This window comes from Micromys minutus (assembly GCF_963924665.1).
Source record: "Micromys minutus genome assembly, chromosome: 18".
NCBI lineage: Eukaryota > Metazoa > Chordata > Mammalia > Rodentia > Muridae > Micromys > Micromys minutus.
Window position 1 is genome coordinate 18,264,620 of NC_137953.1, and position 144,179 is coordinate 18,408,798.

A 144,179-nucleotide genomic window follows, 5' to 3' on the forward strand; every position below is an offset into this window, starting at 1 on the left:
TTGTCACTGACTAGCGCCTGTTTCTTCTGTAGATCTGAGGGCCCATGGGCTCAGAAAGAAAATTGCTTCTGAGTGTTCGGCTTTTTGTTGGCAAGCAGTGAGTTCTGATCACAGTGACTCAGTTCTGTCTTTGTGGGCTCAGGTGTGGGAGCTCAGCCATCTCCCACAGGTTCTGAGTCCTACTGGCAGAGACCTGGCTCTTTCTCTAGGCCACAAAGGACCCTTTTCCAGAGAGCACAGCACTCTCTGCTCTCTGAGAACTCCAGGTGTGCCCTCCCTGGGCCTATGCCTCAGGCTCACCTCTGGTGTAAAAAGCACCGATGAAGCTGATCTTCAAGCACCGCCTTTTCAGGGCAGCTCCTGATTTTCTCTGACAGAGGCCCAGTCCTTAGTGTGGGCTGGAAAAGACCCTTTTCCAGAGAGCACAGCAATCTCTGAATCCCCAGAACTCCTGGCGCAACCTCACCGGGCCTGTGCCCCAGGCTCTCTGCCGGTTCCGGTGTAAAAGAACCTGTGCAGCTGGTCCGCAAGTACAGTCCCTCTCTCTAGGTAGATCCCCTCATTGTGGGCCAGAAAGAACCCTTTTCCACAAGCACAGCAAAGCATTCTCTGTGATCTGAAAACTCAAGGTGCAACCTCAGTGGGCCTGCGCTCCAGGCTCTCCCCTCACACACATTCTTATGCTCCAAAATTGACCTTTTCTTTGTCTCTGTCAGATTACTCAAATCCTTTCTACTGATGTTAAAAAAGGCAGCTTTGTTGGGGAGCAGATGCCACAGTCAGGTTACAGCTTTAAGGAGAGTCTCCACTCCAGTTGTTGGGGGACCCACATGAAGACTTAGTGGCACATCTGCTACATATGTGCCAGGGGCCTTGTTCGAGCCGGTGTCTGTCCTTCTTTTGGTGGCTCAGTCTTTGAGATCCCCAAGGGTCCAGGTTAGTTGATTCTGTTGGCCTTCCTGTGAAGTTCCTATCCCCTTCAGAATAGCAATCCTTTCTTCTGTTCTTCCATGGAGTTCCCAAGCTCCATCCACTGGCTGTGGATATCTGCATCAGTCTCAGTCTGAAGCTGGGTGGAGCTTCTCAAAGAACAACCATGCCAAACTGTCTGCAAGCTTAACAGTATCATTCACAGTGTCAGGGATTGGTGTTTGTCCCTGGGATGGGTCTCAAATTGGGCAGATTACTGGTTGCTGGCTCAATCTGTTGTGGTCTTATGCAGGAAACTGTTGCTGTTGTGAATGATGATGTATATATCAGGCATACCATTTCCTGAAGCTAAATTTCAAGCTCTCATAGCCATCCTCTGGCTCTTAAATTCTGAATCTTATATTAGAAGAAATGGATAACTTGGTCAAAGAGAATGCTAAATGAAAAAAAAAAAAAAAAAAAAAAAAAAGAAGAAGTCCTGACACAAAACATCCAGAAAATCTTGGATACCAAAAAAAAAAAAGACCAAGTTTAAGAATAGAGGAAGAAGAAGAAGCCTAGATTAAAAATACAGAAAATATTTTCAATAAAAATCATAGATGAAAATTTGTGTACTCTAAAAAAGGACATGTTGCTCTTTCCTTTTGCAGCCATTGCTTGATCACAAGCCACCAAGGTGAAGTTAAATCCCTTCATGACTTCTGACCGAAGCAAGAACCACAAACAGCATTTCAAAGGCACCTTCTCACATTCAGAGGAAGATCATGTCTTCCCCTCTTTCCAAAGAACTAAGACAGAAGTATAATGTTTGGTCTATGTCCATTCGAAAAGATGATGAAGTTCAGGTTGTTCGAGGACACTACAAAGGCGAGCAGACTAGTCCAAGGATACAGGAAGAAATATGTCATCTACACTGAACGAGTCCAGTAAGAGAAGGCTAATGGCACAACTGTCCATGTGGGTGTCCACCCCAGCAAGGTGGTCATCACCAGGCTAAAGCTGGACAAGGACCACAAGACGATCCTGGAGAGGAAAGCCAAGTCCCGCCAAGTAGGAAAGGAGAAGGGCAAAGACAAGGAGGAAACGATCAAGAAGATGCAGGAGTAGAGACATCTCATACGCAGCTTTCATTAAAGACTGCTTAAGTAAAAAATAATAATAATAATAAAAATAGAAAAGGACATGTCTATCAAGGTACAAGTAGCATGCAGAACACCAAATAGACTAGACAAGAAAAGAAATTCATCTCAGTACATGATAATCAAAACACTAAATGTATAAAAGTAAGAAAGAATATTAAAAGTTGCAAGAGGGAAAGACCAACAAAGATATACTAGAATTAGATCACTTTACATCCTGTTCACTGCCTACCTCCTGGTCATCTTTCCCACAATTCTTCCCCCATCCCCCATCCCCAACCCACATCCCCTCTCCACTTCTCTAAGTGGGTAGCAGACCCTTGAGTATCCTCCCACCCTGGCAGTGCAAGATTCTGCAAGGCTGGGTGTCTTCTTTCCCACTGTGGCCAGACAAGGCAGCTCAGCCAGAACATATCCCAAGTACAGGCAACAGCTTTTGGGATAGTCCCTCCTTTCCAGTTATTCAGGACCCACATGAAGACCAAGTTGCACATCTGCTTCACATGTGCTGGGAGGCCCAGGTCCAGTTCTTTGTTTGGTGGCTCAGTCTTTGAGAGCTCTCAGGAGTCCAGGTTAGTTGACGCTGTTAATCTTCCTGTGTGGTTCCCATTCCTTTCAGGGCCTTCAATCCTTCACCCAACTCTTCCATAAGAGTCCCCAACCTCCGTCCAGTGTTTGACTACAGGTATCTGCATATGTTTCAGTCACCTGATGGGTAGTCTTCTAGGTATGCGCTCAATGGTAAGTGGATATTAGCCATAAAGTATAGAATACCCATGATACACCGCACAGCCCCAAAGAAGTTAAATAAGGAAAGTCCAAATGAGGATGAAAAAATGACACTTAGAAGGGTCAGAGAACAAAATACTCATGGAAGGCAGAGGGGGAGAACTGGGTGGGATAGGGGATGGGGAGAGAAATGGGGGGGGGGACAGGATTAGGAGTAGGGAGAGACAAGATAGAAACCCAGAGTACCAGGAGAGTGAATGGAAATCTGCAGTTTCTGGTGCTGATGGTGAGATCTCTAGGAAGTCCCAGAACCGGGGTGATGGAGACTCCTAGGAGTCAGTTTGAATGACCTAGGAAAGATGCCTAAGTGGGAGATATGAAACCTGAAGAGGCAACCTCCTGTAGCCAGATAGGTCCCCCAGTAGAGGGATAAGGAGACTAACCCATCCACAAATCTTTTGACCTAAAACTTGTCCTGTCTTAAAGAAATGCAGGGACAAAAATGGAACAGAGCCTGAAGGAATGGCTTACCTTGCAACCATCCCAACTTGAAACCCATCCCATGGACAAGTATCAACCCTGACACTATTAATGATACTCTGTTACAATTGCAGACAAGAGCATAGCATAACTAAACCTTTATTTTTCGATTCTCTCAGAATTTCATCTGGCAGATGAGCTGCCTTCCTATTAAACTTGCTCAGACATACTCAGACTCTACCTCTCCACAGTCTTTCCTTTTCCCCTTACTCCTACTCCACAATCTACCCACCACTGCCTCATTCCCTTCCTCAGTCTGGAAGCTTGTCCTCTCTATGCCTTTAGCCAAATTACTGGCCTGTTGATCTCCTCTTTTTCTTTTATACTAAATGTCCAGTAGAGATCTGTGGCCTCTTTCCTCCTGGGAGTTCCTAAAATCCTGCTAAGAACAAGAAAACAATTCTGATATGCATGGTTGCTGGTGATTGTAAATTAACCCAGATGTGCCTCGATTAAATTGTATCTGTACAGTGGCTCCAAACAAAGCCACTAAGACAGAAGTGGTGAAGGCAGGAGCAGAGGATCTGGCGCACAGTGGTTATGTTGACAAATTGTCCTCTTTTTTTTTTAAGCTCACCGAGTTGACGCCCTCAGTGCAGACTCTAGCATGTACAACTCTCAAAGTGCCTTCTAAAACTCCTGTCCAGGTCACACTGGCCCTTGACCTGGTGACAAAGAAAAAGGGAACAAGAAAACATTCCCAGAGCCATGACATTTTGTCAGGAATAACAGCTAATGAGCAAGCTGTTTCTACGATCATTTACCAGGTCTAATGGTACTGAGATGTCTGTATTATAATCAGCTAATGAGATGCCCATCCTTGGGGAGGACAGAAAGCCCAACAGGGTCTTGAAGGATAAAGTACAGAGCTCCAGAGAGGAGCTGCTCTGCCAGGCTCTGCTGGCTCTAAGTGTCTGCTATTACTCCTATTACCTCCAGGTTGGTTTTCCTCTGACAGATACAGTGCTACTGTCCCAGCCCTCCCTCCTTTGCTCCACAAAGGTATGTCTTTGTTTCTGCCCCAGGAGCACACCTGGGTCACCTTGGTTGAGCTTCCACCTCTCAGTGACAGCAACAGAAAAATGGTAAAAATATATCACATCCTGAGTTTTTTTTATTTGTCTGGTTTTTATTGGGTTTGTGTGTGTGTGTGTGTGTGTGTGTGTTTGTGTGTGTGTGTGTGTGTTTGTGTGTGTGTGTGTGTGTGTGTTTGTGTAGTATTTTTTAGATTATAGGAATTTAAATTCAATTACATGTGTTAAATTACAAAGAGGTTATTTCAATCCATCCAGCCATTTTTTAAAAAGTCACATTGAGAGCTTCTGGACTCCCTTCCTGTATAATTTGTTTAAAGTGAGAGGTCTAAATTAGCCAGAGCCAGGCTGATTCCATGACAGGCTGCAAACTGGCAGTTTGAGAGACTAGGCCTATGGGAGACTAGGCCTGTGTTTCTATTTCTAAGAAATGAGAACCTAGATTCAGAAACACAAGGTCAGCCCACTACAGTCATGGGCAGCCAATCTGAGGGCACCTTGTCATCAAGCCTGAAGTAAGAATAAGTAGCTAGTATCATCCTGAGTTATGTAACCCAGTCACAATAGAGCACTCATGGTATATACCCACTAAGAAGCAGATACTAGCCTTCCGCCCCCCCCCAAAAAAAAACCTTGAACTACCCCCCCCAAAAAAATCCGCAGAACCTATGAAGCTCAAAAAGAAAGAAGACCAGAAATAGATGCCTCAGTCCTTCTTAGAAGGGAGAACAAAACAGGAGAAAATACAAGGTCCAATAGAGGAGCAGGGAGTGAAGAAAAGATCTACAGAGACTGCCTCACCTGGAGAAACACCCCATATGCAGCCACCAAACCCAATGCTGATGCCAAGAAGTGTTTACTGGCAAGAACCATATATGGATGTCTCCTCAGAGGCTCTCCCAGAGTCATATAGATACAGGTGAGGATGCTTGCAACTAAATATCAGACTGAACACAGGGACCCCAGTGAAAGAGCAAGAGAAAGAACTGAAAGGGCTAAAGGTTTGAAACCTCATGGGAAGAACAACATCCTCAACCAGCCAAGGCACTGAGGTGGAGAGGGTAATTGGGAGAAGTAGCACTTTCATGGAAGCAGGTTGAGGGGAAGGACAGAGGGAAGTGTGGTGCAGGGGTTAGAGCATAGCCAATTGTAGAATCATTCAGACCCCTAGAGATAGAGCTAGCCAATCAATGTAAAAGGTCACATACCCCTCCCTGGAACTGCCCTAACTTACAATGAAAGCTGGCCTGCAAGTCCACTAGGAGTCTCTATTCCCAAGTGGGGAGACCCCTGCATGCAGGAAATTCTACTGAATAAACATTCTCTGCTTTTGCATACTATTTGAGTCTGGAGGTTTCATTCATTGGCAGCTCTTGGACCCTAACAAAAGAAATATGGACTTGCATGAGATGAATTCTGAGAAAAGCCTCCAGTTTCTGTTTTGCCTGTACCTTCTCTACGTCTAGTTTTTCGGAGCTATGGCAACCCACCGGCCCGGTACTTCCTCATTAGCTATCAGTTGTTCCAGCTAATGACCCACGACAGACAATGTGCTTGGCTCCTACCTTCCTTCCTGAGAGAGATTACTTTGGTTTATGTCACCGTGAAATATTACGCAGGTTTGAGAAAAGAAAATAAAGTCTTGTGCCCTCAGCAGCAGGCGACCGTCATCTTGATTTTCCTTAAAGATAAGGTTAGAAGGGCGATAGCAACATCTCTTAGGATACAGAGCCTCTGTCCTCTTGTATGAGTAAGACACAGCCATCTTCACACCTTATCAGTGCCCTTCAAAATACCACAATATTAATACACTTTCAGAGGCACACAACATACAGGCAAGGTGTGGTGTCTCACACCTTTAACCTCAGCACTTGGAGTGATGCTGGACAATCTGATTTTTAAAAGTTAGAATGAGAGAGAGAGAGAGAGAGAGAGAGAGAGAGAGAGAGAGAGAGAGAGAGAGAGAGAGAGACAGAGACAGAGACAGAGACAGAGACACAGAGAGAGACAGAAGATGACTGCCCAGTGATGTGTGAGGCATAGCACTCACAAGATGACCCAGAAATACAGAGGTAATCAGTGGTACCCAGGTGCCTCTAAGATGGACAAGTAAGTGATGGAGAGATGGAAGAGAAAGAGAAGTAGAAGGATGTACGCAGCATGAAGAGAGGAGGAACTGGAGATTTCAGCGAAGAACAGCCTGATATGATTACCCACCTAAGAGCGTGGTGAGGTCCTGGCCCCTCCTGCTGTTGCTGAGGGCCATGTCTGGGGTATGATCCTGAAGCAGAGGGCATATGTTGCCACCAAAGATTAGGCAGATGTCCCTAGTCTGGGCTGATGCCCGGGGCTAATGTGCAAAGATGACTCTAGTCCTTACTCAGGCATCGTAGGAGAGCTGGCCCTGAAGACGTGAGAGCAGAGGACAGGCCTCACCTCCTGACAGCTGCTTGGGAAAATGAACACTGCACCCCTCCCAGGAGGCACAGTAGAGCTGGCCTGATTCTGTGAAGAATCAACTTACAGGATGCAAAACTTTGTTTTACCATCTACATACCTAAAAGAGAGTTAATATCTAAAATGGAAAACAAAACTTAGACACCAAGGGGAAAAAGCTCAATCAAAATCAGGTCATGGAACTAAACACAGAATGCTCAAAAGGTGAAACAGAGACATATAAGAAGCATTTTTTAAGTGTTCAATATCTTTAGCCATTGGGGAAATAGCCATTGCAAATTAAAACTGCTTTGTGATTTCATCTTACCTCTGTAAGAAAGCTGGGGGAAAAAATTAAGATAAAAACCACTGGATTGATATGGAGAAAGGGAAACATTTATTCTCTGCTGATGGATGCAAACTGGTGCAAAGATTGTGAAAATCAGTGCCAAGTTTTCTCAAAAAGCTAGAGACAGATCTACAGCATAAGCCAGTTATATCACTCTTGGGCATTTCTCCAAGGGATATTTCACTACTGGAATATTTTTTCATCTATATTCATTGCTGTTCCATCTACAACAGCCGGAAAATGGAAACAACCTAGATGTTCAACAATGGATGAATGAATATTAAAAATGTGATACATTTACATCGCAGAATATTCTTCAGCTGTCAAGAAACAAAAATGAACTGGTAAAGTTTACAGGTAAATAGATGGAGCTAGAAACATTCATCCTGAGTGAAGTAATTCAGATGCCAAAAGATAAACATCACAGGCTGTGTCTTCTATGTAGCTTAGAATCTTGAGATCTTTCCATTGCAATTCCCACAGATGTCGAGAAATTGTGAAGGTTCTAGGTTGAGGCAGGGTGCCTTCAGAGGAAGGGAGACACAACACAGAGATATAAAAGGGGACAGAAAAAGAAAGGATAGAATGGGACATATGGGGAAGAAGAGCTACGTATAAAGCCCTTAGAAAAAGTCATAAGAAATACTACTAGTGCAGGTCTCCTGAAGTATAAACAGATACAAAACACATTTAAATAGAGTTACTCTGGATCTGGACAATGCCCCTGCTGGATACCATAGGCTAACAAATAAAAGGCACAGTACCAGGAATGGGTAGCTTCTACTTTTTTTGATTGGTTGGGTTTGGTTTCAGTTTTTCAAGACAGGGTTTTTCTGTGTAGTCTTGGCAATCATGGAATTCACTCTTGTAGACCAGGGTATCCTCAGAGATTTGCCTACCTCTGACTGAAGTGCTAGGATTAAAGGTGTGCAACACCATTGCTCAGCTGGATTGCTTTTATTTTTAATTAATGTCCAGTGAGGATGCAGAGACTTCAAAATATTAAAGAATATGGCTGTTTTGTTCTCTTGGTTATCTCCAAAATTTGAAGGTAACCTTCAATGAATGCTGAAGACATTAGAAATCAAGCTAGAACTAGCCTCAAATCTTAATCTTAAGCTAGAGTAATGGCTCAGCAGTTAAAAGAACTGACTGCTCTTCCAGAAGTCCTGAGTTCAAATCCCAGCAACCACACGGTGGCTCAAACCATCTGTAATGAGATCTGATGCCCTTTTCCGGCGTGTCTGCAGACTGCGACAGTGTACTCACATATATGAAATAAATAATTTTTTTTAAATCTTAATCTTTACCAGCTAGCTTCACACTGGAAGGTGCTATGCATAGTTCCAGAAGAGAAACTAATCATTAATTTTGTCCAGCTGTAGACCCTCTGAGATATAATAACTGGCAACATCTACCCACTGCTGCAATAGCAGCGTGGGTGTCAAGGGAGTAGCCAACCACCTGTAACTAGATTTAAGACCCACGATACAATATGGAACCCAGTTCTGGCACCATTAACAGGAAACGCATAGCTAGATGGGCCATCAGCCCGACCAGAAACTATTCCATTACTCGGCTAAAAGGAATGGGGTGGTTTAAATATACTTGGAAAATGGAAAGAGACACTATTAGGATTTCTGGCCTTATTGGGGGAGGTATAGTCTTGTTGGAGTAAGTGGGTCACCATGGGGATTTGGAGGTCCCTCCTATGCTCAGGCTCTCTACCCAGATCAGAAGAAGTCTTCTCCTGGATGCCTTTGAATTAAGATATAGAACTTTGAGCTCCTCCAGCAGTATATCTCTCTGTACTGGTGCCCTGCACTGGTACCCTTCTCCAAACCATGACTATGATGGAGTAAACCTCTAAAACTGTAAGCCATCCCAATTAAACGGTATCTTTTTTAAAAGTTACCTTGGTTGTGGTAACTTCAAAGCAATGAAACTTTTACCTAAGTTAGAAGTTGGTAACAGGGACTAGAGGTATTGCTGTGATAGGCTTGACCACGGTTTTGCTTGGAGGTATGTGGATTTAGGGACTTTGGACATGGAGAGCAGTAGAATGCTCTAAGTGGGACTTAGTTGGCCATCCTAATAGGAATATGAAAGACAGTGGTCCTGAGGGTGATTTGAACCATGGAGGCCTGGTTCTGGATGTCTCAGAGAAGAATTTTAGTATGTGGCTTAGAAGCTCTTCTTGTGGTATTTTGGTGATGAATGTGCCTGCGTTTTTACTTTTTCTGAAGAGTCTGCTTAATGCTAAGATGAGGAGATTCCAATTAATTGCACTGACAAAAGAAGTCTCAAATCAAGCAAGTTTATACCTTTTCCTGTGGGTCACTTTTATGAGGAGCATTTTGATCACACATAGAAAAAATTCAAAATGTATGGTTCAAGTTTAAGGAGGCACCAGGAAGTGCAATAGAGCTAAATCCTGTGTTTAAGGATATTAAATAGAATTAAGGGAGTGGTGACCTCTGGAAATAATCCCACCCAACTAAGCTTATTGTTTATATGTTTGTGGTTGAACAAGTAATAGTTATATCATGCTAGGCATCACTATCACCTGGTATTTGAACTTTTAACCTGAAATAAACTGCAATCCAGAAATAAAGGGTACCTGTGAACCAGATCTTGAAGCTGTAAGACACACGCTTTTCATCCAGGTCTTTCCATGGGATGCCACATAATTTCAATCTAAATCTTGAGGGATAGTGACCATATAAAGCTTAGGTTCAGACATGGAGGTATATCCCAGGAGACAGAGACAACCCGATCTTTGAGTTTAGGGCCAGCCTAGTACAGAGAAGTTTCCAAGTAGAGAAAAGCTTAGGTCTAGGCATGGTGGACCATGCCTGTATCCCAGCATTCAGAGGACAGAGGCTTGAAGATTTCTGAGTTCACAGTCAATCTACAGAGCAAGTTCCAGGACAGCAAATGTTAAGCAGTGAAGTAGTTGGAAAAAAGATAGCTGGTAATAATATAACAAAACAAGGGACATGTTCCAGCCTCAGGAGGGAGCAGAACTCTGCAGCTTTGGCCATGTAGCCCAGACTTTAGAATCAATAATAGAAGGAGTTACTGGGACAATTGATCCTGGTCAGCTGGAGCTAAGAAATTAGTGTTGATTAAGAAGAGATCAGCATCACTGAGGTGAAATCTTCTGGAAAATATTTTCTGAGAGCCCAATGAAGCTGTGTTTCAAAGATAGCCAAGGTTGTACCTCATGCTGCAGCTGGACTTGGGGATATGTAAGAGTCACCCAGATGGTAATGTTTTAAAGGCATAAAGGGGTTTTAGACAGCAGCTGAGGCTTGAAACTATGAGAGGCCAGGAAATACATTGGTAAAGGTATGTCTTCACTTGTGGTTGATGTCCCCGAACTGAAAAGGTCATGCAAAGCAGTTGAGGGTTGGCATCATGAAGAGAGTCTACGAGAGGCTATGGTGAAGCCTATTCACAGTGGAAGAACCAAAAATATTGATGATGGCCGTACCTTGAATTGATCACCAAGAACAGGACAACAGTGGAGCAGAGTTAACTAGCACCTCCAGTGCTATGGAGGGCACAACTATAGATGTGCCCCAACCCCTTTGGAGGAACCCAGAAGATTATGTGTGCATCCCAAACATTGGAACTAGAAGCTGTAAAGTTCAAGCTGCCTACAAGACTCTGAAACATTAGAGATGCCAGAGCTGTGGGATACCTGCTGAGGAAAGTTGCTAACTGGAAGTGGAACCAGCCCTAGAGAAAGAAGTTTCTTGCAGTCAGCAAAGATGACAGGAGTTGAATCTGAAAACTTCTTTGAAATCAGACATGTAAATGCAGAGTTTGGAGTTTTTCCAGCTGGCTTTTGTCTTGCTTTGGTCCAATATTTTTTCACTATGATGTTTTGGAATGGTAATGTATAGCCTGTGATGTTGGACAAATGTGATCAACTTTTTGATTTTGATTCTACAGGAGATTATGGTTAAATGGCTGCATGGATTTCAGAAGTGACTTTGAACCTTGGGCTTTTAACACTGTTGAGACTAAATTACCTTTGAAGTTGGACTAAGTGGACTTTACACTATGTTATAGTTAGGTATGGTTCCCATAGACTCATGTGTTTGAATAAGTCTCTGGAGTCTAGGCAATGGAATGTGGTAGTTTGAATATGCTTGGCCATGGAAAGTATTGCTATTAGGTGGTGTGGTCTTATTAAAGGAGGTATAACCATGTTGGGGAAAATGTGTCACTATGGGGGTGGGCTTTGGGGGTCTCCACCTATGCTCAGGCTCCACCCAAGCCAAAAGACATTCTTCTTCTAACTGCCTTTGGATCAAGATGTAGAACTTTCAGATCCTCCAGCAGTATGTCTGTTTGTACTGCTGCCATACTTCCCACCATTGTGATAATGGATTAAACCTTTTAACCTGTAAGTCGTCCCCAATTAAATGTTGTCCTTTATAAATGTTATAGTAAAAATACAAATTAATCTGCTGCTTCCAGTCCCACACCATCTCACTCCACCAGAGCCACTCCAGAGAAGTCATTTGCTCACTCTTTCTCTACCATGCAGTCTGCAAACCACCCTCTCCCCACCAGCCAGAAACTTGGCTCACATTCTCCACAACCCAGTAATAAATTATGACTCAACAATCAATAATTTATCAATTAGATTTATATGTTAAATTCTTTATCCACAATTCCCACAGAATAAGCTTATAATAAATTGACAAAGATATAAACTGCCCACTTACATAAGATAAATTGACCTATAGAAATTCATCCCTTGGAAAGCATACATAACTACATCTGGCTGCTCAGATGGAGCCATGCTGATGAAGATGGGTCATCTTCGTCTTCCATGTTGATTCTACTCCTTTCTCTTCTCCCTTGCCTTACAAAAAATTTGTCCCCACTCCACTCTCTTGACATCAACCTACATATAAAAGTTGCCTTGATCATGAAATCTCTTCACAGGAATGAAACCCTAACTAAGACAGGACCTAAAACTAAACCAACTTCTAATGACTTTTTATTATAGCCACAGGTTGGTGAATTTTTCAGTACCCATCAGAGAAGCTTCTTTTTGTTGTACCAAGTAATTAACATAGAAACCCACAATTGGTCATGGTTCACAGAATAAGAAACTGTGGAATGCTTAACCCTAAACAGGGTATCTATATCACTCACTTCTCCCAAGACTCAAGAAAGGAGAGGCAAAAGGATTTTGAAAGCCAGAGGTAGTACATGACTTCAACAGTGCTTTCTGGACATAAAGGTGCAGTTGCACATATGAACTCACAGTGATTGCAACAGCACACACATGACCTTCATATGCTCAGAACAGACAAAAATCCTAGCATGAAAGGGAAATGTAGTCACAAAGTCCTATCCCTGGGTGAGAAGCTATTTGGTAACTGATACTGATAAGAAAAAGAGTCAATTTTTCCTAAGAGAGAGGATCCTGGTGAATGACCATATAGAAAATGTGGGCAGCTTTTGTTGGTTTGGATAGGTTTAAAAACAAAGACACAAAGTTCTGTGGGTATAGAATGTGTGGTGTTTCTTGGCAGAGCTGGTGAATGGGTCCACAATGCAATGTATGTAATTGTCAAAAAGCTAATAAAAAATAAACTTTACAAGTAAATTTTGGGAAGACACTCAAAGCTTTCCAAAATTCCTCTTTAAATGTTTATCTGAATAACCAGTGCACCTGTAAATAATGAATGGATACTGGGCCAGGGACTACGTAGGCGAATATTCATTCTTTGATTTGAGTATCTTGTGTTGGTTCCCAGGCTTTAGGCTGAAAACAGCTTGAAGGTCTGTCCTCTCAGTCCACAGAGCCTATGTTCTTTGCCTTAGTTTGCATTCATTGCCTTGCAGGGGAGGAGTGTTTTCTGGAAACTGAGTACTGAGGCCGTGACCAAGCCTTCAATTTTCTAAATTCTCTCCTTTGAGGGTCCCAGAACAGGGTTAAGCCAGAAACTGTACTTACTGCTGAGTCTTTCCTCCCACAGAGCATGATAAAGTGATATGGAAGTGATATAAATTGATTCTGGAACAATCTTGAAAACTGATTTAGCATATTCTATTTCAGTATTTATATTATCCTGTTTGTAAAAAAGAATGTATATAAAATCTTGTAAGTTAGAATGAGGTATCTGGATGATTCTGCATCTATTAAGTGCTGCTTTAACAAGCTCTGGTCAGTTGTGTACCACAGTCAAGGCTGTGCGTGGTGCGTTATGGAGATGAGGAACTAGCACAGGCCAGGGCTATGCTCCCTTCCACAGGGAACACTCAACATTTTAGCAAAGTTATATGACTTTTATTTCTGACGTTTAAGAATTATTTTTTAGTCAAAATGCTGGGGAAGGAAACAGCTACGAAATCTTAGTTGTATTTTTCTTCACAGTGTCTGAGGAGGTAGGCAAGAAAACAGTATTATCACTTTTTTGAAATCTGGTAAAATAGACAATAATTTGTTTTCCGTGCATTTAGTCACTCAGATAGTTTAGAAAGAAGAACAAATACTGTTGGCTTTGCTGACATCCCAAGTTTGAGTACTTCATTTGGCAGAGTTTTAGTTTCCTGAGTAACTGATTATGATAGGAATCTAAATAAAAGGATACCCAAGCTGGAGAAGGAAGCTTTGTGGACTTCCTCTGAAGACCTTTCTTCCCCAGCAACTCAGTGGCTACAAATGGAGGAGCAGGTGGATTTAAATATTTCCTCTTTATCAAAATAATGGAGAAATGATATGTGGGCTGATTTAAAATAATGTCCAGTGAAAGAGAAACCCCATGAAACATTAGTGAAAGATAGTCTGGTCGCTGTGTTGATCTGGTCTAGCTACAACCCTACCATCATTCACTTTGCAGCTGATTTTTACATAATTTTCAGTGAGAGCCTTCGTCACTCTGCCCATTAGCCTCCCCTCAGACAGCACCAATTTACCTTATGTATTCTTAAAGTTTTTACAAGTTAATATTTATACTACTTACATTTATATACATCTTATATTTATATTATGTATATTTATATTCTTCTCATTTATCATTAGAGGTTTTTTATTTTTTCCTTTTTCAAAGTAAAAGAAGCTCTTTTGAAATGGATCTTACTACATGGCTGATAAGTTGCCCCTGGGTATGATTGTCCTGGGAAAGTGAAAAGCACCCCTGTCATTACACAGATTCAGTGGATAACCTATAGATTCCATAATGCACAGGCAGATATTTTATTGGACATCTTCGGTAGGTTGTGCTAATATTATCACTGAAATTAAATTTTTGTTAGATTTTGAAGCTGATAAATATGTGTTACTCTCATGGAGTATTTGAATCTTGCACACTAGGATTCCCTCAAACAATGGACCTCTTTCAAGAAATGAGTGTAAACAGAAGTCAAGCAACCATGCAAATGTCGTCCTTCTGAAAGTCTGACATGTGTAGAAATGCTAAGAGTGTCCAGTCATCGGAAAGATCAGTGTCTATGTGACATGTCCAACAATCCTGTAAAAAACGAGAGACCTCCAAAGAGGGAACTGTTGAAGCACTGGATGTTACAGACACTGCCTGTGTGGAGGGAAGGGGGTCTAACAAATAAATCACGTATTGTGAGACGTCAGGATGAAGAGTGTGTAATGAGCAAACAGTGTGAGTGCTGGAAGTGGACACGGGTGAGAAGGCACAGAGCAAAACCTTCTCCAGGGAGACTGCAAAACGAAGGCGTAAGACGCGCTAGTCCCCGTAAGGAAATGTGACTGGGCTTGTTCTGATTCCCCAGAAGCTTTCGGTGTAAGACTAAGAATAGAGAGCATGTAGCAATCTGGACACACAAGCACCTGTGACTACGACTTTACTCTTTATGCAAATAGGTTGGATTTATACAGAGAGCTTGTGAAAAGATGATAAAAGCTACCCAAAGCTCTCTATAGGCTGAACTTTGGATGTGAGTATCTCCTGTGAGAAACACAGGGAGGCTTTTAGGTGGAGGAAGTGGCCTCTGACTGTCTTGTGACTATCACTCACTCTTCGCAGAAACCACAGTACAGAAAGGAACTGAGACACAGAGACAGCACAGAAAAGGGACTCTCTGCATAGGTAAGTGGTGAGAATTCTTCATGCTTTCTGTTTTATTCTCTCCTGTCTTCCCCATCTTGAGACTGTTCTATGTGCTCTATCTTAATGGCATCAGCTCCCTCCATATATGATCATGTGGAAATCGAATGACAGCCTGTAAGAGCTGGGGACTCAAGAACTTTTAGAAATTCCCCAATCATCACCATCCTTGGAGGAAAATACAAATCTTGATCAGCCTTAATAACATCTTCCGAACTCTCTCAGTAATTTTCTTTAGCAGTATAAATTTTCATTTATGCCCCCCAAGCCTTGCGTGTGTGTGTGTGTGTCTGTGTGTGTGTGTGTGTGTGTGTGTGTGTGTGTGCATGTGTTTGGGGCTCTTTTTGCATCACATTCTATCACGTTAAGCTCTTTCGTTGAACTGTGTCCATGCTTGTCCAAGAATTGCTTCTTTCACCACATGACAGTAAAGATAGTTTTAAGAAATTTACTTTAATTCAGACAGTTGAACACAAAGCTCCTAAAGAGCAGTGTAGTTACACCCTGTGATCAGGTGTTAAACAGATGGCAAATCTCTCAAGTGGCATTTCACTGGGTTTTGCTAGAAAATAGAGGTCCTAACTCACTGGCTCAAAATTAAGCATTCAGTGTTCAGAATTAGCAACCTAGTTAATAAAGTGTCACCTATTTCCCTCTTGATCTATAACCTTTTACACAGAACTGGTACACTTTCCAGATCTGAACTAAAACTCTTGCCCCCTCGCACTATGAAATTATGGAAGTTGGTGTACTCTCTATCCCCTAATTGTCAGGGAGCAATGGCTGCTGTCACTGAATGCCAATATGTTCTAGATGTTCTGTGGACAGTAGCTCCTCAGGCGATTTCTGCATCCAGCTTCTGCATTTTAAAATGCCAGACTCTACACCAGTGAGGTGCAAACACTGTACCGTGTCAACTACATGTGATGGATTGGTGGTGGCAAGACCAGAGATGCTTCCAGACTCCAGCTATTGCAGAATTACTGGACATGTGAAAAGAATGTGACAGGAAACCCCAAGTATCTCTGAGCTCCACATATCTTCTTTTGAAGTGTGAGAGCTTGGTTAGGCCACTGGTGTTGAATAAATTATAAAATTGCTGTTGCATTTGGCCATCTGTGCTGGCTCTTTCTGCCTAAGAATTGGCTTTGGATCTCGGTCATCTATTTTTAACTGTATTATCTTAATCGAAATAATACACCTGCTTAATCAGATTTAAATTATTTTACCATGATTTACATTCTATTAATAATCACACTAAAAGTGCCCATGTTGACTGCTCCCATATATTTCTTACAATCAGCTCAAATATCAGTATTATGTAAAATAAAAAATTGCTACAAACCTAATAGAATGGAAGTACAAAAGACCAAATGCTTCTAAAGAGCACTATTAGCCTATGTGAAATGTTGTTTCCCAACAAGTTTAGCAAACACTAAGAATTTAATCTTACAGTGGACAGAAGTCTGTTTAAGCTCACAAGTGTTCCACCCAGGGCTATTATTACTCCGTCATGTGCTGAGGAAATGCACATGTTATTATCCAAATATCCATCTACTCAATCAGGAACATGGCATGACTTCCCTTGCAGGGCTAAAAAAGTAAATAAACATCTTGTTCTCTTTAGGAGTAAATGTGACATTTTTACAACAGCGTAGGGGTGGAAAGTTCAAAAAGGAAGCCACCAGGAAAAAAAAAAAATGAGCCAAGCATTATGTCAGAGGGCTATTCAAAACAGGTTTAGTCAAATTAGAGCCAAATAACAGGAATGGTGCTATTGCCTACTTTGGTTTGTTGGGATAAGGTCTCTCCATGTAGCTGTGTGACTGTTCTGAAGCTTATGTAGACCATGCTGGCCTAGAACTCACAAAGATGCATTTGCCTCTGCCTACTGACTATTAGGGTTAAAGGCATGTGCCACTATGCCCAGCTTGGCCACATTTATTATGTGAGGCAAATTAGAGTCTAATTATATACATTTTTTTAAAAAAGCTTGCCCATTTATGTTCCTACTAAATGTTCACGTATGAGCAGTTTTCTTTTGAGGCTTTCTATCTTGAGACTTGAACAAACACCATATTAGATTATTTACCAGGCATTTTCCACAAGCCCAAAGCCTGCTCGGTGAACTTCTCCCCCAGATCCTTTACTTCCAGCTATTTGGGGCATTGACCTGTCCTTTGAAATTTACAGTCAGTTTCTTTAGGGGTTATGGGACTGTTTAGATGATTCATCTGATCCTGATTTAACTTTGGCACCCGTTGTCTGCCTAGAAAATTGTCCATTTCCTCCATATTTTCCAGTTTTGTTGAGCATAGGCTTTTTAAGTAGGATCTGATGATTTCTTGGATTCCCTCATAACAACACTTTCTATTGTTGTCTTCCTTTTCATTTCTGATTTTGTTAATTTGAGTACTGTTCCTGTGTCCTCGGTTTAGTGTGGCTAAGGGTTTATCTATCTTGTTGATTTTCTTCAAAGAATCAGTTCCTGATTTTTGTTGATTCATTATATAGTTCTTTTTGTTTCTACTTGGTTGATATCAACCCTGAGTTTGATTATTTCCTGCCTCCTATTCCTCTTGGGTGTATTTGCTTATTTTTCTTCTAGAGCTTTCAGGTGTGCTGTCAAGCTGCTAGTGTTTGCACTCTCAAGTTTCTTTTTGGAGGCACTCAGAGCTATGAATTTTTCTCTTAGCACTGCTTTCAGTGTGTCCCATAAATTTGGGTATGTTGTTCCTTCATTTTTGTTAAATTCTAGAAAGTCTTTTTTAATTTCTTTCTTTCTTTCTTCTTTGACCAAGTTATCATTGAGTAGAGCTTTGTTCAGCTTCCATGTATATGTGGGCTTTTTGTTGTTTTTGTTGTTACTGAAGACTAACCTGAGTCCATGGTGATCTGATAGGATGTGTGGTATTATTTCAATCTTCTTGTATCTGTTGAGGCCTGTTTTGTGACCGATTTATATGGTCAGTTTTGGAGAAGGTACCATGAGGTGCTGAGAAGGTATATTCTCTCTCTCTCTCTCTCTCTCTCTCTCTCTCTCTCTCTCTCTCTCTCTCTCTCTCTCTCTTTTTTTTTTTTTTTTTTTTTTTTTTTTTTTTTTTTAGGATGAAATGTTCTATAGATGTCTGTTAACTCCATTTGGTTCATAACTTCTGTTAGTTTTACTATGTCTATGTTCAGTTTCTGTTTCCATGATCTGTCCATTGATGAGAGTGGGGTGGTGAAGTCTGCCACTATTACTGTGTGTGATGCAATGTATGCTTTCAGCTTTAGTAAAGTTTCTTTCATGAATGTGGGTGCCCTTGCATTTTGAACATAGATGTTCAGAATTGAGAGTTTTTCTACAGATGCATAATAGTTCCTAATTGTCTTTTACTATTGTTGCTTATGATCCAAAAGGCCAGAATCATTTAGGATCAGTAATAACATTAACATCTAAAGATGCCAGCCTTTCTAAAAGACATGATAAAAATTAGAGCATATTTCTTCTTAACAATGAACCAATAAAATCCTATTTTTTACCTACAAAAAAGAAAAAGAAAGAAAGAAACTTATAGTCAGGTTTACTGACAAATCTGTGGTGGCTTTTGAATGTAGATAATGGTCACCTCCTTCCTCTCCCCACACCAAGCCCCTTCCTGGGAACAAGTCTCTTCCACTTCCCTGTGTCTTTGTTTCTCCTTTTTGTAGTCAGTGACTCACTGAATTTAATCTGGGTTCCCCCATGGACATGGCTGTGGGACTACCCACTAGAGCATGGTAACCATAACTGAAGACAATGGCTGCCCCTCCTGCAGCCATGGACTGGAGCAGGAGCTGGGCTCCTTGAGTTCCAGTGCTTTTAGATAATATTTTCCATACAATTCTATAGGTGAAAAAGATAAAGTTGGGAAAAGAACCATTCCCAAGGTCACTGACTGCCCACCACTGTCTCCCTTTCCCCTCCCCTCCCCCTTTCCCCCTTCCCCTCTTTCTCTCCCTGTCCCCCCTCTCCCTCCCTCTCCCTTTCCCCCTTCCCCTCCCTCTTCTTCTCTTCCCTTTCCCCTTCTCCTCTCCCTCTCTCTCCCCACTCCCCATCCCCCTCCCTCCTCTTTCTCACTCTCACTGCTGGCCTTGTACTTCAGTGCACTTGGTGGGGACACATCCTACCTCTGTGCTTTGAAGCTGACATACTTCAGTAGAGTGGGATTATGGCCACAGAGACGAACTGCTAAGTGAAGTGAGGCCAAAAAAAAAGCGGGAGGTGGGGGCTAGAACACTAAGCCTTCTCTTAATGTTTATTGTGAAATTTCTTTGAATATATAATAACTTTATAGCTTACATCTTTTACAAAAGTTAGTATTACATAGCTTACATAAACTAGTCATAGACACATTTACTTGGAATTCCATATTTTTGTGCAAAGCTTATTACATTGTTTTAGAATCAGTAGTTATTTCCCTCTGTATTTATCTTTATCTATTTTTTTAATATTTCCAAAATAAACATATATAACCCAAAGAATACAAGCCAACAATTTGGGAGTTTTGCTCCTGTAGAACAAGAAGCTTTTCCCTTAAGTGGAATGCAGTTCTACAAGAACTGAGGAATGCATTACGCAGGCACGATATCAGCGACTTTACAACTGTTGAAAGAAATGTTCTCGAGAAAACATAGGCATTTGCCGGATGTGCTTATATTTCCAAATTTTATACTAAATAATATGTTTTCAGAGAAACATAGATAGCTAAAAAAAAAAAATGTAATAGTCTTCTTTGAGCAAGCTACAATATAAAATAGCATAACCACACATTAACAATAAAACAACTCCTTTATGCAGAATTCACAATATGGTCACTGTTATTTGTGGATATGTGAGTGAAAAAGGTTGTATACTTAAATTTTAATGTAATAGACATATGTATCTGCATGTATATACTATGTATATAAGGAAAAATACATTTATATATAATACTCAATTTATATAAAAGGCTCTTCAATGACAGTTTCACCCTCTGTTAGTTATTTTGTTCTTTAAAATATAAAATAAATAAATCAAGAAGTCATAACAAATACATTTTCATGTTCTAGTAAGAATCATTTTTTTTAAAAAAAAATTATTTTACTTTACTATCTGAGTACACTATAGCTGTCTTCAGACACCAGAAGAGGGCATCAGATCCCATTCAAATGGTTGTGAGCCACCATGTGGTTGTTGGGAATGAACTCAGGACCTCTAGAAGAGCAGTCAGTGCTCTTAACTACTGAGCCATCTCTCCAGACAAAATTATAATTTCCTAATGTATATTTTAAAGGATCTTTATCATTTTACATTTTTTGTGTGTTCCTCAACTTTACTTCTGAAGAAATAAAGATATCCAGTAATGGTTACAGTTCTCCACTAACTTTTTTCTAGACTTTTCTACTTTCTTTTTTTATTTTTTATTTTTTTGAAGATACATTTTTAATTAGATTTTTAATTTACATTTCAAATGTTATCCTTTTTCCTGGTTTCCCCTCTAGAACCCCCCATCCATTCCCCCTCTCTCTGCTTCTATGAGGGTGCTCCATCTCTCTCTCTCTCTCTCTCTCTCTCTCTCTCTCTCTCATACACACACACACACACACACACACACACACACACACACACACACTTCCTCCTCCTGGACCTGGCATGCACTTACACTGGGGCATCAAGCCTTCATAGGATCAAGGGCCTCCCATTGATGGCCGACAAGGTCATCTCCTCTGCTACATATGTGGCTGGAGCCCTTGGTGCCTCCACGTGTCCTCTTTGGTTGGTAGTTTAGTCCTTGCATCTCTGGGAGGTCTGGTTGGTTGATACTGTTGTTCTTTTTATGGGGTTTCAAACCCTTTCAGCTTCTTCAATCTTTTCACTAACTCCTCCATTGGAGACCCCATTCTCAGTCCAATGGTTGGCTACAAGCATCTGGGTCTGTATTGGTCAGGATCTGGCAGAGCCTCTCAGGAGGAAGGTATATCAGGCTCCTGTCAGCATGCACTTCTTGGCATCCGAAATATTGTCTGAGATTGGTGGCTCTATATGGGATGGATCTCCAGATGGGGCCATCTCTGAATGGCCTTTCCTTCAGTCTCTGTTCCATACTTTCTCTCCATATTTCCTCCTGTGAGTATTTTGTTCCCCCTCTAAGAAGGACTGAAGCATCCACACTTTACATTTTTAATTAATTAGTGCGTTCGTGTGTGTGTGTGTGTGTGTGTGTGTGTTTGTGTGTGTGTGTGTGTGTGTGTGTGTGTACACGTAATAGAGGTGTGCTGCAGTGTGCATGTGGAGGTTAAAGGATGTCTTTATGGAGTCAGCTCTCTCTCTCTTCACCTTCACGAATGTTCTGGAGATAGAACGGAGGTGGCCAGGCTTAGAAAGCTAGGAAGTTTACTGGATTTGGGGGTAGTTATTTCTCTGTCCAGCTTATTTGTGAGGCAAGATCTCTCTTGTTGTATGCACTGAGCTTGAGGCCTATTCTCCACACCCTGTCTGACTATAAACTTGCTGGAATTAGGATCAAAGACATGAGCTGCTACTTCTGACCTCACTGAAGCCAGGTCTGCCCAGCAGGTGCTTCTAACCAGCTGAGCCGTTTCACCAGCCCTCAAACAAACAGTTTTAATTCGCCACTTCGAAGGAACAATTTTTGTGTAACTGCTAAAATTATTGCATCAGTTTATGACAATCAGTGATCATTCAGGTCTATAACATGAGAGCTTAGGTAATCATTAATGCTAGTAGTGGTTTATTATATTTATTATTAAACTAAGAACTTTACATATAGAAGTATTTAGTTTCCAAATCTACATTAATATCTACATTTTTAAAGTGGACTTTAAAATTCAGAGAATATCTATAAGCTAGTCCAAAAATATAGAGCAATTTAGTAGAATTCGGCATCCTGTGAGAATGTCAGTCAGTTGCCTGGTCATTATAAAACTGCTATGGTTCCCATGGCTGTATCTATTGAATGTGAGCCATTAAACTTTTATGAGTTTTCTTTGTTTCCTTTCAAGTGTTGAGCAATCAATGAATTCAAGCTTCATTCAGAAGAACAGTTTCAGGGGGAGGGGGAGGAGGGATGAAGGGGAATAATTGGCAAGGATGACCACACTTCATTGTATTTGTATCCGTTTATGAAACCAACAAAGGAGTTTAAAAAATGAAAGAAAAAGAAAAAAAAAAAAAAAAACAACACACCTCCCTCTTTTCTCTTTCCAGAACTGACCATGCCAAACTACAAACTGCTTTATTTTAATATGAGGGGAAGAGCAGAAATTATTCGTTACATATTCGCTTATTTGGACATCAAGTATGAAGATCACAGAATAGAACAAGCTGACTGGCCTAAAATCAAGCCAAGTGAGTGTCATAGACTGCCCAGCCTTAGGCACGGGGAGTGTATTTCAGGGTTTTCCTGGTCGAAAGGCTGGTCCCATTCCACGGAGGCTAACACAGAGAAGCAGCTGTTCAGATAAGCAAAAACAGTGTTGTTCTTTTGGGCTTGCTCTGGTTCTTATCTTCTTTCTCAATAGATGGCTCATGGAACGATAAGAAACAGCTGGGCAACTGACTCAGTTGAATATCACCTCCACCTGATAATTTTCATAAATTTCCCCCAAACATGAGTTCCTTGTTTAGACAATGAGTCCATGGTTAAGAGCCATCTCTCAAGGTAGAACGCTTTAAGACTGGTGGGCAGGTTAAATTTCCAGTGCCACTTTCAAGCCCCCTTTTCAAGCTGCACATGCCACCTCCCCTTCGTCTACACCTGTGCTGCAAATGAAGCCCTTCAGGTGACATCCGTTTCATTTGGATCTCTGTTTTGCTCAGGGCAGCTCGGGACCTTGACCTGCATTTGGTGTCCCCACTAGCTCAGTACTCAAAGCTGTGATTCTTCGGAAAGTCAAAGAACTTAACCTTGAACTCACCCGATGTGAGGTCAGCATCCTGGTCCCAGTCCTTGTGTGGGGTCCATGACTTATGAGCGATGCTTTATTGTTTTTACTTCTTTCCAAATTATGTTCAAATCTAATTAGCTCAAAATAACTACCTCAAGCCTAAGATATACTGCCTGGGAAATTGTAGTAGGGACACACATCACGGTCATTGAAATGATGGTAGCCCACTGATTTAGAAAAGTTTCAAAGTTACCATTAAGTGAAAAGAAGAACTGTGTAACTTTGTATAGTGCCGATTACCCATGTGTAACAGAAATGAGGGAAGAGGCTAAAGAAAGTAGGGTGTCCTGAAAGGTGTCAGGGCCCTGAGGAAGAAAAGCATCATGGTGGACACGGTATGATGGAACAGAGATGCTCATCAGGTGGAAGCTGGGAGCAAGGAGAAAGAAATGAGGAAGTTCCAACCAAGATGAGAGGCAAGGCCCCCAGTCGACTTCTGCCAGCCAGGCCCTACTTCCCACACGGTCACCACCTCATAGCAGCACATGAAGCGAGAATCGCTCAGCAGAGTAAACTATTCACTGGATCAGAGAGTCGCGGTCTGATCTACGGAGAGACCCTCACAGAGAGCTGTGATTATGAATGTAGACCTCACTCAGTCTAATCATGTTGACAAGGTTAACAGAATATGAAAAATTTATCAAAATGATACAGTCACTCTAGTTATCTAGTAGTAATATTTTGTTTTAAATTGTATTGATTTTTATAATAATAAAGCTTTCTCACAAAAAGTAAAAAGTTCAAGTTAAAAAGACCCCAGGGTGTGGGCCATCCTCTTAAAGCAGTGGGGAAAATGGATTAATGAACTGTTGGAGGGAGGATGGGGGGGGGTGAATAAAGACTGAACTGTGAAGATAAAAAAAGACTAAAGATAAAAATATAAACAACCCCAGAAACAACTCCCAGACTGTGTGAAGTTCAAGAAAAAAAACAAAACAAAACAAAACAAAAACAAAACAAAAAACAAAAAAATAAAACGTCATGCTCAATCCTTACACACCAAGAAAACGTTGACTAATTCCGGGTTATACCCTGTTTTACATGTACTTTTTGCTCTTTGTAACTAGTAAGACCTTAATGCAGAGTATCAAACCTTAAAAAAAGAAAAAAAAAAAAAAAAAAAAAAAAAAAAAGCCAAGCACTGACACAATTGTATTTGTATACATTTATGCAAAAATGTTTAAAATTTTTTTCTTTTATCTTTGTTTTTAAAATAAAGTTTAAAAAATATAAACAAATCTCAATGATTTAAAAAAAGTGAAATTTACTGATAAAGTATTGTTATCTGCTATAACTTAAATTTGTACAAAATGCTTCCATTTTCTTACTGTGTACTTCGGGTTTGCTCTTCATCAAAATGAGACCAGGATTAGAATTTCCTTAGCTCCTGTGTAAGTCAAAATTGTTGGAATATTTTTTAATGTAATCCATGTCATCTGCTTTAAGACTATCACATTAATGAAGCTTTTAAACACGGGTTTGTTTGTTTCTTTGTTTGTTTAATAGAAGTTAAATGGCTGTAGAGGTGTCTCGGCGGTTAAGAGAAGTGGTTGCTCTTACAGAGGGCTGGGGTTTAGTTTCCAGTACCCATGTGGCTGTGAGCCACAGTGTGCAACAGTTCCAGGGGGTCTCACTCCCTCTTCTGACCACCAGAGGCACTTGCACTTACATACATGCAGGCAAAACACTCATAACACAAAAACAAATAAAAATAAGTAAGTCTTCTTAAAAAGTAGCAATTTATAAATTAATCTGTAATGAGACAATGTGATAGTACAGCCTGTGGTCTCCCTGTAAACATTTGTGTGTGTGTGTGTGTGTGTGTGTGTGTGTGTGTGTGTGTGTGTGTGTGTGTGTGTGTTTTCATTGAGACCAGTTCTCACATTGTCCAAACAGAGTATCAAGTTTCAAATGATTTTGAATTCATGAACCACTTGGCCCCAGTGCACAGGTGCTAAGGTTACAGGCATAAACTAGAACACCCTGTTTATGCTGTGCTGGGAATCAAATCCAGAGACTTTCGGGGGCTTGTGCACATTAGTGTGGCACTCTGCCAACCGAGCAAAGGGCCCCACCCATAAACATGACCTTTACAATCAGTTCTTTAACTGACTTTATATCCAGTTTTCAAAGTCAACAAAATGTAAAGACTGCACCAAAAAAATGTGAAATTGTCCCCTTCAAGAAGAAATGTTTTGATGGACTTAGATATAGATCAAACAGTATAGTGTTTTTTAAATTAAATATATTTTAAATTAAGTATATATATACACTCACATATTCTGTGACTTTAAATAATACTTTATGAACTGGAGAGATAACTCAGTGGTTAAGAGCACTGACTGCTCTTCCAGAGGTCCTGAGTTCAAATCCCACAACCACATGGTGGCTCACAGCCATCTGTAATGAGATCTGATGCCCTCCTCCGGTATGTCTGAAGACATCTACAGTGTATATAAAAAATAAGAAGCTTTCTAAAATTATACTTTGTTTCTATTGTTCTGAGTTCACTCTTTGTTCTGCTCTCACTCTGGGCCTTCACTTATTTTTTTAGCTCTTCCATTTGGCAAAATCCCTGTTTTGGAGGTGGAAGGACTTATACTTCACCAGAGCCTGGCAATAGCAAGATATTTGACCAAAAACACAGGTAATGCACCTGTTATTAACTAGGGCCTTAAATAACTGGGGGGGGGGGGGTGTTTTCTTTAGTATTTCTTTAATAACTGCATTATTTAACTATGGTGTGATTAAGAATGGCTATGAAGATTAGAACAATATAAATGTGTCATCTATGTTAGTAGAACTTTCTGTGCATGCCTTACATGGCTACTTTATTTTGTTATTTTACATTTGTATATACGGTCCTACTATGTAGTATTGACTTGCTTGGCACTTGCTCTCTGGCCCACACTGGCCTTAATGCTCTTTATTTCTGAACAGCCTATACCCAGTGCTTGGATGGCAGGCATGCGCCACCACATCAGTAATCTCACTTTCTACCTGCCCCCTCCTACATTACACCACATTGCCACCATGTCCTTTCTAGAATCTAGCTAGAAAATTGGATTGGTATGTCATGCTAGCATTAATTACTACGATTCGGACAAAAATAGCCCAAAAAAACAAATGCAGCACATGAAGGCTGGAACTTGTTGGACTGTTGGAATCATAATTCCCTGTCCTTCATTCTGATGGTGTTGAAAACACCTCCCTTAGATTCACCAGACTTTCAGTACTTTGAGTAAACAGAAAAGGCCACAAAAAAAAAAAAAAAAAAAAAAAAAACAAAAACAAAAAAAAACAAAAAACAAAAAACCAGCAACAAAGCCTTCATGTGTATACGGTAGAGAAGGAGGGTTACTTAGCAAAATGCTCCGAACCTGGTTAGGAAATCCAGGGCATGGACTTTCCTAGCATGATCAGGCATGACTGTAGGACAACTATTCTGGTGATAACTTCTTGATTGGCCTGACGTCTGGACACACAGTAGAGGTAACTCAGAAGGAATCTGAGAAAGTACGCAAAACCTTTGTAGGGCTGGGCAACGAAGAAGGGCTAGAAGGCACAGTCGACAGGCTTTGTCATTCTCAGGTGAGCAGGGCGAAGGTGGGACCGTGGGTCACGAACACCCTCTAGCACTAGCTCTCGGGTCTTCTGCGTTCTTTGTGAAGACCTTCCTCGCAATACCTCTTACCAACCGCGGGAGGCCAACAGACAAGTGTTTTCCAAACCTGCTGGAGTTTCTGAGCTTCTGTCAGGCCAACTCATATTCCTTGCGGAATAAACAGGGAACAATAGGTTTGAGGTGTGGTGTCTGGGTAATTTGATGTGGGGAAGTTCAGGAAGGAAGAAAGGTGCTAATACTTTCAAAGGGGACTGAGAGATGCCTGCAGTTTAGAAGTCGAAGTAACTACCTAATCCCATCACAGAAGTCAAACCAGGGCAGGGGGTCCAGGGGTGGGAGGGGGGAGTCCGGAGGGGACAGGTTGTGACAGGCTTTTTCAGGCTAATGAGGAATCAATTCTTGGAGGTAAGAGTTACCAGTAAGTGTAGCAAGCATGTTCCTTCACCCTGAACGGCTTCACCTTGGGGTTGTTTATCTGAGCTGTGCATTAGCAACATAGATTTCTTTTAGCTGAGTAATTTGATACGGTTGTACAAAAGCAGTCAATCTGACAAGACCTTAACACTGAATCATTAGCAATTGACTCCAGGGAGGAAAAGATTGGAAAGATCATTGACTTGTAAGAAAAAAAAAAAAAAGGATGGAAAAAAAATTAAAGATATCATCAGTCAGCGTTTAATCTTTTATTTATTGAAGGCTTTGAAGATCTTGTAAATTAGGGCTGGAGAAATGGCTCAGCAATTAATAGCACTTGGCTGCTCTACCTGAGTACCTGGGCTGTGTTCCCAGCACTCCTGTGGCATCTCACAACTGTCTGTGACTCCAACTGGTGATTCAACAGGCTCTTCTGAATTGCTGACAATTGAAGTACTTGCATTCTTGCATACATACATGACCATAAAATTTTAAATTAAAAAAAAAAAAGGTCTAAAAAAAACCATGCAAGGTTTTGTAACTTTTTTTTTTAATCCCAATTTTCTTTTTTATTTACTTCCCGAGGCTAGAGCCTCTGCTTTCCTTCTGAAGAATATGTTTCAGTTTGAAGGAAATGTGACAACTGGGGGGATCCTGCCATCCAAAATAAAAACAAGCAAACAAAAAAAAAAAAAGAAAGAAAAAGAAAAAAAAGAAAAGAAAAAAACAGAAACAAGAAGCAATGCTTTGTAACCTCAGCAGGCAGCTTAACCACAGTCTGTATTCAACCATCAGCTGCCCCAGCTCTGAGGACACATCAGCAGTTGCCATGGTTATGTCCTATCTAGATTCATGCTGAAATACTTAGGGTTCCAAGACTGAGCTCCTGTCTGGCTGTCAGTCAAGACGTTTCGTTGTCCCAAGGTTAAGACATCCTATTTTCTTTAAAGTTGAAGTTTTATGATGAAAGCTAGGACCAGATTTTTACTGGAGTGTTTCAGGCTGTGAAAAGAAGATGGGGTGCAGAATTGTACCATTTGTTCCCAGCTCCACCACCAACCTCTGTTTTCTGAGTCACAACTGTTTTACACTCTTTAAGTTTTCTAAAGTGTGTCTATGTTGCCTATTTGACACATAAGTTGTAGTGTAAGTTGAGCATATTGGGAGATACAAAACCGCCTTTTTCTCTCATAGATTTGGCTGGGAAGACAGAGCTGGAGCAATGTCAGGCTGATGCAGTGGTGGACACCCTGGACGATTTCATGTCACTCTTTCCCTGGGCAGAGAAAAATCAAGATCTAAAAGTAATGTGATGAGTTTATTATCCTTCCTGCAGCTAACCTTCTCCTGCCTCCAGACATTGCATTATGGGGTTTAAAAAGTCATTTTTAATCTGTGTAATAGAAATCCATACTTTTTCTCCTTTTAGTTTTTCATACAGGTTTATATGTTCAACTCTCAATCCACAAACCCTCTACACAACAAGATTTCATCAAATAGACAAAGATACAAACTGCCCTCCTTTAGGAGATATTAGACCTGTAAAATTCTTAATGTTCATAGCTATTTAACACCAATCAATATCACCTGGGTCTAGCTGGTCCTTGAGAACCTCCATCTTGCCACAACCTCTCCTCACCCTCTCTGACCTCCTCCGACCTCTCAGCCCTCTCCACCTCCCTCACCCTGCCCGTCACTGGCTTTCCTTTATTTTACGAATTAAAATGGGAAGGTTCAGTTGGAGTCATGTGACTAGGCAGCCCTTCTTGGGGAAGTGGAATTAACATTAAAATACAAACGGCTTCAGGCCAATCTACATTTCCTTTTTTTTTTTTTTTTTTTTTTTTTTTTGTCCAATTAAAAAGTTTTTTCTCAACTGTAAGATGAATATAACTACCATTTTACAATTTATAAAGTATAAGACAGCCTTAACATTTAGCCTGTCAATTTTGTCTATTAAATAAAGCACCCTTTCATTTATATTGAAAGACTATAATTCTATATCTAACTTATATCTCGGTTTTAGATTTATGATATCCGAAAATCACCTTTTGAGATCTATATTAACTTTCTTAATGCCAAACAGCTGGTCTGGCTAAGAGGCTACCAATCTTCAACAACGTCAGAAATCTCAGAATGTCTAATATCACCTGATAATGAGAAGCCCAAAACACAGCTTCCAAAACTAGCCAATATATAGAGACTGCTGCTGATTACTTGGACAGTCCCACATCTCTCAAAACGTTAGGGCATCAGTCTTTAGCCTTTTGGCCCAGGGTCTTAACTGACAGACCTTTTTAATGCAGAAATCTGAAGGGCTGATAATTTTGGCTTGGCAAAGATTTTCAGTTGACTATTCCGCAAAAGTGCCCCTTTCTGGACAGTATTGTCTGTAGGTGAATGAGGCAATTCTTACCAAGTGGCTGTCTCACCACAACTGGAGCTGCTCTACTGATGCTCAATTTCTTCTTAGAATGTAAGAAGGGGTGCTGTCAGGAGCAGACAGGTCTCTGGCCAAATGATCTTTAACTTAAAAAATGTCTATAAATATCATATTCTGTGGACTTCTGACAGCTTTGAAGTTTATCGATCTACATAAAGCATCTCTGAACTGTTAAGCCTTGACTATTCTTGGCTATTGAAATTGGCTAATTGAAATTGTATTCTTTAAAAAAGCACCCTTTTAATGACTCAGAACCATGAGTTTGTTATCTAGCCCTCAACTAGATTGTTCAACCAACTAAACCCAAAGTTTAAACTTGAAATCTGTATCAAATCAACTTTTAGTACTATAAAGATTATAACTTTTACTTTGCATTAATTAGAAAGATTATGAAGATATAACTTTAGCTTAGTTACCAAAATAGGATTATGACTGTATAATCAAATCTGGCTAATTCTTCCCGGTATGATTATGACCATTTCTAAATTCTTTATAAAAACAACCTTACAATACCCACTTTCACGCTCCCCTCCTCCAAAGTCCAGGGAATCAGGTGACGACTCATCTTAGGCTTCTTCAAGCTGAATATATGGGCATTGAGAATTTAGAAGGGGGGAGGGGAATGAAGAAGCCAGACAGCCCTCAAGAAGAAAAGCCACACTGGTGGTGGTTGTAGTCTCTGATGTCTGGAATCAGGCCAGTTCAGCATTCTGATGACAAGCTTTATCACTGGTCCTTGGGAACCGCCATCATGCCACGACCTCTCCTTGTCTTTTTTGACCTCCTCAGACCTCTCAGCCCTCTCCACCTAAAATCCATACTTTTTAAAGAATGAAGTTATAGTGGACTCTAAAACCAGGTCAGTGATTTCCTGCCATCCTCTTTGTGATCCCCACCTCAAATCGCTTTTTTTTAAAGATGTGATGTATGTATGCGCACCTTTGTGAATGTATATGAACCGTGCTTTAGTAGTTTGCCACATTTTGGTTTCTTACCTGGTCCCATAGCTTGGCTGGTTGACGTCTTGGTTGGTGTTTGGTTTGGATTTTGTCAAGTTGACACAAGTCAGAGTCACCTGAGAAGAGGGAACCACAGTTAAGAAAAATGCCCTCATAGGATTGGCTTCTAGGGAAAGCTTTGGGGCATTTTCTCTTTTCTTTCTTATTTTTTAGGGGGGGGGGCAGAGGGTAGGGTGAGCAAAAGTTTGTTTTGGCTCATAGTTGGAGGCAATACAGTCTGTCATGGCAGATAAGGCACAGTGGCAGAAATGTGAGTTGGCTGGTCACACATCAGCCAGGAAGCAGAGCAGGCAGAAGTGGGGCTCACCTATAAAACCTTAAGGCCTGCCTTCCATCTCCATGGCGACTCCCAGTGACTCGGTTCCCCTGTCATTGCTCTATCTCCTAAAGGTGCCATATCCTTCTAAAACAGGTAGGCATGAAGTATTCAAACATATTAGGGTTTCAGTGACTTTTCAACCCCAACACTTTGCAAAGAGAAAATGCCAGCCTCTCCTTGTAGTGCCTCGAACTCCTCGTAACTGTGTAGTAACCTGAGCAGCCCGAACCAGACAGACTTCTGTATTGGAATTCATCCACTCCACCCATCGAGGATCCAGGATGGTGTCCTGATCCTGGAACTTGAAGTGCCCTTGGAACAACTTCTTCTGAAGCAGGAGTAGAAACCAGTAACTGTCCTTAGGTCGCACATCAGCAAAGGCAGTCTGGTCAAGCGGAAACCACAAAAGGGACATTTCTTCACTCTCTGTGCACATCCTGTGCATATACCCAATAGAGAAGATGTGGGTGTCCATCAGGTAGCGGGAACCTATAAACTCAAATTAGATTTGGTCCACCTTGTGCAGCACATCCATGGCCACTTTCTTCCTGAAGCTTCTGCTTAGACCCATCCTCAGTGGTTTCTGCCTTCCTGAACCTTGCCCCTGAAGCTATTTCAGCCGTCAGCACCACAGCCCCTCTTCTTCATATCCAGGAGAATTTGCTGAGGCTGCAGCATCAGCACCAACTTGTGTAGTATGAAGATTCCCATTGTCCCCTGGGTCCTTCCCACCCCAGCTGTGGTAGAGCTGTGGGGTATTTTATTAGTTATCGACTGATGTTGTGGGAGGGGCTATCCCTGGGCAGGTGGTCCTGGGTTCTATAGGAAACCAGGCTAGAAAATCAGGAACTAATAAGCAGCTCTCCTCCATGACTTCAGCTTCTGCTTCAGTTCGTGCCACAGACTCTTGAGGTCTTACCCTGAATGCCCTCAGTAATAGTGTGACCTGAAAGCTAGAAACTGAAATTAACCTTTTTCTCTGTGTCATTTGGTCAGTGTTTATCACAGCACCAAACCAAAGACTGTTGGGTAATTTATTGCAAGCAGTGTTCTGCTAGCACTTGAAGACATGACAGGCTCTCAGCTGTTGACAAGCTTGGCTAATCTAATTATTTCCCTTAAAGTTCTAAATGTTTAGACATATATAGGCACACACCTTTTAACCCCAGCACGGTGGAGACAGAAGCAAGCAGATCTCTTCCTATGTAGAGTTCCAGGTCTGCATAGGAAACTCTGGGCCAACCAAGGCTATCTCACAAAACCAGCAAACAAACTATACGCACACACACACATGAAAGAAATGGTGAGTTTTTGGTACCATCTTGTTTTCTCTATTGCTGTGTCTGGATGGATGCACATATGTGTATGCATGTATGTGTAGGCTAGATACTGAGGTCCCATGGCTTCTCAATCCTTCCCCCAGCTTACTGATTGAGGCAGAGTCACTCACTGAATCCGGAGGTCACCAATTCAGGGAGACTGACAGACCAACAAAGTCGGAGCACCATTCCATTCCTGCTGCTCAGTGCCAGGGTTAGAACGGAGCCATCCTTCCAACCTGGCGAAATCTCTTTTGGGCCCATTCAGCCTGACACTTTGAACATTTCAAATGTCCTTGAACTCTTTTAGGATTACTTCACTATCTCCTTTGTTGTCTGTCATGTAGAATCCCTGGTGCTGAGAGGCTGAGATCTTTACTACCTCCCATTTTTGGTTTGTTGCTCTTGTTGTTCTATTTTGGTTTGGTTTGGTTTTGGTTGCACTTTCAGGGGACATCCTCAACTCGTGGATGCCTGAGTTCTAAATTTTCACCTTTTAAAGTTTTCCATGTTTTTAAATAGACTGTTTCTTGACAGGTTTTATTATCTAACTCTCAGTGCCCTCTAGTGACAAACTAATCACTCAGTTAAATGACTCCCAGGCCCCTGCTTTATCAGGTCCCACCTCCAGGTGACCCTCTTGTGTTCTCAGCCTTTTACCTGCAGTGGAGAGAGAAGCATTTCATTGTCCTGCTGTGCTGTCTCTCAAGACAAAGAAGCAGCCAGAGTAGGTTAGAAGCGGTTCAGAGTCAGAAAGGTATGAGAATGAGACCCGAGCCTGAAAGACCCCTGCAGAGGGGAGACCCTCAGTCAAGTCTCAGGATAACACGACTCCCCAAGAACTCACGGGAGACCGTCCTTGCTGCAATTACATGAGGTTTTTTAATTGACCAGTGCACTGGGGTCAAGGCTCATATCCCACACAGGATTAGAGGAATCTGACCACAAGTGGCTGGGAGAAGGGGGTTTTAAAGAAAGAAAACCACAACGGGGCAGGGGGGGTGAGTACATCATTGGAGAATACCAAAAATACCAGTGAAGAATCGTAAGGGAAAGACCTGGTTTCTCAAGATTGCCTATAAGGTGAAAATTACCAGTGAAGAATTGCGAGGGGAACATCCGGTTTCTCAAGATTGTTTATGATGTGTTATTTAACTTTTCTGTTTTTATGGTCAGTAAGTTTCTGAAACAGAGTCACCCTGACCTTAAGGCCATAAATTCTTTATGGTCAGCCAGTTCCTGAAACAGTCACTGAACCTGCTATCCTACATTTTTGGCTCTACTCTATCTGCTAGGGGTCTTCTACTTTACCTGTTAGGAGGTCAGGATTTATCCTGGTCTTTCAAGCCCACCAGGAAAAACTCCAGAGCCCGTGCCCTGATTCCAGAGGACTAGACTGTTCCCTCCAGAGTGACTCCATGGAACTGCCACAGGCTTTCCTTCCCGGATGAGGACAAGGGAAGTGTAGTTGTTGTTAGATTTCTCAGCTCATGCCTGGACAAACCGCACCAAACCAACATGGTTCCATGTAGAGAGGTTTAATAGAACATGGATGGGACAGGGGTCAGGGTCAAGAGAAGTAGAGAAGAGAGAGGGGGGAGGAGGGTTTCAGTCTTTTATAGGGGTAGTGAGTGACTTGCTCCTAGGTGAAAGTGGGTTTCTGAACCGGTGTATCCTGGGAATGCTTTGGCTGTTTCCATGGCGATGGATGTACCAGGTTTCTGTCACCTGTGGGTGGCGCCATCCCTGGGGGTAGGAGCTGTCTAATGCCAACAGTAGTGATAGGTCGCTTCCGGTTGTTTAGACAGGAAGTGTCATGAAGGACATACAAACAGTGGTCACTCTCAGATGCATGGTCTTAACTCCTTGGGTGTGATGTCACCACACACCGGCAGCTGCCCTGAAGACTGAGTACAAATAGGAATTCTAAATTTAAAGATACAGTCTCATCATTTTACTTGAACCCCTGCATTCTAAACACTGTTTACTTGATTAGGGTCTTCTGGTTGAAGATATTTGGATAATTTACATAAGGTGTGTTAGGGATATGTGCATGGATGGACGGTGAGAGAGAGAGAGAGAGAGAGAGAGAGAGAGAGATAGAGTGCTTCGGGACAAAGTCTTGAAAAGCTCAGCGTCTCTAGCGTCTAATAGGTTGGAATCCTCTTGCCTTCTTACCAGTGGCCATCCCCTTTGTCCTCTGAAGCATTCTGGGAGCATCCAGTGATAGGGTACATACTGTGACAAGGCAAAGAGTCCACCAACCCTCAGCTAGTACAATTAGGTGTTCTAGAGTTAAGTGGTAATGTGCCCTTATATTTGTCAAGTGTGACATCTATGTTACATATTGGTATAAACACACAGATATATCATGTTCCCCAGTATAGAAAGTGTATAAAGATTTATGTCCAGGGTACCAAAGACCCCACTGCAAGGCAGTCTGCTGCCTTCTTGGCCAGTTGCTCATATTCTACTTTTCTTTGGCTGAGGACCCCTGACAGGGCACACCCTAGAGGAGATTACCTCTGACCTTTGCTCATATTGTGTGTAACACGGCAGATGGGGCTCTCACATGTCTCAAACCAGGCTCAGAAGACATAGAAACTCGGATTCCGGAACAAATTATGCAAAAGAACGCATTTCAGAGGCATCATCAGTGAAGTTTGTTTTGCTCTGTCTTGGCAGCGGGATCAGTTGCTGCCACCTTGTGGTCAGGCGGCATTTTTCAGTACCAAAATATTAAAGATGGTGATACAAACGTATTTTTAATGAGAGAAGGTTCTGCTACTCAGTCCAGGCTACAGGCTAGGCTTGCGGCTCTCCTGATCCCGCCTTTGAAGTGCAGGGATCACAGACGTGGGCCGGCACACGAGTCTCACTGAAAAAAAAATAGTTGTCATTATATCTGCTTGAAGAAATGCATGAGATATTGTAATTGCTGTTATTTCTGAATTTGCTGCTAAAATTCCTTTTCCAATTGTAAAGGATTAAATGAAGTACGTCTGGGAACACCAGTCACCAGAACTGACTTTGGATTTATCATGAGTGTGTAGTACTGAGCCACTTGAGGAGTCTATATGTGTCTTCCCACGTAAAGAGCAGTGTGAAGGGGGGAGACTAGCAGCCGCGCAGTAATTCTCAAGTTCCAGTTTCAACAGTGAGTCAGAGTGGTGGTGAAGATTCGGAAACAGTGAGAAACAGTCAGCCTTCTATATCCTTCTCAGGGACAAAGTCCAGCTCACAGCGTTCCTGAAGAGGAGACCAGAAATGTCAGAGTCCATAGTCAAAGAGTGGCCACCTAGATTTAACAGGAAACATATAGGGCTGGAGATATATAGTTCAGTAACAGAGTATTTCTGTCATGCCTAAGGACTTCACACACACCACACACACAGACACCACACACACACACACACACACACACACACACACACACACACAGACATACACACACACACACACAACCTAAAAACAAAAGATATAACAATTACATTTCTTCATCTTATTTAAAAATGAACCTTAAGAAGTGATTATTCTCTATGTAGTAGCTTAAATTTTATTAGTTGGAAATAATTTGACATATTATAAAGAAACTTTGAGCTAAAGGAGCAATCAATAATGTGGATATGTATAAGTTTTTATTTGGACTTGACAGAGTGGACGTGACTATTAGAAAGTAAGCATGGCCTTTGCAAAGCTTTCCAGCAGCCATGCTCTGCACCCCACCGTGTGCAGCTCTCCGGCAGATACAGGCTAGATAATATTCATATCTGACTCAAACTAACCCAGGGAGGTGAGATCACGGGGTGTACCACCGTGTCCAACAGCACACTGTTCTCAATGAGAAAGGGGCTATGAGCAAATTGATCTTCAGAGACAAAAGAAAACATAACTATGTAATAAAGGCACCCATCTGTCTTATGGGTGTCTTGCATTTATCCTCCTTTCTTGGGATATTGTTTATAGAACCTTCCATAACATATAAGAAGGGTGTGGCTGGTGTGTCCTGGAGATAATGTGCTAAGGTACAGTGGTTGTTAAGGAGGAAACATCCCTAAGGTCCCATGGGAGTTGTCTTAGTTAGGGCTTTATTGCTTTGAAGAGTCAGGATGGCCAAGGCAACTCTTACAAAGGGAAACATTTCGTTGGGGCTGGCTTACAGTTTTAGAGGTTTAGTCCATTATTATCATGGTAGAAAATATGGCAGTATGCAGGCAGACATGGTGCTGCAGAAGGAGATGAAAGTTCTACATCTTGATCCAAAGGTAGCAGGAGACTGTGTCACTGGACACAGCTTGAGCATATAAGACTTTAAAGCCTGTCTCCATGGTGACACACCTCCTGCAACAAGATCACACCTCCTAATAGTGTCATTCCCTATGGGCCAAGCAGTCAAAGACATGAGTCTACGGGGCCGTATCTATTCAAACCACCACAGGTGCCATGATCCACTATGGCCTATTATACCTGCTGGGTGCACTAATGAGTGAGAAACCCAAATTTCTAGAGTCGGAGCATCCCAACTCTAGAATGCCGTGCATCTATTTCCATCAGTGGAGTTACATATTTATAAGGGCCTTATGTTAAAGGGAGATTTCAGAAGTCTAAAAACATAGTCATTTTTCATTACAATAAACTAAGAGGAAAAAACCACAGGCATTCCTCATAAACCAACTTCAGATTTACCACGACTTACCTATATGCCTCTCAAGTATTTCACATCAGCACATCTCAGGGACACTTGCACATTGATGTTTATGATGGCAGTGTCCACAGTAGGCAAGTGATTGAACTTACCTGTCTAAAATATAAAAATGGACACAGAAAATAAGGTGTGTGTGTGTGTGTGTGTGTGTGTGTGTGTATAATACATGTGTATATGAAATGTTTGTATGAAAATGTCCTGTATGATGTAATACCACCATAAAAATACATAATGAAACTGGTGGTAAAAAAATACTTTAAAAGGAGTAATAGGGTTGATGAGATGGCTCAGTGGGAAATGGCGCTTGCTGCTAAGACTGAGTAGCAAGGGTTTGAATCCTTTCCATGGTGCAAGGAGAGAGCTCACTCCCGGAAGTTGCCTTCTGGTTTCCAGCAGGCTCAGTGTCACCTGGGTACATACCAAACACACAAAAGAAGCATAATCTTAAAACTCAAGTAATCAGTGACTGAGTCAGGTCGTAATAAGGTCATAACGATGACAGAAACGCATGGTGGTGTTCGCTCCTCACTCACTATTCAAATTGCTCTTCCCTTTCTCACTACTCACAAGGATGCTTGCTCTCTCCTAGGAGCAGAAGTTCAATGAATTGCTCACAGGTCAAGCACCTCGTCTTCTGAAAGATTTGGACGCATATTTAGGGGATAAAGAGTGGTTTATTGGCAATTATGTGAGTATGTTTTGTGATTTGAAAACGCCAGCAATTACATTCAGATTAAGTCAATGAAGTAAAAACTTACTGAGCAAAACCACTATTCCAGCCAGGCACGATGGTCCACACCTGTCATCCCAGCCTAGGCGAGGCTGCATCGAAAGTTTGACGTCAGCCTGGGCTACGAGAGCCCGGTCTCAAAATGGAAAGAAGAAAAAATGGGGTTGGGACAGGGCTGGAAGATACTTACTCAGAAATTATAGTAGAGAAAATAGAACACAGACTCTTTACATGCATCTGACCCGGAGTCATGAAGAACTTTATATAATTATATGCATTAATCTTTAGAAGCTATCCTAAGAATCAAAAGAAAATGAATTTGTGTCACATACATAAGAGTGCATAAAGATTACTCATTGCATTATTTGGTGCACGTGTGTGCACATGTAAACATGAGTGCCGATATTTGTGTGTGTATGATGTGGAGGCCAGAGATTGACCTCAGTTTCTGGTCATCAGACACTGTCCACATTGTTTTCTGAAACATGGTGTCTCACTGGCCAGTTAGGAGAGGCTGGCTGACCAGAGAGCCCCAGAGTTCCTCCTGCCTTTGCCTCCCCAGTGTTGGGATCACAAGCCAGTGCCACCATATCCAGCTTTTGTACATGGATTCTAGGGTTCAAACTTGGCTCCTCATGAAGCTTACACAGAAAGCACCCTACCAACCCAACTATCTCCCTAGCTCCTTGTGGTGTATTCTTAACAACAACAAATTAAATTCATTGCAAACCACTGTAATCCGAGCGCATAGTAGGAATATCAGGAAAAAAAACCAAACATACATCATTTTCAGTAGAATTATTAGCAATTCTGGGCACTATTGGTATTGTTTTAACAGTATAATCTATGATTTATACATTGTGAGTGGAAAACTCAGAAGTTATACTGATGTTAAAGGCTCAGGATCTTTGGTGTGGAAGAAAAGGAGACAAGAGATAAATCTAGTTATCATGAGCATCTCCTTATACCCAGAGTCTGTGGTCTCTTAAATACTGAAAGAAACTGGGTGTTTGGAGACAAAAGACTTAATGTCAATTTGAGACAAGAAATATAATGAGTGCTTTTTATACTAGAAGCAAACGAGCTACCAAAGGAATATCAAAAGGACTTTTGAGTCATCTCAGGACTAGCCAGAGTTCTAGACTTTAATGAGAATGTTAATGGTAGCAAACTGAAAGAAGTCAAAACAAACAGGGACCTAGGACAACTTGGCCAAGGTTAGCACTTGATTAGGACCAGAGATACCCATATAGTTATTTGTCTTGATGTGATCCAAAGATAATGTATTTTACACAGATTCTTTTATTTGGAACTATAGACCCTGAAGGGATACCCTACACACTATTTATTCCTTTATACCTTAAAATGCAAAGGTACGAGGTGCACAACATAACAATCACAGATCACACACACACACACACACACACACACACACACACAGAGAGAGAGAGAGAGAGAGAGAGAGAGAGAAGATATTTGCAGGACTAATATGGAGTCACCAATGGTGATATACAAAAAGGAGCATGCTAGTCTCAATCACAAGCCTTGTGCACACCTGAGATGAGCCTACTCTGTCCTACTTCTGGAACAGATGGAAATCTCTGCGTTAGGTCAGACTGGTGGAGATTGGCACTTGCTGAGACCTGCCTTTGTCTTGGGCATCTACACTAAGTCACAGAAGGTGGTCATTTAAATGTCCCTTGGACACTGTCATGCTGTCAGTTTCCAATTTTATCATCCACATGTTCAGCTTTTGTACCAACAAAGAATTGTTTTGAAATGGAAAGGAAATGTTCCTTGAGAGTAAGAAATTAAGTTCACTTTTGGAATGCCTTTTTTTTTTTTTTAATTCAAAAGCCAAGATTTTGTTTTCCTTTAAACAGGTAACCTGGGCAGACTTCTACTGGGATATCTGCTGTACCACACTTTTGGTCTTAAAGCCCGATTTGTTAGATGTCTACCCCAGGCTGGCCTCACTGCGGAACAAAGTCCAAGCTCTTCCTGCTATTTCTGCCTGGATACTAAAGAGGCCACAGACAAGACTCTAGATGATTCAGGACCCATCATCAGATGTGAGCTTCATCAGTCGGCTAGAGCATCTGCATACTTCTTACCACAACTAGGACTCTTACTTTGGAGTATTCTGCTTGCTATGAACGCTTCTGTTGTTGTGATTTTGTCTTTTTCTGTAGGCATTTAGTTTCTGATATTTTATTTTTTCAGACCTTGACACTTCTTATAATACGGGGAAATAGTTCACAATATATGTTGTTGTACATTGATTTCAACTGCATAGATGCTTTGAACACTAGTTTCCTAGCTAGTGTTATTAGCTATTACAGTATCTTAATTACAAGTAATGAAGTGAAATACAGATTTTGTTGCTTCAATCAATAAATTGCTACAGAGAAACTAATGGTCACTATAATGGTCACTAGCCAGTATATGTTATTCAGATATACACTAAAACGTGTTAAGTTACTTCACAAAAATGCACGCCTGTCTGACATGTCACAAAATGGGTAAAGAGTTCATAAAGCCAAGAAAGTGATGTTGAAACTTAAGAGAAATTCCATAAAAATGGAATAATAAAAATTGACTGAATTCAGCATTGTTGCAATTCAGGAGGCTGTAGAGAAAGGACCTCTGTCAGCTCACTAACAACGAAAGGAGCAGTGACATAGAAAGTTAGGAGCCCCAGAGTTAAGAGACAGTGGGTTACAGTAATCCTTCACAATAAAACAAAAACAAAACCAGGCTAGAGATAGTTCAGCAGTTAAAAGCACTGACTGCTCTTCCAGAAGTCGTGAGTTCAAATCCCAGCAACCACATGGTGGCTCACACTCACTTATAATGAATTCAGATGCCCTCTTCTGGTGTGTGTGAAGAGAGCAACAGTGAACTCACATACATAAAATAAACAAATGTTAAAAAGAAAAAAAAAAAAAAAAAAAAAAAAAAAAAACCCAAAAGCCCAGAAATCAGTGGACTAAGAAGACTGGGAAAACACGTGTGTGCAGAACATTCACCTGGTAGAGAATTGTTACTGAAAATATATAAGGAACTGCGAAAATCAATAGTAAAAAAGCCAATAAAGTACCCAGATTGAAACGCCAGCTGAGAAGCTGACACCTGAAGCAGGTGGCCCCGTGAGGAGGTGACGATACAATGGCCTCAGGGAATCATAGCAGTGCTGACTAGAAGGGTACAATCTCCAGACCAAATAAACACTGGAGAGGCAGTGAAGTCATGGGACCTGGGACTAACTGGGGACAGGAATGCAAAAGATGGCACTCTTAGACCTAGTTTAATGAACTAAGTGTCCCCTTACTGAGGGCCTGGCAGTCTAATGCTGTGTGAAAAAAAAAAAAAACGTCAGGATGTCCTTTAGCGGGAAATGCAGAAATAAAGCTTGGTACATACAGGTGAAGGCTACAAGCCATGAACAGAACATGGGTGAGCAAGTACCACACACAGCCAAGTGGAAGGAGCCCACACAAAAAGGCTCCAACTATGTAGAAGTACTGGGGAAAGCAAAATGATGCAGACAGTCGAGGATGAGTTGCCCAGGTCAGTGGTGACCTGGGTGAGACTCGTGGCAGTCAGGCAACCTGGGTAGTGTGTCCTGTGGGATGCTGTCTATAGTAATGAGTACATGTCTTTACATTTACAAGCTTACTCAGAATTGAAGACCACCAAAAGTTAACTCAAATGCAAACTGTAACATATATACCGGATGCTAGTAATGGGAGACTGTAGGTGTGGGGACAGCAGGAACTGGGGGTGCTCCTAGTGCTGGTATGAACTGAGACTTCTTTGAAAGATGTCTGTGATAACTGGCATTTAATTGACTGACAATCTGTAACAGATACACAACAGCTTACAGGCCTCATAGATTCCAGTCCAATGGTAGGCTGGCTCCATTGGGTTGGATCTGTGGAGATGTGACAAAATGACTGCTTATTCATGGTAGCAGAGACAAAAGGTAGAACGCACCTTTCTACAGGATCCTCTAAACAACAGGCCGGTGAGATGGCTCCATGGGTAAAGGAGACTTGAGATCAATCTCTAGTATCTACACAATAGAAGCCAAAGACTGACTTACCACTACTGTCCTCTGCCCTCCCCTTAAGCACTGTGGCATTTGCACTTACAGACAATAAATTTTATTAAACAAAATGCAACAATTTTTCTTCGAAGAATCTTCTAATTAGCAATATTATCTATCCCCCAGGACTGTTTTGGACTGTCTTCTCATTTGGTATCTGAAGGCTGATTAGACTACACAATGTGGCCGAAGCTCGCTTTGAACTCATTGCAATCCTTGCTGCTGTACCTGGAGTCCTATTTGGAACTATATTGATGGAATTCATACTTTTGCTTTGTATGTTGGCATCATACACGCTAACAGTTTGCTTGTTATGTTGCAACATGTATGGAAATACCAATAACAATGAAAATATACTTTATGTGATGGTCAGAACATACTGCTAAAAGGCAAAAAACAAAAATAAAAGAGTGTAGGGAGAAATGAATACATGTCCAGCTAAGTATGCTCTTATTTAGCATCTTTTTTAGAACATTTTCTCTGTTTAACAGAGGTAGGGGTAAGGCAAAAGTTTGTATGTTACTGCACATTACATACAAACACAAAATGCATGACCTTGATCTCTGAATGAAATTTTTGACATTAGTGGCTGTTAAAACGAAAAAGAATCTCATTGCATGGGTAGACATCGTGTGATAAAAACAATCTACAGGAGAAAAATCTTTAGAGAAACATACAAACAATGCTTCTAATGGTGCCTCTTATGTGCAGGCATTTCCCTCTATATTACCTTCCATTAATGAAAACAATTTAGGAAAAGTAGTAAGTACAACTCCTATAAGGAAAAATGGAAAGTCAAAGATAAGCCAGTCTTACATATTTCTGTGATTAAGTGTAACATGTAACCTAGTGAAGCACGCTCTACAGGGCAGTATTTAACATAGCCATAATTTTAAGGCAGGCAGCCACTGAAGGTAGATCCCTTTACAGGCTTCAAAGTGCTGCACAAACGGAGACCCAATCTTCTGATCCATCCATACCCTGGCTCTATAGAAGCTCCTCTTGGCAAGTCACCTAAGACAAAACACGGTGGTACATGCTTTTAATCCCAGCACTTGGGAGGCAGAGGCTAGCCTAGTCTACGGAGTTCCAAGAAGTCCTTCTTCATGAAGGGGAAAATAAAAGCCTACTTCAGTTGGTGATGATTAACAACTGTGGGCTTTGTGTTTCCCGTTAATAATGAACTTTGATGTTTAATGGCACTGGCCCAGTGAGGGGACAACTGAGGATTCATTCTATGTAACAAATCCCTATTTACTGCCAAGTAGTATCTTAAATATAAGATGGTCCCATTCCTGTTCAATATTACATACTTCACCGGGGAAGAAGAAAGAAGACTAAAAACCATTACAAAGGGTGTGAAAATACAACTTAATGATCACAAATATTTTTATTAAACCTGAGACATAATAAAATATCACAGGGAAAATCCAACTACATTTCATTAGAAGAAATTCAGATATAACAACACCACAACCAATGAGCTTTCTGTGGGGGATACAGGTCATACAAAAAAGTTAAAGAGAATTTCACTGTGGGTTTAAAAGATACGATTTCCAACAACTTGACTAAGCGACCTGGGTCCTGTGATCACGAGGAGGTAGCATTAACACCTACAGATTTCTGGTAGCCCTGTAGTGGGGAGATATATCTGATATATTCATATATCTTCAATATTACATCTACTGAGTCGGGAGTTCAGAGTCTCAGATACCTGGAAAAGAAAGTACTGTAGGATCATGTCAGCCATGAGTTTACGTAGCACCCCAGCACTCAGGACATCTTGAAAAGTATGAGTTCCAATAATTAACAAATCTCTCATTTATAAATAAGTTTATTTATAATGATATTTACATAATAAAACAAAACACATAAAACTCACAAGTTACACAAAGAATCTGGTGTATAATAAAAACAGCAATATAGACTGACAGGCAAAATTTAAATGAAAAGTTAATTAAGACTGAAATATCAAATAGACAATTTTACTTCTAAAAATTTCGCTTTGTCACCCACACTGAACTAGAACTGAACAATGGCTTCTCTTCAGGTGGTCCTGTACAGGAAGTATTGGAAACGGGTAAATTATATTTTGTTAAGAATTTAAAGTTAATGAGCTATTTCCATGCAGTACCTAATGCTACCTTAATATGAAGTCACATCCAGTTTCCTTTGAAGTGAAATAGCTTTAAGTTAATTTGTTCTGCTGGACTATAAATGTCAGCAGCTTCTGTTGATCTTGGTGATACAGCTGTAGGAAATATGTGAGAGAAAGCTGGAGCAGAAGTGACGGGACAGTGGCTAAGAGAAGCAAAAGCAGGAGCGGAAGCTGATGGGAACACACACAAGAGTAGGCAGAGTCAATGAGCCAGAGGAGCCGTAAGAAAATGAAATAAGGAACTGAGCCCAAGAGCAGGAAAAAGGCTTCGGTTCCAACTCACTGGAAAACAACTTAGTGCCTAGCCAAACAAATGTGTTCTAACAGGAGGAGAAAGAGGACCTGGGGATGTTAGTAGATGGAATGCCACCTTCTGATTCAGGCTGAGTTCTTACTGACATTGGTGAACATCTGCTTCAAATAGCAATAAAATGAAGACTAGACAACCTATACTGCTGCATTCTTTAACATAACACAAACTCCAAATCAGACAGGCAAAACAAGACATAAACATTGTCAAATAAGGCACATGTAAATCTACACACATTATCCAGTGAAAGACAATATATATATATATATATATATATTTGGAGGTAGAAATAATTACAAAAATACTGACATTTCTAAAGCATTAGCATATTTGTTACAAACAATCACCAACTAATCCCCATTCAGAAAACTGCTTTGAAAAATGATTATTCAACATCTTCAGGATGTGAGTATCTGGAAAATCCAGTTAGTGGCAAAAAGTTGTCCATACTATGTGAAATGCAACATGAAATTATAAAAAGTTACAAATGCTCATAAACCCCATGGTCACTGTGATGTGAATGTCCTTGAATGCACCAAGTTGATATTCCCTCATCAATCAGGAATCCGAGTTCTCCTCTCACAGGCCCATCGATGTTTTTAGTAACGTGGCTATGTCTGCTGGCACACTTCCTTCATCAGCTGCAGGACACAAAAGGATGGGAAGTTAGGAAGAAATAAGTATCCGGGTTTCTAAGATGTATTTTCTTCTCAACCTTTTCTTTTCTTTGGTGAATTCCTGCCTATAACTGACACCTCGTTTGTTTCTGTGTCGTCTCATGACAGCTGAGTCATTATTTTCTCACTTATTGGCAAAAGCACAGCTGTAAGTCACATGTTTCTGACATCTATGCGCAGCAATAAAGCTACAAATAGCTGAAATGCACAATGAATCAAATCTGAGAAAATCCGACACAACCAAGACTACAGGGGCACTTCCATCAGCTCTGCTCTCTGGTGAATGATACATATGTACAAGATGCTGAACACTGGACAAGCCTGAGGAGCTGACAGACGCCCTCCCCTTCCAGGGTATCCAGCAGACCAGAGAAAGCCCACAGCACCAAGTCATCACTCCTCTTAAACTAACTGGAATCACACTAGAGAAAGGTAAAGAGAGAAAAGACTATAAATAGTCTGCTAGTAAAAAGATACTATAGTCAGAACAAAATAAAATCTAAAATGTCAACTTTAGCAGGATCGTTGTTTCCAAAACGAAGTGTAAAAATATTAAAATGATACTGGATTAAAATTGGCTTATCACCTAGAGACTGGTTTCTCTTCCACAGGACTTAGGTTCAATTCCAAGCTCCCACATGATGGCTAACAACCATCTGCAATTCCAGTTTCAGGGGATCTAATGCCTATTTTGGCTTCTGCATGAATGGGACAAATCTAGCATACAACATACAAAAAGGCAAAAGACCTATACACAAGAAATAAAATAAATAATCCTCATTTAAAAGCATATTAAGAGGACAATTGGGAGAAATCTGAGTAGGAAATGTGATTACATCGAAGATGTTCTTGTTTGCAATAACTTAGAAAATATTTATCTAGAATCCTGAATGTGACCTGCCCTAGCTATAACTAACCTCACCCTGGTGCTGGAAAAGAGGTGAACATACTACACGTTCCACAGCTGCCAGTCAGTGAGCTTTCCTTCACACCATGCTTTCAAGATTTGTATATAAAAATTTTTGTAATAAAAGTTCAAAAGTGTAATAAACCAGTTACTTTAAGAAAGAATCCCACACGTGTTATCATAAAACAATGGTTCCAGTTAATATACAGCAAAGTCAACAAGAAAATTTGTTAAATTAGGCTCCTAAGTACCTCTGCCCATGTCTAACAGAGAATTTGGAAATCTGCCACTTCCAACTGTCAAGAGCCAAGTAGTATACCTGCAGATCCTGACACCAAGCCCAGCTCTAGATAAACAGACTGTAAGAAGCAGACTGTGAGTACTCATGGTCATTAGACATGCTGATCTTCCAGGGGGTTCATAAAGACTGCAAACACACACAGCATCCACAGTGGGAGGAGGAAAGGGAGACATTCTCTAAGCCTAGTATCACTTTCTAAATATGAAACCAGACACCGCTGAAATAAGATTCTTATAATTGAAACTAAATAAATGACAGTATTGTATCCTTAGTTTTATTGAACAAAAAAATAAAATAAAATAAAGCATCTCAGGGTAAAACAAAACAAGATAGGTAAGCAAGCACCTTTCCCAGAACAAAGGGAAGACATTGGGGGAGGGCTGTGAGCTGCTCATTATGCTTAGAAAGGAACTCTGAACTTCAGAAGCTCTTAGCAACTAGGTTGCACATTTCTAACTCTTGAGTTTTAAATTATGTTAATATTACAAGTAGTAACTTGTTAAAAATTACATATAAATAAAACACATAAATTTATAGAACTTAAAATTATCATTTCTGATAGCATCTAGAAACTTGTCGTTTCAGGTTTTTTTCTAAGGCCCAAGTAATTCAACCAAAAACCGACATTACAATTTTTATTGTAATATACAGCTATATATTTTGATATTTACTAGTCAACATAAAATTATGTAAGTATTAGGACTCTTAAAGTTATTATACTATAAAATGTTTTCAACCTTTGAATTATAGTATTATTCATTTAGTTAACAAATCACAAATTACAAGTAAAGCTCCAAACTTGATTTTGAGAATATTATGGTGTCCCTTATATAAAACAGAAGAGATAAATGTTTTCAAAATCAAGTTGATTTTTTAAATCAATTCTGGCAAAACAAATTTTTGTTACTGTTATACTTGACACAAACATACATATCCTTTTCTACTTTGTCTTTCAAACATACCATTCATACTAGTTAAGAATGCTGATAATCATAGTTTAAAAAAAACAAAGGAATAGTATTTCTGGTAACAAACAGCTTACCTTCATCTATTGTGGTCATGTCTTGCTCTAGTTTCAATTTTTGTTGGTTAATTTTTAGCATGGACTCTTCAATAGTTCCTTGGCTTATTAATTTAATAACTAATACTTCTCTAGAAATAAACATATGACATGTCCATAGGTCACTGACATTATTTAGATACTAACAGTTCAAAAAAAATAGTAAGAAAAGTAGGTTAATGAGTCTAGTGGTTTGAATATGATGATTCCCATACATTCATATGAATGTGTAGTCACCAGGAAGTGGCACTATTTGAAAGGATTAGAAGGTCTAGGAGGTGTGTCTTTGCTGGAGAAATTGGGTCACAGAGGTGGACTTTGAGCTTTCAGAAGCTGACACCAGACACAGTGTCTCTGCCTGTGGACCAGGATGGAGCTCTCAAAGACTGCTCCAGCACCAAGGCTGTCCTGCCAGCTACCATGCTCCCCACCATGGAAAGTGAGACATATTTTTAAGAGTTGCCTTGGTCATGATATCACTTCACAGCAATAATAGAACAGTGATTAAAACAGAGCCATAATGAACTCTTTTATTCAAAGTACTTGAGATTGGCATTTAGAAGTATTAAAACATTTAGACATCCATCCTTTTCTACTAATCCAAGTGAAAAATACATATGCTTTGAAAATTATTGATAAAACCTCATTACAATGGGACTGGAGATAGAGCTTGATGATAGAGCGTTTGTTAAACAAGCATGATTGCTTTATTATACTATTTTTCCTGTTTGTTTGTAGCTCAAGTCTCTATGGAGCCAGGCTAACCTAGTACTTGTTCTATAGGTCAGGTGGATTGTTCTGACCCTTAGGGCAATCTGACTTAGCCTCTCAAGTAATGAGATCACAAGCATGAACTATCACTACTGATAATATACATCTCATAAACTATAAAGCTACTTGGTACAGAGGTGGGAGGCTAATTATTAAAAAATGAATGAGTACATAGTAATTTACATATACATAGCATCAAAGTTGCTGATAAAAAATAGCAACAATACTTTGCTGGGGGAAAAAAAAAACTCTACAGATAAAGTCCAATACATACCTTCTTTTAATATTTTAATTAAGCTAGTAGTTGATGAAGACTAAATTTCTACTGAAAACACTTACTTAGTCTGACCAACTCTGTGGCACCTGTCCTCTGCTTGTTTGTCATTGTATGGATTGCAATCAATGTCGTGAAGAATGACAACATTTGCTGAGGTCAGATTTATTCCTAATCCACCAGCTTTAGTTGACAGGAGAAACACAAAGATATCCATATCTGTATTAAACTCATCAATTAGATGAATCCTGTAAGACAAATGGGTTAGGTTCAATTTCATTGAGGAATAAATACACAGCACTGAAATAATCAGTCACATCCCATGGAAAGCAAACTTGGGACTATACACACATGCTCTTCCCGTCATCACACCGACTGTTCCCTGTGCTCTCAGTGAAGGGTCCCCTTAAGTCAACCCAGCCATCCAACTTGATTACTATGTAAGGTATTATTTTATTTTTTGAGTACTTCAGATTTAGCTAAATGTTTATCTTGTCTTATTTTCTCAGCAATCTGACAGCTACTCCCAACGGAGGGAATTATACAAGAGGAATCAAGGATTCTATTTTCTTATAATTTAAAAACAAAACAAAACAAAAAAAACTCTAAGAACTAGCTTGGGGGATGTCTGGCCATGTAGCCTAGGTTGGTCTCAAATATTAGATAGTCCTGAATGAGAACTTTTTTTTCTACAAGTTTCATTAACCTTCAAAATATGAAAAATCTGGCCTTAATCTTGATTAAACAATACGATGAATTAAACCTTAAATGGTCTTATTATTTTTTTTATATCCTGATCAAAGTTTCTCCTCCCTTCCATTCCTCTCTCCCCCTTCACTCTTCCTCCATTTTCCTTTAGAAAAGGACAGGCCTCCGATGGTTATCAAGCAAACATGGCATATCGAGCACGTCCCCTTGTATTAAGGCCAGATGAGACAATCCAATATGAGGAAAGGGGTCCTAAAAGTAGGCAAAGGAGTCGGAGAGAGCCTGAACTCCCACTGTTAGGAGTTTTGTAACACCACCAAGCTACTGGACTATAACATATATACAGATGACCTATGTCATTCCCACATAGGCTCCCTGGTGGTGGGTTCAATCTCCATGGGTCCCTATGGGCCCAGGTTAGGTGATTTTGAGCTTTTTCTTGTGGTGTTCTTGACCCCTCTGGGTCCTATAATCCATCCTCCTGGAGCTCTGCCTAGTGTTTGACTGTGGGTCTCTGCATCTGTTTTAATCAGTTGCTAGATGAAGCCTCTCTTGAATATTTTTTTTTTAAGGGGAAAAATTGAGGACTGGGAATTTGGTTTAGTTCTAGATTGCTTATCTAACATGTAAAAGTCTCTAGGTTTCATCCCTAACTGTGCTAAAATTAAGATAACATAAAACACAGGAGAAAATTATGAAAAGCATACAATTTCTGTAAGTTTTCAAAATACACTTATATATAAATTTGGGGAAAAAATTAAAGGACAACTTCCAAAAATAATAGTTGAATAATTTGAATATTCAATATTTGAAATAACAGAACCTAACACCTTAAACAAGAATTTTCTACAAAATTCTTTTATTTAAAATGCTGGCAAGGGGCTGGATTGATGGCTCAGCGGTTAAGAGCACTGTCTGTTCTTCCAGAGGTCCTGAGTTCAATTCCCAGCAACCACATGGTGGCTCACAACCATCTGTGATGAAGACGGGTACAATAAAGTAAATAAATAAATCTTTAAAAAAAAAAAATGCTGGCAAACGCATAAGTAAAAGATACTTGGCAGCTAATACCAACCTTTCAGAAATCTGAGTCTTTCCATCTAATCGGAGGTACCTATGTTGATGATGCTTTAAGAGAACCTCTAGTATATCCAGCATCATGGTAAACTGGCTGAATAATACGACTCTATCACCCTGTGGAAATATAGGTATGAATTAGAAACAGGAGAGTGAAACCATTACACTTACCCAAAGCCTTGAGGCTTACAAAATAAGGAGTGCTTTAAAGAGACTTTTGCCAACTTTGCATAAACTTCCCCATGATAAAATTAAATTGCTTCAATTTTTCTTAATGTAAAAAAAAAAAAAAAAAAAAAAAAAAAAAAAATCAATTAACAACCCAAGGACAAATTTATTTTTTTCCTAGACATGAATAGATTTCATTAACTTCAGTTTAATTCTCCATTTTTAAGTTAAGGAAGTTATTTATATTAAAAAAAAAGAGTCATTCATTGAGACCAGCTACCTAGTCGCTATTTGTATCTAAATACTGAAAATTTAAGCTATTTTGTACAGATTACAAAGAAATCAGTCAACTTTTAAGTAATTAAGATTTTAAAAATTAACAAGACGAGATCTAATCTAACTTAATATTTTCTTATTATGTTATATAAAAAGAAAATAGAAAAAAAAATATCTAAACCACTAGGTTCTAGAGAAAGGAGAACTACTGGGACAACTACAAAGCCAGAGTCATCCTGTCTAATCCTGTTTCAGAAGTTCAACCCACAAGGCAGGCACAAAGAGACAGTCATTCTTTTGAATACCTTCTGTTTCAACTCTGACAAGATGCATCCCAAGGCTCGGAATTTCCCAGAATCTAAAATTAAATCCATGTCTAACTGGTAACTATTAATATGTTGATACTGTTTACAAAGTACATGCAGTTCAAAATCTGTCATAACTTCCATGTCTTCAAAGATCAGGTCGGGGTTAGCCTCACAATGAGTAGGTTCCTTTTAAAAATGAAACATAACAAAACATAATATACAATTTAAAATAGTATCAGATTACTTTAATAAAAACATTCCACATTTGAAAAAAATGCCCAAATCAAACAATTTAGTACAACAGATTAAGATTTAAGAAATGATGTTAATTTTGGATATCAAAAAGAAAGGAAGATTCTTAAATCATCTAGAGATAGTATGCTAAACACTTAACAGATAAGAAACTTTTCCTCTCATTCCGCCCAAACGCATTAAAATAGCCATTACTAATGTATAAAAACACTTTTACCTTTAGCATGTAAATAAGTTTAAAATAACAAAAAAATTAACAGCATGTTGTATTCCACACAGATACATAGACATATGCACATTTAAAAAAAAAAACAAAAAAAAAAAAAAAAAAACAAACAAACAAACAAAAAAAAGTTAAAAAAGAATGGGCAAAACTAAAGATTAAACTGACAAAGACAAAAATACAACAAAGGAAAAGCAAAAGAAAGAAAATAAATGGAAAACTGTTCCATTAAGCAGGACACAAACATGAGGGATCTTTTAGTCTGGCTGAGCTTTCTCTTTTAAGATGTTAACAAATATGTATTTTAAGTGTGAGGAATTAGCAGATTCTTCTTATAAAGGGCCATGGTCCAACTGGCAAATAAGTATTTTTGGCTTGTCAGATGGAGTGGTATACACTGCACTCACTCAGCTCCGCCCCTAAGGTGAAAATCCCTAAGGGAACAACACAGATAAATGGCATGCTTATGTTCAAACAACAACAACAAAAGCTATGTCCAGTTTGCTGATCTAGGTCGGATTACCTCTCCATTCCTGTCCATCAAGATATCTAAAAAAATGCATCTCAGACAAGGGCCACAGCACAAACAGTGGATGGTGGAGAGTTTGGTTAGCATATGCAAGGCCCTCATTGGCTCAAAGATGAACAGGCCCAATACTCTAGCAGCCTAACTTTCGGCCTGAGACCATCCTAAGCATTTCCCAATGTTCTTAGCAAAACTTGGTGAGTCCAACGTAAGTCCTTACCTTCAGCATTAGCTGCGACATCTCCTTCAGCTTCTCAGCTGTGTAATACTGGCGGTGTAATAAAGGATGATTGGCCATTTTTCTCAACTGCATCATAACATTGCACATCTCCGTGTTTTTTTCTGTGATCCAAAGAGTACACATTTTTGAAAATCAAATTGATAAAGCTATTTACTAAAGTCTATCTCAATTTTTAAGTCTTAAATATTTCTTCAAATCCCAACTAACTTAAAAAGAATAGCCCCTAAAATTATCATCTGCACCAGTCAAAGATCATTTTTTGCATAAGCTCTGGAAGTCAGATGTTACCCAGGTTGTTGATAGACTTTTTCAATCTGTTGAAGAGGCTTGAGTAGAGCTGTTCTTGCTTCTCTGACATTGCACATAGCTCAATCTGATCCTTCTTGGGAGGCAGAAGCTTAAGAACCTTGGAAAAGAAAATCACTTCATGTGACTTTTCTAAGAAAACAGAAGTCTTATTTAAAAAAAAGAAAACACAACCCAAAACACCCAGATAAAGAATTACCTCCTCTTTCACTCTTCTGAGAATAAAGGGCTTTATGATTTGCTTTGCATGTGCTATTCTCTCCTTTTCGTATATACTCTGTTCATCTGCTGGTTTCTAAGCAAAATAAAAACCCAACCCTTTAGAAATTATGTCTAAGTCATCACAATAATCCCATATTACAATATGCATAATATATAGACTCCCACTTCACATAACAAATATACATTTGACTGTTTGGGCTTTTCTCTTACATACTGGTATGGGTTAAGCTTATGACCTTGGATAGATGCTTTATTCTAAGTTACTGTCTAGGCACAGAAAGTAATTTTTGAATTCTGAACTGTAATCTATTTGAAGCCCCATATATATTTTGAGGTTTCATGGTATGTTATCACATATTTTACTGAAGTGATAAATCTGAACCAGACTAGTTGATATATAAATACAAACATCCAATTCACCCATTGACTGAATAAATCACATGGAATAAATGTATGCGTGAGCATCTGTTAAAAGAGGATAACAAGGAAATAGGAAAATGGGGAGAGGAAAATCCAACGATGTATTTGTAAAACAAAACCAAAAGTACTCCCAAAGTCAATATAATTTGATGCAAATCACAGAGAATAGTATCCAGTCAAAACTGATGTTTTCAGAGAATTACATAGTAAAGATGTATTTTTAAGATGTAGGTAACAGGGAGTTAAAAAGGGATGGGAAATGAGTATGACCAGAATGCATTATAAACATATGACATTATCAATGAATAAATTAATAATAGTAAAATAATAAAGTGGAAAACAGAAGATACCTCAAGTCAACCTCATGCTTGAATGTGTACATACACAGTGCACATGTGTACAAATACAAAAGTAAAAGGAGAAGGTCATCTTAAAAATCCCAAGTTTTAAGCAAGAGGCTCAAAGAATGAAGCTGCTTAGATAAGATCACTTGGCTCAAAGCAGAGAATGGGAGTCTGAGTTCAGTCAACTCTCTTTACTGTGAAGGTGGAGAATGAGAAGAGTCATGGAGTGGAACAGTAAAATGGGAGTTTCCTGCACAAAGCACCAGGTATCTTTATGGGTATCTTCACTTACTTTTACTGTCTCCTAAAACCTAACAATTTATAATCAGTTTTCTTAGACAAATACCACAGGAGATTCTTAGGAAATGGATCTAAGTCTCAGAGCATATTATTTTCTCTCTCATCAGACTTTCATGGTAGGACCAATGATGTAAAGGAATGTCAGGAAGTCACTGGGTTACTATCAGGCTTCTGAGCAAGACCTGTAAAAGCTTTACCTGTTGAAACCTCTGACTTCACCAAAACAATGATTATGTAAACAGAGGATACCTCAGGGTATCTGGAAATCCTAAACTAGAGTTCTAGTTCTAGCTTAGAAAGGCCAGTCACCTTTTCCAAGATGGAGGACCTTCCTAGATTAGGAATTGGGTACCAGTTTTCAGTCTTTGTCTTTAGTTGATAGTATTATACCAGTTATGTTTTGATAATAGCACCATAATTTTATAAGTTATTAAGATTAGTGGAAGCCTAATAAAGAATATGCAAGAAAAAAGGGATGTATTAAAAAAAGAAACATAAATGTAACCCAGTGTACTGGCTGGTTTTGTGTCAACTTGACACAAGCTGAAATTATCAGAGAAAGGAGCCTCAGTTGAAAAAATGCCTCCATGAGACTCAGCTATAAGGCATTTTCTCAACCAGTGATCAAGGGGGGAGGGCCCAGCCCATTGTGGGTGGTGCCATCCTTGGGCTGGTAGACCCGGGTTCTATAAGAAAGCAAGCTGAGCAAACCAGGGGAAGCAAGTCAGTAAGTGACATCCCTCCATGGCCTCTGCATCAGCTCCTGCCTGCTTCCTGACCTGTTTGGGTTCCAGTCCTGACTTCCTTTGGTGATAAACAGCAATGTGGAAGTGTAAGCTGAATAAACCCTTTCCTTCCCAACTTGCTTCTTGGTCATGATGTTTGTGCAAGAATAGAAACCCTGACTAGAACACCAAGGTACCATATATATCTGAGCTCTCCACCATTTGAAATTATTACTTAGCTCACTAGAATACTGAACCTCAAAACTCCTGACTATTGGTTGTAGAACTGATCATTAACTTTCTCCATACTATGTCTGATATATTCACATATAGGTGTACCAAAAAGTTATGTTCTTTTGATACAGCAAGTGCCATTAAAAAAAAACAACAACAACAACAAAAAAAAATAAATAAATAAACAAAAAAAAAAAAAAAAAAAAAAAAAAAATGACCTTAACAGACAAAAGAGCAAAGAGCCTAGAAAACACCTTCACATCTGGGGAAAACATATATGTATGCTTACCGTTTTAGAAGAAAACATCCTTCGGATTTCGCTGGTGCTACTACTAAACATGTGTGGCATAACAAAATTCAACAGTGACATGAGTTCTAACAGATTATTCTGCACGGGTGTGCCTGTGAGCAGTAAACGGTTACGTGCCTGAGAGCAAAGACAAAATTTAGATTAGTTTTCTTTTTAAAGCACCTCTCCCTCCCTAATTATCTACCTTGCTCAGTAAAAGAGACAGGGGAGAATTATAATTATCATTTACAATTTTACTTTCTATGAAAGAAGCAAAGTGGAGATATTTGATGTCACTTACTGTCATCTAGTATACTTCAAAAAGAACGTGAAACTGCTGGTCATGTTCTGAAAGCACTATCGTGTATTCTCCAATAACTTCTATGAGGTGGTAAAGAGTACAGTGTATTTATACAAACTGGAGCTCATGTGCAATGGGTACTAAGGGTATTTTATATTAACATTTTTAAAGAATTACTGAAGAAAGTAAGACAGTGGCCACAGGGCCCACAAAGCAAAAAGACCCTTAAAGGAAAAGCTTGATCATTCCTAATACAAAATTATGTGTGTATGTATTAAATTAGGAAAGGTACATTTTATCACAACTATTTACAAAGCACAGTCTTACATTAATTGTCATTAGGTGCTGGTAGCGGATAGAGCCCATGTTCTTCAGCATATGGCCTTCATCAAAAATTGCATAATTCAGTTTCAGTCGTCTAAAGAGACTGCGGTCATCAGAGCTGCTGATTGCACAATTATACCTGTTGCCAAAAAAAAAAAAAAAAAAAAAAAAAAAAACTATTTCTGATTAGCCCTTTTGGGAGCTCAGAGCTTATTATGACACAATGTGGCTTTTAAAGCTATTTTACAAAAACTAGAATTATTTAATTAAATTTACTTATTGTATGGTAAGGACATGTGTGACACCAAAGGCACAGGTATAAACAAAAGAAAATACACATGAAACAAATCTAGACAGCGTTAATACACTTGGGAAGCAGCCAATTTGAGAATAACTTAGAAATAATCTAGCACTGTTTTATACTTTGCCCCATGACTATTTCTAAAAAGCAGAAAAGAACAAAGGCAAAACAAAGAATTAGATCAAGGAATCATCAGGTAAGAGCCAAGAGTTAAAGCCTACAAATAGGTCTGTTTACTTTACATTTAAAAAAAAAAATTTTTTTTTTGAAAGGGGTCAGCCACACTAGCAGCTCATAGCTACACATAACTCCAGTCCAGGGGATATGATGCCTTATCCTGGCCTCTGCTCACAACTGTAGGCATGTGGTACATATATACAAACTTAGGCACACATACTCATAAACATAAAATATCATAAGCCCTTGAAAAAGGAAAAATGAAATTTTAGATAAAATTCTTTCAAAATAGACCCTGAAAGACAGCAGTGATAAAAATTCTAATGAACTATAAAAATAGTTTTCTACCACATATTACACTAATTCCAACCACTATTTTGAATAGTGACTATTCAAACATATATTGAACCTGGGTATGGTGACAAAAGAAATACCAACACTTAGGGGAAGGAGGCAAAAGGATCAAGAGTTCAAGGATGTCCTCAGCTACATGATTTGGAGAGCAGCCCAGCTAAATGAGACCCCCCCACCCCCTCATAAAAAGCAAAGGGGAGTGGGTATGGGGGGAAGAGGACTACATGAATTCTCCCCAACTCTTCCCCAATTTTCTTAATACTCACGTTGTAACAATTACATTGTAATCTTCATATTTATTATGGATGTTGAATCTAATTTGTTTACGCTCTTCTTGAGAACCTAGAATTTAAAAGTGAAGCAAGCATACTTTGATTATATTTATTGTGTTTATTATATATTTTAATTTTTTAAATTTCTAAATGAAAAAGCAAATGACTTACCATAGTAACAGAGCACATTTAAAGTAGGGCACCATAAGTTGACCTCTCTTAACCAGTTATCTACAGAACACAAGAGATTGTATGAGTCTGCTATCATAGGACCTATGCTTATTATCTTAATCTTGCTTTGAGGAAAAAAGAAACATTAAAACTACCCTTCACAATTAAAGGAGAGATTCTGAAGGGGCAACCAGATGCAGTCAATGGGCAGAAGACGACACCATTTAGTGATAATTCGAATTTTGGGAGAGATGGTCTTTATTTTACACTTATATGTACAAAACTTTTTCACACTGACTTGTACATTAATTCAGAAAGATGGGATAAATGATTAAGAAAAAATTGAATTACATACTTTTAAATCCAATGTTTTAAAGTTGGGCAGGATAGGGCTGGAGAGATAGATCAAAAGTTAAGAGCACTGGCTGCTCTTCTAAGAGGTTCTGAGTTCAATTCCTAGCAACTACATGGTGGCTCATCACCTTCTATAATGAGATTTGGTGCCCTCTTCTGGCCTGCAAGCATACATGCAGGCAAAACACTACATATATAAGAAATAAAATCTTAAAACAAGCAAAATAAAATAAAAGTCGGGTGGGGTAGCAGTACCAGCTATTCAGGATCTGAGACAGGAGGATCACCCAAGTCCAAGATAGGCACCACACAGTAAGACCTCCTCTCAATCCCTATCCCACCAAATTGTATCATACTGTTTTGTTTCTTTGTGGCATCTGGCTATCTTTTTCCCCCACACACAGACCTCCTCAAGTAGCCCAGGCTGACACCAAACTCACCACACATATGAAGATGACTTTGAACCCTTGATCCTCCTGACTCTACTTTCCATGTACTTAATATTACAGGTGTATGCTGATACACCCAGCTCCTCCAACTCTAAAAAGTAATGTATGTGTATGAAACCAAAATAAATGGCTATGTCAGGTTCTTAGAAAATATTGCCAATGCAACCAAAACACATACATGTACATTTTCAAAAAAAAAAATTGGCCAAAAACTGAATATTCATCAGCACACATGCACATCAATATAAAACATTCCAAAACAGTTGTCCCCATATTACAAACCTATGGTGGAGGCCGGAACAACAATCAAATGAGGCCCTTTATTACCCTCTTGAAAGAGGTATGCCAGGAATGCAATGGCTTGAATGGTTTTTCCTAGGCCCTAAAATTAAAAGTTTAAAAGACAATATATGAAATTTTAAAATGAATGAAAATAAACAAATGCTTGAAAGTGCAAAAGGAAAGGGGGCATTTCTCAGTAGGATTGATTTTCTATCTCCCATAATCCACTTGAGAATTTCTATGAAATTCTTAACCCTCAAAAGAGTTGAGTAGAATCTACAAGTGGTTCTATAACTTATTTTAGTGAGCAGTATGGATGATGGATCTTAACAGTTGGTTTATACATGATATACATTAATACGGAAGAATTTTGTACAGAAAGAGCCTAATTGTCATTATTACTTATATAGGTCCAGGAGTTAATGTGGCCTAGATGGACTGACAAATGTTTCATAAATATAGAAAAACCCAACTCTATTACTCTGCAATTGCACTCTTAAGGACAGATAAGAAGACCATGTCATGTGGCAATTCAAAGACCCAAACTCTGACAGAATAGTAACAAATGAATCCCAGTAGTATCCTGCTGTACTGAGTGAGCCAGACAGAACAGTATGAGCACTGTCCATACTGAGGCCTGAAGTAGTCACGCTCTAGGGATAAGTGTCAGAACTGAGACAGAGCTGGACTTGGTGGTTCGTACCTGTACCCAGACAACCGAGAGGCTAACCAAAGAATGATCTATGCCAGCTTGGGAATAGCTTGACTACAGCTTGGGGAATAGTATGAAATCCTACTTCAAAAAAAAAAAAAAAAAAAAAAAAAAGCAAACCACAAAGGCCTAGCAATAAGAGCTAAGCACATATGCTGGAGTGCTACCACTCAAAGACACAGTATTTAGAGGACTGGCCATAAGGAAGAGATTCAGGAGGTGATGTCCTAATCCAGTAGCTAATACCCCTTTAAAGAGAAAGAGAACAAGCATAAAAAGAGGCAGTGAGATCTGAGGACATGAACTTGCAAGGTAAGAAGAGAGGCCTCCATGGTGGTGGGATACCCTGAGGGGGCCACCTACTCACAGAAAAGGAAAGAGGGGGGAAGGATTGTAGGTAGGGGTGACTGGGAGGGAGGCAGTGGGCCGGATGTAAAGTGAATAAATACATTTTTAAAGGGAAAGAATAAAGGAAGGAGAAGAAAGAGGAGGAGGAGGAGAAAAGAAGGGGGGAAGAGCTCAAAAAGACATCAAGCCAGCTACCACCTCCATCTTGGACTAACTCTGGGAAACAAACTTGTGTGGTATAACCATGGTATTCCTGTTTTGGCAAACTTATAAATGTATGCTTTACAAATAACAAAAGTGATATCACATCATATATTCTTTCTGATACCAAAAGAGTATAGAAATTATATATTTTTATTCACATTTGTTCTGAAAGATTATGTCATCTAGCAAGCTTGTGAAAGGCAAGGCTGACAACTAAAGCCCAGGTCTGAGTCCCAAGTTCAGTTATACACCGCCACACTCTACATCATTTGTAAGCACTCTGGCATGCCACAGACAGTAGCTTTATACTGAATAAGTAGCATCTTATAACACATATAAAGTCACAGACAGCGGGAATATGTAGAAACAGCATTATTATGATTGTTCATTTGTCCTCATTGAATACAACCTTTTCTTTTGTTTGATTGACTTTGTGGAAGGATTTGCATGTAGCCCAGATTGGCCTCAAACTTGAATCCTCTGGCCTTTGTCTCCCAAGTATACAGGCAATATGGCCAGCATTCAACGCATGCTCAATACTTTTAATAAGCACAGCTGAAGGGTGAGTTCACATCAGACTCACAGTTAAGTTTATACGTGACAATACCTAGACTAATGGCCACAACAAGCTTCATGGGCTTAGCCTAAAGTAAATGTAACTTTGAGGGAATATTAACTTGAACATTGAAATGATTTTGCCGATACCTTTTTATAATATTTTCTTTGCTATATAATCATAACCAGAAAGACAAACTTCTTTCAGTTGTGAAGGACCTAGGGCTAAAAGTAAAGTACTAAAAATAAAGAAAGGTAAAACAGAGCGTAAGCTACCATAATGTATTCCGTGAAAACTACAATGCCCAATGATGTGGCTCAGTGGCAGGACACTTGCCTGGCATGCCCTGGGTTTGGTAACTCCACAAAACCACCAGCCAACCAAACAACAAAAAATACAAGAAAGCAAAGCAATAGCAATGGAAAATGCTGTAACGCCTTAAATGGCAATATATCTTTTTATGGCATGTTGAATTACAGGTCCTATTAATGATGCACACTTACCATTTCATCTGCCAGAATACCATTAAGTCCATGTTTATGCACCAATGCCAGCCAATTCAAACCAACCTGCTGATAGGGCTTCAGTGACAAGCTGATAAAAAAAACAAATATTACAGAGTTCTATTTATTAATTTTCTATTCTACGTTTCTGGCATTTGAATTATAATGCATACAAAAAAAAATCCAAAACTATCCAGATGAGCCTGACCTTTTAACCTGACTCTTAAAAGCTACGTACCGTTTTTAAAAAGTAAATCCAAAACACAATTCATAATAATTTTTAAAATCTCATAAAATATGTATTCAATGTTTGTCACTTACTTCTTTTGGCAGTACAAATTATATCAAACAGTTTTATATTGGGCCACATCATAATTTTAACAAGTTAATGAATTCCATAAATGATCAGAATATTAACTATGATAATGTATTATTAAAGTGATATTTAGTCTAGGAAAAAAAGATTATATTGACTAGATTTTTAGCACATTAAAGAAATTACAAGTTTAGAATTAAACCCACAAACATAATTTGTTCTTCTACCAGGTTGCTTAATAATAACTTTGTTTAGTTCTAGAATAACATATGTGCATATATGCATGTATTTACAGAACTAAATTTGGTTAAACATTGATAAATACCAAAGTAATATGCAAGTGTTTTCTAACTTTTTAACTTAGAAATGCATAAACAAATTAACCCCCAGGAACAATTTTGTTTATATTAGAGAGTTATAATAAATGAAAACAACATTTTCCTAAATGTTTAGATGGCTAAAATTACTAACAATGATTTTATTGAAGATCTACTATATAAAGAATGCACATCGTTTTTCTGATATCTTTGCTAACTTTACTAACCTTTTGAGAATGCTACAAAGTAGCTAATGTCATTTTTTCAGATAAAATATGAGATGTGGGAATCTGGGGCTGTACAACTACAAAATGTCAAGCCTCAGATTTTAACTTCAGAAGTCATTCTAAATCCACAGCCTATTTTCATTCTCAGAAAGACAGGACTCACCATACATCACTGTGGAAGCCTATAACATTCTCCAGCTTTTACTCTGCCCTCTTAGCTTCCTGCACATACATTAGTCTACAAACAGAAAAAAGGTCTGCACATAAGATGTGGCATATAAGAGACTAGACTACGGAACCAAAACATCTTTATTTCAGTGGGGTGGGGTTGAAAATTCCTCCACCTTAAACAAGAGTCTATGTTGGAGCCTTATACATAAAACATTTCTCACCAAGAGTAACAATAATACAGGGAAGAAAAACATTGTCCATATTTCTAAAGTCAAAGTATGTACCCTCCTTACAAAAGAAGAATACTGTTTACCAATGTAATTTCTATGCTCTGGCAATGATCCTACTGATGCAGCACCATTGCCTCCAGAAGTGTGAGAACTTTCCCAAGGCCCTCATATTCAATTAGACCTACTCTAAAGGCCGCCTTTAAAAATAAATGTCTATGTGTACGAATGCTTGCCTGTATTTATGTCTTTGCACCACATGCATACCTGGCATCTATACTGACCAGAATTCAAGTTGTAGGTGCTGATGAGTTGCTCAACATGCTGGAAACTAAACACGGGTTTTCTGCAAAAGCTGCATGTGCTCTTAAGGGCTGAACTTCTCTCACCCCAAAGCCTACCCTTCACCCACAAAATAGCAAAACCCAAAGGCTTTGGCTGATCTAGCCCATGGGTCAAGTCTACACCCGTTTCTCTATTATTTCGGAGTCCTTACCATGCTTTCTTTACTCATATAAATGTAATGATCACATTTTATAAAAATAAAATTTTGATAAGGAATATTCTTCAACGAAAATCACAAAAGTTTTTCATCGCTAATATAAAGCTCTGGCAAAATACTTCACACAAATTTTTAAATGTGGTAAGTGAAAAGCATCCACTATACAGAAATATTCATTCAAGGAATACTGCCTTATAGTCCCAAAGAAGCCTAGGTAAAGCACTTTAATTAGATATTTGACTAGATTTTAATTGGATATTCAATATTTAATTAGATAGTTGATATTTAATTAGATATTTGAATAAAACTAATAAATAGCTTTATTAAATTGGAATGTTTATTTCAAAAAATACACATTCATATGTAAGTATGAATATATATTCACGCATGTGTTTCTTAGCTAATTCCGTGTATATCATGACAGTATTGCTTAGTATGACAAAATTGCTGCCCAATACAGATCGTTTCTCCAGAATACAAATAGACCAACCTAAAAGGATCAATGAAGATGTAGACAGGTTTAACAAAGCCAATTCGAACTAATTTGCTGGATAGGGATATGACTTAATTGTTAAGCCTAGCATGCACAAGGCTCTGGGTAAAATCACCAGTACCAGTTAAACAAACAAAAGACAAATGAAAAAAACTATTTAATATGACAAATTATTGCAACAGAATATATATACTTTCTGTTGAAGATCCGACCTATCATTTAGGTGTTATGTATTCAAACTTCCTTTCCACTTATTTTGACAATTTCCTAAGAATTTTAGCAATTACATGTGGGGGACTAAAGAGATGGCTCAGAGGTTAAGAGCACTGACTACTCTTCCAGAGGTCCTGAGTTCAATTCCCAGCAACCACATGGTGTCACACAACCATTTGTAATGGGATCTGATACCCTCTTGTGGTGTGTCTGAAGACAGCGACCACGTACTCATACAAACAGAATGTAGGACGTGTTCAGAACTCTAAACGTGAAATCTAACAAACATCTCTAGCCTGTAGGCTCTCCTACCTGCCACTGAGGGAAATGTTCTGGGATCATAAACTAAAAAGTAATGGATTATTTGAAGGTTGCTTCTCTGCTGTGAGAAAAGAAGACTGCTCCCAGTCATTCTGATTTCTTCAGTGTGAAATGAAGCATGTGTTGTTAAGAGAGCTAGTTTCAACATGACTTTAAAAGGACTGAAAGGAAAGAAGCAGAACTCCCAGACTGCATTTAATTAATATAAAATGCAAAACTGTGAAGCTGAAGAAGTTTGTTTGAGATGTTCCACACAAAGACTAGATCTGCCATACCAACAAAGTTCATGTCTTCTACTATATTAGTTATTTCAAAAGAACTACTGAAGTTAAACCATTTGTTAAAGGTCCTAATTCCTGTTGAAAATAGGACAGAAAGCCCCTCCTGTCAAACAAGGACTTCATGGGTTTATCTTGATAAAAACAGACATCCTACTTGTTGCTAAACAAGTTAGAAATTTTTTAATGAGAAGAGTTCAAACTAATCAATTCCATATCAACTACTTAAGTCTTAGAGATAGTTATACCTATAGTAAAAAAACATGAAAACTAAGATAGGATATACTATCCATACACTTCTTCTAAAATTTGAACTAATTAAGCTCAAATTTATTGCCACTGTTCCTTACGTCATTACATTTAATATTAAACAAGTTTAACATTCTGAAATAATGAGTGTGAATATGTAATGGTTTTGAAATACACATGACAAACTTTATTTTTTTTTAAATTTGTTTTTATTGCTATGTGCATGGGAGAACTACAGTATGCTGGTGCCATGGAGGCAAACAAGGGCATCAAACCTTGGGACTGGATAAATTTACAGGCATCTGTGCCTTGCCTGATGTGGGTGCTGGGAACTGGGCTCAAGTCCTGTGAAGCAGCAGCACTCATCACAGTTGAGCCTTCTCTCCAGTTCTGATATTTAATTTCTTTTTTTCAAAGATTTATTTATTTTATGTATATGAGTACACTGCAACTATCTTCTGATGCATCAGAAGAGGGTATTGGATCCCATTACAGATGGTCGTGAGCCACCTTGTGGTTGCTGGGATTTGAACTCAGGACCTCTGGAAGTGTAGTCAATGCTCTTAACTGCTGAGCTACTTCTCCAGCTCAATATTTAATTTTTAACAAGTTGTACAATATCAGTACCTCCAAAGGAAATTTTTTTACTATTAAAATTAACAACAAGGGCTGGAGAGATGGCTCAGCGGTTAAGAGCACCGACTGCTCTTCCCAAGGTCCTGAGTTCAAATCCCAGCAACCACATGGTGGCTCAAGACCATCTGTAATGAGATCTGATGCCCTTTTCTGGTGTGTCTGAAGACAGCTACAGTGTACTTATATATAGTTTAAAAAATAACTCTTTTAAAAAATTTAGCAACAATTGGCTGTGGTAAACTTATCTGCTTCCATGTCTATTTGCCACACAGGCTCTGTCTGTTGAGAGAAAAATACAAGAGCTGGAAATAGATAAAGCACAGCACCTGTGCTCAATGTGAGATGCCTGGTTCTTTCTCCAGCACTATCAAAGCTAAATAAAGATACAAGTGTGGTAGTTACTGTCTGGACACTGTTTGCCTATGTAAAGCAATAATCAACTACAAATTTTTCTACTCTGGCAGTTGCGAAGTCTGGCCAGTCCACCAAGTAGAACCTGGGGATCCAAATCAGACTTCGCTCTAAGGAGAACTTAAAACTTCATTTCTCATCAAGTATTTCTTTAAAAATAAAAAAATGTCATGAAGAAACGCATTAATATTTATAATTAAAATATGCCTTGAAAACCTTACTTTAAGGGAAAGGAGATTATTACCTGACCACACTATTTAGAAGAGAAATGTATGAATGTGGGTTGAGAGTTTTTAAGTGATGCGGTACTCATTTTAAAACTCCAAGTTATGATAAAGTGGACTCAACTGGGAAAGTCTGGCAGAGTGAAGAACTCCCCACGTCCACGCTGAAGAACAAGCAGCAGCAGCAGCTCCAACTACACTTAGGAGAACTTGCTGACATAGTTCTGTCTACGCAACACACAAAGGGCTTCTTTTGTGGGAGCTGCATCACGTTTCCCTACACCACCACATAGCACCCTAGAAGGGCACAGAAAAGATTCGAACTTACTATTAAAGGCCAATAATCATATCTTCTTCTGTTTGCTTCATACTGATTTTGAACTATTAACCCAATGATCACCAGCAAGTACGCTTTGATCATTAAGAAAAATACTGGACATAACTTAGGTAATTACTTTGCCAAAACCCTAGTGCTAAAAAATAAAACAAAAATCTATAAGAAAACTTTTCAACAACAAAAAGAACAGGTATTCTAAACAAATCTCCTTCTCTATAAGTTTTGTTTTGTTTTGTTCTTATTCCCCTGTGGCCCAAGCTAGCGTCAGACTCACAAGGTAGCCCAGGCTGGCCTCAAACTGGGGATGATCCTCCTGTCCTGGTCACCCTGCTGGGATTCCAGGGATGGGGCAACGTGCCTGGCTCTAATTGACATTTAAAGTTGCATGAACACTGTAGATCTTTCAGAATCTATTCCAACTAGTTCTTGATTTGGGGACAGGCTATTTTCATTATTTTGTTACCACAAAAAAGTATCATCAGCCAAGTGTGGTGGCTCCATGGAGTACAACTCAAATGTTGCACTAACAGGAGAATTGCCATTAGTTTGAGACCAGACTAGACTTCGCAGTGAGCAGTAAGCCTGCTAAGGCTATGTATAGGAAGCCTGTCTCAAAACACAAAGAACAAATGAAAATCAAGCAAATATCAAAATGAGCAATTGAGTGTATTTCCTGAATTCTGAACAGGTTTATATTTCCAAACTACTTAAAACTAAGCAAATTATTAAAAGAAATTAAAAATGTACTTTCTCCCACTACAACCCTCCAATACCATATGCAGGGTTCATAACTACAAAATGCCACTTAAGTATTTACTAATGGTTAGATGGTCCTGCATGTTTAGTTTTTGCCAGGACTTCTGGCATAGAATTTTAATGACTAGCATCTAGAAGACTGTACAGATACGGTCTGCAGTGTCCTCTTGGATTGTTTCTACCCTCAAGAGAGTTTTCAAAGTGCTTAAAAAACAAGAAGAGGAAATTGTCAGTTTACACAAGCATGGCTAAGCCATTCTGACTGGCTTCAGTGAATACACATAAAGCTATGTTACCAAATAAGGAAGATAAATACATAAGACTACATAGGACTACACCACAGAAGTAAAATCCCTGCTGGGGAAGGGAATACCCTTGTGTGTCACTCAGAACCTTAGAGAATTTTCTTCTAACCTTAGGTGCTGAATCACATTTGGTTTCCCTAGACACAATGCAAATAAAAGTTCAGATACTTTATACAAATAAGATTAAAATAACTGTATCCAACGAATGATACCTTTGGTTTAGAAGGGAGGGCTGTTCTACATTCCATCCACCTCCATTTCCGGTGAGCATGGTAACTTGTTTGGTCAATTTATTTGAAATATCTTCACATTTATTCATAAGTCTTATAACTACATCCCTTTCTTGAATTACCGTTTTGCAATTCCATATCAAATCTTCAGATAGGCCATTGATTTTGGACATCTTTGTAAACTGTGACATAAAAAGAAAAATAGTTCAACAATTCCAATCTAGCAGGCAGAAAGAATGTAGGTTCTTTTCTAGTTATGTAATTAAATCAAGGTTTAGTTCCATGACTCAGACATGATACTAGGTTGCTGGAGTGCACAACCATATTGGGTAGCCAAATCCAAATTCTTTCTTTAAGGGAGAAAAGTTTATAAAGCTATCAAAACATGCTGAGTGAACTGACTTTTCGTGTCCACATTTGAATTTCTACGAGCTTCACTGATATACTGCCACTTCAAACACATTGTGCTGCAATAAAACGTCTCTCTTCACGCAGAAATACATACACTCAAATTTATTATCAAGTTTATAAATCCTGACAGCAAATGTTTCCTTATAGTAACAATAGTAAATTTTCCCATTTCTTTGTAAGGAAATGTTTCTGATGCTTTGATTTAATTGGAAATATGCTGAAGGTCCTTGTCCCCAGTTGGCTTTTGATTGATCAATTAAGATGCCAGCGGCCATTGGCTGGGATAAAGGAGACAGGGTAAGACCCTTAGGTCTTACTGCACAGGCTAAGACACAGAGTGAGAGAAGAGATCACAATAACAAGGAGGAGAGATGGAACAGAATTAGACCTACAAAAGGAATATCGGCCAAACCGTAGGTATAAAGAAAGAGTGGTCCCTGGGCAGCAGAGACCAGTGGGCCTCACAGAAGGTAACAAAGGTAGCAAAGCTATTTAGAAGGTATTGGACTAGGGGTAAAGGGAAAGCATGCTAGCCATGAGAGGCTTAGAAGTGCCCAGCCATTGAGCTAAAAGCATATGAGAAATAAGCTATCCTTCATCCACTGATCCAAAGAGAGCCTGGGCGGGTGGCTGGAACAGCGCAGTCCACCCAAGTGCACAAAGTAAGTGCAGAGTCACCACTAATTTTTTTTATCAAAAGTTCAACTTTATCCATTAGTAAATTTAATAGCAAAGTAGACCACTTCCATTTCTGTCACTTTCTATGTATATTAAGATTAACCTGAAGATATATCAAAATATAACTACAAATTGTTTTTTAAAAAAACAGGAATCATTTAACATCTTAAGCCTGTATTTGTTTGTTTACCAGGCAGAGTCATTTTATTGCCTTGGCTGGACTGAAACTCATAGAGATCTGTCTGCTTCTAACCTTTTTAGTGATGGCATTAAAGGCATGCACACAACACAGGCTGATATCTTGTTTTAAGTGGAGATTATTAAAATAGCATCAATATCAAAGTATAATTTTATGGATCTAAATGCACGCCTCAGTGATAGAGCATTTGCCAGCATGTAAGAGATTTTGGGTTTGATCATATGCAGTATAAAAACAGGTTAATTATGACCAATTTAATAATTACAAAAAACCCTTTAAAACTAACTATAATATAATGCCTGTGTAAATGATTATGTGTGAAACTTTAAAAGAATGTTTTCAAAAGGAGACCCAGAATAATACAGAAAAAAAACTACACCCTAAAGAACAAAACCCAAGTATTATTATGCAAAAAATAAAAAAGCTCAGCAACCATTTGACAGTTGAGAAAAAAGGAAATCGCTATAATCCAGAACTGAAATGAGAAAGCTATCAGCCATCTGCTAAAATAGAAACAAATGATTTTGATTCAAATCACCAAATGCACAAAATGCATTATGCCTGATAAGTTCTAAGTTTTACCAAAAAATACTAAATGAAAGATCCTGTGGCACATGCTTGTAAATCCAGCACTTGGGAGATAGAGGCAAAAGAATCAAGAGTTTAAGGCCATTTTCTACTATACAATGAGTGAGACCTATATGTACTTTTAATTTCAGCTGCTGGGAGGCCAAAACAAAAGAATCATGAGCTTGATGTCAAGCTAGGCAAACACATTCTTGTCTTAAAAAGTAAAACCTAAAATAGAAGGAATTCATGAGATGGCTCAGCAGTTCTGAGCACTCACTGGCTGTTCTTCCAAAGGACCCAAGGTCCCAGGTTTGAATCCCAGCACCAGCAAGGTGGGTCACAGTAGTAACTCCAGCTTACAGAGATACAACATCCTCATCTTCCAGCCTTTGAGGCACCTGGCAAACGTATGGTACATAAAAATATATGCAGGCAAAATGCCCACATACAGAAAAAAAATTAAGCAAAAAATGTTTAACTCAAATATCCTTTAAAAAAAAAAGGAATACTGTTAAGCACAAAAACTCTGTTGTTACATTGTATGTACTATAAAGGTGGCTGCAATCCTTGGAATGGGGTGCTTAACTCTAGTCCTGAGTACGAAAATATGAAAAACAAGGTAACATTTTAATTATAACACAGAAAAGTTGAGCAAATGAGCAAAAGAAAAGTCAAAACAATTATCGATTTTAAATAAAAGCACAGGCAGGACAAGGTCACCCTATAAACCTCAGGTCACTGATAAGCATAGAAAATAGAATCTTGTTTACATGGCATAAAATATCAATGAACAGATGGCACTGAGACTATCTTGTGTGTATCTTTAGTAGAATATTGGATAAGCTACATTTTTCATTCCCACAATGTTTCAATTTTACACATACAAAATCAACTTTAAACTCAAACAGTATCCCGAGAATTTTCTCCTCTGAAAGGCTGAGTCTGGGTATGGGGGACATCTCTGCAGTAGAGCAAGCACAGATTTCAAGGCTTAGTTCAAGGCCCTGTACTGAAGAGTAGACCCTGGAACTGAAGTACCTCTGTCCTGCCACAACGTGTCGCTCTTGCAAAATAAATGCTTCTGAATTTTTAAGAGGTAAATTTCTAAAATCATGTAATTCCTCACCAAGAAACAGCTCAAGGACAGTCTTATTATTATGCATAGCTGGCAGCAGCTCTTTGCACATGGCAGACTACTCAGAATCCATTTAATTTTTTAAGAAGTTTATCAAACTTGTGCAAAAACCAAGTCCCAGTTCAGTAATCTTAAAAAGCAATGAAACTACTCTCTCAAAGAAAATAATAATCATTGCCAGGTGAGGTAGAGCCTAGTTGATCTCTGAGTCCAAAGCTAACCTGGTCCTCAAAGTGAGTTCCAGGACAACCAGAGCTAACAGAGAAACCCTGTCTCAGAAAAAAAGACCAAAGCCATAAAACAGAAGAAAAAGAAAACAGAAAGAACCATTTCAGTATTTAGATGAAATGAAGACGGGTATTTTACAGGTTAAAAGGTGAAGCCAGGCAGCGGTCCTGCAAACTCCCAAGCAGCACTGGCAGAACAAAGCACTAGACAGAAGCTGTGCCTGCTGCGGTGGTGCTGAAACCACATTTACCCTGAATACTCAGAGATAGGGATCTAAAGATGGAAGCTAAATATTCATGAAGCAAGCTATTCGTAAATACACCGAGTAGTATAAACAGACAGGCTTTTTAACAAAGTATGTTTTATTTCATTTAAGACAGAATGTCCTGTAGCCTAATATGGCCTAAAATTTGTTCTGTCACCAAAGAGAACCATGAAGTTCTGATTCTCCTGCCTCTAGCTCCCAAGGTGTAGTGATTACAGGTGTGTGCCACCATGCTAGTTTTATCTGCTGCTGTGGATTGAACCCCGGGCTTCAAGTGCACTGGAATAGCCCTATGACAATTGAGCTCTATCTCCCACAAATAATATTCTAACTAGCATATAAAAGTGCAATTAAAAATACAACATGGATATAACCATGCCCCTAAACCTCTCTGACACTAGGCTAGGAAGACAAGTAGTTGGGGAACTGATGTCATCAATTTTGAACTTTGCCAATAAAAATTCCATTTTCCCTACTTTAACAATCCTGATTTTTCAACTAATGTCATTTTTGGCTTGCTAAAGGCTGCTGTACTTAACCTTGCAATTTACTTAATAATTCGCATGTAAAGTATTACTGTTTACAAAAACTCTGGGTAAAAGAAAAAAAAACAAAGAAAATCTAACATTATTGAAATCACAATACAAGGACAAAGATGAAAAAAGCCACAAACACTTTCAATTCACACCTCTTAAATAACCATATTTTCCCTCAAATAAAATGAAGGTGATTAAATTAAAAATAATTTAACTTAAGAAAAAAAAGGAGGGAAAAAAAAAAAGTCCTCTAGGAAAAAAATTAGAGCTATACAGAAAACTGCATCCTCAGAATTTAGAATTATTTGATATATTATTAAATTGCTAGTATTATGCAAATATATGCTATGTAACTCAAATTTATCTACATTATATATCTAAAACTTCAATGAAAACCAATAATCTACAACTTTCCCAAAGTCTGTTTTTAAAGGTGACTAAAAGTTTTACATTCAAGTTGAATTTTGGATCAAATATGTCTGTATTGACATTTACATTTTATTCATACACTGTTAAGCAGTCTTAAAAACTAAACTTCAACAATCACTTTAGGAATTGAAAAGTTTAAGAATGCTGTCCTAAATCTGTAATGTCTTCTAATTTCATTTTGCTCTGTGTAACACAATTAAAGTTTCAAATGTCATAGTAATTTCTGAGTGCAACATAGGGGTATTTTTGCTATTCTTTGCTTTGACCCTGAGTATATTACCACATTATTAATAAAAAGTTATATAGCTTTTACAAAAATATACATAGGAAGTTTTTTAAAATAATTTTACTAATATATTATTTTATAATGTAGTCACATTCAAAATGCTGGCTCCTAAAAAGTAGAAGCAAAAATTTCTAAGGAAGTTAAAATTTCAGGCTTAGAGATTTACTTGTCTAATTATTAGTTTGCAATAGCTTATTATACACTTTGCTCAGGATAGGAAAATTGTATTCAAGTAATTCATATACTTTTAAGATACTACTTCATAAAATGTTCAGCATTAAGATGGGTTGGCTAGGAAAACAATATGGTCTTTGTGTCCAATTTCTTAAATGAAAAAGAAGTCAGAACACTCAGTAAGTAATGAATAATATCCAAATTCATGTCAAGACTGATATAAAGTCTGCCAATTAATTAAGGAAATATGTCTTGTCCATGTTAAGTTGCTGAATATTTTTTTAAAACATCTGGCACATATACCTTGGTAAAACTGTATAATCTGCTTTTATTATAAGCTACCTGGGCAAGTAGTTACAGTGACTACAAAAACTAGTACAGATAACTACATCCCTTATTAAATAAATTAAAATCCTAACAAGCCTGAGCAACCCAACCCCATAACACAAGAGACCATTAAAGATTAAAAGAAAAATAAAACAGGAGAAAAGAAGAAGCAGAAAGCCCTTCAGCAAATACCTCAACAAATAATCACTCAGGCAAAGCCAAACAAGTTTTAAAAAGGATCTGCTTTGACAGATGTTCTCTAGAAAAGCATGCGCTTGGGGCAAAACGAAAGGTCTTAAGTCTGGTTATATGTCTTTTTATTCCACTTCAAGTTCTGCTGGACTAGTGTTTTTCTATATGCTGAAATACTTTAATTTTTTTAAAAAATGCTTTCTGAAAATTGTCGTGCAGAGACCATCCCCAACAACATTAAAGACTTACTGAGGTCACTCATGCTCACTTAGGTTTGTTATAGGCACAATATTAGTCACAAATACATGCATCTACACTCCACAGCACAAGGACTAAAACTCAAAAAACCTCTATAAAGCAGCAAGAGCCACCTCATCTCTGAAAGCTGTACACAGCCATCCATATTGCTGTGCTTACAGGGCCTATACACAACCCAAGAATAAAGCCCCACATTTCCATAAGTCACAAGAGTATTCATAGGAATAGTATCTGGGAACTGTTGAGGTTTAAAAAACTCAAAAGGCAGGTATTTTAGATAAAACTCATTCACAGGAAGTTAAACACCAGAAAATGACCGTGCAAAGTGTACTCACCAGACAGAGCTCATGCCTTTCTTTCGCCTACACTTGAATTCTATGCTTCCACAACTTTGCTATTTTTCCAATTAAAAATGCTGCAGCCTGCTACACTCCATCAAATGGCCACGTTGTTTAACCAGGATAAACATGTTAGAAACTGAGCTGTCACATTTAGAAGAAAAAGAAAATAAACACCTGCTTCTTTGTGGGAAGCATAAAGCACTTAGGCTGGCATGTGGGCCATGGAACGCCTCTCCTCTCCGCGGCTATTGCTCTTCAGGCAGTTGTAGTCAAGGATCTGCCACATTCTTGCCTTCTGCATGGCGTCTAAGCAGTAACAGATCACAACTGGCTAGCAAACAACTCCTTCTCAAAAGTAAGCTCTAATTTCTTCTTCTGCAGTGAAATGAACCAAGTTTCTATGCAAAAGGATGAGTGACAGCATTCCCAGCCAATCAGCTTGGGTTTTTTCAGGAAAATCACCCCTTAATTCATTCAAAATTAGGTCATATGACACTATTTGAAATACTATTGGCTTACAATGAAAGTAATGTTTGACTCTACACAGTATAAGGCCACCCATCTATGCTTCCCTGGGCTGAAGACAATCTGACTATAAACGGTACTGTAAATTAAAATGCACAGAGACAGACAGACAGACAGACAGACAGACACACACACACACACACACACACACACACACACACACACACACACACACACACACACACACGCCTTACCAGAGCTTCCCAATTATTAAAGGGCCGGAGTTCTATTATCTTCTGAGCCTTTTTCTGAGAACACTTAGGAATTAAAGTCAGTTCACCAATTGAAGCATCCTGAAGGAAGTGGATTATTTTGCCTTTATAGCCGTCCTCCATCACTTCTTCACAGCTGCTGTAGTCCTCATCCAGTGAGCTCCCAGCCTCAGAACCTGAATCGTATTCAGAGTCCTCTACGACTTTCTTAGGATTAAATACATTTTTCTTACGTTTCTTGTTAAAGCCATTTTGTGGTTTCATGGGAATTTTCTGTTTCATCTTTATTTTAGCTGCATTTTTAGAATAATTTTGATTCCTTACAACTTCTTTTCCATTTGTAACCTCACTTTTAGAAGCACACTGCACATCTGTGTACAAAAAAGTACAAAAGTAACTAACTTAGAAATATATAAATTAAATAAAATATAAAACATAAGATGTCAAATAGAGAAAGAGTATGTAAAGATTACATTCTCCTTGTGAGTATCCACGATTCAACCACAAGTTCCTGTCAAATCTAACACATATTAAGAGTAATATAAAACAGACTTTAAAGCTATCAATAAGCTAGGATGACATTTCAAAAGTAAGTGGTAACTCACTTTTAAACATAAATATGCTTCCTAACCAAGCATTGTGTGGATACAGACAGCAGCTGCATGTGTACAAACTGCCAAAAAGAACAAAGGCTCCCAGGCCTCGCCGCAGCCTGACCGGAGCAGCAAGCAGTGTGAAAGCATTTCTCCTATCACCGTGACTACTAACGTATCACCATTTTAACATTACTTAAATATATTACCTCAAAGTGCCACTACTCTGTATTTCAGTGAATTCTAAGCTTCCTGTGAACGAAGGCACAGTTTTCTTATAGTACTTTCATAAGAAAATAGTAGTAATAATAGATAGTATATACCATCGGCTCTGGCCTCTATCTGTGGACTCCAAATTGATGGATTTAACAAGTCATAGGAAAATACATTAGAAAAAGAACTTGATGTACATTGAACATAAAGTTTTTTCATCATTATTCCCTACAGAAGAGAAAAACAACGCACACAGCATTTGTCACATTGGGTGTTATAAATAACCTTCAGATGACTTGAAGATGGCGCTGAGAAATGGTGTATGCATCATATGCAAACATCATGCCACTTCCCATAAGGAAACTGGGTGTCAGTTAATTTCTAATATCAGTGTACGTCTTGAACAAACCTACAGATAAGAGTGTGCTTTATTTAAAATTTTATTTGCTATTTATTCAAAGAACTTCCAGAGTTATAAATTATTATATGTTCATGCTTTGCCCATGAAAAAAATTTTTTGAATAAATTAAGTAAAATAAAAGCTAAAGTCACTGTACTGGACTTTAAAAGCCACCTTTATAGCTATAAAATGCTTAAGTCTATTGATTCCTGGTTAGAAACCTCTCTAAGTACGTACAGCCTAACTTCATGTCACCACCTCTCTCCTCCACCATTCTCTGCAGTTCAGAGCTCTATTATGGATTGGGAGACTGTCCCTCCAGGGTGATGACACTTGTGTTCTTAAGGCTAGTGTTTTCCAAATTCATGCAAGTGCAGGCTAATATGCAGCCAGTCGTAAGATCCCCCCCTAGAGTGACAGATGTCAAAATGTAAATAACTGAACAAGATAATTTAAATGTTGCCTTCAGAATCAGAAAAGATTATACAAGAAGAAAACATTATGTACTGTCTTGACTATTATTATGGTGAAAAACAAGTCAAATTATTTGGAAATTCATCCTTTAGAATATTTTACATTACTCCTTGAATCTCTCGTACGTCGGTAGCTGACGGGCGCTCTTCTACAGTAGGACATGGGACTGAAGAAGCCTACTACTGATTACCTTGATCTTCTGCAAACACTTTCAGAGACTCCAAGGCTTCTGTGTACATCCACTCATGCTCCTTAAGCACTTCCCTTAATTCCTGAAAGCAAGTTATTTTTTTCTGTTAAAAATGTGAAATTAACAGTACAGAAAAATAGTTGATGTCTTTTAAAATGTAATCACTGAAAAAGTAATTGATACCACTATCTTTGTTTTGTTGTGAGACAGGGTCTTACCACGTAGCACTGACTGTCCTGGAACCCTATATATAGACCAAGAGGACCTTGAAAATCCACCAGCCTCTGCCTTCTAACTGTTATAGTTAAATGTGTGCACCACATCTCCCGCTACTGCCACTGAGTTAATGCTGCTTTATACACCCTTTCTGTTTAATTTCATCTCACAGTGTTCAACAGGGATGGAAATGTGACTTTTTTTTTCCTCTTCCCCAACTTCCCTAGTGCTTGGATGGGGCGTGCTTCAGTATATGCAACTTAACACATTTCTGAGGAAGGATCCTATGTGTATATATGGCAAGTATGCTCTACCAGTGTGCTATGTATTATGTATCCCTGGCAGAAAAACACGCAGATTCACACATGTAAAGGATGAGTATGTGTAATAAGACTATGCATTGTTCACGAGAACTCAAACAGATTGCCTAAGCACAAAAGAACACACCCATGAAAATATAAACATTCCTCATTTGTTAAACAAGTATATGTATCAATAAATACACAGCAGGGGGGGGGGGGCAAGCAGAGGCTTAAGCACTGGCACACCTGACATAAGTCATTAGTGACCCTGAACAGTACATGTTAACTGGGAGGGAAGACGACGGCATTAAGCATTAAGACACTGAAATAAAATCCTTTAAAATTCTTAAAGTTCAAGAGTGAGAACATGATGGAGGGGGTTAGGACAGCTTCTTACATAGTAAGATCCACAATCTTACTATGATTGTTTATTATGTCACTTATAATGCTGACATCACAACTAGTAAACACAGTAAAAAAATTAAGGTAATTAATTAGCAAGCAGCTTAAAATAGTTATATAATACTAATTGGAATATATAATTCAAAAAGATACAAAGCTCACCTTAAGTTTGCACATGGTTTAACTCAAACATCATTTTATAATACAAACATGTAAGTACACAAACATTTGAACACTTCTCTTCTTACCTGTTTATCAAAATTTGGGAATTCCTTTTGCAATTTCAACACAATACTTTCTTGCTTTTCCCAGTTGCTGCTAGCTTCTGCAGACTCATTTGACTCTCTCTATGGGGCAGGGAGGAGGGCAAAAGGGGGAAAGGAAACAGATAAGATCAAGTCTTCCCCACTCTCTTTTATCTATATTGTCTAGTAATAGAGCTGCTACATTTCTCTTTTAATGGCCAAAGAAAAAATTGGGATTGTTATAAGAAATTGTGCACAGGACAAGCTGACACTCTACAAGGGCACATGTAAATCAAGTGCTATGAAAGCACTGGAGCATAAAACAGATAGGAGTGTTTGTACCTCATATGCACATAACTCTGGGTGTCACCAACACTATAGGAAGCATCAGAGGTAATAACATTTTTGAGCAGAAGAAAAAAATATAGTATTTGGTGAAAATATTTCAAAACCCTCAGAAACTACACTCATCCCAACAGTTTCAATTAGCATTAGTGACCCCAAACTTATTCATATTATCTGAGAAATAGAACAGAGTCACGGAACATTGTATTCTATGAGGGCATTGTTCTCCAACAAGCACATTAAAGATTACAGAAGCCAGGCATGGTGGGGCACACCTTTAGCCCCAGCATTCTGGGGTGTGAATTCAGGCCAGCCTGGTCTACAGAGTGGTTCCAGGACAACAAGGGCTACAGAGAAAATCAAAGCAAAAGATTACAGATGTCTCAAAACTGAAGATCACAGATGAGAGATAAACAACAGCCAAGTGGCCTAACAGGTGTTTGCTATAAAACCTATTCAAACCTCAGCCACACTGGAGAGTGTGCGTGTGGATACATGTGTGTACAGGAGCAATGCTGATGTGCACACGGAGGCTGCAGTGTGACCCAGACCGTCGTTCACACAGGTACTCTTCATAGAGCTCAGCAACTAGATTGACTGCCTTGATACCAAGCTCCACAATTAGCCTGTCTCTGGTTCCTAGCACTGGGCTTAAAGGCATACATTACACAGCTTTCTATGTGGATGCTAGGGATCAAAGTTCAGGTTCAGTCAGTGCTGTGCCAACTAAACCATCTTCCCAGACCCTCTTGGTTCAAGTTTTCAAAGTTTTGTATTAGGCTAGGAGTAGTGGCATACACCTTTAATTCTAGCACCTACAAAGCAGAAGCAGTTGGATCTCTGTGTTCAAGGTCAGCCTGCTATACAGAAGGAGTTCCAGTACAGTCTGGGCTACATAGATAGAGAAAGCCTACCTTGAAAAGCAAACAAACAAAAATAAAAAGCCAAAGTATTATTTGATTTTATGTGTATGTATGTTATACACCTGTGTATGGTTGCCTGTGGATGTCAAAAAAGGGTGTCAGATCCTTCAAAACTACAATTAAAGGTTGTTGTGAACCACCCAACATGGGTACTGGGAACCAATCTTGGGTATCTAAAAAGCAGCATGTGCTATAAACCAATGAACAATCTCTTGAGAGAGATTTCTCACGTTGCTCTCAAGGCTGAGCATGGACTTGTAGTCAGGATGACCCTGAACTCCTGATTATACTGGCTCCACCTACCAAGTTCTATAGGGGTAGAGGCTCTAGCTACCACAGTTCAGTTTATTCCTCCTTTGTTTTAAAAATATTTCAGGGCTGGAGAGATGACTCTGTGGTTAAGAACACTGACTGTTCTTTCAGAGGTCCTGAGTTCAAATTCTAGCAACCACATAGTGGCTCACAAGTATCTGTAATCATATCTGATTTGGTGCTGCCATTATTATGAAGAAGCATCTCCAGACTCAGTATTTTGTAAAACATTGTTCTCCATCACCTGATTGGTCAAATAAAGAGTTAAATAGCCTATAGCTGGGTGGGAGAGGAAAGGGTGTAACTTCTGTGCCCTGAGAGTTAGAGTGTCTCAGGTGGAGACTAGGGGAGCCGTCATCTGGTCAGGAATGAAGGAAGGCGTCAGTGAGACTAAGATGGCAAGCAACAGCCACCTGGCTAGGAAGTAGGCCAGGACAGCACTGTCAGGTTAGAATAGCTCAGAATCTGCCCAGTTAGGATGCCTAAAACTTTTAGTAAATATTCAGAGCAAAGGCAGGCATTGAAAAGTCCCTATGTTTACACTGAACTGAAAAGCAATGGAAGCCCTCCAAAAGCAGACATCTTGAAATATATGAGAGCACAAATAGGTGCGTGCAGTGGCTGCTGTGCCTATTCTGTTGTTTGTATTCCTCTAGGTCCCCAGGCTTCTATCAGCCATGGTAGTTACCGTTTGCTGAAAATACCCAACTGTTTAAGTGAGCCTCTCAGAGGGCCATAGTTCTGCTATGATTTAATCTTAGGGTTGTTTCTCATAGCTAGAATACATACTTATCAATGACAAAAAGCACACATTAGGCCTATAAATCACTATGAAAAAAATACCAAACTATAAGTCCCCAAAATTGCTCTTTTAACTAAAAAAATAATCACAATTATGTTCTTGAGGTAACTACAGAGAATAAAATTATCATTAACATCCCTGGCTCACAACAAAACAGAATGGGTTTTTGGAGAGTTTGTTCAGAGTAACATAGAGAAACAAAGATAATGATTTCAATTGTAGCTGCTATTCCACATCTGAGGTTTTAACTGAAACCTGCCTCACCCTAAATGCTGGGATTACAAGCACCTTCCATACACAAGCTTTTTAAACTACGCATTGGTCCTATACTTCATGATTCACAGAACCAATAGTATATGCTTTCTGCTGCTGTTAAGTATGTGTTCTGGCTGTGATTTTACTGATACTAGGGCTAGAACTCAGGGCCATGGGCATAATAACAAACATTCTACTACTGAGCTGTAAGTCTCAACTCCATTTATTATGCCTGTCCTTACTGACACTTTTCTCTTGCAATGCCTTTTACTTTTAGCCAGATTCTTATGCAATTCAAATTAGTACTGAACTTAATATATGGCCAAGAATGAGCTTGAGCTTCTGGTCATCCTGCCCTTACCTTCTGAGTACTGCAGTTACAAACCTGTACTTCCACACTTAGTTTTATGTAATAATGGAAATTAAACTTTCATGCTGATACGAAAGCATTCTGCCAACTGAACTGTACAACCCCAGCCTGCAACATTCTTCAGGAAGGCTAGTTTATAGCAGTTGTTTATCATTAGACAGTTCTAAAAAAATAGGCAAATACTTTGTAAGCCATGTTTTTAGGTTTCTACTGTCTTGATTTGGTCAGTAAGCTAAGTTTAGCTTCTTAGGGATTTCTAAGTCCTAACCTAATTCTTCAATCAACATTTATAGCTTTCCAACAACTGGAGCAGGGGACTATCCCTAAAGCTGTTGCCTCTCCAGAATATGTTCCCCTAACTGGGCTGTTTAGTCTGGCCTCAGTGGGAAAGGATGCACCTAGCCAAGCAGAGACTTGATTTACCAGGGTAGAGAAATAGCCCAGGGGAGGGTTCTACCACCTCAGAAGAAGGGGAGGACCAGCAAGGTAATATTGATCAGAATATAAAGTGAATTAAAAAAAAAAAAGTGACATCTATGGGAAGTTACTTATGACCACATAAAGGAAACAAAAACTTTAAAATGGTTTACAGAACATTGGTTACCATATAGTGACATGGCATAAGGAACTACTATAATACAGAATCTCTAAAGAGCTGGAAAAGAGATGAACACTTGGGTGGACTTTCAGGTCTGACATCCAAACATTCAGCATAGCCCCACCCTCCTTTTTTTGAGAATTTACTTATGTATATGGTGAGCTTTTCACCAGCATGTGTGCACTACATTCATACAGTTGCAGTGCCTATTGAAGCCAGAAGAGGACGTTGGATCCCCTGGGAGTGGAGTTACTGAGGTTTGTGAACTGAACCTCTGAAAGAGAAGCTCTTCTGAAACCCACACTCAACATACTCTAATTCTGATACAGCAGTTCAAATGTTACTTACACGATCCCCTCGTGACTTTTTTAAAGACTGATCATCATTGTGTTCATCTTCCTCAGAAGAAGAAGACAATTTTCTTTTCCTGGGTCCACCACCTTTTAAGAGATTTTCCACAGAAAAAAACAAGAATCAATTCAAAGAAAAGTAAAGGTGCACTGTACAGATATAGCTGCCCAGACAAAGGGGCTATTATAGTACAGCTATGCAGATCAAAGGAAAGGAAACATTCCAAAGTTTTCCATAGGGAACTCAATCTTACATTGCATTTAAAAGATATTACATTGCTGGTGCTAAAAATATTTTCTTCTGTCTGACAAGTAATTCTACAGAATAATATCGAGACTATGGGTTCTCACCGATGACTGTTCAAAGGACATTCATTAAGTGTAAGCTATCAGAACGGCATCACTGATTCCAGTAAATAAGCATCTACTGTATATTAAGCTTTATGCAAGGCCTTATATAAACTTCTTTTTCACTTACTTTCCATAACAAACCTACAAAGGGGATTTTTTTTTTTTTTTTTTACAAAAATCAAAGGAATGAAGATACAAAGTGAATTATTTGATTTTCTTTAACCTACACTTACTTAAAGCGCGTACATAGATGGCAGCTTTGGAGTTCGTTAAAACTTCACAATCTGATGGTTCCCAGAGAAAACTGAATCTTGATTTTCTACAGAATAACATGATAGTATGACTCCTGATTTTCTACAGACTAACAATCATGTCAGTATAAACACTTATGTCCTCCTGGTTTATTTCACGATACATCTCTATTGGCCTTGACCTTACAGAGATCTGCCTGCCCTCTGCCTCCTGAGTGCTAGAATTAAAGGCATGTACCGCCATGCCCAGAGACAGAATCTACTTGTAAAAGAAAAATTAAAATGACCTTACTACACACAATTGGTAGATTTATGTAAATATTGATGGTAACATTTTACTCATAAAGTTTCAAGCCAGACAGTTTCTGCTATGTAACATGCACACTTAATTTTTATCTAAAAATAAGATATAACTGGAATGTTCTCTGACAGCATCAATAAATTCTTATTTTTTTGTTTCATCAGGTAAAACGTGGAGTTATATACATAATTTTTTAAATTCTATGTGTGGAGACTAGAGAGATGGCTCAATGGTTAAGACCTCTGAAAGCCACATTGATAACTTAATGGCTCATAGAATTTGTAATTCCAATTCTAGAGGATCCAGTGTCCTCTCTGACCCATGGGCACCAGGTACACAAGTGGTATACAGACATACATGCAGGAAAAATACCCATAAAAATCTAAAGCACAAAACAAAAACCCATAGAATACATAACTGAAAATTTTTCAGTTTAAAAGCAACCATCTTGTTTAGTATCCCAGGGTGATATCATCTAAAGACTGCAGTTTTTGTTAGAACCTATGTTCAAAGTCATGATTGACATACCTATCTAAAATTACTCGGAGGTATTTGAAAACTCTTGTCACAAAAAGATCTCAAAATACCCAAAATAATGTCTGTCTTAACAACAGGTGGTATACTGAAGATCAACTTACAATTCTCACACTACCTCAAAAGTTCATTGACTAAAAATGCAGATGTTTGATACCAATGCCTTGTTCATCCCAAGATTTAGAAGAAAAATGTTCTTGAACAAGAAAGCCCCAATTTCTTGTTTCCTTATAATTTGCCACTTAGCATTTAAGTGACAATATGAGAACCAGACAAAGATCAAAGGAACAAACCCAGCTGGTTAGGGTACAATGTAACTAAACTTCACAAAGGCAGAGGCAGATGTCAGGGAGTTTTTATAAATTTTCAGTACCTAAAATAGCAGGTGCTAACTACTAGTTGAAAAGCAATACTAATAGAAATAATAGTTGTTAAATTAAGACATTAAATGAGAAGTTATTTAAGACTAGCCTACCCATTTCAGGAACTTGGAAAACAATGAAAAAGACAGTCAACCTGCTCCTATGGCTTTTTCCTATCCAGATGGTGCTAAGAGCTTCAACATGCGCCCACCATCACAGTGAAACAGCATCAGCTTCATCAGCTCTTCACATTTACCACACTCACAGTAAAGGAGACGAAGACCCAAAGGAGTTGGGCAGGACTGTTCCAGGTCATTTAAGTGAACGAAAAAGTATCCTCAGTACTCTGTGCACACGGCACCCACACAATGGTGTTCCCTTAAGACTTTCGGAAATTAATGGTATGCAGGTATTTAATGAGAAAAGTGGAATCATACTTAGAATACATTCCAGCCAATTCAATAAGGAGATAGAAAAGGAAGTAGACAACCTGTTGAAAGTGATGCCAAGGATCTCCATTGTTCAACCACCATGAGTCAACACTCTGCCCACCTTTTACTGCACCAGGAACTTCCTAGTTAGATTCCACACCCATTCTGCTGCCCAACTAGTATCTGGGGCATGCCCAGCTGCTCTGAACTGCATGCTGGGGGCCCTCCCCCAAGCTCCACTGTCCCGCCACCGATCCTCTAGCCTCCACCAAGGCTGCTGTACCAGGAACATTCAAGTTGGTTCACGTGCCCACTCCATTCCCCTGCTGGCCAAGTCCTTCAGGGCACACCCAGCTGTCCTGAGACATGCTTTGCCCCTTAGTTTGTCCAGCCCAAGGCTGTACACTAGAGGCTGGCTGCAATAGGAACACCCTGGAACAACCAAATGGCTTAGGAACACCATAAGAACACAACATGAGCCAGGGCAATATGGCACCTTCAGAGCACAACTATCCTACTGCAACAAGCCCTGGATATCCTGACCCAACAGAACCACAGGAAGATGATTTTAAATCCAATCTTATGAAGATGACAGAGGCCTTTAACGAGGAAATAAATAAATCTCTTAAGGAAATACACGAAAATATAGTCAAACAGTTATATGCCTTTAAAGAAGAAACAAAGAACAAAACTAGTAAATACAGAGAAATACAGTTAAATAAGAGAAGGAAACGAAGAAAACTGTTAAGATCTGAAAATGCAAATAGAAGCAATAAGGAAAACACAAACTGAGGAAACCCTGGAAATAAACACCTATAGAGAACAGGAACAAAAGACACAAGCATCACCAACAAAATAAAAGAGCTGAAGACAAGTGTAGAAGACACAATTGAAAACATTAATACACGGGTTAAAGAAGATGTTGAATCTATAAAATTCTGACAAAAAACATTCAGAATACCCAGACCCCTGGGAGAGAGCTGGTCCCCCAAGTGCTGAAACACCCGAGAGCACAGGAAGACCACCACTTCTGCTGTGAGTCCCAACCAGAGCCCTCAGGACACAGGAAAAGAGGAGCAGTCTGGGACAGGATCCGTTGGGTCTGCGCTTTGTGCTGACCCTGTGCTGACCCTGTGCCACAGTTCTCTCCACCCAGGCCCTGTGGGAAACAGCTGACGCCCCAGTAGTGCTGGCTCACAGGCTCACAGGCTCACAGGCTCACAGGAGGGTCAAGTCACTAATGTCTTGTCAGAATCAGCAAGACCAGCTAATTCCAAAGACAAGGAGTTGGCAAGAAGCAAGTGCTAGAACCTAAGTGACAGAAACCCTGGCCATGTGGCATCATCAGAATCCATTTCCAGTTCTCCCTCTACAACAAGTCCTGTATACCCCAACACACCGTAATATCAAGAGTCTGATTTAAAATCACACCTCTTGATGATGATGTTAGAGGACTCTAAGAAGGTCATAAGTAACTCCCTTAAAGAAATACTGGACAACATAGGTAAACAGACAGAAGCCCTGAAGAACTACGGGAAAATACGAACAAACAGGAGAAGAAATTGAACAAAACCATCCAGGATCTGAAAACAGAAATAGAAACAATAAAGAAATCACAAAGGGAGAAACCCTGGAGATAAAAACCTAAGAAAGGGATCAGGAATCATAGACATAGCATCACCAACAAAATACAAGAGATGAAAGAGAATGTCAGGGGCAGAAGATACTATAGAAAACATTGACACAACAGTCAAAGAAAATGTAAAAATTAAAAAGCTCCTAACGCAAAACGTACAGTAAATGGAGGACAGGATGAGAAGACTAAACCTGAGGATAATAGGTATGGATAAGAGGGAAGATTCCCAATTCAAAAGGCCAGTAAATATCTTCAACAAAATTGTAGAAGAAAACTTCCCTAATGTAACAAGAGTCGCCCATAAACATAAAAGATGCCTACAGAACTTTGAATAGATTGGATCAGAAAACAAATTCCTCACATCACATAACAGTCAAAACAACAGATGTACAAAACAAAGAAAAAACATTAAAAGCAGTAAGGGAAAAAAGGTCAAATAGCATACAACAAAGTCAAACCTATGAGAATCACAGTTAACAGTGACTAGGAGAGCTAGAAGATCCTGGGCAGATGTCATACAGATCCTAAGAGAACATAAATACAAGTCCAGGCTACTATATCTAACAAAACTTTCAATTACCATTGATGGAGAAACTGAGATATTCCATGACAAAACCAAATTTGCACATTATCTTTCCACAAATCCTGCCCTACAAAGGATAATGGACAAAAAACTTCAACACGAGGGAAAACAAACCCTAGAAAAAGCAAGAAAGGAATCTTTATTTAACTAACCCAAAAGAAGACAGTCACAGAAACACGATTCCACCTCTAACAACAATAATATCAGGAAACAATAGTCACTGGTCTTTAATATCTCTCAACATCTAAACTCAATTCCCCAATAAAAAGACACAGACTAACAAACGAGATATGTAAGGAGGACTCAACATTTTGCTGCATACAGGAAACACACCTCAGTGATGATGACAGTACCTCAGGGTAAAAGTCTGGAAAACAATCTTCCCAGCAAATGGTCCCAAGAAAGAAGCTGGAGTAGCTATTCTAATATCAACTAAAATCAACTTTCAAACAAAAGTTATCAAAAAAGATAAGGAAGGTCACTTTATACTCCTCAAAAATCCAGCAAGATGAAATCTCAATTCTGAATATCTATGATCCAAATTCAAGGGCACCTATATTCATAAGAGAAACCTTACTAAAGTTCAAAGCATACATTGTACCTCACAACACCTCTCTCTCATAAATGGACAGTCGATCATAGAACCAGAAAATAGACACACAGTAAAACTAACAGAAGTTATGAACCAAATAGATTTAACAGGTATCTACAGATCCTAAAACAAAATATACCTTCTTCTCAGAACCTCATGGTACCTTCTCCAAAAGTGACCATAATTGGTCACAAAACAGGCCTCAACAGATACAAGAAGACTGAAATTATCCCATGCATCTTATCAGATCACCACACACAAAGACTGTTCTCAATAAAAACAAAAAGAAAAGAAAGCCCAGAAAAACATGGAAACTAAACAATGCTCTACTCAATGATAACTTGGTCAAGAAAGAAATAAAGAAAAAAAATTAAAGACTTTTTAGAATTTAATGAAAACGAAGGCACAACATACCAAAACTTAGGGGACACAACAAAAGCAGCACTAAGAGGAAAACTCATACCTCTGAGTGCCTCCAAAAAGAAAACTGCAGAGAGCATAAACTAGCAGCTTGACAGCTTACCTAAAAGCTCTATAACAAGAAGAAGCAAATGCACCCAAGAGGAGTAGAAGGCAGGAAATAATCAAACTCAGAGCAGAAATCAACCAAGTAGAAACAAACAAAAAAAAAAAAAAACTATACAAAGAATCAACAAAACTAGTAGTTGTTCCCTTGAGAAAATAAACAAGATAGAAAAATCCTTAACAAGACTAGCCAAAGGACAAAAAGACAGTATTCAAATTAACAAAATCAGAAATTAAAGGGAAGTCATAACAACAGAAATTGAAAAATTCAAAAAGATCATCAGTTCCTACTACAAAAGCCTATATTCAACAAAACTAGAAAATCTAGATGAAAGTGACAATTTTCTAGACAGATTCCAGGTACCAAAGTAAAATTAGGATCAGATAAACTATCTAAATAATCTCATAACCCCTAAAGAAACAGAAGCACTCATCAAAGGTCTCCCAACCAAAAAAAGCCCAGGACCAAATGGATTTAGTACAGAATTCTATCAGACCTTAATAGAGGACCAATACTCTCCAAACTATTCCACAAAAATAGAAACAAAAGAAACATGACCTAATTCCTCTTATAAAGCCACAATTACCCTTACACCTAAGTGACACAATGACCCAACAAAGAAAAAAAACTTCAGACCAATTTCCCTTATAAATGTCAATGCAAAAATATTCAATAAAATTTTCCCGAACAGAATCCAAGAACACAACAAAAGAATCACCCATCAAGTAGGCTTCATCCCGAGGAAATGGTTGAAAGAAAATTCTGCATGGTTCAATATACAGAAATCCACGATATAATAAACTTAATTAAAAAAAAAAAACCCACATAATCATCTCATTAGATGCTGAGAAAGCATCTGACAAAATTCAACACCCCATTATGTTAAGTCTTGGAAACATCAGGAACTCAAGGCTCATAATTAAACATATAAAAGCAATATACAGAAAACCAGTAGCCAACATCAAACTAAATGGAGAGAAACTTGAAGCAATTCTGCTAAAATCAGGGGCTAGATAAAGATGCCCACTCTATCCCTACCTATTCAATATAGTACTAAAAGTCCTAGCCAGAGCAATTAGACAACAAACGGAGGTCAAAGGGAAAGAAAGAAGTCAAAATATCACTATTTGCAGATGATATGATAGTATATACTTACGTGAGCCCAAAAATTCCACCAGAAAACACCTACAGCTGATAAACAACTTCAGCAAAGTGGCTGGATATAAAATTAACTCAAACAAATAAGTAGCCTTCCACTACTCAAAGGACAAACATGCTGAGAAAGAAATTAGGGAAAAGATGCCCTTCACAATAGTCACAAACAATATGAAATACCTTGGTGTGACTCTAACTAAGCAAGTGAAGGACCTGTATGACAAGAACTTCGATTTCTCTGAAGAAATCGAAACAATCTCAGAAAATGGAAAGATCTTTCCGCCATGCTCATGGATTGGCAGGACTAATATATTAAAATCATCCATCTTGCCAAAAACAGTCTACAGATTCAATACAATAGCCATCAAATTTCCATCTCAATTCTTCAGAGTTAGAAAAAGCATTATGCAAATTCATTTGCAATAAGAAAAAACCCAGTAGAGCTAAAACTATTCAACAATAAAAGAACTTCTAAGGGAACCACCATCCCTGATCCCACATTATATTACAGAGCAGTAGACATAAAAACAGTATGGCATTGGTACAGAGACAGGAAGGTAAATCAATGAAGTAGAATTTAAGATCCAGAAATGAACCCAACACCTAGGTCACCTGATCTTTGACAAAGGAGCTAACACCCTCCAGTGGGGGGGGGGGGGACAAGAAAAAAAAAACAGCATTTTCAACAAATGGTGCTGGTCCAACTGGTGGTCAGCATGTAGAAGAATACAAACAGAGCCATACTTTTCTTTCCTGTACAAAGCTCGAATCCATATGGATCAAGGATTTCCACATAAAACCAGATATATTGAAACTAATAGAAGAAAAAGTGGGGAAGAGCCTTGAGCACATCGGCACTGGAGAAAATTTCCTAAACAGAACACCAATGACTTATTCTCTAAGATCAAGAATCAACAAATGAAACCTCATAAAATTTGCAAGGCTTCTGTAAAGCAAAGAACACTGCCATTAGGACAAAACAGCAACCAACAGATTGAGAAAAGATATTTACCAATCCTACATCTGACAGAGGGCTAATATCCAATAGAACTCAAAAAGTTAAGACTCCAGAGAATCAAATAACCCTATTACAAAATGGGTTACAGAGCTAAACAGAATTCTCAACTGAGGAAAATCAAATGGTTGAGAAGCACCTAAAGAAATGTTCATCATCCTTAGTCATCAGGAAAATACAAATCAAAACAACCCTGAGATTCCATCTCATGAACCAGTCAGAATGTCTAAGATCAAAACCTCAGGTGACAGCAGAAGCTGGTGAGGATGTGGAGAAGGAGGAACACTTCTCCATTGTTAGTGGGATTGCAAGCTGGTACAACCACTCTGGAAATCAGTCTGGCGGTTCCTCACAAAATTGGACATAGTACTACCACCTGAGGACCCAGATATACCACTTCTGGGCATACCCAAAAGATTTTCCAACATACAAGGACACATGCTCCACTATGTTCATAGCAGCCTCATTTATAATAGCCAGGAGCTGGAAAGAACCCAGATGTCGTTCAACAGAGGAATAGTTACAGAAAATGTGGTACATTTATACAATATGGTACTACTTAGCTATTAAAAATAACGACTTCATAAAATTCATAGGCAAATGGATGGATCTAAAAAAATATCATCCTGAGTGAGGTATCCCAATCACAAAAATACACCCATGGTATGTACTCACTGATAAGTGGATATTAGCCCAAAAGCTCTAATACTTGGGAATGAAACCCAAGATACAATTCACAGACCACATGAAGCTCAAGAAAAAGGAAGACCAAAGTGCAGATGCTTCAGTCCTTCTCAGAAGGGTGAACAAAAATATTCTGATTAGGAAATATGGAGACAAAGTTTGAAGCAGAAATTGAAGGAAAGGCCATCCAGAGACCATAAATCCATCTGGGGATCCATCCCATATTCAGCCACTAAACCCAAACAATATTGCTGATGCCAAGAAATGCGTGCTCACAGGAGCCTGATAAAGCTGTCTCCTGAGAGGCTCTACCAGAACATAACAAATACAGAGGCAAATGCCTGCAGCCAACCATAGAACTGAGAATGGGGTCCATAAAGATGGAGTTAGAGGAAGAATTGAAGGAGTTAAAAAGGTTTGCAACCCCATTAGAACAATACCAACCTACCAGAGCTTCCAGAGATTGTAAACCACTATCAAAAGAGTACACATGGAAGGACCCATGGCTCCAGCTGCTCATGTAGCCAAGGCTTAAGTCTGCAGGTGGGAAGTGGGGAGGGGCTAAGTGGGTGAACACCCTCATAGAAGCAGGGGGGAGGGGTGATGGGACAGGGGATATGAAGGGGAAACCGGGAAATGAGATAACATTTGAAATGTAAATAAAATATATCCAATAAAATAAAAAAATTGAAAAAAAATTCAGGAATCTGGTGTACTATGAAAAAAACTAAGAATAATAGAAATAGAAGAAGGTAGAATCCCAGCTCCAAAGACCAGAAAATATCTTCAACCAAATCACAAAAGTTCCACAACCTAAAGAAATATGTCTATAAACATACAAGAAGTTTACAGAACACTAATTAGATTGAGCCAGAAAAAAAAAAAAAATCCTTTCATCACATAATAATCAAAATCTAAATCAATAAAAAAAATATTAAAAGCTGCAAAGAAAAACAGCCAAGTCAAATACAATTGCAAACACATTAGATTTATATCTACATTAAACTTCTCAACACTTTTTTTTCTCTTTTATTTATTTATTTTTATTATTATTATATATATGTACACTGTAGCTGTCTTCAGACACACCAGAAGAGGACATCAAATGGTCGTGAGCCACCATGTGGTTGCTGGGAACTGAACTCAAGACCACTGGAAGAGCAGTCAGTGCTCTTAACCAATGAGACATCTCTCCAGCCCTCAACAGAGAATCTTAAAGCTGGAAGGACCAGGCAGATGTGTGAACCCTCTAAGAAACCACAGATGCCAATGTAAACTACCATAAACAAAACTCTCAATCACCATAGACAGAGAAAACAGGATATTCTTAGACAAATACAAATTTAAGCATTATCTATCCACAAATCCAGCCCTACAGAAAATATTAGAAGGCAAATTCCAACCCATGAAGGTTAACTAACCCAAGAAAACACAGGAATTAAATAATTCCATACCAACAAAAAACAAAATAAGGGACGAACATGCAGACACACAAACACCAAAATAACAGGAATTAACTGGTGTTGGTCACTAATATCATTCAACATCAATAGACTCAATTCCCCAATAAAAAGATCCAGGCAAAAAATCCATACAATGGAAAAAAAAAAGCATCTTCAACAAATGGTGCTTGTCTAACTGGATATCTACATGTAGAAGAAAGCAAACATATCCATATTTATCACCCTACACAAAACTCAAGTCCATGTGAAGGACCTCAATATAAATTCAGATACACTAAATCTCATATAAGTCAAAGTGGGAAATAACCCTGGAATGCAGTGGTACAGGAGACAATTTCTTGAATAGAACACCAATGTTTCAGGCTCTAAGATCAACAACTTATTAATGGGATCTCTAGAAACAGAAATGATTCTGTAAGGCAAAGGACAGTCAACAGAACAAAACAGCAGCCTACAGACTGGGAAAGGATCTTCACTAACCCCACATCTGACAGAGGGCTAACATCCAAACTTTGCAAAGACCTCAAGAAGTCAGTAACCCAAATAACCCAATTAAAAACTGGGGTATATATCTAAACAGAGGATTCTCAACCAAGAAGCACTTAAAGAAATGCTCAAAGTCCTTAGTCATCAGGGAAATGCAAATCAAAACAACTCTGGGGTTCCATCTTACACCCATCAAAATGGCTAAGATCAAAAACTCAAGAGATAACACATGCTGACGAGGATGTGGAGCAAGGGGAACATATTTGTAATTTTAGCACTCTGGAAGCTGAGGCAAAAGACTTTGAAGTGCAAGGCTAAACTAGGCTAAGTTATGTCTTGGTACACAATCACTCACAAAAATAACATTTAAAAACGGCTAACAGAGTATAAGTTTACTTTTATCAATTTATATGCGTTTGCATTACAGGTACCTTTTACAGATATATTTTGATATATAGAAAAAATAAACTTAAAAAAAATCAAAAGAGCTAAATGATTGAAGATGTTTTCTACTCCAAGTTCCTTCAGATCTGTTTGGTTTTCCATCAGAAGCCTGACACAGCTTCTGAAAGAATGCTTATTTCCAGCTAGGGATTTCCACAAGACCTTAATAATGCTAGTACTAGCTCAGGATTGTAGACTTATAAACAAAGCAAACATGCAATTGAGTAAGCATGACTTCCAAAAGCTTGAATTACAGAATATGATCTGCAGGGGGAAAAAAAGCAGCCACCAAACTGCTCTCAATGATCTCCGTGACATTACCTACCCTTCCCAAGCTGGTTTCTTGTCCCAGACACTAAAGCTACCGACACTTCCCAACGTTGGGAGTAAATGGTAGGCAAACGTTAGTGGCAGCTGTGGTAAGTACACAGAACTCAAGGCTAAGAAAGGCATACCTGCATCACCAAACATCAGCAAGGCAGCAGCAATGGCTCCATCCATAGTGCTTGTTGAGTCAATCAACTAACAAGGAAAAATGACAGGCGTATGAACACCTGAAGAAATATTTCACAAAGACCTCACTGTCTAACAGAATAACATGTAATATGTAACATATCTACCAAACATAAGAAGATGCATCATCTAGGTGAGAGAATATGTGATCAATGTGTAAGCCCCATGGTAAATTTCATTCTGGGGTTCACTTGTTACTGAAAATTCAGATATAAAGTAACTTTAAAAAACAACAACACAAATCCATTCTTTTCTTCCCCTCTCCCAAGAGAGGGTTTCTGTTTAACAGCCTTGGCTGTCCTGGAACTTGTATATCAGGCTCTCCTCAAACTCAGAGGTTGACCTGCCTCTGCCTCCCAAGTGCTAGGATTGAAGGTGTGTCACCTCCTTATTTACTTACATTTCTTTAGTTTGACCCATGAAGGATCACAAGAGTCCTGTACCAACAACCTCTGCCTAGATATCAGCCCTCTGTCACTTTGGAACTTAGCGTGAACTGTGCCACTGTTTCCACGGGTCTGAGTTTTGTGTCCCCAGATTACTCCTAGAGTCTACCTCCAGGAGTTGCTAAGCTGGTTTATAAGCACAGCTCTTGCCTGAGTGGGATTCAGTTTCACTTCCAGCACAACCACCTTCAGTTTTAAGAAGAGTCATGAGTCTGTTCTCTTTGCTTCTCAGGAAGTCACTTCTAGCCAAAAATGGCCTTGCAACAGTGCCCTCCAGACATACTTGCCTTGGAGAGATCCTGTTCCCAGCAGGCCTCCACAGGAGCCAAGATATCTTTTTAAAACTGGGTATGTATCATAACTACAACACTGAATTCAAGAGATTTTTTTTCTCATCACAACTGCAAATAACTGTAAATAAATAAATAAATAGATAGACCAGTGGGCACAAAATATGCTATGCAAGCTTCATGACCTGAGTCGGCTCCCTAGATCACAGGCTGAAAGGGGAGAACTGATTCAGACAACTTGTGCTCTAACCTGCACAGAGTGCAGTTGTGTGTGCGTTTGTGTGTGTGTGTGTGTCTAACCATACACAGCTGGAAATACCAATCAGTGGTTGAGAGCAGCTGTTGCTTTTGCAGGACTCTGGTTTAATTCCATTTACATAAGTCCAAGAACCCAGTTCAAGGGGAACTGCCACTCTCTTCTAGATTCAACCAGCACCAGGCATGCAAGCGGTGTATATACACACATGCAAGCAAAGCATGCATTCACATTTAAAAAATTCAAATTAAAAAGAAGTCTTTAAAACTTAAGTAAAATAAAGGACAATTTTTAAACAGGTACAACCTTTAGGAGATCACTGTCACTTCTTTGTGGAAACAGTTCCTTCAGCGTCTGAAGCTTAGCATCTTTTAGATCTTCCAATTCTGAAAGGTCTTCCAGTTCTGAAATGTCTTTTTTTCGTGTAACAGAAGGAAGGTCATGGGATTCTTCGTCTTCAGATGGCTCTGAACTACAAATATTATCACATGGGAAAACACAATTTTAATGTATCTCACTAGTGTTTTCTGCCGTGATAAAGAGAACATTTACAGGAATTAAATGTAGTCAATATTTGCCAAAGGAAAAGAATTTTTACCATCTTAACATTAACTTAGGTATATATATATATATAAAATTGGAAAAGTTCTCAGATTATTTCAACCAAGAAAAAAAACAAAACAAAAACAAAAAAAAAAAAAAAAAAAACAGCGAACTCTCTGATATATCTACACAGCTTCTCCCCTCCTTCCTAAACTTTTGTCAGTGTTCAGCATGCTAGATGCTGAGGCAGTATGAAACCTACACTGATAAAAAGAAAATATTTCTTTGAGTAGCTAAGTTATTAGGACCTGAGGATAAAATTATCAAGGAAAATAACGCCTTAGCAAACAAGAAGGTTGATACTACAATAACCCATTTTAGTCCTGTTCCACTCTGCTATGCTTGACATTTAGAGCAAACTTAACTCACTTATTTACCCAAGCAAATCTAATTGCCAAAATTTAGTTTTACAAGACTAGAACACGAACTCACTCACATACTCTAAGATTAGAACACTCTCTCTGTGTTTCTCACTTTAATTTTTCTGTCTTTTCCTTGAGATAGTAAGATGGTATTAATTATCAACTTAACTAATGTCTAGAATCAGCTGAGAGGCGGGCTTCTGGGGATATCTGTGAAGAATTATCTTGGTCATGTTAACTGATATGGAAAGATCCACATTAATTATGGGCAGGATCATTTCCTGTGCAAGGATCCTAGACCATGTAAGATGAGAAAGCAAGCTGAGCACAAGGAAGCACACATTCTTTCACGGCAACAAGAAACTGAGACATAGGGTCTCATCTGGCCTAGGTGGCCTGGAACTTACTGTGTAACTAAGGATGGCCTTGAATTCCTGCTTCTTATGCCCACCTCCCAAGTCCTTAGATTGTAGGCACCACATCCTATCTCTTTCCCAGGCTGAGAACCTGTGCCATTCTGTTTGAAAGACAGCCTCACCTTAACAGTAAAGAACACACTCAACAAATTTTAAAAAAACAACATACCCCCTTCCTTACTCAAATCAGAGCTACAGCTCATTCTAATTGCTGGCCTGAGGTTGAGAAATATCCAAGTTGAAATTTTTTTGGTGCTACAAGAGAATGAGATACAAAATATGTAATTCCCTTACCAGATTCCGAAGCCAACTTGAAGGGAGTAATTATCTAACTAGACAGAAAAATCTGCTCATCAAAATGTGTAAAATTATATATAATCCAGTGGATAAGCATCTATATTATATTCTATACTGACATTTGATATACTCTATATGGAAATAAATGAGTAAATCAGGAGAGAAGGGTAAATTTTCTATATAGTAGAAAACTAATAAAACTGTAAATTCTACAATGACAGTCAAAATACCTCCCTTTATAATTAGCATTGCCAACAGAGGCAAGGATTCAGGATAAAAATGGACAGGGTCACTACCCAGTCATAAAGACTCTCCAGACTGTTTAATCATTACAAAGAGGGAAAAAAATGGTAGTTCATCATGGAAACCCAGCTCAGACCAGAGAGAAAAAAGAAAAAAAAAAAAAAAAAAAAAAAAAGAAGCAAAGACAGACAAATGCATACCATGTGCTTCCTATAACATGGTGAGGACACAAGATCATTTCTGTAGTACCTGCCCACTAAATTTACATTTAATCATTAAAAAAAGCAGAAAACTTCAAGCTGAAAATATCCCACGAAAAGCTGACCTGGCACCTTTAAAGACAGCTATAGTGAAACACATGCTGAGATACAATTCCTAGCAAAGGACATGAAAGAGACATGACAAAGACAAATATGATGCTAAGGCAGATCTACTAGGTATCTGTTCCTAGACTCAGTAAGTAATCATAAGGCAATTACAGATGATTAACAGCACTAATTAAAATCATTCCCTAGGTTGGTGACTCAGCGGTTAAGAGCACTTCTCTTCCAGAGGTCCTCCTGAGTTCAAATCCCAACAACCACATGATGGCTCACAATCATCTGTAATAAGATCTGATGACCTCTTCTGGTGTGTCTGGAGGGTTACAGTGTACTCACATGCATAAACTAAAATCATTTTATTTTTAGAGAAGGTTAGTATTAAAATTTTCCCACTAAACTTTTATAAATAATCATTTTGTAGAAACAGAAGACAAAGGCAAAATAATCACAAAAATATTTCAAATTAGTTATTTCTGAAACTAACATGTCAAGAATGACAGTCTGAAATGGCTTACACTATAATCACTGTGTCTTTGCTGAATTTTTTCTCTTGTACTGTACTGGAACAATTTGGAGAAACATCTTCACTATCAGATGATAAATCAATATATTCCTGTATTGCTCTTTGATTTTGCAAAGATGATAAACTTGGTTTTCTTTCATTGTCTGGAGGTTCTGGAACACTTGAATCTTCTGAAAAACAAAATGAGAGATATTCTGAGCAAGACCAAAGTAAATTTTTATTAACTTCATCCATGTGTTACTATTTAAAAAAAAAAAAAAAAAAAAAAAACAATCACCAATTCCTTGCATTGTTTCTGTCTTAACCAAAATTTCTTTCCATTGACACAGAAGAAAAACTACAGGAACATGAACCCCTCGCCCTAATGTCTGCTGAAGCTTCTCCCCAGATGAGAACCAAGAATTATTCAGCCTCCTAAGGCTTTCTCCCTTCCCAATTGTAAACCTGACGTTTTCTAAAAATCTCATCAGAGATTTACAGTAAAAGTTGTAACACCTTGTGAAAATGTAGTGACACAGTTTTACCTTATCTGACTGATTTCACTGATATAGCCATCTGTCTCAGTTATCAAAAGAGAGAGAAAGAAGAACAGAATGTGCCTCTAAACCCACAGAACAAGAAAATTCCCAAAGCTTCCAAAATCCCAGTTACCCCCCAATCCACTATCATGTTGTAGGGTCTGAATTAGTTTCTACCCAAGCAACCTCTTAGACTCATGCTTAACAGTGTTTTTAATAAACTTCAGTGTGCTGCATCCAAGCTTATCCAGCCAGGAATTATTCTCTGCAGAAACACAAAAATAGTTAAGGTGGCAAAAACATGAAAAGAACTCCTCAGGCTACTGCGACAGACTGGAGGGGTGCCCCTACCACTGATTACACTTCTTTTTTCTTTTCTTTGAAAAAATATCTCCCTATATTCGAAGTCGAGCCACCAGGTCCACATGCTTTTGCCTCCAAGTGCTGGGAATACAAGGCATAAACCCAATAGACCCAGCTCCCCTACAGCTTTAAATCTCAAATAAAACAAAAAGATAAAAACAATTGCTACTCCCCCCACACACACACAGATTCAGGAAGAGAAGTAACCACCAGATGACAATACTAGGTCCCAATAGAGAGCTCGAATCCAACAGTTAACAGGTAGTCCTGGCAACTAAATGGTTCACAGAATACAACCAACAGTCATGAGTCTGAAAAAAAGTTAGTAGGCATGGGTAGGTAGAGGTTGATAGACTGAGAAATAAATGGGAAGGAGGGAGACCACAGTCAGAATATTATATACATGTATAATCTGTCATAAAATCAACTTTTTAAAGCTAAATAACATCAAAATTAACTGGATCAATGACTTCTAAATAATTATTAAGACCTCATCCATAGACACACAGCTTATCCCTTTTTTGGAGATAAACTAAAGAAGGCGTGTCCTGCTACATGCTAAGAAAGGAGTACCTCTGAACCCCATTCTGGGGGTCTAAATTAGCATTTTCTAAAACTTCAGAGCCATGGTAATAATCATTATAACCATTCCTTTATTCCCCATTCAGGTCTAGGGACTGCACAAAGCACCTTACACACTACCTCCCTGCCCTATCTTGGCCACAGCAATCATGAGGATTCGTGTAAGTCAAGTTCACCAGCTACTTCACTTATCTGTGAAAACTGTCATTCTGCAGTAGCACAAGCAGACAGTAATATCTGCACAGCCTTCTTTGATTTCTGAGTAGTTCTTAACAGTTCCTTTCTAGAATTTATTACGACATACATGTGGAGGTGAGAGGAAAACTTGGTGAGTTGTTTTTCTCTTCTCTTCATGCTGGTCCTGTTGTCTGAACCCAGGTCATCATTAGTCTTGGTAGTAAAAGCAATAAAAGTATACAATGCCTTAAAAGGCCAAATACTAATTGTGTCCTACAAAAGTGAGCAGTTAACTGAAAAAAAAAGTCCCAAAGTTATTCTCAGAGACAGCTACTGTACTTATGGCAAGACTTAATTAGATGCAAATTACCATTGTTTCTTTAAAGACACTGTAAGTGAATTGTTTGTCTACAAAATTCTGAGAAGACAATGAACACTATAACAGTTCAGACCCTTGCACTGACTCACAGCCAAATGCCTTCTGTGTTCAAGGTACATCAGTAGATAGATACAAAAGGCTCCAGAAAGAAGGTAAGTTATTGTTCATCTTGCCCTAAAGAAACAAATAGGACACAAGAATTATCTATACAAATTACAGTGAGATATGGTGAAAGATGACTAAACAAAATGCTAAATTGTCCCCACATAACAACAAAGGTCATCATAAGCTATGCAGTGGCTTTGCAGTCAGCCAGAGAGAAAAGGGACAGTGTCTCAAAGAGAGTCCAGGCCTACATTAGGTCTATCTTTTTCTTTTGTTAAGGAGATGGAAGGTTGAGACGTGGTCTTCTTGTGTGTCTGTAGAGCACGAACTCTCTGAGAACTGGAGGCTCTCTTGCTTCAGCCTCCCAAGGGCTGGGATTTCGGGTGTCTACCACCAAATCTGACTTTGATTTTGTCTTTTTAAGTGGCCCAACACGAAGCTCAGACAAAAGCAAATAAATCACTTAGGGAAGATTAAATAATCAGAGATAGTTTAAATTACCCTGGTAATTAAAAGGTAAAGCCTTTCTCAATATATAAAAGAACCTTTACATCCATGAGGTAGATTTATGGAAGCTGGCCAATTCTCAATAGTATAATCATATATATTGTTCTATCATGACAATATGCTAACAAGACAATTCCCTCAAATATCAATCAGCCCACATATCCATCCTTCCAGAATGGAACTGGTGAGACAGTCCATCAGATGGGCAGTATTTGCTGCCCTGCCCTGTGAGCTGAAGTAGAACATACATAAAAGGATAAATAAGTCCACAAAAGTGTCCTCTAAACACAAGAACACAGAGGCATGGGTGCAACCTTTCCCCACCAAATTAAAATAAATAAATAATAATATATGTTGGGGGGATGGGGGAAACAAACAGAAGTTAGGCATGCACCAGTATAGTAACACATGCCTATAATCCCAGAACTTGAGAGACAGATACAGGAGGATCAGGAATTTAAGGCCAGTCTTGTTTACGTGTGTTTGAAGCTAGCCTGGTTGTAACATAAAAGCATACAAACAAAAGATCTAGACAGAGAGGTCAGCAGTTAAAAGCAGTTGCTGTTACAGAGGAACCAGGATTAATTCTGAGCACCCACACCAGGCAGCTCACAACCAACCTCAGCTTCATACTACCAATGGCACCTGCATGCAAATGGTGCACCTGTATACACACACATACGTACACACCTATACATACATACATACACACACAAAGGCATGCATACATGCTTGCATACAATTTTCTAAAAACTTTTCTAAAAGGAACAAAATTCAACATGAAGCAGTAATAACCCAGCACTTGCAATTAGAGGCTGAGGCAGGAACATAATAAGCCAGGCTGGTCTACGTGGTAAAGCCCCGTGTCAAAATAACAAAATAAAAGAACAACTAGAATGAAAAACAATCCACTATAAAACTGGACCATTTTGAGTGATATAATAGGAAAATCATTGTACTATGTCACAATACTTTCTATAGATGATTCACATGCTCATGTGCTCTCTCTCTCTCTCTCTCTCTCAAGCTCTAGAAAAAATGAATACACTAAATACAAGATTGAAGAGCTATTTCTAATACCACATCTCAAGATAAAAAGTGACTATAGAATCACTTCAGGTTTAAGTCAAGGGAAAGACAAGAGGGAAAAGAGCTGGTATACACCCAGGTGGTAAACTCTATCTATTGCCAGCATGAGAAAGAGTAAGCCCGTGGGAGGAACTTGATCCTAGAATTTCGTAGATTAAATAAACATGTAACTGGAAAAGCTTGGTTGATACTAATGACATGTGCCAATACTGCACGAAGTATGTGGCACTCAAAGCATACCTCAAGTTTCAGTAAAACAAAGAACACAAAAAATAATTAAGATATAGAATAGCTTTACAAATGTTCATGACTAGACCCACTGTAAGACAGTTTAGAATATCATCCTAACAGTTCAACTGCTAGGTATTTATACTGAAAATAAAGTTTCAGAAGCTCTTGCTATAATTGATATATTTTGATACTTGTTGACTATTCTATCCTCCAAAAACTACAACCAGAGCCAAAGAAATTAAAATAAAGATAAAATGAAGAAAAAAAAAAAACAAATGGTTTATTGAGAATTAAGATAACTTCAGCAGTTAAAAGCACTGGCTGCTCTTAGCAGAGGGTCCAGGGTCAATTCTCAGCATCTACAAAGCACCTCCCCAGAACCTGATGCCCCCTTCTGGCTTCCACTGGCAAAGGCGCACACATGGTGCACAGGCATACATACGGCCATATACACAAAATATTCTTTATAAAAAGGTAACAGCTTATAGGTATGGGTGTGTGTGTGTCGGTAAGCTTGCCTACATGGATATATGTATAGTGTGTATTTGTTTAAAATACATATTTAAACGTCCTTCCTACCACTCCCCAAGGACAACTCTCTCATTTCTAATCTAACATATAATTAAAATACAGCAAGCTTTTTCATTTATCTCCTGTTATTTCCTTAAATCCCTCCAAACACACTTGTGATCAAAAAAGCCAAATTTTAAAAAAGTGTACCAGTATTGGTAACTTGGAGACTAGAGCACTTGCCTAGTATTTCTAAAGATCTAGCCTTGTTCCACATCAAAGACAGACAGACAGACATGAATTGATTGTACACTTTCAAATCCAAAATGCTAAGGACTACTTATGTATACGGCTCAATGTTAAGTACTTACATAGCATGTATAGTGTCACGGGAAGGAAAGGACAGAAGGAAAGAGGGGGCAGAGGGAAAGAGTGGGAGGAAAGGAGGAGAGAGCATGCACACTAATACATAAATAAATGGATAATCCTTAGAAAAAAGAATAAGGAATGATAAATGGCCTCTCTACATTTGGCAAGTTTAGGCAGGATGATTGAGAAATTCAAAGGCATTCTTATTTTCACCACTGAAGCAGAGACAGGTGGATCTCAAGGCCAGCCTGGTCTACAGTTCAAAGGCAGCCAGGACTATACAGAGACCTTATCTCAAAACAAACAAAAAATCATTAAGATTGGAGCTACATTGGTTAAGAGCACATATTGCTTTCACTGCAGACCCAAGTTCAATCCTCACACTTCCACATCACGGTTCATTGAAGAAAATCAAGACCAGCTCTCAAACAGGGCCAAGGCCTGAAGGCAAAAGCTGATGCAGATACCATGGAGGCGTGCTGCCTACTGGATTGCTCCTCATGGCTTACTCAGCCTGCTTTCTTAGAGAACCCAGGGGTGGCACTACCCACAACAGACTGGGCCCTCCCCCCATCAATAAATTAAGAAAATACCCTACAGGCTTGAGTTCAGCCTGATCTTATGAATGCATTTTTTTAGCAGAGGTTCTCCCCTGTCCCATGTTCACTTGTGTTCAGCTGCCATGAAGCTAGCTGGTACACTGGGTGAAAATGAGTATGATCTATCATTCTGGCCACACTAATGTAAAAGCTTTTGAAACACTGTTTGCCATTAGGACATATATCATTGGAACAGACACGAAAACTTGTAACATTACCATCACATTCATCAGAAACTGTCTAATATGCCTGGCTCACTCTCAGGAATCAGAATGTCTAAATGTTTAATAGGTTCTATCAAGCCTCTTAAAACTTAACCTCTGTGGGTCTCATTTCCAAAAATGTGACTACTAACCCTGTAAGATTATGAGGTGACACATGAGCTTCCCACAACAGCTAAAATTAAGTGTTCAAGCTACTTTGTGGCCAGTCAGATGGACCTGCAAATAAAAGCTTTTGTCCCACAAACCTGACAACCTGAGTTTCATCCCAAGAACCATGATGGAGAGAACCAACATCTCAATGTGTTCTCTGACCTCCACATGCTACGGTGAGTTACATTCTTGTTCAAAATCTTCATTTTCGACTTACTTTTCTTGGTTCTGCTCATCTATAATGGTTACTACAATTGGTTTAAAATGTTTTATTCACTAAAAGTAACAAACTATTCAAGTGAATTCTAGCGATTTCCAAGGAGTTAGGTGGAAGAGTATTTAACCTTTCTTTGGATATAGATGTTATCTTTAAGCACCTGGCACATCTAGCTCACAGAACTGATCAGTGCTGGGTGAAGCATGAAACCACATCTGTAATCCCATCACTGGAGAAGGTAAGGCAGGGAGGGAAACTGCTTTCAAAAAGCCAGGAAAGGATGTCAGGTGTGGTGACATGTGGCTGTAATCCCAGCAACTGGGAGGCAGAGGCAGAAGGATCCCAAGTTCAAAGACCATGCAGTTTCTCACTGGCTCAAGGCTACAAAGTCAGATCCTGTCTCAAAAGGAACAAAAGAAACAGAACAAGAGAATAAAAAGCTAACTAAATTAATAATTTCAAGGTCTACTAGAACTGCCTACATTCCCCTCTGAGTAGTCATTCTGACCCAAGAATTCTGCAAACTCGGCTCTCAGCGTCCACCATTGTGCAGTATTTCAAGAACTCCTACAAGTGAAACAATGGAGGCAGGATCGGTTGGCCAGGTAGTTGGTGGCTATGGCAGTACCAATGCTGTATTTCAATGCACAAAATGGGAGGCACAGTATCCATCCGTGTAACATTACAAAAAAGTGGGAAATCCCTCCTGCCTGTCACCTCTGGATGCTCTATCAGTCTGTAACATTGTAACTCACCTGTTTTTTCAGTTACATCTGAGTCTGGGGTGTTTGCCCTGGTACCTTCCCCTTCAGCATTCTCCTCTTCAGCACTAAGAGAAATTGGTGACGAAGGACCGGCCTGGGAGGACTGAGGGGCTGCTTCAGGAGCTTCCTCAATCTTAATCCTTTTCTCAAAGCGAAAACGGTCCAAGTTGAAAAGATTCATATTGATAGGAACCACCTCCCTGAGGGGGCTGACAGCTTTCAATGAACTAGCTGCAGGGAGGAAACAAAAAAGGGGGGGGGGGGGGAGGTGGGGAGAGATGAAGCGGTGAGAACAAGGAATCGCACAAAGCCACCACACTTGGCTCCAGAGAAAGGGGGTCCGCACAGACGCCGGAGCCCGGTTCCGGATGCGCTTTGTTAGGCCACACGGAGGCGGCGGGCTGGCGTCCCGGCCAAATGCCCGTCGCGCCCTCGCCCCGGCCCGCGCGATCCCACGAGCCGACCCTCGCGGTCCTCACCCGGGCCGCTGAGGCGCGCGCCCGCCTTCCCGCCACTCAGCCCGCACCGAGCGCTCGCCGCCTTCACTGAGCCCGCGAGGCCCCTGCCTCCGCCGCGGGGACACAAAGGGCCGAGCCCGGAGCGGCGCGCCGCCCGGAAGTAGACGCGGCGAGGCCCGGGCTAGGAGGAAGCTGACAGGCCGACGCGCCGCCGAAGGGAGCCCGCCACCCGCCCGCACGCACTTACAGCCTGGCAAGCTCCTCGCTGTAACAAAGGTGGGAAAGAACAAAATAATTCTTAGAGGGAGGCGACGGTAACCTGGCCGGGACCTTCCAAAGAAGCGCTGGGCAAGCCACGGAGCGCGTAATGATGACGCAACACGCAGCCCAGGCCTTGTTCTTCCAAGCGTCGCATGGTCAGAAAATGTCTGAGAGCGCTGTTGTCATGGTAACTTGTCTCTACCTCGGCTAGATTCTCAGGCTGGGATTGTTCCTTGGTTCCTTTTCTCCGCGCTAGCTACAGAGCTAACAAAACAATGAAACAAGATGATCACAAATGGTGTCGCAATGTATAATTAATTCGTGATTTGTATGCTATATTCCACAATGTCAATCCGCAATGTAAGTTTTCACTAAAATTGTGTTTGTCATCTTGGACCTGACACTGTTTTAATTGTATATGCTCAGTCATTACAAGACCGTTTTAGGAAATAAAAAAGCTGAGGCCTGGCTGGTGAGATAGCTAAGCGGGTAAAGGCGCTTCTGAAAGGTGCTTGTCCCTAAGCTTGATGACCTGAGTTCAATCACCTAGAACAATTGAGTAAAAGGAGAACACTAATTCTGAATGTTGTCCCCTGCCTTCTGTTACAGCACTCACATACATACATACATACATACATACATACATACATACATACATGCATGCATACATGCATAGTCCTGCAGATGCTAAGTCATTACTAAGAGACAATATCTGACACTTTTGAACCTAAAGGCTGTGTTTGAGCTCCTCACCCACTGCTGACATGACTTTTCTTGGTTTTGTTTGTTGGCGTTTTCTCAACTCGTCGATTTGTGATGGGTGGTACCAGGTTGGATATCCATGCAGGAAGTGATCCCATACCACACCAAGAAGCATCAGACCAAGGAGGGCTCATACATCCTCTTCTGTGATTCATCCACCTCAAGGAGAACAGCATTAATCCCTTGTATGGGCCATAGCCCCATCACTGGACCCCACCCTTGAAAAGGTTTCCTCTACCCTGCTATACTAGAAAATAACTTTTACCACGCACATCACCTTTTGGGAGCACACACCAACCACAGCCAAAACCTAAGGCAGTCACCGTAGCACATTCCAGATGGTCTAAACAAAAGGAAACATTTTCTCCGTGATCTGAAGTGCACTAAATGTATTTTGTGGAGCAGATCTATTCTGATATCTTTTCTAGGCTTGTAGATGCCATCTCCTTGTGGCTTCCCTTACCTTCTAGTGAGAACATAACTTGTACCAGACAAGGGCCCATGCTAGTTACTTCATGTTAACTATGTCCAAGTGTGGTCCCTTTCTGAATTACTTGGGACTTGGGACTCAACATGCAGATTTTGTGAGAGCATAAACCAACTACTAACAGTGAACCATAAAGGAGAACTCTGTAAATAGAGGATTTGAGGCTGATAGTCACTTTTTTTTTTTAAGCCTTCTTCCTTGTGACTCTAAAGATAATCCCTCAAAGCCTCAAAGTTCCATGTTTAATCTTCTGCTTATCACACGCTTCTCTGACAAAGTAGACATTACATTGATGGCTAGATATATTAAGCAAATAATACCAGAATATAGACCTAAAATGAGTGACATGGTGCGGTGTTCTCCTTGACAATGGCCCCCGTGGGCCCATAGATGGGAAGGATTAGGAAGTATGGCCCTGTTGGAGAAGGTGTGTCACTTGGATGGGCTTTGATGTTTGAATCCCCATGTATGTGGACTGAAGGTAAGCTCTAAGCTACTTCAACACTCTGCCTGCCTGCTTGTGGCCTGGCTATCTCCATGATGGTCATGGAAACTGTTAAGCAAGCCCTTAATTAGATGTTTTTCTTTGATAAGTTACCTTGGTTGAGGTGTCTCTTCACAGCCATAGAAAAGTGACTAAGACACGTGGTGTGAGCTTTCACAAGAATGAAGACAGGGAGGTGAGGCAAAAATTCCTTCCTCTAAATGAGTGGCTCTGGATAACTAAGAGCTGATTGGAGGAGTCGGTTTTCTTTTAGAGCATATCCCCTGTTAGACTTGCCAACCTCCAGCGGAAGGCAGCCCATCCAAGAATACATGGGCAACACTCAGAAGTCTCAAACCCTAGGACAAATGACTGAGGTGCTTATTTAGTGACTTGACTGCCAGATTCTCCAAGCATCATTCATTCCCTACCTGTTACAGGGTACGCTAACATACCCAGCTATATATACTCTAACCTCCACCTCATGGGCTGGGCTGCCCTTCCCCCAGAGTCCCTTCCCTAGATAATTCAGACATTTTGGTTACCTGGACTCTTTTGTGCCTCGTGGTTCCTATACCAGGTTCTCCTCTCTTCCCTCTCCATCTTACAGGGCTCAGGATTATGTCTACCCTGAACTCTCCCAGATGTCCCTGCCTCTGGTTATACTCTCCCTTGTGTCTACAATAAACTCCTCGTCCATCATACCTACAAACACGCATGGCCTTTCCCTTTGCTTCTTTATCTCATCCGAGCACAAATTAGACTCTATAGTTTTGCTTTGTTGTTTGAAGGGAGGACCCACAAAGTTTGGTGGATAAGGAAATGTAGGTATATCTGAGGAGTTGGGAAGAAGAGTAAATATGAGCAATCATATATGATGAAACTCGCAAAGAATTAATTTTTAAAATGAAGACCAAGGACAAAGGCAAACAACCCAGAGAGAAGACAGAATAGTAAGGACACTTGCCACCAAAACTTATTGAAGGCACCCACACACCACAGGGGACTCCCCTCTGGACCCTGGATTAGGCAGGGACTGCTCCCAAACACCAATTTCCAACACAAAGAGATCTTGCTTTATTAAAGCAAGGCAGAGAGACAAGGGAGCAGAATCTAAACTAGGCAGAAAAGCTTTGCAGGTGATTTTTAAAAGAAAAAATGGGGAGGCCTGTGTTCTAGAGTGCATTGGGAAGTTCTAATTGGACAGTGAGTCAGGGTAGCTTAATATAGACTTTTCATTGGTGAACTTTGATGCTCAGTCTCAGGAATGTGTTAGGCATGAGGAAGTGGCCGACTAGCTTTAGCTTTAGGAATATGGAAGTACCTAAATAAAGGACTTCAACGGTTTAGCAAGGGAGAGTGAATAATCGGGGAGGGAAAGATATACTGGTGTCATGTTTGCCAAACTTGGGCCTATTAGAGCCCTTCATTTATGACCTGAGTTCAATACCTATGACCTATGTGGTGAAAGGAGGGAATTGACGTATAAAAGTTGTCCTCAAACCTCCAAACATACAGGGGTGCATTAAATAAATGCAACTGAAAAAAAAATGAAGAAGAGAGAAAGGGAGTGTAAGAATGAATAAGAGACAGACAGGTAATGTTTGGTTGCTCTTACATTCTGACTAAATGATTGTGGTTCCCTGTTATAAATAATATCCTTGACCACATGCCTTCAATCCCAGTACTTTGGAGGCAGATAAAGGCAGATCTCTGAGTTTAAGGCTAGCCTGGTCTATATAGTAAGTTCCAGAGCAGACAGGGCGGTGACAGAGAAGTCCTATCTTCTTTTTTTTTTTTTTTTTTTTTTTTTTTTTTTTAGAGAAGTCCTATCTTAAAAACCAAAACCAAACACAAAAACCAAACCAAAACCCCCCACCCAAACAACCCACCAAAAACTGTCCTTGTGGCAGGGACTAGTGATAAATGTCCTTAACCCCAGTTCTCAGGAGGCAGAAGCAGGAAGATCTCTAAGTTTGAGGCCAGCCTGGTCTACACAGAATATATTATAGGCCAATGGTATATAGTGAGGCCCTGTATACCACTGAAACCTAGAATAAGAGAGAGAATGAGAGAGAGAGAGAGAGAGAGAGAGAGAGAGAGAGAGAGGTGAAAGAGAGACACCAAAGGCCTCTCTGCTCCATCTGCCAGGCTTCTCTGAGGAATTTTCTTACCTTCCCTACTCCCTCTGCTTCAAGAAATAAAGAGAATAGGGTGAGGAATGCAATTCAAAAAACAGAAAAAACAGTGACGGGGCAACAGAACTTTTTTTTTTTTAAGGATAAAGAGGACTGTGACATTTGAAACATTAATGAGTTTTGATCCAAAGAAGACACTCATGTGCTGAGGCCATAATTGTTATTTGTTAGTTATGTTTTTCTTTTATTGAAAATTTATTTGTTTCTCATATAATATATTCTGATAACAACTTTCCCTCCCTCTACACCTCCCAACTCCAACCCCACTCCCTCATCCATCTGGATCCATCACCTTTCTGTCTCTATTAGAAAACAAACTCCTTAGGGCTAACAATTAAATATAATAAGATAAGACAATACCAAGGGTGTCCATATAGGACAAAACAAACAAGCAAACAAACAGAAGGAAAAGAGTCCAGAAGGCACAAGATCATTGGTGTAGAGACTCACTCATTCCCACATTCAGGAATCCCATTAAAAAATAACAACAACAAAAAAACCACACATACACACACACACAAACAGAAGCCATAAGATATACCCAAAGTACCTGTGTGATTGAAAAGAGAGGAAAAAAACAAATAAACATTTTAAACAATAAAATATAAACAAACAAACAAACAAATAAGCAAGCCACCCTGGCCTGACATTCTATGGGGACATTTCTAAATATGCCATTGGGCATGTTTTCTGTTGCACATCTACAGCTGACCACGGGGCCTGCCTTTAAAGGAAATTTGTCTATTGAGATGGCTATTCCTTGTTGTCAGTGGGACTATATCTGAAATGAACTACAACCCAGAATTGGAAGTTGGAAGCTGACCTATGAACTAGATCTTGAAGCTGGGAGACACAGACTTCTGACCCGCATCTTGGCATGGAAACCTTGAAGCACAGTGATCATTAAAAGTTTAGGCCCAGAGAGGAAGTACATGCCTTCAATCCCAGGAGACTGAGGCAAGGAGATCTCTGAGTTCAAGGTCATTTGAGACAAAACAAGTCCCAGATCCAGGCGTGGTGGTACACACCTTCCTTTAATCTGGGCCACACCTTGTGTTGGGGGCCTGTGTAAGGACTTTGGAAGAAAGAAGATCCGCTCTTCAACACTTCCACTTACTTGCCAGCTCATCTGTTGGAATCCACTTCTACAGAAGACCAGCTGAAACTACTAGCTGTGTGGAACTGAGCAGCTACTAGACTCTGAAAAGAGGACGTGGCAAAAGAGCCAGTGGTGGCAGGTGACTCCCAAGAGCCAGTGTGTCCTTCATACACATACAACATCATGCACAAGACCTGCACAAGTTTAAGCTGGACAATGTCAGCTTGGAAATGTGGGCGCAAAGTCACACCACTAACCAAGTCCAGAAAACTATTTGCAATTAATACTTGCTGAGAGAGGGAAATTTTGTTTTGTTGGTTTTGTTTTCTGGAAGGTCACTAGGCAAACTAATCACAGTCCAGTGCAGATCCCATGGCTAGGAACAGTAGATCAAGACAAAATAAACTCCATAGTTGTTGTTGTTTGATTTTTTTAAAAGATGTGTTTATGTATTTATATGAGTACACTGTAGCTGTCTTCAGACACACCAGAAGATCTCATTACAGATGGTTGTGAGCCACCATGTGGTTACTGGGTATTGAACTCAGGACCTCTAGAAGAGCAGTCAGTGCTCTTAACCGCTGAGCCATCTCTCAAGCCCGTCATTTGATTCTATTTTTTATTTCTTTGTCTTTTAGAATTTTGTTTTGTTGGTTTTTGAGAAAAAAGAAAGAACAAAGCTAGGTGGGACAAGAAATGAGAAGGTTTGGAGGAGACTTTTGGAAGAAGAAAGATTACGATCAAAATATATTGTATTTAAAATTTTTAAATATAAAAAGTTAATAAAAATGTAAAGAGAAATTATCACTCATTTGGTGTGTCTCAAGCACACCTGACTCTGTGATGGAAATGCCCTGTACACCGTAAAACTCAGCACGGAGACAGCACGATCTGCCCAAACTAAAACAAAGGCCTGATCCATCGAAGTCGATAGAGTTCTGGAAAAGTCTCAAAATGTACTGATCTTGCTTTTTGGCTTCTGTAGTTTTGCTTCTGATTAGCTGTTCTTGCTAATTCAAGTTTGTCAACCCAGGATTTTTTTTTCTCTTCAAACCTCACCCTGAGAAAGGCTCAGGGCTATCCTGAGATTACAAACACTCAGTATAGTTGCTGACCATTAAAGACTATTAAAGACTTTTTTTTATAGGCCCATGTCCTCGAAAATCTTCTCTGGTGAATACCTCACTACAGGACCTCCTGGAGAAAGTTGAGTCAGTGAGATGTCCCCTTGAAGCACCAGGTGAGCAATTTGCTGTATGTGCCTCTGGTTCCCAACAAGAGGGACAGCGCTGCACTCTCTCAATAGTAATGAGGCCGTGGACTATGGACTGAAACTTGTAAAAGCATTAGCCAACCTTCACTGCCCTGGAAGCTGTCTGTCCACGTCATTTTACCATAGCCACAGGAAGCTTACATAAGACCCCTGTGTAGAACTCATCAGCTTATTTATTGGATGAATTTGGAAAGAATTGTCTACCATTGAAATTTTATCTTCAGAGCTGAAAGGGGTTTCAACTTTATGGGAATATTATCAACCAACCAAACCCTCCAAAACTCCCATGGACTAAAACACCAACCTTTGTGCACACATTGAGAGACCTATTGCTCCAGTTGCATATGTAGCTGAAGAAAGCAATGTCTGGCATCAATGTGAGAAGAGGCTTTTACTCCAGGGAGGGCATGTTTTCCAAATGTAGGGGAATGAGAAGGCAATGGGTGTAGTGGGTGATTAGGAGGGAGTGCACCTTTGTAAAGGCAAATGGAGGGGGAGGAGGATGGAAGTGGGGGGGGGAATAACATCTCAAATGTAAATTCAAAGTATCTAATTAAAAAATGAGAAAAAATACAATTAAAAAAAGAAGAAAATTCATGTTCACTAAAGCATTGCACGGCTTTTGGATTTTTGGAAGAAGGATGGGGATGCTTTTAAAAAATAAGCATTTAGCAGGTATAGTAATGCCTATTTTGCTGGCAGTGGGCAGGTGAATGGTGAGTTTGAGTTTATCCTACATTATAAAGCCAGTTAGAAGCCAGCTTCAGACTTCATAACAAAACAATGTCTCCAAAAACAAACCAAATCAGATTTAAATGAAATGAAACAAAACAAAAACACCATCAGCACAACAAAACCACTAACAAACCATGTAAGCCACATGTGATTCACCTCTGTAATTCCAGGAATTGGCACACGGAGTTAAGAGGACTTGGAGTTTGAGGCTGGCCTCGGTTATATGGTGAGTTTGAGATCAGGGCAGCAAGACACAATTTCAAAAAGCGAATCCAAAACTGCATTAAAGGGAGGGAAATGCTAACAAAGGAAAAACTCAGGGATTATACAAACTGCACTTTAAGAGCAGGCCCCATGTCCAGCAATGAAGGCCGATGCCAGATGAACTCAATGGTATTTTTAGAACTGTTTCTTTTTCAATTTTTGTTCTATTTTGTTTATGCTTTTGATTTTTTGTTTGTTTGTTTGATTTCATAATGCTTTTTTCTGGACTTTCTTAACCTTTAAAAAAATAGCTTATACTTTGCAATTTTGTGCCTCTGTATAAGGAAATATGTGTGTCTCTGCATCTAATATGTGCTTCTAGTGCTTTTACTTTGGCACATGTATGTTTCAATTCATTTGTTTGTTTTGTCCTATTCAGTTTTTTGTTTGTATTTTACCTTATATTACTATTATTATTCTTTCTTTCTTTCTTTTAGATTTTTATTTGTTTCCTAAAAAGAGAGAGAGCAAGAAATGATGTACATTTGGCTTCAAATAGGGGCAGGTCTGGGAGAAGTTGGGAGAAGAAAAAACAGAATCAAAATTTATTGTATAAGAAAATGTTTAAAATGTTAAAAGAGTTAGCAAAACTGTGGTATTTGAACAAGCATGCTCCCCTTAGGCTCATTTATTTGAATGTTTAGTCATCAATAGTACTATTTGAAAAGATTAGAAGGATTAAGAGGTCTAGTCTTGTTGAAGGAAGGCAATCACTGAACCTGGGTTTTGAGCTTTCAAAGGATCATGCCAATTCCAGAGTCTCTCTTTCTCTCTCTCTCTCTCTCTCTCTCTCTCTCTCTCTCTCTCTCTCTCTGCCTTCAAATGTTTTCTTTCATAAGTTACCATTGTCATGGTATCTATTCACAGCAATGGAACAATGACTAAGACACTTAGTGTGCTGGCAGTTGCCTGTAACTCCAACAGTTAGAGAAAGGAGGTAGGAGGGTCAGGAGTGCAGGACCAGGTTAAACTACAATGAAAGTTCAAGGTCCGGGCTAGAGAGATAGCTCAGAGGTTAAGAGCACTGACTATTCTTCCGAAGTTCCAGAGTTCTATTCCCAGCAACCACATGATGGCTCACGACCATCTGTAATGAGATCTGATGCCCTCTTCTGGTGTGTCTGAAGACAGCTACAGTGTACTCATATAAATATAATAAATAAATCTTAAAAAAAAAAAAAGAAAGTTCAAGGTCAGTCCAGGCTTATAAAACAAACCAACAAAGCAAAGGCCACAAGTATTCTTATTAGGAGGCAGAGACAGGAGGCTTGCTACAAATTTGAGGTCGGTCTGGTTAACATGAGTTCCAGGCCTGTCAGGGTTGCCTAGTGGGTGCTTGTCTTAGCAATAAAGACAACAAATATTTCCAACTATTCCCACTTCACTCCTAGTAAAAGTGAATCTTTAGGTAAATTTTTCATTGTGCCTTTTAGCCATTCAAGTTTATTCTTTTATGTCTATCTTGTCTTTTATAATGTGTTATTCAAGACATAAATTATTCACAGTAAAATTCATCCCTTTTTTGGTGTGCAGTTTGGAAAAATTTGAAAACATATGTAGCATGTAACAGCTATGATGCAGCATTTTCATACTGTGACATTTCACCTTGGGGCTCTTACTAAGTTTCTACTTGTCTCATGTTGCCTAGGCTAGCCCTTTTCTGACTATGTAGTCAAAGACGATGTGGAACTCTTAATCTTCCTTTCCCCATAATGTGAAATTTCAAGTGTATGCTCCAGTGCCCAGCCTCTGACCTAGTTGACTGCATCTCATTGGGTAGTCACAGTGGTTGGTGCTAAAGATACAATAGAGGCATTAAGATGTAGTCCCTGAGGGTAATGTTAAGTAGCAAAGACAGGCTTGAAAACAGTTACCACAACATAAGTATTATTTAAGCAGAATAAAAACAGCAACCAGACATAGAGTTGCATACCTGTAATCCCAGTCCTCTGGAGCCTTAAACTGGAGGACAGCCATGAACCCAGTTCATAGAACTGGACAGTGAGATACTATCTCAAAGACAGTAGGGAAAAACAATCTCCCAAACAAACAAGGAATGATCAATTCAGACAAAAATCTCTTTTCAATTTGCCAATAAAAGAAACTCTCTAAGTCCTCAAGCTTTTGTTCTCCAAAATAAGCTTCTAAGGAATGCTTTGCTAGATGTCTGAGCTAAAGGAAAGAGCCATTAACACTTTGAACGGACAATTGCCAACTATTTTTGCCTGGGACCTTAATAGTTTAAGTTTGACTTTAAGTCATAATCAAATATTTCAGTTTAAATCAACAAGCCAGTAAAGAATTTAGTTGAATCTGAAGTATCCACAAACAGCTCAGGGCACAGTTTTCTTACTGGGGAAAGGGCCTTGGTTCCTTTCTATTTCACGTTCAGTAAGGACCCATTCACCAACCACACGGGTCTGTTTTGTTTTGTCTCTGTTCTCAATCCTTTTCTAGCCCTTATACATGCCGCTCCCCATGACTCCTCACCACCCTGAACACTGTTCCTTGCCTTCTGGTGACCCCAATCTACTAGTGAGGAATTTCATGACTTATTTTAATCATTCTCATGTTCTTAGAGCATGTGGTATTTCCAGGTGAAGTGCTGGTACCCCCAAATGGTATTTCTATAAAGACGACCTCAAGGGAAGCTCAGGAAGGAGGCCAGCTTGAGATTCACAGACAGTCTCAAATAAACCCAAGGCTGCGGTAGATCTTAAGTGGTAGAGCAGTTGCTTAGCATGTGCAAGGCCCTGGGTTTAATCTCGGGCACTGCTAAGGAAAACAAAACAAATGAATAAAGCCACTCTTGCATTCTTGTCACATATGATAACTGCTTATAATTATTCTGCTTCTCCTCATAGACCCTCAGCTATATAACAAGTTTAGACTGAAGCTCACCAATCTTAACTGGATAAATAAGAATTAGGAAATGTATAAGTGATCTGGTCTATAAACACCTTTGAATCTGGAGTTACAGTCTGGAATCATTACACAGGGGCAAACTAGTAATCAACATATAATTGCTTAAATATAAGCCCTCGGTGAGAATTCTTGGAAAGGCACATCAATGGCATAAGCTAACATCTACAGTTTCAGCATTTTGGCTACTTAAATGTATTTATCCATTTGATAGAGGATTTTATCCAGGAGGGAGAAAATCATTATTCTGGGGATGATCTGCTATTACAGGTCTGAACTGCCACAGGCAAAGAGCCACCCAAAAACCTATGCTGGGTGAGTCACAAACAGCTCTACACGGTGCCTAAATACAAGTTCCTAGTCACACAGCTAATCATGAGCATGAATGCTCTAAGATGAAAGATCTGGCTATCCTATGAGGGATCCAGAAAACTTGGGTTCTAAAGTACAAGTTTTCTAATTAGTTTTCCTTTCTTTCCATCTTTCCTCCTCACCCCTTCCTTCCTCCCCTTTTCTTTCTTTTTTAAAAAATGTTTTGATTCGTATTTTTTTACGATTTATTTATGATTTAAATATGTGAATACACTGTCACTCTCTTCAGACACCAGAAGAGGACATTGGATCCCATTACAGATGGTTATGAGCCACCATATGGTTGCTGGGAATTGAACTCAGGACCTCTAGGAGAACAGTCAATGTTCCTAACCACTGAGCAATCTCTGCAGCTCTTGATTTGTATTTTTAAAAGCAAGCTCTTCTTATGTAACTCTGGATATATGGCCTGGAATTTTCTCTGTGCAGGACACTGACCTTGAACTCCTGCAGTTATTAAGCCATTGTGCCAAAGAAGCCACAACACACGCATTGAACTTCTGAATGATTTTCAAAGCACTTTTCCTTTTCCTGAAAGAAAAGAATGAACTTGGTTTGTAGATGGGTTGGATGGTGCTACTTCAGTGCAGGCTATTCCTTAACCAGTAGCAGGAGATCAATATTCTAATTCCAGCTCTGCCTTTGGGAATGGGGGGGGGGCAATCACTTAGCTTAACAGTACATCAATGAATATGTAAATTAGGCAGCGAGGTAGAAAGAAATGACTGCTATTAAAAAGAAAACAACTTAGTGGAAGTGGTTCAAGCTAGTGGGAGGCACAGAGGTCTCTGCGTTCAAGGTCAGCCTGGAGTACAGAGAAAGTTCCAGGACATTGAGGACTAAACAGAGAAACCCTGTTTCAAAAAACAGGAATAGAGCCATGTGTTTAATTGATGTTCCATAGACACACACCTTAGTAAAGTATCACTATTATTGTTCTTTTAAATATCTCATCTGTGAATGAAAATATTTGCTAAAGTGACACATGGTAGCATATGTCTATAATCTCAGTACTTGGGAGATGAGACAGGGACATCTGAGACCAGCCTGGGCTGTACAGTGAGATTCAGTGTCAAAAACCCACAACCAAAAAAAGAGATATATTTTGTTTAAAATGACGTAAATTCAATATAAAAAATATAGTGTGATTAAGAAAATGGTGATGCAGGCTGGAGAGATGGCTCAGAGGTTAAGAGCACTGACTGTTCTTCTAGAGGTCCTGAGTTCAATTCCTAGAAATCACATCTATAATGGGGCCTGGTACCCTCTTCTAACTTGCAAGCATAGTTGCAGGCAGAAAACAGTATACATAATAAATTAAATAAATAAATATTAAAAAGAAAAGAATGGGGGGGGGCTTGCCTTTAATCCCATGCTGGAGGCAGAAGCATGCAAATCTCTGTGAGTTCAAGGCTACCCTGGTCTAAAAAATAATCCCAGGACAGTCAGGGCTCTGTTACACAGAGAACCTGTTTCAAAAAATCCAAAATATAAAAAGAAATAAATAATAAAAGAAAGAAATAATAAAAAAAGAAGTAGAAAATTGAGCAACAGAATATGAATCATCAGAATTATTTGCCACACATCTAATCTGTTTGGTCATTGATCAATAATTGTTGTAAGTTGTCAACACATTGGCACATAACTCATTCTAGAACACTCTTTAAAACTGATGATTATCATTGTTATCTTAGAATTTAGGCTTTTATAGTACGCCTGTTAGGACCTGTTGCCAAGAGTGTCTAAACATCATTCAAAATAGGTATTCTATACTGCTCTAAATTATAAGTAGAAAACCAGCTTCAGATGCGTTTCTACATGAGTCCTCTGTTCTTTTTCAGTAGATAAAGAAGAAGAGGAGGAGGGAGGAATCCTTAGCCATTTAAATCACTGTACCCATCTTGCATTAATAGAAAATGAAGGAGAGATATTTAGAACACAAACATCATTGCTTCTCAGCCTTTTGGCTAAGATCACGTGTAGAATACAAACATCTGGGATCTAGCAAAATAAATTGCACAATGTTTTGAGAGGGGGTCTCACTCGGTAGCTCTGGCTGGCATGGAACTCTTTAGGTAGACTAACACTGAATCTGCATTCAAACTCATAGAGATCCTCCTGCCTCTGCATTCAAGATGCTGTGATTAAAAGCCACACACAAACAGCCATGACTGGTTTTAGTTTTTGATATTTTGCCATGAGGTATAATGTCACTCAGGCTAGCTTTAAAGTGTTTGCTGATCCTCATGTCTCCATTCTTGAGGGCTGGGATTATAGGTGGGCACCACTATGCTTGGATCCCAAAGGCACTAGGAGTTTAATCTTCCATTCTACATCAGTTATTGTAACTTCTTATCAGTTCACTATCTTTGAGTTGCAGAAATTTTGCTAGCAACACTTCAATACTCTAGTATGTGTATTAGCTCTCTATCTATGACTGTTCATCATATGACTCTCAAAGATTAACACCTTAAAGTAAATAACTTAAAATGTTTCAACAGTGAATTTGCAATGCTCATTATTTCATACTGTTTGTGAGGAAGAGAAATCTGGAGTCACTTGGTCTGGAGATTCTGCATCAGAAGTTCTTATGAAGATGGGTGGTGCTGACACACATGGTTTATCCCAGCACTCAGGAGTCAGAGGCAGGGGCATGTGTGAGTTTAAGGTCAGCTTGGTCTACAAACTGAGTTCCAGGACAACCAGAGCCAAGCAAAGAAACTGTCTCAGAATTGAGAGAGACAGAGAGGGAGGGAGAGAGAGAGACAGAGACACACAGAGAGACAGAGACATAGAGACGGGGGGGGGGAAGAGGCAGGTTAGCCAGCCATATGTATAAATAGTGAGTTGGAGGCTAGCCTGTGCTATATTATATCCTGTATCATAAAACCAAAATATGGGGGTGGAAAAATAGCTCAACAGTAAGAGCACTGACTGCTCTTCCAAAGTCCTGAGTTCAATTCCCAGCAACCTCATGGTGGCTCACAACCATCTGTAATCGGGTCTGATGCCCTCTTTTGGTGTGTCTGAGGGCAGTAAAAGTCAGTATGAAATAAACTGCTGGCCATGTTGGCTCACAACTGTAATTCCTATACTTAGGAGGATGAGACAAGAGAATTGTCTTGAGTCAAAGGCTAGACTGGATTAAATATTAAGTTCCAAGCTGACCTGAATTACAGAGTGAAACTCTATCTCAAAAAGACAAAAAATAAATAAATAATAAAACATTAAGCAAGCTAGAAATTAAGATAGAAATACTAAATGGGTAACTATTTACGTTATGTTATGATCAACTTAGTTTGTAATGAATTCAGTTGGGAACAGTGGTGCATGCCCATAATCCTAGCACTGGGGAGAATGAAGCTGGGATGGGAAGCTGAAGGGTAGCATGGGTGTGGAAAACAACAACAACAACAACAACAACAACAGCAACAACAACAACCTAGCTTATGAGCTCATTCTATGAACCAGTGGCCACATGTCCCAGTAAAAGGACCATCTGAGACCCGACTCAATGGTTTTACACTTGCACTGTAGTTCTGTGTGAATTTGTTGATCATTTTCTTGTTCTACCTTTGGTTCACGAGTCTCCCTGAATATTCATAGATATGATAAAAATTAATGTCATTTGTGCTGGCTGCTTTCTGTCAACTTCTCAAATTATAAGAAGAGTCTTGATTCTCTCTCTCTCTCTCTCTCTCTCTCTCTCTCTCTCTCTCTCTCTCTCACACACACACACACACACACACACACACACCTCGATCTCATTACCTGTAGGCAATTCAGTAGATAATTTTCATGATGGTGGGCACATGGTCCTGGGAAGTATAAGAAAGCAAGCTGAGCAGGACTTGGGGACCAAGCCTGTAAGCAGTGTTCTTCAATGGCTTCAGAGCTTGCACTTAGGTTTCTTCCCTGTTGGAGAGCCTGCCCTGACTTTCTTCAGTGACAGATTGTTACCTGAAAGTGTAAGATGAAATAAACCCTTTATTTCATAGTTGCTTTCGGCCATGGTATTTAAGAAAGCAATAAAACAAATAATGCATCACCACACGGCCATGTGTAGAGATGAGGCATAACTTTAGTTTCAGCACTTAGGAGGTGGAGGTAGGAGGATCAGAAATTTTGATTATTCTCATCTGCACAGGGAAAAGACCTCATTTCACATGGCTTCAAAAAGAGAAATACATAAAAACAAATGGATATCCATTTTATAGCTTCTTTTTTTTTTAAAAGATTTATTTATTTATTGTTTATAAGTACACTGTAGTTGTCTTCAGACACACCAGAAGAGGGCATCAGATCTTATTACAGATGGTTGTGAGCCACCATGTGGTTGCTGGGATTTGAACTCAGGACCTCTGGAAGAGCAGTCAGTGCTCTTAACTGCTGAGCCATCTCTCCAGCCCCATTTTATAGCTTCTTATATTAACACACATATATACATGATAGTATAGAATGGTTTTATAAAAATGAAATTATAGAGAATTTTTACATCATGAAGTTTAGCTTAAATTTTTTAATTAGATTTTATTTTATGTGTGAGTGTTTTGCCTGTACCATGTATGTGCATATTTCGGAGGAGGCCAAAGGGGACCTCAGAGAATCCGGATAATTGCAAACCACTATATGGGTGCTGAGATTTTGTTTGTTTATTTGTATTTTTGTTTTGTTTTGTTTGTCTTTTTTTTCCAAGACAAAGTTTCTCTGTGTAGCTCAGTCTGTACTTAACCTTGTTGTGTAGACCAGGCTGACCACACACTCAGAGATCCATCTGCCTTTGCCTCCTGAATGCTGGGATTAAAGGTGTGCCACCACCACCTAGCTGGGTACTAAGAATTTAACCTGGTCTTTTGCAAGAGGAATAAGTACTCTTAAACACTGAGCCATCTCTCTAACCCCACACATTTGCACCCTTTCTGTGAGAAACACATCCTGGAAGCTGGAATCAGTATCACATACTTATCATTTTATTACTTGGGAGCTAGAACAGGAGAATCAGCAGTTCCAGGATAGCCTTAGCTATACCATGAGCTTGAGACTAGTCCAAGCTAGACAAGATTCTGACTAAAATAAATAGAAACAAAGAAAGAAGGAAAGAAATAGACCCTGAAGACAGTTCAGCGTCCATCATTGTTGGTTTTGGGCTTTTTCTGTTGTTTTGTTGTTGTTGTTGTTTTTTTTTTTGTTTTGTTTTGTTTTTCTTTGTTCCTAGCTGACCTGGAACTCACTTTGCAGACCTGCTTTTCCCTTTGGAACTCATAGAGACCCATCTGCCTCTGCCTCCTGAGTAGGGCTTTCCCCACCACTACCTAATCTAATCCACTGTTTATCCCAAAACAATTCGATATTACTCCATGGCAGAAGCATAGAAGAATCTCTTTAGAGGTGTCCCTTAAACTAAGGATGTAGAAACAGGAGCCCTTATTCTCCTTCCTGTACTGCACTTGAACCTCCCTCCCAGCTGAGAGGAATCCCTGTGTAAATTGATTGCTTGACTCAGACTGTGGGGGACAATGTGAAATTAAAAAAAAAAAAAAAAAGAAGCTGAAGTCATTAGGAATCAAAAAGATTTGGTTTTGAGAAGCACCCTAAAGGGGAAAAAAATCAACACACACTTAATCTTTGCTAAGTCACAGGGCTTCTCTTGTTTGAAAGCTCTAGACTCTTCAAAGACTTCCATTGCCTTTAGAAGACACAGGTTTCTTAGAAAACTAGGCATTTCAGCGCCTGTCTAGTCCATGGTTCCTAATATTGCATGCTTCACCATTCTGTTCTCGAAAGCTGATTACCGGTTTCTACACTCTGTAAAATTAGACTTATGTACTTACTGTGTGTGTGCTTGTGGATATATACATGTAGCCATGACTCATGTAGACTTGCCAGAGGACAACTTGTAAGATCTGATTCTCTGCTTCTACCATGTGGGTCCTGGGGATCAAACTGAGATGGGCAGGCCTGACCGTAGTGCACAGTGGTAGCTATTCTTTGTTGTCAACTTGGCAACATCCGGAACTAACTAAAAACTCAAGCAGCTGTGCACATCCATGCGGGACCTTTCTTGATCAGGCCATTTGAAGTGGGAAAACTCACCTGAAATTCAGATCATTTGAGGACAGAAGACCTATCTGAAACCTGGGCCTCTCCTTCTTGTGGTAGCCTAAATGAAGGATAGGGAAGATGGAAGTTTTTGCTCATTACCTGCTTGCCCTCCCTGACAAGTTCATCTGTCCTGCTACTAAGGCATTTCATTACTGCTAGTAGAACCTTTCATTTAGGGGATTCCAATGTGTACTGAAAGCTAGCTGAGACATCCAGCCTCCTGGACTGAATAAGTATTAGATTTGTAAAATCTTCATTATGAGACAGCCATTGTTGGATTGGACTGGCTGGCCTATAAGACAGACAGACAGACAGACAGACAGACAGACACACACACACACACACACACACACACACCTTCATTTCTGTTATTTTCCTCTAGAGAACCCTAGTATAGTCATACAACCATACAACTGGGCTGTGTTTTGTTTGTTTGTTTTGAGACAGGTTCCCACTATGTAGCCCTAGCCTGGAACTATCTATGGTGGGCCAAACTGGTCTTAAATGCACGGAAATTGACCTGCCTCTGCTTCCCAAGTGCTAGAATTAAGAGTGTTTAGCACCACCAAGTACTGGCATTAAAAGCAAGCACAACCACACCTGGCCATTTTTTAACATTTTAGGATCTTGTATTACTTATTTTTCTATTTCTGTTATAAAACACCAGAACCAAAGCAACTTATAGAAGAAAAGGTTTATTTTGGTTTATAGTTTTAGAGAGATAACAGTCCTTTACCATCACGTGGAGAAATGTTTTAACAAGCAATCATGTTGCCTGGAGATGAAAGCTAAGAGCTTGCATCTTGATTAATAAACAAGAGGCCAAAAGAATATATGAATGGTACAAACTTTTGAAGTCTTACAGCCCACACCCAGAGATCTATTTTCTCTAGCAAAACCACACCTTCTACATCTCCCCAACCAGTGCTACCAACTTGGGACAAAATATTCAAATAGCAAACACTGTGGAGGACGTTTATCATCCAGACCATCACATTCTACGCTCTCGTGGCTATATAATAATGCAAATTGCATTTAGTTCAATTTTAAAAGTTCCTATGTAGTTTCACAACCTCAGCACTGTTTAAAAGTACAAAGTTGGGGGCTGGAGAGAAGGCTCAGTGGATAGGAGCACTGACTGCTCTTCCAGAGGTCCTGAGTTCAATTCCCAGCAACCACCTGGTGGTTCACAAGCATCTGTAATGGGATCTGATGCCTTCTTCTGGTGTGTCTGAAAACAGCTACAGTGTACTCACATAAAATAAATAAATAAATAAATCTTTTTTAAAAAGTTCAAAGTTGGGTTTCTTCTAAGATTCAAATAATCTCTTAGCTGTAACTCCATGTAAAACCCAAAAGCAAATTACATACTTCCAACACACTATAACACAGAATACATATGTTACCATCCCAAAAAGTAGCAACGAGGGTATCATGAGTAAACACTGGAACAATCAAGACCAGAACAAATCCCAAATCCTGAATCTTCATGACCAATATCAAAGGACTTAGATGGCTCTGCCCATCCCAATTTGCTTTCTATAACATACTTCCCTCTCTTGAGCTGGTCCTACTTCCTATATGAAGCTCTCCTTGTCAGAAATTCCATGGATCTGGCTTGTTCAAAGTCTTGGAATTTCCAATGTAACCTACACTTCACTCTTTCAGAATCATGCAATGACCTCTCAGGACCTCCCTTGCCATTGGCCTGAAACCTCCATCTTCTTAAATACTGTCCTTATACAAACCTGTTTCTATTCCCCTACATCTGTCTCCAATATATTTGGTAGAGCGGTGATCTCTGTGTATCTTGGATTCCAGCACTAAGCAAGTATCACTAGAAACTAACTGAAGCAGAAACGATCCCTTTTCAGATCCCCAAGTTAAAGTCTCCCAAGCATTTACTTTGACTGAACATAAGAAGAAACACTAACAAAGGAGCCAGGGAATCAGGTTTCCACACACACTTGATCACAGATCTTATCTCATCATTGTAACAAATCACTAAAGTGATTAGTGCTACCTGCTTTTATTTGTAGTTCTGATCATGTGCACAGAAGACTAATTTTTGAATTAGACAGTAACAGTCATGAATCAGAGCCAGGAAGAGCAACCAATCCTGGTTCTGGCAACTAATCCAGGTAAGACGTTGAGAAGCAATGAAGTTTTTCAAGTAGGTAGATAGTAGCAGATGGGGGAGGTGTGCGTGTGAGATTGGTATTAGTCATATGTGAGTTCCCAAGACAGGATATGAACTATCGGGACCTGGAAGACAACAACCATTTAAATCTGATCGTCTTTCTTGCCCTCATATTCTTAAGCAAAATTATCGGAGGTTTTGGAAATCAGGAGGCAAGTGGGATGGATGCTGAGAGTCCGGTGTCTGTGTCTGCCCCACAGAAATTTAGAAAAAACGATGAGATTGTTTGAGAGCCACCTAAAAACAAAGCAAAACTGTAAGGTGCGCATTCTTAAAGGAGTGTGGGGCCAGCGGCTATGGGAAATCATTTCTACATTTGTAGAGTAAAGGTAAATGTAAAATGGTCAGCTCGGATGATAAGAGGTATAAATGAATCAGCACCCTTGCTGCAGTGATTGGTGCTGAAGAGCAGGAAGAGGTCTAAAGGCAGAAAGCATCCTATGAGGACAAAGAGGAGGCAGGATCACTTACCAATGGGAGCCTGTGTTTTCTGCCAGCGGCAGCTTTCCCTTCCAGGTCACAGAGCAGTAGCACTTGAAGCTTGTGTCCACTTTGCATTACATGCGTTATGAATGTCTCTGACCTACTCTGGTTGGGAACGTTAAACTTTTTCTCTTCTTCCAGTTTTGGGAAAAAGGCGATATTCATAGGAATATAGTGATTTACAAGTTAAAACCTGTAATTGAGAGCTAGGGGAAGCCACATTGAAGTGGCTTTCTCATTTACCTTTAAATCTTATGGATTAGGCTGGAGAGATGGCTCAGTGGTTAAGAGCACTGACTGCTCTTCCAGAGGACCTGAGTTCAATTCCCAGAAACCACATGGTGGCTCACAACTGTCTGCAATGAGATCTGATGCCCTCTTCTGGTGTGTCCGAAGACAGCTACAGTGTACTTATATATAATAAGTAAATATTTAAAGAATCTTATTGATTATAGATTGTTAACGATGGGTTCTAGTAATAAATATATGTGCACCTTAAATATTTGTATATATCTTTGTGATAGTTTCTTTAGAAGCTATTTCAAATTTGTATTTTATTGAATAAAAAATGCCAATGGATTAAAACGTATTTTGGCTTCATGTAAATCTTTAAAACAATTGAACTATAATAATCATGACCATTTAAAAATATTAAGAAACAAGTAGTCTGTTATGTTTGTTCCTTTCTGCAACAATAGAATGTGTGTGTGTGTGTGTGTGTGTGTGTGTGTATCTTGAATATCTACTACAAGCTTTTCTTGTAACAGAATAGTATTTTTTCCATCTTTATTACTTAAGTCAGTGGTTCTCAGCCATCTTAACGCTGTGATCCTTTACTACAATTCCTCATGTTGTAGCCCCAACCATAAAATTATGTTTGTTACTACTTCATAACTGTAATTTTGTTACTGTTATGAATTATAATGTAAATACTTTTTGGAGATAGAGGTTTGCCAAAAGGGTCACAATCTTTTGAGAACCACTGTCTTAAAACATTTATCAGTTTTTGGTTAACCTTGATAAATGTTCCATTCAAACATAATTTGCAACCTATATGATTGTATTGGTTGTGCTGGTTAATTTATATCATTTGTAACAAACTACAGCACCTCAAAAGAAGAAACTAATTTACAAATTGCTGCCAGTGATTGGCCTATGGACAAGTCTGTGGGATATTTTCTTGACTAGTGCTATGGGAGGGTCCAGTGTGTTGTGGACAGTTCCATCCCTGCACTGGTGGCCATGGTTTGTATGAGAAAGCAGGTTGAGCAAGCCATGGAGAGCAAGCCAGTAAATAGTACTCCTTTATGGTCTCTGCTTCAATTCCAGCCTCCAGCATCCTGCCTAGGGCTCCTGCCCTGACTTTCCTAAGTGATTGAATATTGTTTTGGTAAAAATAAAAAATGGTAATCCTGTGCTAGTGCCAGCACCATTAGGGCCACATGGTACTGTCGGGTATTTTTATCTAAGTGGCTCCACACTGCCCCAAGTGCTCTAAGACCCAGGCAGTCCACGAGCCACCCTCTCCCAGTTGTCTACCTGCCAGACTGGAACTTTGCTCACATTTCCCACAGCCCAGTAAAATCATGATTCAATAATCAATAATTTATCAATCAGATTTTATATGTTAAATTCACAATCCACAATACATTCACACAATAGACTTACCATCAGTTGACAAAGATATAAACTGCCCACCTAGATAAGATGAATTGACCTACAGAAACCCTTTAAAATATTCATATCTGCCCATAGCCAATTAAGGCCACCTGGGTTTAAATCCTCCTTCTCTGACTCCCCTCTTCCTTTTCTACTTCTCCTCCTCCTCCTCCTCTCCCTTCCCCAAACCTTTTCCCTGTCTATCCTTCCTTCTCATCCACCTTGCTGCATAATAATATCATCCTACAGAGCATTTCCTCCACAATTTGCTTTTGGTCATGGTGTTTTTATCTGTCACAGCCACAGAAAGCAAACTAAGTCAGGTGTCCTCTCCATATGTTTTAATTCCTATGTGTAAACTGTTGAGCTCTCCATTCCTGCCAAAATTATAGTGTGTTTTGTCTTACCTAGTTAACAAAAGATCTGTTATATATTTTAGTTATCTCTGTTTCTTGCAGTCATTTACCAACAGAGCTTGCTCCCTCTATCAGCCTTGCTTGTTTACTATTCTCCTTCCTAAGTCTGTACATCTGGACAAATCTGCTTTGTATTTTCTGGAGCCGTGCCAGTGAGCGAATAGGATTTGCACAATCTGAGGCAGTGAGCATCTTATGTCTTCTGCCCTTCGGCAAAGTGTAGATGCAGCCCTGCCATGGATGTGTGTGGACTTTGAAATCTTCCATACAGAGAACGGAGCACCGCTTGCCCAACCACTGCTCTTCCTTTCATCCTTCTACTTATTAATGGATTTAAGTACCTATGGCTCAGGCACGTGGGCCTTATACTAAGAGAGGGGATTACTGACTTTGAAAGGAAAAATAAAAAACACAAAAAAAATAAGGAAGAAATACTTGCTTAATTGGAGGCTTTTTGTCAAAGTGGCCATAATTCATTGCCCCGGCATTAGAAAGGCATATCAGAAATAGTCCAAGGGAACAAGGTAGCTGATAAAGCCAAAAGGGAGACTGCCCAAGCTTCTACTGCCAACATCATGGTCACCTTGCTGTCCCCAACCCCCAGCCATCACTGAATACACTGGTGAAGACAAATGACATCAGATGAAATGCCAGGGAGTTTACAGAAGAAACAGATGGTTGCTGACCTCTGAAGGCTGCACCATTCTTCTTAAGGAGTTTGCTAAACATCCATTAGATTCATCAATCTTCACACTTGGTCACTGAAAACTGAAGGACCTGCTCTAAGTGGCAAGGTATAAAATATTTGACTTGGTTGGTCAGGTAATCTCAGACTGTACCACCTGCCAGGCTGTAACCTCCTCAGGCCCCAATCAAGGAAACACTCCAGGAAATAGAATCAGGGATCAACAGCCAGGGCTAATTGAGAAATAAACTATACAGAAATAAAACCAGGAACATATGAGTATAAGTATTTACTGCTTTCTATAGATACCTTTTCAGGATGGGTAGACATCTACCCTACAAAGAAGACTACCAAGGTAGTGGCAAAGAAGCTTCTCGAAGACATCATACCTAGGTATGGATTGCCTACCCTGTTTGGGTTTGACAATAGACCAGCACTCATTTCTCAGGTAACTCAATCTCTAACACAAATTCTGGGGATCAATCAGAAATTACACTGTACATACAGACCCCAGTGTTCAGGGCAAGTAGAGAGAATGAATTGGACCCTGAAGGAAGCCTTGACCAAGTTAACCCCTGAAACTGGTGGTGACAGTCTTTATGTAGGGCTAGGAATACCCCCTATACTTTAGGTCTCCCACACCCCCTAAGTGAGATTCTATATAGGATGGCCCCTCCCATGCTGCCTAACCTCCATTCTGATATCTTAGCTGAATATGTCCAACATAAGTTTTTAAAATCCTTGGATGACTTCCATAGGGTCCAGAAGCAACTTTGGCCTGTCATCTGCCAGGTTTATGAGGCTGCTCCTCCCTCTAATCCCCCATTGCTTTGAACCAGGTTATAGCCACAAGCCCCTGGAACCTTAATGGAAAGGACCTCACACCATGATCCTGACCACGTCTATGGCTATTAAGGTAGAGGAGATCAGGATGTGGACATACCACCCCTACATTAGCCAACCAGGAGAGAGAAGGACGATGACAATCCAGTTGTTAAAGTCCCAGCAGAGGAGACTTTCAGGAGAACTGCCACAGAATTGAAGAACCTTAGGGGCTTTCGCCAGCCTTACCTCGGATCAAGGCTAGGCCAAGTTCCATTCTCCACCCGGACTTCATAGAACTGTTGGTTACTGGACAGGGACTCTGTGTTTGGAAATAAGATACCCCCAGCCTTTGCAACTACACTGTAATCCCTACTGTTGCAGGATTCATGCTGCCCCCAGAGAATGTTTGGTGGGCTTGTACCTAGGGGCTTACTCCATGTGCTTATGGCCTGGTTGTAACTACAACACAGGATTTTTGGGTTCTAATACAGCTTGTGCCCAGACTGACTTTTGACTCTGGGGAGGATGTATTCCACCAGCTGGAATTTCCAAACAATCGAGTTAAATTGAGTTAAAAGGCCATTTGTACTGTATTACTAGTTTCTCTCCTTGACATAGGGTTGGCTGGAGCTACTAACCTCAGAAACATCTCAAGAATTTGAGATGGGCCATTATTGAAAGTGGGGAATCAGAAGGCTAGGCTGATTCCATGACAGGCTTCAAATTGGCAGTTAAGACTAGGCCTGATTCTCTGTTTCTGAGAACTGGGCAATTCCATTCCAGGCAAGTCCAGGTCTCAGCAGCTGCCCCACCATCTGGCCTGAGGGAAGGACAATAGGTCAGCACCAGTTTCCAGACCTCCCCAGCAACAGTTTTCAGACCTCCCCAGCAACAGTTTCCAGACCTCCTCAGCAACAGTTTCCAGACTTCCTCAGCAACAGTTTCAGACCTCCTCAGAAAGTTTCTAGTCCCCACTCCTCAGTTATGGAATGTCCGTAGAGATAGACCCAACAGATTAACATAGAGGTCGCCTACCCCAGAATTCCAAAATGTGCTTTTAAGTCAGGCCTGCAAACTACCTTGGGTATCTCTCTATCTTGGTAATGGGGAGATCTCAGTATGTTCTACTTCTGCAGAACAAAACACTCTTTGTGTTTCCATACTATTTGAGTCTAGGGTGTCATTCTTTGGCTGGATTAAAGTTCCTCTACACCCTGGAGCTACAAAAAAGTAATCTATATTTGCTTATTTTAATTCAAATGTCATAGAATGGGAATGTATATCTGTGATAGAACATGCACAAAGTTCTGGGTTGAATCCCCAGCATGAGAAAAGTAAAGCATAGTAATTTGAATATTTTACTCTTACTATAATTTGTACTACCAATCCTGTGTGTGTGTGTGTGTGTGTGTGTGTGTGTTGAGGACTGAATTCAAGGCCTTGTGCAATACCGGGCAAGTGAACTAGCATGTAAATATTTACATCCCCAACCCTTAAGTCAGACCTTAACATGGGAAGCTTTTGGCCCTTTTAAAAGCCACATTGTGCACTATTAACACTGGAGGAGAGTGTAAATGCATTGCCTTTTGCTTAGGCTAGTTAGTTAGCAGAAAGGTGAATTGTACCACACCAGGAACACATAAACCTGTTAGACTGTTTTCTTTCTCAATTACTTCTGGATGTTAGTAAGGACTTTGGGGATAAACAGATATTTAGGAGAACCATAGTTAATATTGTAAAATTATATGAAAGATAAAGATAAAGCAGTGTAGCAAAAAAAAAAAAACAAAAACAAAAACAAAAAAAAAACCCTTCTTCCTTTACACTGGTTATTTAATTAATGAGCTTATTTATTTATTTATTTATTTATTTATTTATTTATTTATTTATTTATTTATTTATTTATATTAGATGCCCAGTGAGGGAGGATGGTTAAGTGTTAGAAGTGGAAGGTTGGAACCGGAGCTTCGGTCAGCTTGTCATTTTCCAGAACAAGGACAGCTTTGATGGGATACTCTTTTGAGAGATAATTATTATTCTGGTTCTTATGGGGATGGCTGCCATGCAGAGTCAGGGCGGCATATGTGGTTCTGTTGGACACCATGATATCTATGGTTGTCACTTTGGCATATTTACTTTATGGAAGGTTTAAGACTGCCATCACCTCTGCCTGTGAGCCATGATTCGGACTCCAAATACAAGTAGCGCTGATGTCAACCTTCAGTGACTCCTACTGAAGCTAGAAAACAGGGTAGAGACAAAGTCACTACCATCTGGCAAGACTTTTAAAACAAGTTGACAGTGACAAGACTGGAAATTCTCGGAACCCTTTCTGCTGAGGACACTAGATCCAGCAAATACCTGCCAGCAGTCTGCTGTTTGAAGGTGACAGTGGGTTCATTGTAATATGATCATACCTCCATATATCATGGAGTTCGAGGCAAATGCAAGAGGTTTATTTCCAGTGCTTTGGGGTCGACCCTCAATCAGCCCCTTGAAGCAAGTTACAAGAAGATGACCCCGAATAGTTATTACAAACAATTTTAATACTTATTTGGGGGTACAGGTTACAACAGCAAGGCTACAGTCCAATATTCTTACTGTCTAAGAATATTGACCTTTAAATCTATTGACTAGCGAGCATCAGTCAGTACATTCTGAGAATTTTCTACTCAAGAATGCTTCTGTGGGTGGAGAATGGAACTTGGCCTAGCCTTGACCTGAGGCAGGAGGAGGGGTTGGGGGTGGGCTGTAAGGCTGGTGAAAGTCTTTAGAGGTCCTTCAATATCCTATATCAATCAAATAGACCAAAAGGCTTGGTACTGTGGAAATTTCCTCCAAATCCTTCATGTGACCCAAACTCCAAACTGTTGTGAGATTGTGCATTTGAGGTACTGAATTCATCCCTTGGGATTGTATCTTATCTAATAAGCCATCCTTGCTTCTGCTGTGTGTTCCTTACTCTAGAATACAGAGTCTGGACTGCCCCCACTCCAGTGGTACCTACTGAGTTCTGATTTCTGCTAACTCCATGACAGGGGATAGCATTTCAACCTAGTTAAGCGTAGTGTTTCTCCTTGACTTTGCTTTTCATTCACTTCTGACAATTTGTGCAGAAAATGTTGGTTGTTAAGGTGGAGAGAGGTTGAGCAAAGCAGAAACAAAAGAATAAAAAAGCAGATCAAAGATTTCTAAGTTACTGCCCTTGAAAGTGTTAAGCTTGAAAGTTGTAAAAAGACAAAAACAAAAACAAAAACAAATATATGATTACCCAATTAAAGCAAGCTTTATTAAATACTGTCCAGGAAGATAAACAGTGGCCAGGTCCATATAGGAGATTCCCAAAGAAGGGCACTGAATCATGTTAGTCAGTAGCTTATAAAGGCAGAACCCACAAGGCTATGGTATTTTCCACTGTTGTCCAGTTAGGGGCTAGCCTATGTCTTGATGAACCATGCGTCTCGCCTACAAGTGACTAAGCACATCTTGTGCAGTTTGGGCAATCCACCTTATTTATGGAAGTGAAACTCCTTACTTGATGGTTAGCCTCCAGTATTCTAGGGATCTGTCCTTGGGTTTACAGTTTAACTTTGACCCTTACAGCAAGGCAGGGACAAGGAAATAGGACAACAGAGAAATCAAAGTAACTAGTTAACACAAAGTTGACTTTTTAATGTTATTACTTACTAATTTTTTTTGTATGGCGTTATAGAATCCAGGGCCCTAAACAGAGTAGAGAGAGGCCTTTGCACTGAAATCTGCAGCTTTGATAGCCCTTCTTGGAGAGTGGGAAGGCCAAGGAACTTCATTACAATACCAATAGCTACTGGCTTGTTTGTGAAGCATGTCTCTTTTCTCTCTAGTTTTCATTCCTTGATTTCTCTGAAGACCAAAGTCAGGCCTGCGCGCACAAAGAAGGATATGCTCTGATTTTTAGCTTTTGAGGTCTGATGCAGGAGTTGGGTGTGCCTCCGTGACTCCCTGTGGTCTAAATCTCCCATCTTAGCTACTGTCTTACAAGAGCTTCAGAGACATTCTCAGATCCCAGTTCTTTTTAAGTTTCTGAACTACTATACCAAGAGAAGGAAATGGAAGAGACCAAGGTAACAGAATGTGTGCTTGGGAAGAATGGAAATCTCCCTAATCTTGGATGTATTTTAAATTGCTTTTATGTGCTTTGCCCAGATAAAGCAAAATTTCCCACAAGAGTAATCTTGGCCTGATATGCCTGGTATGTCTGTCTTCTAAATGCTGAGGATAAGAAAAAAATTATTCAATGCAATTTTGATGTTAAATTAATGCCCATCTAATTAATTCTGGTCACCACTGACAAGTTCTCTCTCTCTCTCTCTCTCTCTCTCTCTCTCTCTCTCTCTCTCTCTCTCTCGGTTTTCTTTCCCTCTCTTTTTAAACTAATCCTGTCCTAACTTATTTTCAGAAGATCCTTTAGTTGGAAGGGTAAAGAAAGTGTTCCTTGTCTCTCTTTTGTGAGGTTGAATCCCTACTTGAAATGCCTAAAGGAAAAATTAGGTGCAGAGGAGGTAGGGAGAGGCAAGAATGGGGCTAAAAGGACTTGGTTTTAACAGGCAGACTCCCAGCTAAGAGTTTCTGGAAGGTGGGGTGGGGTCACTCAGGGATTAGTGATGAAGCCATCCTGTCACCTTTGAATGTGAATAGCTTTTACCTAGGCCTCTGTAACAAAGAAGTTATTGTGCTTCCAAACAGGAGTTCCAAACAAGGACTAGGGAAAGCCAGCACCCGGGGCCTGGCAGGCTTGCCTACTTGAACTGTCTGTAGCCTTTTCAAAGTGATTGGTTCCTTACACGCCCAAACACAGCTGTAAGGAGTTTCTAGGGCACCACAATTAACAGCAATTTATTTTAAAGGTAGTTCTTTGTTCTTTCAGTTCCTGAATAGATACCAGGAGGACATGGCCTTGGCCTGAAATGCCAAGGGTCAAGATTCCATACAACCAAAGGAGCTCTTTTTGCTGGAGCAAGGGACACTTGGGATCTAGTAACTAACGCCATCCTGAGAGAAGCTGAATTTAGTAGTAGTTAGAATTTGTCCCCCAGGCTGTCCACAACAAATAAAAGTAGACATCATATCTGGTTCTTGAAGGCTGAAGGGAATGGTGGCCTTGAGTGTAAACTACAAAAATGAAATCAGAAACTTCCCAGGGAAATGCAGATCAATGGGCACTTTGTCCCTGAAATAATCTAAGCTTTATTTTTTATGTTTTTATTTTCATTTTGAGATAGTGTTTTATTTTGTAGCCAGGGTGGACTGAAATTTGCTCTGTAGACCAGTCTGGCTTCAAATCCAGAGACCCACCTGCCTCTGCCTCCCGAGTGTTGTGATTAAAGGTGTGTGCCACCATTACCGGTTATCTCCTGCCTCTAGACTTTTCCATTTGTGATAAATGCTGGGATAAAAGGCAGAGACTGGCAGTTTCCATACATAGTAGACTCAGGGAGAGGAAAGAGGTGGCTAAGAGTTCTTAAGGACCTGAGAGCCTTTATCTCCACTTCCCATAAGCGTCCATTGTTTTATGGCCCACATAGCTTACAATAGGTGATAACAAATAAATGTAAGTAAATTCTAGGGTTGGGGATGTTGTTAGGAAAAAGATTAAGAGTGTGGTGGGTATGCTCCATGGGGGTGCGGTGAGGCGTGGGGGCAAAGGAGATGCCTCTGGGGGACTCATGTTAGAAATCCCTTTCTCCTGAGGGACCAGCCACACGATGGTATAGTACAGAATAGAGTTTATTCAGGTCTTGGGGAGGGGAGTTAAGAGGGTGGTGGAAACAAAGAGAGAGAAGAGGAATAGAGAGAAGCAGAGGCTGGCCATGAGCACATGGAGGGGGGCGGGAAGGGAATGGGGAAAGGAGGGGCAAGGGAGGGAAAGCAAGCCCAAGAGACCAAGAGAGCAATAAAGAGAGGAGGGGGCAAACAGCTCTCTTTATTTTGTCAGGTAACTGGGGTGGAGCATACCTTGCTGTTGCCAGGTAACTGTGGAGTGGGGTATACCTGGCTGTTACCAGATAACTGTGGGGTGGGGTATACCTGGCTGTTGCCAGGTAACTGTGGGGTGGGGTTTACAGAATCCCAACAAATGTAGCTTGGTTTGTAGAGTGCTTGCCCTGCCTGCACAAAGCCCTGGATTAGGTCTCGGGCACTTCATAAACCAGGCAAGGTGCTGAAGCACTTTCATCTTTTTAATCATCTCTAATCCAGTCCTCAAGGGGCAGAGGCAAATATTTCTGTGAGTTCAAGGGGAGCCTGGTCTACACAGAACATTCCAGGCCTGGTAAGGTCACACAGTAAGACACTGTTTCGATAACAACAACAACAATTATTATTATTATTAAACAATAAATCACAGGGTTGGAGAGACGGCTCAACTGTTCAGAGTATGGGCTACTCTTCCAGAAGACTCAGGGTTCAGTTTCCAGCATCCACATGGCAGCTAACAACCATTGACCCAAGCGAATAACTCTTGACCCAAGGATATGACACCCTCTTCTGACCTCTGTGGGTACTGTATGCATGTGGTACACAGATATGCATGCTGACAAAAACCCATACACATGCTCTTGCCCTCCTCTTGCTCTCTCTTTTGCTCTTGCTCTCCCCCCTCTCTCCATGTGCTCATCATCAGCCTTTGCTTCTCTCTTTCTCTCTCTGCCTCTACTACCCTCTTAACTCCCCCATGACCTGAATAAAGTCTATTCTGTACCATAACAAAACAAAGAAAACCATACACATAAAATACATTTGAGAAAGTCCAGGTGTCTTTAGGGACAAACTGCCCATTGATCTGCATTTTACATGGGAAGATCCCCTTAAATCAAAAGAAAAATATTTTTAGGTTTGTGTGTGTGTGTGTGTGTATCTTCCTGTGCTATTTTTACTTTTTTCTGTTCTCATGGAGACAGGTGTCCCGAGCAACCGTCTCGCCTGCAAGAACGATGCGGCACACGAAATAGGATCCTTCTGCGGTAAACTTTAATACTCTCGAGAACCAGCACTTGCTACACGTGACGAAGAAGACGAAGAAGACGAAGAAGACGAAGAAGGAGACGAACCAGACGAACAAGACGAACAAGACGAACAAGACGAACGAGACCAACGAGACAACCCGAACTATCTAGCCCGTCCCCTTATAAAGGGATCAGTCCTTGCCTTGGACGCGGAGCCCCCTGATTGGTTGAAACTCATCAGGCCCTATGACGCCCACGGGAGAGGCAGAGCTCAAGGAGTGGAAAGTTACCCAGCACGTGCGCACATGACTTGTTTACTGCTAACTCCAGCCGGATGTCAGCGCCATCTTGTAATGGAGAATGTGCAGGCGGCGCCCCACAGACAGGAGCATCAGAAACTCAATGTTATCCTCAACAGCATACTGAGTTCAAAGCCTGCCTTGGCCATAGGTATCCAATATAAACAATGCATATAAACATATGCATAAATGTATGTATGTATGTATGTGTAAATAAACTCAAAATCATTGCCTCGTACTTTATATACTGTTGCAGAAATGAGTACACTGTCCCTTCCTTTAGACACACCAGACAGAAGAGGGCATCTGATCCCATTACAGATGGTTGTGAGCCACCATGTGGTTGCTGGGATTTGAACTCAGGACCTCTGGGAGAGCAGTCAGTGCTTTTAACCACTGAGCCATCTCTCTAGCTCATATCAAAACTTTATAATGTATCAAACCCTCTGATTTATGACTTTTCCCCAGTGGATACCTGTATTTGTGGCAACCTGAATAAGTGTTCTCAGGACATGATCGCTCATATTAGGCCACAGAATACATTCTCTCTCTCTCTGATTCTCTTTGAGGTGAGAAGGTATCCTTTTCTTGTAAGTTAGCTCCAGATTACACAGGATGCAAAGAACAGTAGGTGGCGGTGGCCAGCTGAGTCAGCTTACATGGAGCTTAAAGGACTCCCTCACCAGCAGAGTGTTGGGTCTGAAGGAAACTCCAATGCTAAAGGCAGTTCAAATTTCCAAACAGGAGCTCAACCTGAACGATTGGAGGAGTCTAAAAACCAGATTTCCTCAAGACTTGTGAAACGGGTTCCCTTCTACCTTAATGAATCATTTCCCTTAGCTCTGGGAAAAGGGACATAAGGGTACCTGTGCTGCCTGTTAGCCTATCTTCCGGGCTGCCCTCCTGTCTGCCAGGCCCTCTGTTCCTGTGACATGAGGGGGCCAACTTCTTAATTACTGTTAATTTTGAATCATGATTACCTCCACCCCCACCCCATGCCCTACACCAACCTTTTGTGACAGAGTCTGACTCAGTAGTGCAGACTTTTTTTTTTTTTTGGAATTCATGATGCAGTCCAGGGTGGCCTCAAATTCATGACAACCCAACTATATGCTTGCTCCAGACTCTCAAAAGCTGGAACTAAAACTGTGGAAATGTTCCGATGGCATATGGAACATGAATTCATGTGTAGCTGATGGAGCATTCCTGTAATCTGAGAATTTAGGAGGTGGATGAGTAAAATCAGGAAGTCATTGTCATCTTCAACTACAGAGTAAGTTTGAGACCAGCCTGGGTTTCTTGAAATGGCATCGTAAAACAGTACTGTGGCAGGTGGAATGGTTCAGTGGATAAAGTACTGGATGTCTAAGCCTCCTGATGGTGTGGACCTGATTTGGATCAGGGAAATCCAGCTAAAGGTAAACTGATATCACAAAGTTTTCATTTGAAAGCCACACATGCATTATGGCACACATATACACATACCACACATATAATAATAAAAATACAACTAAATTAATAAAAGTAGAAGCCCTAATACTTGAGAAGCTAAGACAAGACGATTGGGAATTCAAGATCACCCTGGGTTACAGAGTCAGTTTGAGGTCAGCTTGGACTACATAACACCATATCTCAACAACAACAATGACAACAGAAAGAATAAAGAATATGCCACCCCTAGATGATTATAACAATCAGTTTCTAAAACAGTTACAATTTAAAGTCAAAAGTATCTCTTGGACCACAGTGGGCAGAATGCATGTTGTGTTAAAAAGCTGGAAAAGAGCATCAACCTCACTACGCATCTCTACAGACCTCTTACAAAGTGGAACACTGCATTGTTATAGAGTAGTGTGCATATTTGGAGTGGTATATTGTGTTATGGCATGGTATGGGATGGTATGCATTGTTACAGAATGGCACACATATGATGTTAGAGGATGATGTATGTGGGGTCTAATGGAGTGGTGGTGTGCTGTCTAGTTTTATGTCAACTTGACACAAGCCAGAGTCATTTTGAAAGAGGGCACCCCAACTACAAAATTGGTGTCTGTAGTACATTGCCTTAATTGATGATAGATGTGGAAAGACCTAGCACACTGTGTGTGGTACCACTCCTGGGCAAGTGGTCTTGAGTTGTATAAGTAAGTAGGTTTAGCAGTCACAGAGAGCAAGCCAGTAAGCAGCATTTCTTCATGGCTTCTGCCCACGTTCCTACCTTGACTTCTCTGGATGATGGGCTACTAGCTGTAAAGTAGAGTAAACTCTTTCATTCCCAAGTTGTTTTGAGCATGGTATTTTCTTATAGCAATGGAAACCCTTAGCAAGACAGGTACGATTACTATGGAGTTATCTACTGTGTGGTGATACGAAACACAGTACATGGAGTGATATGCAATGTTATGAAATCATCTGCAGTATTGGAGTGCTGTGGTACATGGTGTGATGAGTAATATGAAGTGTTAAGAAATGGTATACACTGTTACAGGGTAGTATGTGGTGTTATGAAGAGGTATGTGTTATGAAGTGGTGTACAGGTGTACAATGTTGTGAACTGGTATTTGTTACTATGGTTTATGGTAGTATGTAGCGTTATAGGCTGGTATGAAGTATTATGGAGTGTTTTGGGATGTCAAGGGTACTGTGGGGTGGTATGTGGTGTTATGGGGTGATATATAGTGTTATGGAGTTATTTGGGGATTTATGGAATGTTATGGGGCAATATGCTCTGTTATGGAGTATTATTGAGTGGTAGTGTGGTTTTATGGACTGTTACAGGATATCATGGAGTTTTATAGCATGATCTGGGGTAATGTAGAGTGTTATGGGGTGTTAAAGAGGCCTGTGGGGTGTAATGGGTGTTGTGGAATGTTACAGACCTAAACTTGATGTTCTAGCCATTTCTGCTTCTTCCCCTATCTTCCAGCTGTGTGTGGTCTCAGGAGATATTCAAGGTTAAGGAGTGCTATGCCTTAGGGAGTAGTATACTGGGTTGCCGGCTGTTATATGCTGTCATGAAGTAGTATGAGGTGTTCTGGGGTAGTATATGATGTTCTCAGGTGGGATATGGTGTTGAGGAGGTGGCTTCTTTTCTTTCTTTTCTTAAAGGTTTATTTATTAACTTTATGTGTATCAGCGGTCTATCTATATGTACACCTGTATGCCAGAAGAAGGCATCAGATCTCAGTATAGAACCCAGGACCTCTGGAAGAACAGCCAGTGTCCTTAACCGCTGAGCCATCTCTCCAGCACGTGGCTTCTTTTCTTAAATCTCATAAACAAAGTTCTGTGAGTCTTAAACTGTTTTTTCTCTCTTTTTGAGGCAGAACATTATTCTGTAAACTCAGACTTGGATCTCAAAACCCTTATTCTAGTGAGTGCTGTGATTAGAGGTGTGAGGCGTTAGAACTGACTCTGAAGTTTTCTTCTGTTGCCTTCCTAAACCGAAGAGAATTAAGGTTAGGCTTTGGCTTAAGAAAATACCATAGCTGGTTTAATATATTTAGACCTTGTTCCTTATAAGCAGTAAGGCTGCCTTAAGTCCTGGGGTTACAGATGTGGACTACCACTCCAGATTCTTCCTTTGTTTTTGACTTTTGATTTAATGTGAGAGTTTTCCTATTATTTGAACACTTAGAGATCATGGTGAGTGCCGGATATTTTTCTTCTTCTCCCCCTCCCCCCACTTTTGTTTTGTTTTTTAAGACAAGGTTTCATTCTGTAAGCCTGCTTGCTGGTCCCAGAACTCATTCTGTAGACCAGGCTGGCCTCAGACTCACAGCAATCCACCTGCCTATGTCTCCCTAGTGCTGGAATTAAAGACATGTACTATCATCAGCCGATTTCAACATTGCTGTCTCAGGAAATAGATAGAGCCAAGGAATAGAGTGAATCAGGCATAATTGGCTTTTGCTAAAAGGTTCTGCTTGCTTACATGGGCAGGGGACTGAGTCTCAGGTGAAAGATTGTCACCTTTTTCTTCATTGTCTTCTTCATTTGTTGAAGGCAGAGGAACAACTCATTGCCTAACGCCTACAGTTCCTCTGACCCAGCAGGAATGGACGTGTGCTTTACACTTGATAGGCAGCCAGCCACAAGGATGACAACTCATCTGAACTAAACTGAACAGTCAAAACTGGGGATTTAGGTTGGGGGTGGATAATTTGCTTAGTGTGTCTCAGACTCTTGGTTCATTCATGAGTGGCATAGAATTAACACTTTCTAAGAACCAGATTGGTCTCCTTAGCGAATGACCGTGACTAACTGATTGACAATTGGTGGGACCACTTTGTCCCTTCCACTCTTGATCAGAGACATTGATGAGGGTGGACCATAATCACGAGGATTGTTTCATTATGCATAGCTGTTGCCCTCTCGCTAAACTTAAGCCTTATTCCAGTACCCTGAAGATGAGCTAGGCTTAGGGGTGGAGGCTGAAACTAGACGGCTAAAAACCTAAAAACTTCAGTGAAAGAGCACACATGGACTGACTTCTCTTTCCTATGTGGTTTTGATCTCTGGCACCTCAAAATTATTGTGACAAGGCTGGAAGGGCTCAGTGGTTAACAGCACTTGCTGAGGGACCCTAAGGGCTTTTACGGTTCCCCCTTTACAGCTTCCCCCTTCCACTGAAGGTCTTACAACTCTCCTCTTCCACTGAGGACTTTTGTGTCCTGCACCCTCCAGGAAGGAGTGTCTGGGCAGCCCCTGGAATGCAGAGCATAGGTCCTGAGATGCAACCCACATTGGCAACAGCCAATCAACTTAAAAGTCAACTAAACCCACCAATGCTTGCATGCCTGGCCATCATCACTGTAGCCCACCTGTTACAAAGCATATAAAAACTAACATGACGAAGGGCTCAGGGTTTCCTCTCCTCTGGTAGTAGGCCATCCCAGTGCACTGAACTAATAAACCTCTTGCTTTTGCATTGATCTCCAATCTCTCGACTCATTCATGGAAGCCTCAAATAGATAAGACTCAATTTGGGTCTTACAATGCTTCTCTTGCAGATAATCAGAGCCTGGTTACTATAATCCATGGTAGGTGGCTCCCAAGAGCTTGTAACAGCACCAGGGATCCACAGTACCCTTTTCTGGCCTCCTCAGGTATGGGCATGCACACAGCATTCACATACATACACACAATATGTATGGCATACATACAGCATACATATACATACACACAAAAGAATAAAACAACAGAACATTTTATAACAGCAAAAGTCACCTGCCAATGGTCTCCACAGCCAATGTAATAATAACATGGTTCAGACACACAAAGTGAGCAACGGTCATTGGAGATAATGCTGAGAGACTCCCTTGTAAGGAAAGCAAACAAATAAACAAGCATTCCCCAAACCAACAGCACCTAAGCCACAGTGAAATCAATTGGAGTATATTGCTGTTACCACCCAGACTGTTACATTTATTCTGCCAAAGTGTTCTTGTCAGATCTGTTCTGACAAGAACAATCAATTTCCCACTCAATCGGCTTATGAGTTTCTAAAAATCCTTCAGCTGCCTTCATGTGAGTCTTCACACAGTCACCCCTCACTCTCACATTACTTAAGGAATAAGGGCATATATATGTATATGCTTTATTTATTTTATTTATATGAGTACACTCCAGCTGTCTTCAGATATACCGGAAGAAGGCATCAGATCCCATTACAGATGGTTGTGAGCCAGCATGTGGTTGCTGGGATTGAGCTTAGGACCTCTGGAAGAGCAGTCAGTGCTCTTTACTGCTAAACCATTTCTCCAGCTCATAAAAAAGAATATTTTTGTTTGTTTTCAGACAGGGTCACATGTAGCCCAGACTGGCCTAGAACTCACTATGTATTGGAAGTTGACTTTGAATCCCTGCTTCTCCCTCTTTCATTTTTCATGTGCTGGGATTACAGATAAGTGCCACAGTTCCGGGCTCCATATTCAACATGCTTAAAGCAGCCAAAGCCAGGAGTAATTGACACAAGGTCTGATCATGTGGCCCAGGCTGGTCTGGGGCTCTACCTCCTGATTCCATTTCCTGCATTCTGGGACCACAGAGGCTTGTATTATCATACCTGACATTTTTTTTTCCCCTTAAATTTCTGACTTTTAGGTTTGGCCATGATAGTCATCAGATACATTTCTGGTTCTGTTCCTCAGTCCAGGGTATTAGAACTTTCGCTGTTTATAATACAGGCCCTTCTTATGTTTCTTGGATGAGGCATGCTCTTTATTAGCTTTTGTCATTTTCTTTCTGCTCTTCAGGATCACAGGGTTGAGGGATGGAGGGTGCTTGGTTGCCAAGAAACATCTGCCGGCTGATGTTCCACCATCGTGAGCCTTAGTTCTTTGTATTGTCATATCCCAGTAATGTCATATCCCTGATGACAGATGTGACAGTACATCATCATCACAATCCACATCCATTAGCAGCACATCTTGTATGCTTAGGGGCCATAAAGAGAAACAACAACGTGAGATTAAATCAAGCAGGAGAAATGATGCAACCAAGAGGCCTTGCGAAAAACAGTATGTATGAGGTTGTTGGCATGGCACTCAGCACTCTTTGGCACTAAACTTCTATTGAATTTTTTTTAAAAGCAGGGTCTCACTTCATAGCCTAGGCTACCTTGAAATTCACTGTGTAGCCCAGACTGACCCCCACCTCTCTGTGATCTTGTCTTGGACTCTCAAGTTCTAGAATTTTAAACATGAACCACGTGGGCATAGACTTACATAATCACAGGTAAAAGGGGTACTCTAAAATGATGATGAGCAATAGGAATTAGGTAAATAGCTGCGTGGTGTCATTGTCACGTGGCTTGTGTGTGATGTATGCTTTTATAGAACCAGCAGTATAATTGACTTATTTATCCAAGCATTGCCACAGACACATGAACAGTGTCCTACAATAAGATGTCCTGCAAACAGGAATTCTTAGCTCCTGTATAATTTCATTGGAAGTGGGTTGGTGGCTCATTTTTGTAATCACTCAGGGGGCTGAGACAGGAGGATTTATGTGAGTTTGAGGTCAGTATGTGCTATAGTGAGACTCTGACTTAAGAAGAAGCAAGTCTCCTAGGAACACTGACAGGTATATGGTAAGTTATTGACTAAATTGTTTTATGCCTCATTGTTTTACTACTTTATTCCATCCGCTAGAATCCTGACTGATGCCAACACTATAAGTTGTCGTAGAATAAACCCTATATTACAATCTTCTAGATCACTGTGTAGAAATTTAACTTGCATAAAAGACGACTAGAATTGTTTGATTTTTTTTCAACTTATATTTTATTTATTTTTATTTAATATGCACATATAAGTGTTTGGCCAGCATATATGTATAACATCACTCCTGTCACAGGCCAAATGGAGGCTAGATTTCTTGGAACTGGAGTTACGGGTGGTTGTGAGCCACATGTGGGTGCTGAGAACCCCACCCGGAGCCTCTTCAAGAGTAGCAAGTGCTCTTTACCACTGAGCTATTTTTCCAGCCCTTCCTCCTTCCTCTCCTTCCTCTTCCTCCTTCCTCCTCCTTCCTCCTCCTTTTCTGTTCCTCCTTTTTCCCATCCTCTTCCTCTTTCCTCTTTTTTTTTTGAGATTATATCCTCCTGCTTCCTCCTCTTCTTCTGTTTCTCCTTTCCCCCTCCTCTTCCTCTTTTCTTTTCATTTTTTTTGAGATTATATCCTCCTTCTTCTTCCTCTTCCTCTTCTCCTTTTCTTCTCTTTCTCCTTTCTTCCCCGTCCTGTTCCTCCTCCTCCTCTTTCTCTTCCTCTTCTTCTAGATTACATCCAGGCCAGTCTATTACTGACTGAGTAGCACAGTTGGAATTCACATCCGTCCTTCTGCCTCAGCTTCTTGAGTGAAACGTCTGACTTCGGTGATAGAACTCAGAGGTGGTTAGAGGAAACCACCAGACTCTGAGATGCTGCTGAGCACATCCTACCTGCACACAGCAGTGCATAGTGATGCTTCTAGCAACCACACATGATCTGCAATGCAATCAAAGGGATGGCACAGTTACATCTGTTTGGAGGGCAAGGATCCTGCGATTACCTGATATTCACTAAGGCTCATTGACTAGAGGGCAGCAGATATTTGGTTCATCAATACTCATCTACTTCACTATTAACCAAAATGTTCTTTAAAAAAAAAAAGACATTTTTTTTAAAGGCAACATTTCTTGTACCCCAGGGTAGCCTCAAATTCATGTAATCTAGACTGGCCTTAAGGTGATCTTCTCCCTTTACCTTTTAAATTCAGTGCCAGGTTAGATTTACAGTTGTAAAGTTTTTTTCTTTCTATCCTTGCAAATCCAGGCTGGTTCCCTTATTTCTCAGAAATCAGCAGCAAGCAGCAGTAAGCCTTGCCTGGAGTAATGCAGGTGGTGCTTAAGACAACTGACATCTAGACTAAGGCCAGGGGATAGGTAGCTGTGAATGTGTGTGTGTGTGTGTGTGTATGCCTATGTTTGTGTGTATTTGAGTGTATATGTAAATGTGTGTGTATGTGTGTGTGTGTGTTTGCATGTGTGTGTGTGTTTGTATTTGTGTGGGTGTTTGTGTGAGTGTGTGTGTATTTGTGTGGGTGTCTGTGTGTGTGTGCCCATGTTTGTGTGTATGTGTATGTGAATGTGTGTGCATGTGAGTTTTTGTGTGTGCATATGTGTGTTTGTATTTGTGTGGGTGTTTGTGTGAGTATGTGTGTGTGTGTGCGCATGCGTGCGTGCCTCCCATTCACAGGAGAGACATTTCTGCACAGAGCTATGGAGCTGCAAGCAGGCTATCACATTGGAATTTTGCTCTGTTCTGCCTTGTGAAAAGAACAATTCTTCTTTTGCTCCGTTTTTCTGTAACGATAATTGTGTTTTTCTGTCACATTTGGTTTTTAAGGTGGGATCATTAAAGGTGTAAAAACATACGTGAGATAAAATCTTCATGGAATTAGCATTAGTATCGGGGCTCTGCCACTTGCAGGTGTTGGCTAAGGTGACTCATGCCTGCTCTGCCGTTCTGACTCTAGGAAGGTGAGGAGAATGTAGTAGAAATTGGAGTGAGTGGGCTGCTGATCGGATCTGCTGCCTTTGTTCTATAAAGAAAAACAAATCACTTTAAAGACTGTTGTTGATGCCCAACATTTTCTGTGGCTGGTAGTAAAGTTGTTGGCAAATTGCACTATAACTTGAACAACTTTAAAAGCACATACTTGGGCTGGAGAGATGGCTCAGAGGTTAAGAGCACTCAGTGCTCTTCCAGAGGTCCTGAGTTCAATTCCCAGCAGCCACATGGTGGCTCACAACCATCTGTAATGAGATCTGATGCCTTCTTCTGGTGTGTCTGAAGACAGCTGCAGTGTACTCATGTAAATAAATAAAATAAATAATTTTTTTTTAAAAAAAGCACATACTTTGATCTGGAGATATGTAAAAAAAATAGCCACCTGTAGGCCAGTCAGGGCTACATAGTAACCAAGCAACTCCTGTAACAACAACAACAATTGTTACCACCTGAACTTTACAGCAGGAACTTTGTCCTGAGTGGTGGGGCACACCTTTGATCTAGAGGTGACTCTGGAGGCAGAGGCAGGTGGATCTCTGTGAGTTCAAGGTCAAAATGAGTTCCAAGCATTCAGAGCTGCTTATAATGAGCCTGCCTCAAAACAAAAATAAAAGAGACATGTGAAAAACCTGTGAAGCATGCTTTAAATACATATTTGATTTTTTTAACAACTTTATTTTAAAAAGCAAAGATAAATGAACAGATTTTAAGCATTTTTGCATAAAAGTATATGTATACATTTTTGTCAGTGCTTGACTTTTTTTTTTTTTTTTTCCAAAGGTTTGATACTCTGCATTAAGGTCTTATTAGTTACAATGAACAAAAAGTACACATAAAATAGGATGTAACCCGGAATTAGTAAAAGTTTTCTTGGTGTGTAAGGATTGAGCATAATGTTTTTTCTTTTTTTTTTCTTTTTTTCTTGAACTTCACACAGTCTGTGAGTTGTTTCTGGGGTGTTCAGAGCTTTCTGGGGTTAGTATCCCATTATCAGTGACTGCATATTATGTCTGTTCTTTTGTGACTAGGTTATCTCACTCAGGATGATATTCTCTAGATGCAACCATTTTCTTAAAAAATTTCATTAAGTCATTGTTTCTGATAGCTGAGTAGTATTCCATTGTGTAAATGTACAACAATTTTTGTATCCATTCATCTACTGAAGGACATCTGGGTTCTTTCCAGCTTCTGGCTATTATAAATAGAGCTGCTATGAACATTGTGGTGCATGTGTCTTTGTTGTATGTTGGAGCTTCTCTGGGGTAAATGCCCAGAAGTGGAATAGCTGGATCTTCAGGTAGTACTATGTCCAGTTTTCTGAGGAATTGCCAGACTGATTTCCAGAGAGGTTGTACCAGCTTACAACCCCACCAACAGTGGAGAAGTGTTCCTCTTTCTCCACAACCTCTCCAGCATCCGCTGTCATCTGAGTTTTGGATCTTGGCCAATCTGACTGGTGTGAGGTGGAATCTCAGAGTTGTTTAGATTTGCATTTCCCTGATGGCTAAGGATGTCGAGCACTTCCTTAGATGTTTCTCAGCCATTTGATATTCCTCAATTGAGAACTTTTTGTTTAGCTCTGTGCCCCATTTTTTAATAGGGTTGTGTGAAATTTCTTTTCTGATGCTCCTGTTTTCACTGCAGCCGCACCTTTCAGAGAAACCAAGGCAAGAATCTGGAGGCAGGGAGTTCAGGAGAGACCTTGGCAGAAGGAATGTTGCTTACTGGCTCTGCCCCTTTGACTCATACTCCGTTTTTTTCTTCCTGTGAAGAGACACCATGACCATGACAACTCTTAGAAAGAGGAACATTGAATTTGAGCGGACTTACAATTCAGAGGTTTAGTCCATTTTTGCACCAGTAGGAAACATGGCACCACACAGCAGACATTGTGCTGGAGATGAAGCCAAGCTTTCTACATCTTGGTCGGTAGGCAGCAGGAAGAGAGAGAGAGAGAGAGAGAGAGAGAGAGAGAGAGAGAGAGAGAGAGAGAGAGAGAGAGAGAGAGAGAGAG

The 144,179-nt window shown here is 39.7% G+C and overlaps 3 protein-coding genes and 1 pseudogene across 6 annotated transcripts; 2 read left to right on the top strand and 2 right to left on the bottom strand.

Moving 5' to 3' along the window:
• Positions 1–1,570: 1,570 nt before the first annotated feature.
• Positions 1,571–2,037, top strand: LOC308432314 (large ribosomal subunit protein uL24-like; annotated as a pseudogene). The gene has a single exon. The product of its transcript is annotated as a large ribosomal subunit protein uL24-like (transcript).
• Positions 2,038–15,192: 13,155 nt separating this feature from the next.
• On the top strand, positions 15,193–42,305 carry HPGDS (hematopoietic prostaglandin D synthase). 2 transcript variants are annotated; one of them, XM_080931993.1, is made up of 7 exons: positions 15,193–15,250; positions 22,500–22,640; positions 25,794–25,886; positions 28,473–28,582; positions 37,673–37,771; positions 39,697–39,885; positions 42,048–42,305. In XM_080931993.1, the coding sequence occupies exons 2-6, from the start codon at positions 22,508–22,510 to the stop codon at positions 39,859–39,861; spliced, it is 600 nt and encodes a 199-aa protein (XP_080788119.1). In that variant the 5' UTR covers positions 15,193–15,250; positions 22,500–22,507; the 3' UTR covers positions 39,862–39,885; positions 42,048–42,305. The 2 variants fall into 2 exon arrangements, with proteins under 2 accessions (XP_080788119.1, XP_080788118.1); XM_080931992.1 differs by lacking the exon at positions 42,048–42,305 and having other exon boundaries at positions 39,697–40,557.
• On the bottom strand, positions 31,196–31,770 carry NUDT1 (nudix hydrolase 1; the record flags this gene model as incomplete). Its single annotated transcript, XM_080932115.1, is given in 5 exon segments — positions 31,196–31,561; positions 31,565–31,595; positions 31,597–31,643; positions 31,645–31,674; positions 31,678–31,770. Coding segments are annotated over 5 exon segments (567 nt in total).
• A 1,506-nt stretch (positions 42,306–43,811) lies between the features above and the next one.
• On the bottom strand, positions 43,812–102,922 carry SMARCAD1 (SNF2 related chromatin remodeling ATPase with DExD box 1). Of its 2 annotated transcripts, none has more exons than XM_080931920.1 (24): positions 102,851–102,922; positions 102,137–102,376; positions 95,354–95,531; positions 92,901–93,066; positions 91,545–91,611; positions 80,274–80,365; positions 76,324–76,422; positions 75,156–75,237; positions 73,268–73,656; positions 66,502–66,701; positions 60,307–60,397; positions 57,984–58,083; positions 56,899–56,958; positions 56,722–56,797; positions 55,627–55,762; positions 54,999–55,136; positions 52,664–52,759; positions 52,447–52,564; positions 52,138–52,259; positions 50,914–51,102; positions 50,163–50,281; positions 48,445–48,627; positions 47,317–47,426; positions 43,812–45,030 (listed from the first exon to the last, which is right to left on the bottom strand). In XM_080931920.1, the coding sequence occupies exons 2-24, from the start codon at positions 102,324–102,326 to the stop codon at positions 44,969–44,971; spliced, it is 3,063 nt and encodes a 1,020-aa protein (XP_080788046.1). In that variant the 5' UTR covers positions 102,327–102,376; positions 102,851–102,922; the 3' UTR covers positions 43,812–44,968. The 2 variants fall into 2 exon arrangements, with proteins under 2 accessions (XP_080788046.1, XP_080788047.1); XM_080931921.1 differs by lacking the exon at positions 102,851–102,922 and adding an exon at positions 102,625–102,643.
• Between the last annotated feature and the right edge of the window lie 41,257 nt (positions 102,923–144,179).

Coding starts and splice junctions, on each gene's coding strand:
- HPGDS (XM_080931993.1), top strand. CDS start 22,508: ATGCCAAACTACAAACTGCTTTATTTTAATATGAGGGGAAGAGCAGAA. Junction 22,641..25,793: donor CTGGCCTAAAATCAAGCCAA/GTGAGTGTCATA, acceptor TTATTTTTTTAG/CTCTTCCATTTGGCAAAATC. Junction 25,887..28,472: donor ATATTTGACCAAAAACACAG/GTAATGCACCTG, acceptor TTTCTCTCATAG/ATTTGGCTGGGAAGACAGAG.
- SMARCAD1 (XM_080931920.1), bottom strand. CDS start 102,326: ATGAATCTTTTCAACTTGGACCGTTTTCGCTTTGAGAAAAGGATTAAG. Junction 75,238..76,323: donor TCCCAAATTTTGATAAACAG/GTAAGAAGAGAA, acceptor ACTTGCTTTCAG/GAATTAAGGGAAGTGCTTAA. Junction 55,763..56,721: donor TACAATGTAATTGTTACAAC/GTGAGTATTAAG, acceptor TTTTGGCAACAG/GTATAATTGTGCAATCAGCA.